Below are 144,179 nucleotides of genomic sequence, written 5' to 3'. Positions count from 1 at the left end.
GTATATATAATACTCATTACAAGAACACGTGTGGCAGGATCGAAGCGAATGGAATTTCATAGTCTCTGCTTTTCGTATGGGCGAATGAGCGTAAGTATATATGGATTTTTCTGTTTTAAACACATTGTTTACAATGTGTTCAACGTAGCGATCTAATATTAGAGATATACAATATTATTAAGTATATTACAAAACGAAGAATAAGGTTAAAAAACTAGGTCTAATCTTGGTATTCTATACACCACTGCCTAACTCTTTGGGGATATACATACATAAACTAACGCCTATTTCCCACCGGGTTAAGCTAGAAGAGAGACTATGGAATTCCATTTTTTTCGAATGTTTTTTTTTTTGCATTTGATTTTTTTTTATTTGATGCAATATTAGAACTCATTAGTATTTTTTTTAGGTTACATACCTACTTTCAACCATTAAATTTACCTCTCTGCTCGTTACTTACGTTTATCTTCTATTGGGTTTCCATTTCATTATAAATATTATAATAACCATTATCCTTAACCCGTTGATGGTAAATAACCAACATTATTATTATTAATAACGTTATTTTTAGTGAAGTTATATAAATTAGTGCCGTAAGAGTTCTGTTACATCTGCTTTTGATTTACGACCCCCTCGGGTTAGGTGGTCCGCTTGCCTTTGCAATATGGCACAAGTTATAAACGAATTACTTACAATCATTTAAAAAATAAAATAGCTTAATTATTTATACACTATAGACCACATAGAAAATAATAGGATTACGAAAGCGGTATATAAAAAATAAATTTAAAATAAAATAAAGCGAAAGTTGATGGTAGGGCTGGCAGAGGAAGACCTAGAAGGACGTATATTGAGCATATTGGAGATGTACTTAGAAATGGTTTAGTACGATCTACTCTGAACTGGCGTGCGTGTATGAATGTGGAAGATTTTTTTTCTTATTGTAGGTTTGCCGCAGATGGTATTAACTACTTGGCCGAAGTATGTGGAGAAAGAGAGAGTAGTGTGTCAGGATCGAAGCAAATGCAACTCCATAGTCTTTGCTTACCTTGCTGGGAAATAGGCGAGAGTTTCTCTATGTATGTATGTTTAAAATTAAAATACTTAAAATAAATTAAGACATAACAAAAAATTAATAATGGAAGATTAGGATCGAATCATTATTCTGTGATTTATTGTAGATTTGCCATATATTTTGCCGAAAGGTTGCAGGTTGTACCAGTACTAGGCATGCACTGCTTGCGTTGTCTTGGACATTACAGGCTGATCACCTGATTTAAAGTAAGATGATCCGTCCTTCGGAAGGATCGTTAAGTCGTTTGTCCCGGTTACTACTTACTGATGTAAGTACGTAGTCGTTACATGAGTCATGTCAGGGGTCCATGGCGGCTCAATAATAACCCTGACACCAGGGTTGATGAAGTTGGTAATCCACCTCACAACCCACACGATAGAAGAAGTTTCTCCTTTTATATATTTAGATTGTTTATTATACCATTAAAATAAATAAATAAAGACAGTACGATGCTGTTATTTGGATATTATTTCTATTCATTTATTGCAGGATAACGAAACAAAATACATCCCTATTTTTAATGACGTACTTAAGTATTTAGCAACGGAAGAGAAAATTAAGAGTGCATGAAAGTAACGAAGTAGAAAGTAACAAAAAGTAGGTCAAGTTACTAAACAGAACTTCCTTTCGCTATCAACTTAAGCCGCGGTTGTTATTTTTAGTAGCAACTCGAGTACGGGGTATATAAAAATACAGTCGGGCGAGCTTTTTTGCAACTCACCCCAGTTTATTACTACGTCGGTCCATAACAGTACGTAAGACGAGAAAACTGATACTGGACGGGATATACTTTTATAAAGGGTGTTAGTGACATCGTAACGAAAACTTTGAGGGATGAGTTAGACCATGATTCTGAGTCGATATCAAGTGGATTTTTCCGTCGCAAAATCATGTATTTTTTTAGTTTTTTAAAATTATTTTCAATTCTATACATTTGCGATGGAAAATTCCACTTGATATTAACTCAGAATAATCAGCTGAATCATCCCTCTCAGTATTCGTTACGATGTCACTTACACCCCGTACAAGTACATACGGTAGCCATACAAGTAGGTATAAGTGTTAGTGACACCGTAACGAATTTTGAGGGGGATGATTCAGACCATGATTCTGAGTTGATATCAAGTGGAATTTCCTGTCAAAAAATTTATGATTTTTTTTGTGTCTTTTTTAATTATTTTCCTATCCATACTTTTGCGACGGATAATTCCACTTGATATCAACTCAGAATCATGGTCTGAATCATCCCTCAAAGTTTTCGTTACGATGTCACTAACACCCTGTATACACCTTCATAATTATTTTAAAATACGTAGTAGTTACATGAGCCATGTCAGAGCCTGGCGCCTCAATTTAAAATAGCTCTGCAGGGCTAACGCGCGCAACGCGACAAAATTATCGATCGAATCAATAAATTTTGTCGGAATCGATAAGTTTGTTTTTCACCTAACATGCGTGCCACGTGATTTTGTTCGTATTTTGATAGAACGACACGACTTATTTGGGTTCACAAAATATAAATATACTTTATTGCACCAAAATAAAAAGAAATAATTACAAAATACTCTTAACTAGGTACATGGCAAATGGCGTCCTTATCGCTTAAAGCGATTTCTTCCAGACAACCGTAACGCGAGAAAAAATGTAAAAAATGAAATTGAAAGATTGCGGGTATTGACTCTAAGTACAACCAATAAATACACGCAAATAAATACAAAAAAATAACCACAACTCAAGAGCCACAATATAAACAACACCACAACACACTTCATTACAAAAACAGAACCATTTACAATTTTAAAAAGCAATTTTTAAAAGCATTTTTTTTATTTTTCACATATCGCACCAATCGACAAAAGGACACAATTACGGAGGTCGTTTACCTCGATTTGTTTCGGAAATCATTATTATAGGTTATGTGTATCTAAAGAACCGTGCGAGCATTTACATAAAACAAACATAAAATATTTAACAGTCTATATACGTCCCACTGTTGTACACGTCTCCCCTTAATCAACCGGAGCATGCCACGATGCTCCACTGCAGGTCGGTGGCTATTTTACGGCTAATAGCCAAGACCAACAGCTTAACGTGCCCTCATCTTACTTTTTACGGACAATCAGAAGATTCAAGACTGCAATGTCCTTACCAAAGGACATTCTCACAAAGTGATTTCGACAATGTCCCACTCGCGAATCGAACCCGGGCCTCCAGATCGCGAGCCCAACGCTCTTTCTAACCACTAGACCACGGAGGCTGTTAGTTATTCTGTCGATTATTTACATACATAACGTAATTTGCAAAATGTCACCCGATACAGGTTTCAAATCTCCATATCTAATAAGGGAAAGGATTCCATATCACAGATTATCATCTTAATTAAAAGCTGAGCGCGCGTGAAATGGGTTAGCGGTTCAAGTCGCGCCGGGGGTCGATTCCGTACTCAAGGGTCGAATACGTCTGTTAAGGCCCTATCGCAACACCAATCAGCTTCTGTGTTCACTTTCACGAAATCTGCTTGTTAACACTGACCTTGATTCTGTCGGCAGGAGAGAGGGGAATATTACAATTTTGTTATCGATCTGTTCATCATAATTGGCTAGTACTTGACAGTTGTAACAACAGAATTTGAAATACTTACGACGAATTTGGTAGTTTATTTTATTAACGATAATTATCCAATAGCTTTTTCTATTAAGATTGTAGTGTATTCGCCTGAATATTATTATATAAATAAATATCGGCTCGTTGCCACACACTACGTCTTCACTCCACCTCCGTACATACCCGTACAGTTTATTTTTTGATTGTGGCCACCGCGTAGTGCATTGGCCGAGACGATAGAATATATATGTGAATCGATTATATCGATTCAAGTACTTTATAATATATTACATATTAAGCCTGCAGTGGGACACTGAGGGCTACTAATAATAATTACATAATTTATTTTTATATTTAATTATATCTACGTGTATTACAATAAGATGTGATTATGTACTTATGTAAACACTACATCGATCATTTATAATTATTTTACTTTTACAAAATAAAAATGTATTTTTTTTATCTGTGAGTTTAGATTGAGCTTCGTTTTCATAAAATAAACAAAAACTATCAGTCAGGTTTCAAGTTATACTATTTGGCAGTTTCTTTGTTTGTTGAAATGTGACGTCACTGGATAAAATTTCACGTGATATTGAAATAATAGAAGAAAATATATATATATTTTTTCATGTTTTTATGCTTTTTCGAGAAAATAAAATATTTTAAGAGGTATAAAATCGCTTACTTGTTTTTTTCATATCCGAAACCTGTCAAGTAGCCCATTATGTAAGTTGATTGTGTGGAGCTTCTTCGGAAAGTTATCCATTTATTCTGAAGATTTGTAAATAATACATTTAATTCCAATGAGCAGAAAACTTAATGGAATCATAGGACTTTTTCCTAGTGTGTTTATTTGTATTGTGAGTTATACATACAAACATAAACTCACGCCTATTTCCTATCGGGATACGCGAAGACTATGGAATTCCATTTGCTAACATCCTGACACACTTTTTTTGCTTCCTCCACATTCATCAATCGCTTCATACACGCACGCCGGTTCAGAGTAGATCGTACTAAACCTTTTCTAAGGACATCTCCAATTTGGCCAATATACGTCGTGTCAATGTGTGTAACGTAGATGATAAAAAGATAAAAAGCATCAGATAGATAGATAAAATACTTTACTGGGCACAACGGACACAAGATACAGAAATATGACAAACAGATTAGATACATACAGGCGACAACAGGTGGTCTTATAGTATGTAGCAATTTCTTCCAGGCAACCTTTGAGCTAATGGAAAATTATGTATAAATATTCTAACATAAAAAATATTTAGAATAACTACCTATATGGGATACTTAAATTATCTATCATCAGTTTACTATCGTATTTGTACTACTTTATATCTTGTTATGTGGTGTTAGTGACATCGTAACGAAGACTGAAGGGGATGATTCAGACAATGATCCCGAGTTGATATCAAGTGGAATTTCCTGTCGGAAAATTCATAAAATTGTTTGTTTTTTCAATTAGTTTCAGCTCCATACTTTTGCGATGGAAAAAAATCCACTTGATATCAACTCAGAATCATAGTCTGAATCATCCCTCAAAGTTTTCGTTACGATGTCACTAACACTCTATATGTTGTCCAAACACTTACTACATTTTCAATCCTTTCACAATGTTTTTCAAAGTTTATACAGTGCTTGTACATTACGTCTTCACAAGGGAAATGCAATTTCAAGGCTTTGCTGGCTTTTATCATAGGAAAAAGTCGAAGCGAGGTCGTATTTGGAATTCATGTTTATTTCTGCTTGAAAGCTGTGGCTTCGACCGCTATATTGGCTTCCACTATTTGCAAGGAATCTCAATGTTATAAGTACATATTTACATACATATATACAAACTCACGTCCGCAATCCTAAACAAGCGTGCAAACTATTTTTTTTTAAGAAGAAAGGACAACATGAAGCAGTAGGACTGGGTGTGCTGGAAGGTTTTCTGGCCACGTCTTTCCCTCAGCGTTACAGATTCCGATGTGGTAATAGTTTCACAGCTAGTACCTTACATAATAGGTATATTATTTAATTTTTGACGTTCAAACAGTGCTGACTATGTAAGCCAATTTTGAAAAATAAATAAGTTTTTTTTTTGAGGGAATACAATCCCGACTCGAGATTGCAAATTCTCGGGATCTCGTCTAGTTCATAAAAAATGTGAAGTTGAGGCTGAAAACGGTGAAAACTGCTAGAATGATTGTGCTTGATAGTGAAGATAATTAAAACAAAATATTTTTTGAAAGTAAACTATATATATTACTAACTGCTGAGACTTCTATTCTAGCCGTAGGTCACTGGCTCGACAATGTACGCATACAAACTGTAACAACGTTCACACTTTTCCTCGACCCGCGTGACACAGACGTTTGTTCATTTATGTGCATACATTGCTCATTTATGTGTGTTCATTAACACACGAGACAATGTATGTACGTCTTTATTAGACATACACTACACTAACTAAATAAATAATTAAATTTTCTTTGGAAATCAGCGTAACCAAAACAAAAAGTGAATCTCGAATGGGATCTCGCCATGTTATGCTTCGGGATTGATCCCGAAAAAAACAGACGAGATCTTGCGAGATCGAAATTGCATTCCCTGGTGCAAACACGCTTCTCCGTGAACGCTCTGTACATTGTCGTGAAAGAGCGTCTTCGTTTTTCGCTCTCTCGAGCGCTGTGATTGGTCAAATCCGTACATCTCCGCTCTTCTCCGCCCATCTCCGCGTCAGTGGAAACCCGGCCTAATGTAGCGCTACACAAGCTTAATGTGCCAATCAACAACTTCCAACCACTTATGATACGAAATCCTAAAATGATGATTATGATGCTTCACTACAGCGATAGCAACTGGTGGACTCATGGAGGGATTATTCAAGAGCGTATAGCCAATCTGGAACTCCTAATGATTACCCGTACTTGATTTTCCGCACGGTGACAGCCCATTGTCTACATAATATTATCGCCATCGAATAAAGAGGCCTGTTGTCATAAATATTGTACCGGATGAGAGCTCTCAGCGCTCCCAATTTCTCCGCCCATGTAGTTAATGCCATGTGCGATAAATCTACAGTAAGACACGTAAAAAAATATTAATTATTACCTGTACTATCTGTTTTCTTTGTATATTCCTTGTGTCTGTTTTATTGTGTACAAATAAATAAATAATAATTAATACTCCGAATAGAACGGTAACTCTGCGCCCCGCACCAGTTCCTATTGGGCTTCACCCCCTCTGGCCTTTAGCCTTACATGGTCATAAGCCGTTGGAGAAGAGCGCAGACTGTTTATCTCGCTCGCACTAACGCGTGAGGTAGTAAGAATATGATTTTTGTATGGAGAATCCAGGATGCGGGTGGGCACGTTTGCATCGGGGAAACTGTGTCCAACAGAGATTTATTGTATGATTAGATGGTATTTTCTTAAACATCCCATTCAATGGTAATGGACTGCACACACACACCCATCTCGTGCAAGGTATATCCAGATATTCAACACGGAAACGCAGTCAGCAGAAAAATGGACAAATGAAAAAAGTAAGATTTAGTTTAATTGTTAATTGTATATAATTTGTTTTATTTTTAGTTTTGTATAATTATTTTCGTTTTATTTAATTTTATTTTTGTTTTTACACTATATCGTCGCTGGAAATTTCAATTGCTGTAAGGGACATTAAATTTGGCCAATTTTTTTTTATTGCATCATTCGATAGAGCTTGATTTTCTCCATCGATTGATACATTTGAAATACCAATTGCCCTCATATTTTTTATTTTATTAACGATTGAATTTTCTGATATTTTTGAATAAAATGGCGTAAAGGACCCAAGATTTTGAAAGTATGACGTATATCACATTTTTGTTTTACTTAAGTGATGTAAGGGTCTTGTTTTATAAAAAAAATATTTAAAATATAACAATGTCTTTTACGACACTAAAGCTGACATGAAATTATAACAAACAATATTGATATAGGGAAGTAAGTAACTGTGGTTATTTATTTTGTCATTTATGTCTACACGACGTAACTAGCAAGGAGTCCGCTGTCTTAAAAATCTTGTAGTTTTATATTTACCATACAACCTAAACTGGTATACTAATTATTATTCTTTCATTTAGAAATAAACAAAGATAGAACTTCGCTTAAGACCGTATTACACTACTCAACTCTTTTGCCGTACATTTTATGCCTACGCCCGCGTGTACGTGCACCGAATCCCCTCCACACCCTTTTTTTTGACGTGACTTATGTTGATTTGCCGCAGATGGCATTAACTACTTGGCCGGAAAAATGAGGAGCGCTGAAGGCTCTCACCCGGTACAACGTTTAAGAGAACAGGTCTGAGGGTGCCCAGTTGGGCGCGAACCTCGGCTCAGGGCGTCGTCTGAGAGGAAAAATATTTGAAGGAATTAATTGACTCTAGTGGGTCGATAGCGATTAAGCGCTGATTGAGGGAAGTCGTCGACCACACCGGTGGGGTCGGTATCGGGGTCCTGAAGTGTTAGGTGTCGCGAGCTGATTGGCTGCCTCTATGGCTAGAGTAATCGGGTCGTCGGGATCGTATATGACGTCCTTCGGACGCCAATACTTTTCAGTACCGTCCTTAAGCTGGATGTATTCAGAAGCCGCAACTACCAAGGGATTTGGGCGGTGCGGAGCAGAATCGAAAAAAGTTTTGAAGCTAATTTGAGCCATCCGGCAATGGTTGGCAGACCTAGGTCAATGTGCAGAGTTTCATTTTTTTCACCTTATTCCTAAGGGACAATTTACTACGCTTGTTAAGGAGACAATGAAGACGGCCCATTACACAAGCGGCGCGATCGCGCACACGTTTGATATGTGCCTTGAAAGAAAGTGCATTTCTTCGAGGCAATGACGTCATAAATCGTCTGAAACAGACGTATAAGGCCAATGTGTGAAAGTAAGACGTCTATCTAAGACTACGCCGAGATATTTGACTTGCTCCTCTCAAGGGATCGGCTTGCCAAACATCTTGATGACTTTAAGTTGACGGCGTGACCGTGGCGTGTTATAATAGCCCTTTGAAAAGTACACCGCTGCACTTTTCTCCGGGTTTACCTCGATTCTCCATTTGCGAAGCCACTTGCCCAAGGCCGCGCGTTGGAGAATTCCGGTCATCATAACTCGACCACGGCATCGATGCATCGATGGCAGTGTCATCCGCAAATAAGGCTAGTTCGGTGTTAGGGGATTTGGGAATGTCACTAGTATACCATGAAAATAGTAAAGGGGAGAGGACGGAGCCTTGTGGCCCTCCCTACCCGTACCCGCTCGCGGGTTCGCGGCGCACGGTAACGGCTCGGCTCCTCAGTTGCGTTCACAGTGGTTGCGTTCAAGCGCCATCAGAGTAGGACACGTTTTCTTTAGAATTCAAATCGAAGGGGCGATACTTTTTAACGATGCCGAAAGCTAAAAAGAAAAATGTGTCTGTGAAGTGCGATTCTGTCAATTCTGTTGTATGTTGTTCTCAATCTGATAACCTAAGACTATAGGTAATTTACCTACATTTCAACAAAACTAGATACATTAAGTTTAAAATGACACAAATATTTAATAAGTAGGTATGTGTTTTTTAATTTGCCTATTATTAAAAATCGGCAAACATATTCAAGCACATGGTGTTTAGATGTCTCAAAGTAAAATTCAACTATAATTTCAATAAATATAAGTGATTTTAACCAATTGTTGTGAATTTTTACAGATCTTTACTTCAATATTTTACCAAAATATTTAAAAAACTGACCTTTACAACCCAAAAATACACAAAATATTAAAAAATCTGACCTTTACAACCCAAAAATGCAAAAAAAAAGTTTACCTAATGGTTGTAAGGGAAGTTTTTAAAATAACACAAGGGCGTAAGGGTTAGTAACTTTCTTATTTTGCTAGTTATTAAAGTAATTCTATTAAGAATTTAAGAATTTTGGTATTTAACATCTTTCAATACGTTTAGAATGACAAAAGTTATGAGACTTTAAGTATCAAGAAATGTTTTTTGTTTCTCCTGAAAACCTGTCATTTGTCCCTTACGTCAATTGAAATTTCCAGCGACGATATTTTATTTCATTAATCTGTTTCTTTACTGTGAGTAACTGTTTTGTATATGGTGTAAATAAAAATATAAAATGCAAACACATACAGTGTGTGGGTTTAATGAGAGAGGTACAAGAGAGAGGCGTATCTTGGCATCGAGTCCTATACTGTCAACAGCCTTTGAGAGCGCTTACATTCAGTAATCTACTTACAACTCTCTCAGTATCACATGCGTGCAGCACAGTGACATTTGCACAGTGATAATTTTCTTATGAAACTTAAAAGCGGTGGAGCTTGGTGATAAGTACAAATTTCACATACACAAAAACGTATAAACTTCTGTAATATAATAGATACTTAAAAATAATACCTACTTATAGTTCCTTCTATAAAAAAAAAACTGTACCTTGCTTCACCTGAAAAACTTTCAGGTGAAGCAAGCGGACCATTTTTCGGCGAAGTAGTTATATAATGCCGTTTGCGACAAATCTACAAAAAGTCACGTCAAAAAAATATGTGAAAAAACTAAAATTAAATTTTGGTAAGTAACTAGTAAAATATAGCGTAGCGTAGTCCCGGATATAATATAATATTATTATTTAATTTTATTTATAATATTGTAATAAATTAAGTGCTATTGTAATTTTTACTTGTAATTTTAATTGTTATTTATTAAACATGTGACATATTAGCAACTAAATTCTATTATTGAATAATCAAAATAATAACAATATATTCTATTTTTTTTAATCAAATTAGGGCGTTACTTTTAGAATAGATAGTTACCATAAATCTTCTATGTCCCCGATACGTTTTAGGTTGTCGAACCCTCTTCTCAGCGAATCTTATCTTATCGCCAATCTTAAATGTGGACATTGGCCTATTATACCAAAAGTTTAGTTAAATTACTGCCTTCTCCCTGACTTTTCACTGTAGGCAGCATTAGTGATTTAGTGTTGCCCACTTTTTTCCCCAAACCGCCAGAAGCGGCTGTCTAAACCACCGTGAGTAATAAAGTATTTAAAAGCATATTGTAACGGAAGTGGGTTCCGGGATCAGCAGTGGGACGTATATAGGCTATTTATGTATGTATCCCAGCAATGAGAAAATAGGTAATTATCACGTTAAAAGTGAACAACGCCATCTATCGTGTGTTTGGGGAACGTCGATTGGAAAATCTCTCATTAAACCCGAAATCAAGTAAATGATTTGAAGGAAATCGAGGTTTTGATGAAGAAAATAACATCCTAATGTGATTTTTAAAAATGGAGCAAATATTAGGTCATTTACAAACGGACAGACGAACACAATATGCGGTCTGCTAGACAGCTGTTATATACATCCCTCAAATTTCTCTCTCAAACTACGTTATTATTCTCATTCTTGATTGGGCCCACAAAATCGTAAGGCCCAATCATTCTAAAGGGCCCTTGAGGTCCATCGTTTTAATGGAGTGGCTATACTTCCCTCCTATCATCAGACTTGGATTGAGGACCCAATTTCACGCCTGGGAAGAAAATCCTTTAAACGTAGTTTGTTGTAGCTATTCAACTTTAAACTTCTGTAAAAATATCAAGCAATTTTTAATCGTAAAACAAAATTGTTGAAATCCTTATGCAGTACCAAGTTCAAAGTGTAAAGAACGTAATTAAAAACACTGTTGTGTGTAATGTTATGCTGTGAGTTGTTAATAACAACTTGTTATGGAAGTGTTATGGTGTGTTTACACGAATAATTTAACTCGACTAATACGTTTTAACTTAGAAGCGTTTTAGTGATAAAAATAATATAACGCTCTGAAAGACATAGGTATAAACAAATTTAGAATGTTCGGTCCTACTCACATTAGTTTCATTGTAATTGGTTGACTGTAGAGTTTTCCGGTTCGTAGCACTTTGGCAAGTTAATTCAGATGCGTTGGTGAATTACTGTATTTAAAAAATTTTGTTTTAAATTGCAACAAATACACTGTTAACCATTCGTTGGGTTGAAAGGACACATTAATGTCCCTATTTAGGATTAAAAAATAAAATGTTTTATGTTGGTTTTGAATCAACAGAGATATCCTAAAAAGGTTTAGAACCAGCGCGTGGCGTGCGTGTTTAAAACGAATGTATGGAGGAAACAAGCAAGTGTATATCGATCGAAACAAATGCCACGATAGGACATAGGCATGAGTTTATATAATATCCTATTTCCTAAATCAATTGTGTACGTTTTAATTGTTTGTGCAGTTCTTGTACTTGAATAGTCCAGTTGAACTTGCATGGGCAAGTCGTGTAAACAGAGCTTAAGCAGTGCCTACAATGAGTGAATTGTGTCCAGTTATTAGCTTAGTGAAGACAGTTCAGTCAAGCAGAGATAAGTATAGTCAGTACCTACTGTCAGTGACTTGTTAGCTACTTATCTTTGAATTTCAACTTTTTATATAAGTACTAATTTAATTAGCAGAGATTCATCATCATCATCGATCGCAGGGTCAAAACAATTTTAAATCTTTTTATTTCTTAAAAAAAGTTAAAATCGGTAGTGAATTTTAAGTGTTTGTTTGCGATAATCATAAACGGCAATTGAATTTTATTATAATAGTATATCGTTGCCCTATAAACAAAACCACGTAAGCACAGTTTTGAAAAATTACATTCGGGTGTGGTTTTTGTCAAGAAAACCTCGGAATAAGCAAGCTTGTTCCAATCCGAGTAAAAAATTGTGGTCTCAATTTGTACCAAGGGGGGTTAAAATGGCCACATCGAAGCAAGTCATCTAAGAAAGCAATATTGTAATTCGACATTTGTTTGCACTGCGCACTTACTTTTGCGCAAATGTCAAATTGCAATATTGCTTTCTTAGATGATTTGCTTCGATGTGGCCATTTTAATCCCCCAGGAGTGAAATTAATTAAAAGAAATCAGTTTTGTTGAAAAAAAGTACATTGGAATGTGATTTCTCAAAAATATGCTTACATGGTGTTCATTATAAGACGAAGATGCTTATGGAAGATTTAACAAAAACTCTCATCATTAATGACTGACTTCCAGGCTACATTCATCAAAAACAATATAGATAGCGCTGTAAAGATTTTTTTCATAGATGACAGACATTCTGCTTTTTTTATCTTTGCTTTTGGGTAAAATGATGGTTTTCATTTCACCCAGGCACAATGACATCTTCCACCCGTTATTATTCTGATCAATATAAAGAGCAGCAATATAATAAATTCTATACATGTGATCCAAATATCAAACAACAATTATAATTAATATATGCTTCTGAGGAGCTCGGTGGCGCAGCGGTAAACGCGCTCGGTCTGCGATTGTTGAAGTAAAGCAACTTTCGCAGAGGCCGGTCATAGGATGGGTGACCACAAAAAAAAAGTTTTCATCTCGAGCTCCTCCGTGCTTCGGAAGGCACGTTAAGCCGTTGGACCAGGTTGCATTAGCAGTCGTTAATAACCACCAATCCACACTGGGCCCACGTGTTGGTTTGAGGCCCGATCTCCCTATCCATCCATAGGGAAGGCCTGTGCCCCAGCAGTGGGGACGTTAATGGGATGATGATGATGATAGGCTTCTGCCATTACATTGTATTTTTTGAATAAGTATCCGAGTAATGAGAAAATAGGCAATCATCACGTTTAATCTCAATAGCGCCATCTATATTATGGAAAAGCCTGGAAAGCCTGGAAAGTCCCTCATTTAAGAGCCACGATCTTGTCGGTGTAGCATTCTCTATTCTTGTCTCATCATCATCATCATCATTAGCCCATTAACGGCCGATTGCCACTTCGTTCCTCACGAACTTTAAACATTTTTGTACCACCACGACTACGTAAAAACTATACAAATAATAATTTTACCTCTCGCTGTCTCAACATGTATAATAAGGACTTTTCTGATATCGACCTATTCAATAACTCTTTGAATACCATAAAAAATAAAATATTCTTAAAACTTAGTGTATAATTATTATAAATACTACTTTAATATTACTTAATTTCACTCTTGTCTGCTTTTTATCTTTATCTTTCTTTATTTACTTAAATCTGGTTTGCTTTTATATTGTATCCTAAATTTTCATTTTGTATAAGAATAATCCACTTTTTATTTTTATAGATTAAGTGACCACCTTATTAGTAGGTACCTACTAATAATTTGTTTCATGTATGTTCTACCTCTTAGCATAACTGAGTCTGTCTCAATAAGCTCTTAATTGCATTTTATCTGTAAGCACTTTTTGGGCACTCGTTGTCTTTATGTTATGTATTGTTTTTCTTTACTTATTTGTATAAATGACTGTTTTGTGCCAAAACAAATGAAAAATAAAAAAATATATATATCATCATCATCAGCCCATTAACGTCTGGGGCACGGTCCTTCCCTATGGATGAATAGGGAGATCGGGCCTCAAGCCACCACGCGGGCCCAGTGCGGATTGATGGTTATTAACGACTGCTAATGCAGCCGGGACGCAGGCTTAACGTGCCTTCCGAAGCACGGAGGAGCTCGAGATGAAAACTTTTTTTTGTGGTCACCCATCCTATGACCGGCCTTTGCGAAAGTTAACTTCAACAATCGCAGACCGAGCGCGTTAACCGCTGCGCCACCGAGTTCCTCCTATTCTTGTCTATCAAAAGCTAATTCTTAACACAGGTAAAAAGAAGTAAAAACCATGAATATATACCGTACACCAATTAATAGAAAACCTAAAGTTTTCCTATTGTTAACTCTATTACTCTTATCTACTTTAATGTACATTACTAACAAAAAGAAAACTGTCAGAAAGATTATAAAGATACAACCGAAAACTGCGAAGATGGCTGTTAAGTCTAGAGGACCTACAAAGCATGAAGGTAATTAAATCGGCTTATTAACACCTACGCATTCAGTGTGAAACGTAAATAATTTGAAAAAAAAAAAAAACCACTTTTTTTTTGAGAAATTGCTGTTTAGCAATAAGGCCGCCTATTGTGCTTATTTTTATTCTTATGTTTATGTCGCTGTTTCAGTTGTAAAGATTTCTCTGCGTTGTAAGCAACCGGATTCCGAATAATTTACCGCTGGTGGCGCAACTATGGTGTCCTAGTGTCCCTTTGAACTGCATGGTGCACCGCATCGCGCTTTCCTATTGCTCCTTCCCTTTTCTGTCACTAAGGCGATTCTCACACTGCCCGTGCATGTTTTCTATACAAACGGAGACACTTACAAGCAACGGAAGAACACGCATCCATACGCTACGCTGCATCATGCGGGGCAGTGTGAGAATCGCCTTAGAACTGTCATTTGTTAAAGCGAGATAAAAAACGTCAGTGCGAAAAGTTATATTTTGTTCGCAAAAATCGGCAGCAATATGTGATATGTTCCTAGTTACTAGATTCTAGACGATTTTTTTGTTTAAAAAGCGCTACGGCTCACCACCTATCACGTTAGTCTAACAGACCGCTCGTTGAGATGTGGGTACTTAGTTCATCTTGCGTTGTACCTCTGGTTACTCCAGACGTGAGCTTCTATTATGTTGCCTTGATTTTCTGGGCTATAATTCCGGCCAAGTAAAATGATGATGCGGCAAATCTACAATGAGTCACATCAATACACTTTACACACACACACACGCACTCATGCACGCACGCACGCACGCACGCACGCACGCACGCGCGCACGCGCGCGCGCACGCACGCACACACACACACACACACACACACACATTGACATTGCCATGATCTTTTTGTAATTATTTCTTTTTATTCTGGTGCAATAAAGTGTATTTGTATTGTATTGTATCAAAAAAAATACCTGGGCTATCACGCCTTTTATCTTTCAGGTCATAAAGGTAAATGGTATGAGCCGACATGGGAGGACCTGGATTCACGCCCTCTGCCAGAGTGGTTCGACCGCGCGAAGATCGGAATCTTCGTTCACTGGGGCGTGTACAGTGTACCCGCCATCTACACTGAATGGATCTGGTACAGGTGGAAGACTGATGGTAAGATTTTAATCAAATCAAATGAAATATACTTTATTGCGCAGAACTAAATTTAAATAATCAGACTTAACACATGAATACAGTACGATTTGGGCGGCCTTATTGCTCTAGAGCAATTTCTTCCAGGCAACCACTAACAGGAAACAAAAATTTACAAACAACTTAATTAAAAAAGAATAATATTCATTATAAAAATCAAAATCTTACTTGTTGAGATTGCAGACATCGAAGAAACGAAAATAGCAAGCAAAAAAAAATCATACCGTGCAGAATTTTATTGAAAACTGACAATACCTAATGCGAATGAAAGAACCCAAATGCTTCTTTTAATAATACTTACTTATTATGTATTTGCAGCTATTGAGGGTTTAGTCAAGTATATGAAGAGAAATTTTAAACCCAATTTTACTTATGAAGAATTCGCACCGTTTTTTAAAGCGCAGTTATTTGATCCACACGAATGGGCGAGGCTATTTGCTAAATCTGGAGCTAAGTATGATGTTTGTCTACATAAGACTACTACTTTCTCGTGTAACTCGTAAGTTCAATGACCGACCTTCATTAACCCTGCTTGATAAACCGCTAAAGGCCCCTAATCATAGCACATGTAACGACTACATTGGCCCCGATTCCTATAGACACCATCTAATGTTATACCTGTCATTTTCTTATCCCTCGAAAAGGAAAGGGACGGATGATTGACAGCTGTTAATTTAAAATGAATGAGTGGATTAATGAATAACCCAGACGAATTAAATAGGTGTCTCGCTGGTATTCAAACCGATTGACGTGTGCTGACAAGTTAATTCTGACGGGTTATCGGCCAATGTAAAATTTTTAGAGGATTGTTTTAGTATGCCTGTCGATTACCTGTCCCTTTCCCTTTCGACGGATAAGAAAATGATAGGAATAACTTAAAATAAAATTAGATGGTACGAACTGGAATTAGCACTATGATTTACTTAAGTAAATAGTAGCCGAAACCACAGTCTTAATCTTTCTTCTGAAGCACGCAACATTATGTTATCACGTTTTTTTATGACGTCAAGGTGCACGTTTTCATACAAATTCTTTCTCTCTTCTGAATATTTTTTTGTTTTGACGAAGTAACTGATTTGACTAAATGTAAACTACCCAATTCCACAAGGAGCCCGCTCGCCCATGTTGTGTACTTATATTTTATATCTTCCTGGGTAACCGTTTTTAACATGTTGGACGATTAATTATTAGGCGATTCTCACACACCATTCATACAAAATCTTAAGATGGATGGATAATATATATCGTCACTGGAAAGGCAAAATTACGTAAGCGCCAAAATAGGTATTTTGGGTTTTTTATATATTCGGAATCAGCGTTTCATTCTGCGTCGATCTATCTGGGTAGCATTGCGATACGAGCACTTTTTTGGCGCTTACGTAAATTTGAAAATAGTTGACTTTTTTCAATTCCAGTTTCTTAAACGACAAGATTTTGGTGTTTTTTTCGTGACTGGTGTATAAGTAATATTGTGGTCCTATATAATAACTACATATTAACTTTAAGTAAATTTGGCATTCTATAGTTTGAAAAGTATCATTTTATTAGTAATTTTGGACTACTGAAAATAAAAAATAGACTATGTATAAGTCATTTTTATTTACAGCTTTTAAAATAAGTAAGGCGTATAAGAAAAAAATGTCTTAGCATGTTTATGCAGTGAATGGCGAATAAGCAATTTTGACTTACAGTATTTAGAATAAGTAAGGCGTGTACGTAAATTTGCCTTCGCATTTTTATGCTGTTATTATGCAAGTTTGTGGGCTAGCAGTAAGTTTCCCAGGAAGTTATTTTTTAACAATAGATCTAAAAGTAAAACTATTTTAGAATTGATTTTATAATTTATTAGCGACCCGGCTTCGCTCGGATGCAATGCTGAGGAAAAATGAAATTATTTACGACATCACATTAAAATCCTCAAAAATAACAGTATTTCTACACTATTTATTGGATGTTATTATACATACCTATAAACTTTCCTCTTGAATCACTCTATCTACTAAAGAAAATTGCATCAAAATCCGTTGCGCAATTTTAAAGATTTAAGCGTACATAGGGATATAGGGACAGAAAAAGCGACTTTGTTATACTTTTTAAGTTCTGTCGTTTGCATATTTAGCGCCAATTTTGAATTAAGAACTCTAAATTCAAATTTGTTGGAATTTCGAATATCAAAACAATTGAAAGCATTAGGATTAATGCAATTGTTTAGTCACAGCGTTGGTTTGAATCTGTCAGATCATGTCCGAAAATGAATCTTACAAAGAAAAAATTTCTATAACTTTCGAAGAGGCCTACTGCGACTTCAGTGTTTCAAACAGTTAAAATCTCTATTCCACGATGAAGTGCCATGTCTGCGAGCCATCGAACGCTGGTATTTAGAATTCGAGCGATATCCGCCTTCACTGAAGATAATATCGTTGCTGTGAGACAACTAATCCTCAAAAATCGTCATGTGACATACCGAGAATAGAGGCGTTATTAGGCATTTCAGGGACAACCATTTAAACGATATTGAATGAGGCACTTGGTGTGAGAAAACTAGTTTGCCGTTGCATCCCGCATTTTCTGACGATCATAAGGTAGCCCGCGTCAGATGGTGTAAGAAAACTCTTCAGAGGTTCAACCGAGGAGAGTCAAATCACGTGTACGACATCATCAGTGGTGACGAATCTTGGATTTATGCTATTATCCTGATTCCAAACAACAATCCACAGTTTGGGTCTTCCAAAACGAGTCAAAGCCGACTAAAGTTGTTCGCTCTCGAAGCACTTCAAAGAAGATGGTGGCTACCTTCGTGGAGAAAATCGGTCATGTTGCGACAATTGCACTTGAAGATCGTAGGACGGTTAATGCAGATTGGTATACTACAATTTGTTTACCACAAGTCATCGCCGAACTTCGAAAATCTAACCCAAAGCGACGCATGATGATGCGCAGGAGTGCAGGATGCTGCACCATGACAACGCAAGCTCACACACCGCTCGTCAAACGATTATTTGAAGCAGGAAAACGTAGAAATTCTTGACCATCCTCCATACAGTCCTGACCTAAGCTCCAATGATTTCTTTACATTTCCTAAAATTAAAAAAGAAACTCTTCGCGGTCAAAGGTTCCAGTGCAGTGAAGAAGCGGCCAACGCTTTCAAGTCAGCCATTTTGAACACTTCTACTTTGGAGTGGAATAAATGTTAAATAATACCTGGTTCGAGCGAATGGAAAAGTGTATTAAACTTCGTGGTAAATACTCTTAAAAACAATAAGGGTAATTATTGAGGAATTAAAAAGACTTGACCCTTCCAGAGACTTGACTCGACTTAGAGCCACGTATGCTTGTCCTAATTCAAACAATTTTGAGCCCAAATATACTACTGCATGGTCGACTGTGCTGCCCTGCATATGTTATGTTATGTTAGTGGGCTCTGTTTTCCGCATTTAGACTCTAAGGTGGCCCATTATGCGTGTAATTGTTGACTACGTAAGCCAACCTATCTCCTTCCAGAAGCTCAGAAGCCTCCTGGGGATTTCACAGGCTTCGCGGAGCGACCCCACCCAGCGATCCACTGTGCTGCCCTGCATATTATGGACGGTGGATGACAATGACAAAATTAAGGGCAACATCCTTCTTTCAGTCATTTTGTAATATCGTCCATCTTGGATTTGAAATTTTGACATAATGACAGTATTCTACTAGTGTAGTCCTATCTTTGATACCCATATTGAGGGGGTTGTGGAAAAATATGTAATCCCCCATTATGTACCGGCTGCCATCTTAGATTTATAATGTTATTGATTTTATTATATTGTATTGACATCGGAATTAAAGGTGCGTACCAAATTTCAGATCAATCTGACAACAAGAAGGTACTTAAATTGCAATATCTATAATTTTGATACAAATATACCGTACGGGTTTAGCTAAATAAAACCGTTTAACCCTTTCACGGACAGAGACCATGGGTCATTGGTGGTTCATAATAGGTAGTATGGCACCTTGGAATCGGAACGTCCGTATACGTTCTGTCTTTGAAAGTGTTAAAAAGAAACTTTTACAAACAGATAACGGGTTGTACGCTATTATTTATATTTTATGAAACTTTATTTCTGGCACTTCAGTATTTTAATAGCCATTTTTATAAATCAATTGAAGTAATAAGTAGTTTAAAGAGGTATTAAGAATAATTATTTGTCTCTTACGTCTTTTTACCCATGTAAGATATTACAAAAACTTACTTTAAAGAATTTTTGGTGAACTGACATAATCAATCGATCACTTTGTAGGCAATTTTTACATAATGAGAGCAGATGTGTAAAAGTCGTTACAGTAACTTTTACTCCGCTAACATTACAGTATTATTATATTTAAATAAATATTGTCGTTCTCGTATGCATTTTCGTAAGAGCTGTAAGTAATTTTGCTTCCAAATAATATTTTAACCAGATGGCGGTTAAGTAAATTTGCTTTACTGTAAACTGAAGTCATTTTTACGTAAGCGCCACTATATCCTAAAATAGCAATCCAACAGTTATAATATGTATTGCTGGACATAGAAAATTAAAAAACAATGTAACCTTACTTTGACATCATCTAAATTGGATAATTGGGTAAAAAGTTATGATAAAAAAACGAAAAAATGAAACTTTAAACGGCTTTTTCTCGAAATGGCCTTTTGGCGCTTACGTAATTTTGCCTTTCCAGTGACGATATGATGAATATTATAGTAACAAGGCATCAGCTTATCGCCCGTAACTTTATGCAATCCTTCTGTCGGATTTTACGACATGGCTGAGAAGACAAGCGTCCGAATATGTTCTAGGGTTTTTATTCGTTAAAGGGTTAAAACGATCACCGATTATTCACAGAAACGTTGCAACTTGGCTAGGCCCTCAATTTGTTTCAGGTATGTTGTTTTTACAAGCAAGCATCATGATGGATACGCTATGTTTCCATCAAAGCAGTCGCCGGGATGGAATTCTGTGGACGTTGGCCCTCGTCGAGACATTGTAGGAGATCTTGGTGCTGCTGTCAGACTGAAGGGCTTGAGATACGGCCTTTACTATTCACTATACGAATGGTACAATCCTGACTATCTGTGGGACAAATCGAAAAGGTTCACCACATCAAAGTATGTCGATAGGAAACTATGGCCTGATGTCAAACAGTTGGTTAATGATTACAAGCCTTCAATTGTATGGTTTGATGGACATTGGGAAGCGCCACATACGTACTTTAATACAACTAGGATATTGAGTTGGTTATACAACGAGAGTCCTGTGAAGGAATATGTTGTGGTCAACGACAGATTGGGCAAGGGGGAATCGTGTCATCATGGTGATTTTTTTAACTGCAAGGACAAGTACATGCCTCGTAAGTATCTCCATAACTTAAAACTGTAGCCATTTTGCGAATAAAAAAATAAACAAGCGGTGAACTTTTGTATAAGTATTTGACAAGCAAAATTAAATGGAATTAATTACGTGATAAAAAAATAAAATAAAAATAAATAATTTATTTCTAATTTGAATTGTTAGTATCGTAAAAGTAGTAGGTACTTATGTAAAATCTGTCTCTTTTATGGTTCTTGTTCTTCCTGTAAATGTTTTGTGAATTATATGCGATAAAGTGTTTAAATATCATTAGAGTACTGCGGGGCGGAATGCAAGAGGGACACCACTAAAAAAAAAAAACAAAAAAAGTAAGTAGTTTTTGGGAAAAAAGTGGCATTAAAAAAGGTTAACCGACAAGAGCGTGGCTCTTAAATTAATGATGATAATGAATATTATAATATCAATGCGGCAGGGCCCTAAACTGTGTACTGTGTAACTGAGTATTACACAGAACGATCAGCTTACATACTTTGACAGACATAATTCTTACCGCGAAATATAACCACTAATTGTACTGAAGTAAGTCGTTCTATCTAATAGTAGGTACGTAACTAGTGTTGATGACCATAATGTCGACAGGAGCCTTAGTGAAACACAAGTGGGAAACTTGTTTATCTCTTGACCTGGCCTCCTGGGGTTACAGGACTAATATGCAGGAAGACGATGTGATGTCAGTAAACACCATGTTCAAGTTGCTGATACAAACTATTAGCAATGGAGGTAAGAATTCTATGCTTCATTAAATGTAGTTTCATAAGTAATTTATGAGCCGTGGTAGCTCAGTTGGTAGAACGCTTGCCTCTCACTTTGAGGTCGCAGGTTCGAATCCAACATCAATGATTGTCGAATTTGTTTTCGAATTCATGTTTGGATCATAAATGATTATCACTGCTCAGCGCTGAAGGAAAACATCGTGAGGAAACCCACATTCCCGAGAAATGCATTTTCGGAGGTATGTGACTTAATCTGTATTGGACTGACTTTTCATTCGCGTGTTAGAAGGTCAGACGGGCAATCGCTTCTGTAAAAAACCGGATCTGTCAAATGTTCAGGTTGGGTAAGCGGACCCTGTGAAAAACAGGATAATGCCAGGGAGATGATGATGATTACCTTCAATACCTAACCTCCATGGTCTACTGGTAGAGCGACGGTCACGATCTGGAAGTCAGGGTTCGTGAGGTAGCAGACGAAGATTTGACAGGTCCGATTTTTACAGAAGCGACTGCCTGTCTGACCTTCCAAACCGCGACGGGACAACCAGCACATTACAAGTTAGGTCGCATACCTCCGAAAATGCATTTCTCGGGAATGTTGGTCTCCCCACGATGTTTTCTTGGACCGCTGAGCACGTGATAATCATTTATGATCCAAACATGAATTCGAAAACAAATTCGCCAATTATTGGATCAATCATTTATTGAAGGTGTTGAATGAAGTACGAAAATTGATTTGAAATGTTTCAGGTAACTTTCTCATTAATATCGGGCCAACTAAGGACGGTGTCATAGTACCAATATTTCGCAAGAGACTGTTGGAATTAGGGAAATGGCTGGAAACAAACGGAGAAGCTGTGTACAACTCGTCACCTTGGTTATACCAACAGGATCGTGCTAACAAAGAAGTATTTTATACATGTGTCAAAGCTGTATACAATGCCAATCACCCAACAGCTATACCATCTAGTTCAGATGCTATAAAGGCCATTTATGCTTTGTTCACGGAGTACCCCAAAAATTATGTGCTAGAACTAAAAGGAGTTGCATCAGAACTGACTGGTTTCGAATACGAAATTAAAATGCTCGGCCATCATGAGATCTTAAATGTTAGTAACGCTTATTTTACATAAACATAACATAAACAGCCTATATACGTCCCACTGCTGGTCACACGCCTCCCCTCAGTCAACCGGAGGGGGCATGGAGCATACTCCACCACACTGCTCCAATGTGTTAATAAATTATGTTAATTGTATAATACACCATTCTACATGAATTTTAATAAAGAAAAATGTATTAATAAGTGCGACATTATGTCACGCCTTTCCAAGACGTCATAGGTTACTTTTTTATACAAATTCCATAGTTTTCTTCTATCGTGTGGGTTATGAGGTGGAGTACCAACGTCGTCAACCCTGGTGTCAGGGTTACTATTGAGCCGCCAAAGGCTCCTGATATGGTTCATGTAACGACTACTTACTAACGTCATTATTATGTAGTTTAAGTAGTCGAAGTGTATTTATTTTTATATGCACAAATATTCCCATGCTGCACTATCCCGCTATATTACTTAATATTAAATATCTCCTATACTTAAAGGTTGCCTGGAAGAGATTGCTACTTAGCAATAAGGCCGCCTATTGTACTAATTCTATTTCTCTTTTGTTTTGTATTTTGTTTTTTCCTGTTTGTGCAATAAAGTATTTGTTATGTTATGTTATGTCAGTACGCAGCAGTAATTCCATAGTAATTTGTGTGTTTTGACATTAAGTAACTGATTTGACTAGTTGGAAACTACCCTATTGCACCAACTGAAGTAGACGTTCTGTTTATTTAGAATACAATAAAACTCACCCTCTTTAATTTTATAACATATATATTATGTTCCTATATTTTGGTTCCTATAATACACACACACACAGACACACACACACACACACACACACACACACACACACACACACACACATACGCACACATAAACGCACACACACACACACACACACATACACACACACACACACACACACACACACATACACATTTTCTTTTTTGTATTTTATTTTTTCTTTTTTCATTTTAATTACCATTGTTATTAAGTAAAAAGTATATTATTGTACCTCAAATAATAATGAAGTATGTCAATTTGAGAAGACACTGGCTCTTGAAATACAGTTAAACTAGTTTAGGAGCCAGGGCCTTATTTATAATTGTTACTTGTTTGTTGTACTGAATAAATTTTCTTTCTTTCTTCTTTCTAATGTAATATTGCACTTATAGCTTTTTTCAATGTTTGAAGTGATGATATTTTTCCAGTGGTCAATGATCGATAAAGGAGACGTTGTCGCTATACAACTACCAGAAAACACGGAACTGGAACACGCATGGGCATTGAAATTCTACAGGAAAAATCTATAATTTTTTAAAAACCGTAAAAATATTCGTAAATTTTGCTTAGATATTGTATAAAATAAGTAATGTAATAAAAACCTAAGATTTTCCAGCTTGTCTATTTAGTCTTTGTTCTAAAAGGTTCGAGATTTTTTTTATAGTTGGTGTGTGGATTAAGGCTTTACTTATACTTGCAGTCAGTTCTGACCAGTTTGGTCTGTTTTATGCGAGGTTTTTGAATTGATTTCAGCATTATTAAAATTAAATGAATTTTTTTTGTGTCCCCTCCGGTTGATGGAGGGGAAGCCTGTGCCCAGCAATGGGACGTATTTAGGCTGTTTATGTGTTATTTTTGTAGTAAATGTGGTAATATATAGTGTTGGAAGTAAATATTATAGCTCAGCACATTAAATTATATTCATACGTGACATAGAATAGATAATTAGTATATTATTAATCGAATCTTACTCTAAATTTACTAGTTCCCAATTGGGGCCCAATTATGCTGAAAGCAAATCAAAATTCTTCCGCGGCGTACGCGCTATCAGAATTTTCAGTTGTATATGGAACATAAAGCAACATGGACTTCCGGCGGATATGGGATTAAATACCTATAACATTGATGTATATGCCACTTTGGTTAACCTCAATTATAATCAGAAAAAAAATATAATCAGCATAATGACGGAGTAGGTGAATTTATGTTTATCCCTAAACATAAAAGTAAATTCTGTGCGATGGACTCTTTCAGGGCAAGAGTGAAGGCGCTCTTGCTGCAGGCATAACTTGGAAGTGTTTTTTTCTTATTCTCCTTATATGTATTATTATATTGTATAGGCTATTTGTATGTATGTATATGTGTGTATGTATGTATGTGTATGTATATATATATTATTTATTATTACTATTTTCTTATTTTATTTTATTTTTCTTTTTATTATTGTTCGTGTCATTATATGTTTATTGCACCAGCCCGTGCTCCAATGCATTAACTTCTTTCACCCTAAGGTTGCCTGGCAGAAATTGCTATTTAGCAATAAGGCCGCCTATTGTACTTATGTTTGTATTCGTATGTTTATGTCCTTTGTATATGTCGTTGTGCAATAAAGTATTATTGATTGATTGATTGATGTTCTTGCAAGCATATTAGATTAGATAAGACCTGTGCTTTCCAACATCTTCAGGTAAGGTAAGCGGACCCAGTGAGAAACGGGATAATGCTGGAGAGATGATGATGACTTGTTGCTATGTTATATATTCTGTCTTTACTTTTGATAAGTATTAACTGGTCATCCCTATATAGAAAATTAAATGTATTTATCGAACATAATTTTGTCGCTGATGCCGCGAACTGACGTATCTGCAATTTTTGCCGAAACTGATTTGCACCTTTTGCAATTGTAAATAAGACGCAAATCACTTTAGCAAAAAAACACAAATACGTCAGTTAGCAAAGTCAGCCATGATTTTGGGCGGGTCGCGGACCCCAGTTTGGGAAAGGCTGGATTAGACTGAGGAAAACTACGGGCTCTACGATTGCATACTTTCTGCGTTCAACTGCTTTGTCTTGGGCAATTTGCGGCGGACAATGTGGTCTGGACGGGTTTTCTTAATTTAGACCTTCCACGCTCTGTTTGGCAATAGGTTCTATTTTGGACGTGACTTGTTGTAGATTTGTCGAATACGGCATTAACAAAGAAGAGCTCAGCTAAGTAGCTGATAGTATTGCTTCTGACTATTGCAAAGACTATCGATACACAGTCTTCTTCTTCCATCGTGTGGGTTGTGAGGTGCCAAAGGCATCAGTCAGTAGTATCCGGGACCAACGGTATAACGTGGCTTCCGAAGCACGGATCATCTTATTTCTGAACAATCACGTGATTAGCCTGCAATGTCCTAACCAAACTAAGGACCACAAAGTGATTTGTCCCCACCGGGTTTCGAACCCGGCACCTCCGGATCGTGAGCAGAACGCTCAAACACAGGACCACGGAGGCCGTTGATACACAATAATACTATCGATAATATGTACAGTATTGATCATTTTCAAGGTACGTGCCGTGGTAGCCCAGTTGGTAGAACGCTTGACTCTCACTTTCAGTCCACAGGTTTGAATCCCAGCATAGGCCTAAACTAACGATTTTCGAATTTGTTTTTGAATTCACGTTTGGATTATAAATGATTATTACGTGCTCAGCGGTGAACGAAATTATCGTGAGGAAATCCACATACCCGAGAAATGCATTTCGGAGGTATGTTTTTTCCTTCGCGGATTGGAAGGTTAGACAGGCAGTCGCTTCTGTAAAAATCCGGACCTGTCAAATCTTCAGGATAGGTAAACGAAAAAACCACGAATACCACGTATTTTTGAAGTCACGTCAAAAATAGCCTTCTCTCCAATTCCATTTTAATCCAACCCTTCACCGAAATAGTACGTGCCAATGAAAGGTTATATAGACCACAGGTTATAGACTGGAAATTAATAATACTCGCCAGTCAACCCACGTGCTTCAGATTTCGAGTTTCGGATTAACTTATAAGGTACGTTGTTAACGGCCTTCGTAGTCCAGTGGTTGAGCGTTGGGCTCGCGATCTTGAGGTCCCGGGTTCGAATCCCGATGGGGACATATCACTAAAATCACTGAGTCCTGATTTGGTCAGGACATTACAGGCTGATCATCCCATTGTCCGAAAGTGAGCTGATCCGTTGATCCAGGTTACTAATTTGATGTAAGTACGTAGTCGTTACATGAGCCATGTCAAGGCTTTTGGCGGCTCAATAATAACCCTGATAGCAGGATCGCTGAGATTAGTAATCCACTTCATAATCCACACGATAGAAGAATTATAATACAAGTTTGGATCACAGGGTAAGTGTATTGTAAGGTTTTATGTCACTCACTAATTTAAGAGCCAAACATTTTTTTACATCCCTCCGTCTAAAACAAACTTAGGTTGGCAATCACCTATGACTAGACTTTTAAACCAATACAATTTCGCCTATGGTCGCGCTGAAAACCTTGATGTGTTCCATGACACTCATTAAAATTTTGTGAGACATGTTCTGAAATACTTAAGTCCAAATTCTAAAGAATATAGTAATAACTAAATTCAAATATATATTTTTTATTTTATTCTACTTTCATTTCATATTTGTCAGTTAATTACTATTTTGTCGATGCTATGTACACTGTAATTGTCTTATTATATAAGTCTTAATTTTAGTAATTGTCTTAATTGTTAATGTTTTATATATATGATGTAGTAGTACTTAATTAATAAATAAGAGCCACGCTCTTGTCGGTGTAACATTCTCCATGTTACTTATTTAGGGAAAAATAGGACAGTGGTTCCCCTCTTGCCGTCCGCCCCGCAGTACTCTGTCTGACGCGAGTGGGATGGCGCCCAGAGTAGTCTATTTCTAAGCCGGACTAGGGCTCCTGTCCTCCGCTTATGAAAAGTTCTCACCGTTAATGCAGCTCTCTGATGATTTTATTTATGTATGATAAAACAATTTCCCTCTCGCAAATAAATCCGACTTGTTTGAAATCCGAGCTTGCAATGAAATTCTTTTAAAAGTAATGCATTATTTATGAGTATCGTGTCGCTTATTGTCTTTAGCTGAATCTTCGCAATACTTCTCGACTTATGCCGATACCAGATACTTTTGAAGTTGTAAAGTAAAGTTTAGAAAAGTATTTGCAAAAGAAACGCGGGAATATCGAATTTACATGATAATGTTATTAAGATTTGTTTATTTATTTATTTCTTGGAAAACCAACAGCTTACATGACAATACAATTTAGATTCAAAAATACAAACAAATAGCCAATTACAGGTTTTCACCAAAAAAAAAACATAATAGGTAAAGTCAGCCGCTGGTGGCAAAAGATTTGTCATCATTACGCTCGCTCAAATCGTCACGCATTACGCTTCCAAACATAGTAGACACAAAATGACAAGAACATAAAATAATTATGACGGTAGACAAATACAGATTTTAAATAAAAAAGTTGTTACTCAGCTGACGTCTTAGTGACAGTGGAGTAGTGTTGAATAAATCAACATCCAACTCTTTTGATAACTTATTGAATCTGCTACCCGCTCGCCACAAGAAAGAATTTTGACGATAATTACTAGAAGCAGATGGAAGAGAAATAGGCGTTGGAAACCGCAGTTGTCCAACCGCAGTGTTGTTTGAAAGAGACGATATTGTTCATTTTGAATAAAGAAAAGAAATGTTCAGCTGCTCTTTTACCGGGCACTTACCGGGCCTGTCGTAAAATCCGGCAGAGGGCTTGTGTCGTTTCTAACATGATGGAAAATTGTTATTGGCAATAGGCTGAGCCCTTGTCATCGTAAAGTTGATCAATGTTAAAAAAAAGTATTTATTTTTTCCTTTTACAGAGTAAATCTTAAAACAATGTGTGTGTGTGTGTGTGTGTGTGTGTGTGCGTGTGTGTGTGTGTGTGTGTGTGCGTGCGTGCGTGCGTGCGTTCGTGCGTTGGTGCGTTGGTGCGTGGTAGATGCTATCATCTACCCTATATTCAAATACATGCAGTATTCATAGGTTATATCCGTAAACCACACTTAAAAATATAATAAAAATACTATGTAATAAAAGTACGTCCAGAAACGTCAAATATTATCTATGGAATTTCTATGAAATAATGTGTTTTGTTATGAGTCTTAGGTAAATCAATGTGTTATAGAATAGCGTTATGAGGAACGTCGCTCTTCTGCTATCGTATGGGTTGTGAAGTGGATGACCAACCCCATCAACCCTGGTCAGGGTTATTATTGAGCCGCGAAAAGCCCCGGACGTGTCTCAAGTAACAACTACGTACTTACATCAGTAAGTAGTAACCAGGATGAACCGCTTAACGTGACTTTCGAATCGAGGATCATCTTGCATCATAAAGAGATTTTTGTGAGGTGGGGCAACCACCGGGATTCGAATCCCAGAAAGGTCGCTTATACGTATACGTAGTATACACGACGCGAGTGTACGTAGAAAATGCTTATCGATTTAACTGCGTTATTCTTCGTAGGTGTATTTTTGGGAATAAAAACTTTCATTTCCCACATCTGACGCCCAAGGGTCCAAACATAAATTAATTACTAACCTTCATTTTTGTCATTGTTACAAAAATAAAGTATTTTCTGTGAACAGCCGAGTTTGATCCGACATTTTGACATGTTAATGAAAAGGTCAGCTCCAAATTTTCACAATTTGTCCACAAATTTTTCGGACACCAAAGTTTGTCTACATTATACGTACGATGATTAGGTGCCTACAGATTATGTACTTTTATACAAATATTTTGGTAACAGAATGTTTGATGTATATTGATTGATATAAAACCACTTACCGTCAGATGATAATGTTGTCAATCTCGAACCTGGGTGTAATAATAAAAAATATATTAATATAGACAAATGAAAGTGCTGTATAAAATACTTACCACCTTAAAAAAAAAAACCAGGGATGAACGTGGGTATTTGACAGCCAAGCAAAGTTCAGTCGAATTGTATAATAATTGGATTCAATTTTGCTTGGCTGTCAAATACTTAAACCCGCGTTCATCCCTGGTCTATTTTTTATTTGTAAGGTGGCTAAAACATAACTGGTGAGGTAGGTACTCTTCGGGATTGTATATTATATTATACAGTACACCTCTGCCTACCCCTTAAGACATATAAACGTGATGCTTTGTTATTTTATGTTATGTCAAGCCTCGTATCCTACTAAGCAACAAATAACGCGCAAAACGTAAGGCTGCGTTTCCATTGACGCGGAGCTGTGCGGAGACGAGCGGCGATGTGCAGGAATCGACCAATCACCGTGAGGGAGAGAGTGACAGAGCGTCTTCGTTTTTCGCTCTCTCGAACGCTGTGATTGGTCAAATCCGCACATCTCCGCTCATCTCCGCACAGCTCCGCGTCAATGGAAACGCAGCCCTACGCTCAACATATATGGCAACGCTGAACAACAGCACGCAACGTTTCCAGCTGTAGCGGAACATGTCGCCCGGCCTGTTGTTTGTTCGAGAGCATCGTGCATCGTTAGTCGATATCAATGAGGGACTTTCCAGGGTACGTTCACCAAAAACAATACAGATGGCGTTGTACAGCTTTAATGTAGTAATTAACAAAGATAAAAAAAAATACTTTATTGAGCACAATGGACACAAAATACAGAGATAAGGACAACATATACAGAAAAGCACAACAGGCGGCCTTATTGCTCATGCAGCAATTTCTTCCAGGCAACCTTTGGGTACAGGAAAATTTTGTACAAGTATAATAATAGCGGTGCATTCTAACAGAATAAATAATTAAAAGAACAACCTACATAAAATAAGTACATTTAACTACATATATATATATTATACATAAATATATAAACCATATATATATATATACGTATATATACAAAATACAATGTAATGGCAGAAATATATTATATAAAAATAATTGTTGCGTGATATTTGGATCACATTATGTATAAAATTATGTTGCTACCTATATTGCTTCTTTATTTTGATTATAATAATAATGGGTGGAAAATGTAATTGTGCCGGAGTGTAAAAATGAGGGTCATCATTTATGGGATAAATGAAGATAAAAGATGCATAATTATGTCTGTTATCCATGAAATTAGAAGATTAAACGAAGAAAAATCTATACAGCGCCATCTGTATTGTTATTGAGGAAATAGTCTGGAAAGTCTCTCATTGTTGACGAGTTCCTTTGGCGACATGTTGTCGACGACTGACGTGTATTAGATGTATAGACAAACAAAAAACGTTGTTAAACAAAAGTTCCGCGTTAACTTTCAACATGTTGCGTGCCAAATGTTGTTAAGTGGAAACGCGGCTTCAATATAATTATATTAACATCATCATCATCATCGGCCCATTAACGTCCCCACTACTGGGGCACGGGCCTTCCCTATAGATGGATAGGGAGATCGGGCCTTAAACCATCACGCGGGCCTAGTGCGGATTGATGGTTATTAACGACTGCTAATGCAGCCGGGACCAACGGCTTAACGTGCCTTCCGAAGCACGGAGGAGCTCGAGATGAAAACTTTTTTTTTGTGGTCACCCATCCTACGACCGGCCTTTGCGGAAGTTGCTTAACTTCAACAATCGCGCCACCGAGCTCCTCAATAATATATAAATTCTTATATTTTTTAAATAATTATATTTATTGTACCATATTTATTATATCTATATATTACTCTTTCTATTACTCTTTTGTTTTGTATTTCTTGCTTGTGCCATAAAGTATTAGTTACGTGACCTTTGTGACGTCGTAACGAATACTAAGGGGGTTGGTTCAGTTCAGACCATAATTCTGAGTTAATATCAAGTGGAGTTTTCCGTCGCAAAATTCATGATTTATACTGTTAACTCGCATGAATCACGATAAGTTAACAAAGTGTAAGCAATACATTTTAACCGGATTGACATTGAAAACATCTTCTTTTACCATTGCAAAGAAAAACCTCTACTATGAAAAAGTTCGAACTGAATCGAATGAATTTAGGTAAAAATACCTAACTTAAGGGATCTTTTTTGGATATTTAGGACACATCGCCCTAGTATTATCCCGTTTTATTTTCACAGGGTTCCCTTACCTAACCTGAAGATTTGACAGGTCCGGTTTTTTTCAGAAGCGACTGCCTTTCTGACCTACCAACCCGCGAAGCGAAAACCAGCCCAATACAGGTTAGGTTACATACCTCCGAAAATGCTTTTTTGGGAATGTGGGTTTTTTCCTCACTCGTGATAATCATTTATGATCTAAACACGAATTGGAAAACAAATTCGACAATCATTGCCATCAATTTAAGCCTAATTCGAACCTGCGACCTCAAAGTAAGAGGCAGGCGTTCTACCAACTGGGCTACCACGGGTTTTCGAATATTTATTAAGTCCGTTTATTTCACAATACTTTATCATAAGTACTGCAAAGTTTCGCCGCCTGAGGAATTCATAATGGGGTCCACTAGCTTCCTTTCCTACACTATATAATAGTAGTTATTTAAGTAGGTATATATACCTAGTCTTTTTTATTCTGTTAATTCGCATAAAACATGATATGTAATACTTTTTAAACCGAATTGACATCGAAAACATCTCTTTTTACCATTGCAAAGACCGACTCTATTATGAAAAAGTTGGAAGTTAATTATAAAGCTAGGTCCTCACTGTTATTTTCAGCTCGTTGTCATGCATGTAGTTGAGCCTTTTGACCACAACTCCCGTTGATGAGAACGACAAAATTTGCATTACAAAAAACCAGTTTTTTTACAATGCTACCTACACGTGATGACGATTTCTGTGCCCCTTAATCCTTTGAGCGCGATTTTTACTCATTTATTTCACATTCTGAATCTAACATTGTTACTACAAAACACAAACTAAAAATAAACTAGGTTTGAAATAGTATTTCGCGCCACGAAAGAAGTCGGCGGATTTTAATGAAACTAACTTGACAAGTCATAATAATTCTATGCAGAATCTGCGACAATAGCACCGCGGCCTTCGGGACTTCTTTCATATACGGATTATATTATTTTAAACATAGTTTATCTTTTAGTATTTGTTTTGTAGTAACACTGTATATTTCGTTTCTAGTGCGTGTATGAATCATACAAAGAGAAATTACATAAAGTCATGGAATTCCTGTAGCACGAAATTCGACAGAGTTTGAATTCATGTTTGGATCATAGGTTTAATTAATATCATGCGGTGTCCAGGAAATGTGCCCGGTTAATGGCAGTAAGTTTGCCCCCTATTACATGGAACCTAAACATAGCTGGCGCGGAGTGGGTATATAATTATACACCTCTGCTTACCTTTTCGGGGATACAAGCGCGATGCTATGTTAGCGCCAAACTAATGAAATGGCAGTCCATGTTTTGATATGTATTGCTAAACATAGAGAACTAGCTTTTGCCCGCGACTTCGTCCGCGTGGCGTGTTATAAAAGAGAGATCTTTGTGTGTGTGGGAGTGCATATCAAATTTCAAGCATCTAACTTATTCAGTTTATTTCTTCATACAATTTTTTTCCCGCTAACTCCCATTTTTCAAAATACTTACAGCCATAATTAAACTTTATATTTACTAAGGTATGCATGCATGCTAGATTGAAAACATCTATCTTACGCGGTTTCGATTTTTTCATACAAATGTTTCTTCCCGCCAACTCCCGTTTCCGTGGGAATTTTGCAATATCCTGTTGCAACTAAGCTTTAATTTAACTAAGGTACCTGCATGCCATATTTCAAGCGTCTAACTTAAGCGGTTTAGATTTTTCATACAAAAGGATTTTCCCGCTAATTTCCGTTTCCGTAGGAATTTCGGGAATACCTTTCTTAGTGCACCTCTACAAGACCTAAGCTACGTCCCTTCCAAATTTCAAGTGCCTACGTTTAGCCGTTTAGGCTGTGCGTTGATATGTCAGTCAGTCAGTTTCTCCTTTTATATATTTATATAGATAGATGAAAAGTAAAGTACCTAATCTTATGTTGACGTCATCTAAACTAGATAAATTTATAAAAAATGTATGATAAAAAAAATCTTTAAACGGCCTTTTGTTCCTAACGTAATTTTGCCTTTCCAGTTAAGATATTATTCTGACAGCTTTAGAAATTATGTTGTCCTTCGTTTACGAAGAGTACAAGACAGGGAGGGATAGAGATAGTTTTAAAACTGTCAACCTAAATTAAAATTGAGTTCATGTCTGTCAAAATCAGGACCAATATTGGAATTAACTTTGTTGGGAAAAGCAAGCGAGTTGAGCGCTAAATGTAGTAAATCAATTAATTTTCTTGTGGTAATTAAATATTTTGTGCTCTAGATAAAGTCTAAATAAAGGATGGAAAGAAGACTGAAAGAGTTACCAACGAGCAAGTGCTAGTAAGAGTAGGAGTAACTACTTTCACCCTAAGGTTGCCTGGCAGAAATTTCTGTTTAGCAATAAAGCCGCCAATTGTGCTTATGTTTTATTCGTATGTTTATGTCCTTTGTATATGTCGTTGTGCAATAAGGTATTATTGATTGATTGAGTAAGGGAAAAGAGGCAAATATTGAGAGTTATTCAGGACAGAAGAGGCAAGATGATTGGACATTTAATAAGAAACAACGAATTTATTAAAACGTCATAGAAGGGAAGCTACAAGCAAAGAGAAGGGGAAAACCAAGAAGAGCTTACATGGAACAGATTAAAGATAATGTGAACGCCGTGTCTTATAAGGAAGTGAAGGAATTGGGCTTTGATAGACAAGAATGGAGAATGCTATACCGACAAGTGAGTGGCTCTTAAATTAGTGATGTGATGATGATGTGATTGGTTGAATTGACCAATGGTCAGATAGTCTTCTTCTGGGATTTAAGATTGACCTCATCAGCTATGGTGGCAGGGGTACTAGGTTATTTATTTATTTATATAGTAGCCGGGACTGAATCGAATGATGATGGTGATTTCGCTCAGCTCAGCGAGGAAGAAAAACATCGTGAAGAAACCCACATTCCCGAGAAATGCATTTCGGACGTTAGTGACGATGATTGGACACTTAAGACACGATGAATTTATTAAAACGTCATAGAAGGGAAGCTTGAAGCAAAGAGAAGAAGGGGAAGACCAAGTAGAGGTTACATGGAACAGATTAAAGAAAATGTGAACGTCGTGTCTTATAGGGAAGTGAAGGAATTGGCATTTGATAGATAAGAATGGAGAATGCTATATCGACAAGAGCGTGGCTGTTAAATTAATGATGATGATGAATGTGTAAATTACTTCCTTACGAACTGTCTCCACATACGAAAATACTACCTACCGACTGTGACGTCATTTGTTAGTGTATACACAAACCGTGCGGTTTCGACGGTGTTTAGTATTCGCATAAGCAATAGAGGTTTATGACGTCATCAATAAAAATGGTGGCTTAAGCCGGAAGAATTGTGGTTCCGACGTAGATGTATTGCGGGTACACAAAAGATATATCCTTTTTACTCGTATTAGAGAGATAACTAATAAAAAAAGCAGCCAAGAGCAATTGGAGTTGGCATAGGGTTCCAAAGAGCCTACTACAGGAAATTCCTACTTATCTTTATTTCAGGTACCTATTTACTTATTATTCTGCGATTTCTACATTTTTTTTAAGTAGCAAAATACGCAGATTTTGATAAAATCTATAATATAAACGACTAACCTTGAATTTGAAGTCTTGGTTTCGGTATAGACTCCAATGAGAAAGAATATTTTTTTAATTGATCTGATATATTGCAGATTAGCCGAAAATGGCATTAACTACTTGGCCGGACACATGGGAAGCGCTGAGGGCTCTCACCCGGTACAAATGAGAACAAGGGAATAATAAGTGCTATGAGATAAAATACTTATTGAACAAATTTCACGCATGAGGTTATATTTTTCATTTATGGTACGGAACTCCGAAATCAATCTGTCGAGCTGTGACGTATTGTACACTTTAGTCGTAACTGGGTTAAACGGTCGAACTTATATTAACTTTGGTCGAATTCGTACTAACCGGAATGGACTTAATTTATAGCTGAGAAATGGACCGCGACATGGGTTGTAGATATCGATTTGTTTAAGTTCTCATTGAAATTTATTCGGGCGATTTATTTGTCTTCGGAAGTCCGCCAGACCTTCGAAAGAAGTTAGATCTCTTCCTTTGTTTCATATTTATTTTGTCGACATTTTGATGAAGAGAATACTCTTCATCTCCCTCAGGCCTGTTGTCTTAAACGTTGTACCGGGTGAGAGCCTTCAGCGCTCCCTATTTGTCCGGCCAAGTAGTTAATGCCGTCTGCGGCAAATCTACAAAAAGTCACGTCAAAAAAACACTCTTCATCAAAATGTCGACGCAACATGAATAAACTGTTCGAAATAGATAACCTAAGTAACCTAACTCTGTCTACCTCATTAGGGATAGCAAGTGTATGTACTTACGTGTATTTTTTTTTTGCATGTGTCTATGTTCCACATATTAATATACTAAAAGCAAAAGATCCTGACGAACTGAGAACCTCCTTCTTTTTTTGAAGTCAGTTCAAAAAAGCGACCGAGTTAAATTGCCTTACCAACTCAAAGTTTTCTAAATAAGTACTTAATATTCCATCCACGTTCATTTTTAGCAGGACAAATCAAAACATAGCATTGCGTGTAAGGAGGAAAATGCACCTTTCATGCCTTTGATATAATATAATCAGATCTCCGCGAATTCAATGGGGTGTAAGAGTAACCTGTGCTCCTTTCAAAGTAGATACTCGTTAAAAGCTTTTGCTCTACCTATCTTTAGGGGGGTTAAAATGGCCACATCGCAGCAATTCACCTAAGAAAGCAATATTCCTATATTGTTAGTGGACCGGGATACTGGAGCTAATGTCCAATGACATTAGCTCCAGTATCCCGGTCCACTAACAATATAGGAATATTGCTTTCAAATAGCCCAGTTCCCTTTGTTCTCATAATCTGCAATAGTCCTACACGAACCAGGGATTGTCTTTGGGTGCACTCCCATAGTACATACAGGGATAATCGCCGGTTGGTGTCACACCACATTTAGATTAAACTGTCTTAAGGGGCCTCTACGTGTTGGCTTCGACCCCACCCACGCCTTCCAAAAGTTCGGGCCCCCATAGACCCGACATATGAAAAAGACATACAATAATAATAATAACAAATCCTTAATACCTATGTTATTTACTTGGCGTCAGCCCGTAAATACCATACACATACCAGCATTAAGCTGAGATAACATTAATCTTACAAGAAAATTAAATTAAATTGCAACATTGCTTCCTTAGATGAATTGCTTCGATGTGGTCATTTTAACCCCCCTGAAGATAGGTAGAGCAAAGGCTTTTATCGAGTACTTATAAACCTATATATTGTAATACAATCCAGAATTATAACTCGCTAATCATTTATTCACTTTTGCTACTCAGGTACTAACAAAATTTCCTTAAGGTTAGCCTTCTGCGAACTGCGACACGTTACTCTGGCCCTTCCAACGATACCTCGCATCTGCACTTCTTTCTTACCCCACTGAGTAGTACTTTTACGTAACACGCAGTGTTGCCATTTTAATATCTTAAATTACCTACAAAAACAATGAAATCAGACCCATTAAGACTTAAAATCGTAACAATCTATTGTCATTGTTCGTGTCCTCTTCTGATAAAATGCCGCGAAAGCCCTTAGCACTCACTATATTTTCTGCCGAGAACTTAATGTTATTTGCGGCAAATACGCGGCAAATCTAGGACAAGTCACATAAAAAAGAATCTTCAGCTGAACTGGTTTTACAGGAACTTAGGTTTGTACATTGTTCTAAAATCGAACATGTTTAAGTACGTGTTAATGAAACAAAGATGCCAACACTGCATTGTTTAATATCTTTCCACATCTACCCACCTCATACACAACTACCTACAGAACACTTCATATAAAAAATATATAAATCTCATACCATAAGCCGCTTTGCGTAACTGTAAGCGAGACAGCCACTCCGAGCCTTAGCGGGTTACAACTATTTAGATTCATAAAAACCACACCCCGGACACTTCATACAAACAACCTCGTTTTACACAGACACCACACATTGACGTTATCGTACACACGCATCTGTGTGTGTGACGTCTAACGCCATAGGATTCAAGTCTAAACTATGTCCGAGGGGGGGTGAGGTAAACCTAGCTCAGGCGCTGGTGGGGGGAGCGGAGAGTTGCCGTTCTATACGTAGTATTATTTCTTATTCTATAGTAAATCCGAAAGGGGGTGAGTACGAATTGGTGCGGGTTCTCTAAGTAGTATTAAGTATTTGTCAATAGTTCACTAAACCACTCCGAATGTACTCACGACAGACTACTTCAGTGATTGATGAAGTAATCAGTAAAAGAAAAGCGACCCCACATTTTCTTTTTTCAAATACTCAAATGTACGTGCTCCAGTGATCATTCAATCGTTCATTCATACAGCCATTCTATTTGTTCGTTCACTCGGTCGTGCGCGACGGAATCGATGAAGGGAAAACGTGGGAAGATTCACCCAATAAAGGCCGGATCCAATGCATACGCTTGTTACGAGAAGTAAATAGCATTTTTTTAAACCTACTTCAAAAGAATTCATTTGGAACTGTTTAATGAACGATTATATGTATAAATAACTTACTTATGGTAATGTCGTGGTAGCATAGTTGGTAGAACACTTGCCTCTCACTTTGAGGTCGCTGGTTCGAATCCAGCACAGGCTTAAACCAAAGTATGTCGAATTCATGTTTGGATCATAAATGATTATCGCGTGCTCAGCGGTGAAGGAAAACATCGTGAGGCAACCTACATTCCCGAGAAATGATTTTTCGGAGGTATGTGACTTAACCTGTATTGGGCTAGTTTTCCCTTCGCGGGTTAGAAGGTAGTCGCTTCTGTAAAAAACCGTACCTGTCAAATCTTCAGGTTAGGTAAGCGGACCCTGTGAAAAACGGGATAATGCTAGGGAAAGGATGCTGGTAATGTTGTCTGCCCCTACGTTCTTGTAAAATCTCTTTTACCACAATTCTTCTGAAAATTCCTTTTAGCGTTTTTACCAAAGGAGGCCTTGTAATAACGCAATTTTCTCGCTACAGACCAGAGTCTGGAAAACAATTTCTATTACTTACTAGTGAAGTAGGCTAGGCATGTTGGTACACGTTTATTTTCAATCTTTGAATCACTACTCAGAGCGATTCGCTTCGGCAAGGGATGGGAGTAAATACAATCATGAGCAATATAATGTACCCACTTTAGGACTCTGTCGCACTAGCATATTTGACATTTAGTGAGACTTACAGTTCAATTTGTCAAAAAAGTTAATGTGACATGGTATCAAAGTGTATACATATTAATGCTCGTGACCGTACTATACACCACTGCCTATCGTATCGCGGACACATTATATGACGTAATGTTTATGTTTATGGTGTAATCGTGTAATGCACGTCATGGTGGCGCTTTGGTTTCAGTCAAACTGGTTTTGCTTTAATTCGACTAGTAGTCTTGTAAAGATTTTACGCGTCACATATCATTGCACTTCAGTGAGCAATAAATAGACACAAAAATATTATATTTTTAAAATTCGTGTTCATTTGTATCGTAATACAGGGTGTTAGTGACATCGTAACGAAAACTTTGAGGGTTGATTCAGACCATGATTCTCAGTTGATATCAATTTTCCGTCGCAAAAGTATGGAAATGAAAATAATAAAAAAAAACCAAAAAAGAATTGAATTTTCCGACAGAAAATTCCACTTGATATCAACTCAGAATCATTGTCTGAATCATACCCCTTCAGTATTTGTTACGGTGTCACTAACACTCATACCTAAGTAGGTTATATGGCTACCTGTATGTACTTGGACGGGGTGTAAGTGACATTGTAACGAATACGGAGAGGGATGATTGAGCTCATAATTCTGAGTTAATATCAAGCGGAATTTTCCATCGGAAAAGTATAGAATTAAAAATGTTAAAAGAAAACATGAATTTTGCGACCGAAAATCATAGTCTGAAACATCCCCCTTAGTATTCGTTACAATGTCACTAACACCCTGTATATTTGTAAGTCCCTTTGCGGCGAATACGATTAAAGATAGCGTTCCAAATCACAGATTTTTGTAGATTATGTTCACAAGAATCACAAGTAACATGCCTTGGACGTGTAGATATGATAAAAACAAAGGACAAGGAATATCTCGGCTGGAAAATTTTGCAAGTTCCACTTGCCACGAGTTGGCATTAATCTTGTGATGTGACATCAGGAGGCAGAGTATGCACCCGTGCGTAACCTAAGATTGATAGTCGATATACTGGAGCCGATAATACTTCTTAAAGTCAATAAAATTGGTTTTCTTTTTGTAAAGTGAAAAAGTCTTGGTAATAATCTCACAGGGCGGGATTTCGAGACACAACAGTTAAACAAAGAATAGTTAAATAGAGAATTTAAAGTGACTTTCACCTCGTAACCGGGACCAACAGCTTAACGTGCCTTCCGAAGCACGGATCATCTTACTGTTGGACAATCAGGTGATTAGCCTGTAATGTCCTAACCAAACTAGGGATCACAAAGTGATCTTTGTGATATGTCCCCACCGGGATTCGAACCCGGGGCCTCCGGATCGTGAGACCAACGCTCAACTACTGAACCACAGAGGCCGTTTTGTATTGCTATTGTGTGTGGCATCCTATATAATGGTTTTTTTTCTTTCGATGTTATAAAGAGTCAGCATTTCTCACCTTTGCTTCTGTTCAATGATTAGAACATAATGATCTATTCAAGTTGCACAAAACCCTTTAAAAAGCCTTAAGCCCTCATGTTAAAATTAACAGGCTAATGGAAAACACAAAAATGCTATTCATCCATCTATCAAATCCATTAAAAGGGCCCAAACTCATCTAAGTAACTTTATTATTAGGGATCTTCCTCACGACGCGATCGGATATCGGATGGATACATCACACAAGTACGACCTTAGGGTAAAGTTGCCAGTATTACACCACAAGCAACCATAAGTTCGACGTTTCACCGTTTTTGACGACACGTCATAATCATAAAAAAAACAATATTAAAAAAAAGACACGCAGCGGTGAAGGAAAACATCGTGAGGAAATCCACATTCACGAGAGATACATTTTCGGAGGTATGTGACCTAACCTGTATTAGGCTGGTTTTCCCTTCGCGGGCTGGAAGGTCAGACAGGCTGTCACTTTCTTACATCAGTAAGTAGTAACATGTCTTGGACATGTAGATATGGCAAAATAAGTGTTTCAAATCTCCAGTTAAAGTTAGTTTAGGTTAGGCGGACCCTGTGAAAAACTATCTGTTTGTTTTGTTTATTGCCAGGGAGATGATTAAAAAAATATATCATTAACTCACGACAATATCCCAAGGTAGTCTGAGGTACATTAGTGGCAAGATGAACTAAGGACCCACACCTCACCGAGCTTTCTGTTAGACCAACTTGATAGGTGGTGATATCGCCATCAAACATAAACATAAATAATCTATAATAGAATAAAAAAAGAATAGAATAGAAAGTGTTTATTATAAAAAGATGCCACGCACAAAGACAAGACAATAACATTACTAATTTTTTTTTCACAAAACAATTAACAATAGCATAGAGGATGTTCATTAGAATGATCATAAGGTGGTGGTGACGTCCTGAGATAAAAGGGCCTCACTCAGTACAAGTCGCGGCGTGAAACACGACGCTGGTATTATGCTGGTATTAATACGCCTAAATGCTAAGCACAGGCCTCCCGTTGATCAACCGGAGGGGGCATATGCTACTACGCTACTCCACTGCGGGTTGGCGGAGGTGTAATGGCTCAAAAAGCATAGACAATTTCTAAAAAGTATAGATAATCTAGGTTGTCATCCACACTAAACTGAAATCGTCACTTGTTTCGATATCGCACGAGTTGCATCGCGCCGTGACGAAGCTCGCTAATGAAAATCAAAGTTTTTCGGTTCATCAATCATTCCAATCCTATCAGTTTTCATCCTTTTTCTACTTAATCATTCAACTCTCGGGAAATCTCCATTTTTTCCTGTTTTTATTTAATTTCCTCATGAAAAGCAGAATAATTAATATACAACAAGAAGAGCTTAGCTGATAAACTGTTTGTTTTGTTTATTAAGAAGTTATCTAAATAATAATAAAAAAAATGGAGTTGCCCTTGAAAAATGTTTAATACGATCTTTTCTGAACCGGCGTGCGTGTATGAAGCGATTGATGAATGTGGAGGAAGCAAGAGAGGTGTGTTACGATCGAAGCAAATGGAATTCTATAGTCTCTGCTTAGCCCGGTAATAATACAAATAGAAATATGAATATGATGAAGCGGTCAGGTACGCAGGATATATTAAGGTGGCCAGACGTTCGCGCAAATATGAATATAAAAAAAATATTAATGATATACAGGGTGGCCCAGAAGATCAGGTTCAAAATGAAAAATTAGATAGAGGGGCTCATTAGCTACCAGAAACACCCCCATGTATGTTCAGCAATTATTTACGGTTTAGGAGATATGACCCATTTTGTACCTTTTTCTAGATTTTCTACCTTACTTCAGAAATAATCATTTTGTCGCTATCCCTTTCTTAATAATTATTTTATTTTACTTCACAACTATGCCTAAGGCTGTGTACCGCTCAATCAAAGATAAATCAAAATCAAATCAAGTATAAAAAAAAAGTTATCGGAAGTCAAAGTAAGAATTCGACCAAAATTGTTACAGTTGTTAAAATTTCGCCGAAGAATAATAAACACATGAGATTGTCATGGACCCTGAAAGTATTTCTAAAAACTGCTCCATTTAATAGGCTTTTAGAAACATCCAAAAAAAGTACCCTTAATACGGACATAAAACTAAGTAATTAGCCCTCAAAGATTGCAAGACAGACAGATTTGAAGGAAAATTTGACATTCTCATACAATGTAGCTGCTTCTTTCTAACGTTGTTAAAGGTGCTCAAAGACAGATTTTATTTTAGTATCCAATAGTATGAATCACCAACAGTGTTTGGGGATAACTTTTTCCTTGAAATCTATGTACCTTCAATAAAATACGAATACCAAAAGTGACTGCAAGTTTTGTCTTCGGAATGTTGCTATGTCTACCCTGTTAGCGATTATAAGCGTGATTTTTATTTACTTTTAACTGAAAATGTGTCTTTAACCACCTTTAACAACGTTTGAAAGAAGCAGCTACATTGTATGAGAATGTCAAATTTTCCTTCAAATCTGTCTGTTTTGCAATATTTGAGGTCAAATTACTTAGTTTTTTGCCCGTATTGAGGGTACTTTTTTTGGATGTTTCTAAAAGCTTATTAAATGGAGCAGTTTTTAGAAATACTTTCAGGGTCCATGACAATCTCATGTGTTTATTATTCTTCGGCGAAGTTTTAACAACTGTAACAATTTTGGTCGAATTCTCACTTTGACTTCCGATAACTTTTTTTTTTATACTTGATTTGACTTTGATTTATTTTTGATTGAGCGGTCACAGCCTTAGGCATAGTTGTGAAGTAAAATAAATTAATTATTAAGTAAGGGATAGCGACAAAATTATTATTTCTGAAGTAAGGTAGAAAATCTAGAAAAAGGTACAAAATGGGTCATATCTCCTAAACCGTAAATAATTGCTGAACATACATGGGGGTGTTTCTGGTAGCTAATGAGCCCCTCTATCTAATTTTTCATTTTGAACCTGATCTTCTGGGCCACCCTAAAAAAATGTTTAATACTATATATTATTATGTGATATGAAACAGACGTATAAGGCCGATGATTGATGATTTTGTGATATGTATAGAAATAGGAGATAATTATGTAGATGGGGAATAGGAATATTGCATTATAAGTTCTTCATTTATAACCTCAAAGTTTCTTCCTACAGAATTAAGGTTATTTAATCTAACAAGGCCGAGATTTCCAGACACAATAGTTCAACAAGGGATTTGGATTTTAAAAGGACATTCAGTCTTAAGACGCTTTTGTTTTCATTTTTGAAAACGCAATCACTTAAAATACAGATTAAGGAAATGGTACTCACAGGAATTTATCCGTATTCGTTGCCTATTGATCCCACATGGGGTACTCTGGGAACCCGCTGATGCACTTTTTAGTCGGTTTTGACAATATTATTCTGTTCGTCAGACGTTTAGAACGTTTTTAAAGTCCTTGCATAGATACGCGCGCGGTGGCGATGCGTCGACTAAACTTTTTTTATGGTTGTGGGTAGAAGGAGGTTTTGGCGGGAACTATAGGTGTTTTTGGCCGGAAATCTTTTTCATACATGCATAAACTCACGCGTATTACTCACCAGGGTAAGCAGAGACTGTGTCAAAAAAAACCCATATAGACCGAATCTTTTTATTGTCCGACTGTGGCGAAGCAAAAAGTAGGATTATGTGTTTGACTATGTATGTTTGTAAGGGTATGTGTACGCTTGCTCCTACCTTCAAAACCACACACACAACGGAAATTGAATTGCATTTGTTTCGATCCTGACACACTTCTCTTGCTACCTCCACATTCATCAATCGCTTCGTACACCCACGCCGGTTCAGAGTAGATCGTACAAAACCGTTTCTAAGGACGTCTCCAATTTGGTCAATGTAAGTCCTTCTAGGTCTTTCGCTTTCGCTTTATATACCGCTTTTGCAATTCTATTATCCTTCATCCACTCTACAAATCAAATCTAAATAAATATTTTCCAGCATCCTAATATTTATAATAAATCATTCAATTGATTTTTCACCTTAAAAATCAACCTACATTATAATGTTTTGTAAATAGAACAAAAGAAATTAAAATTGAAATATTGTTCAAAAAAAGAAAAAGAAAGTAAAGAAAGAAATATTGCCATTATCATTGTAAAAATACATTCACTTTTAATATTTATTTTATTATCTACTTATGTTTATGGTGTGAACAAACATCATAATCTGTCAGCGATGAAAAGGATAAATTGAACGCCATATTGTGCAGCGTTCAAGACTCCCTGTGGAGCTGTGTTTACGGGTCATTTGGGTCTTGACAGGAAGCCAGTAGGTAAGTTCTGAAGTAAATACAGATCATCTGTTTCATTCTTCTAGTTGTGAGTAATCGTGAATTAGTGTTATGCAGGTCTTTCATAACAGCTAGCATTATGCAGATAACGTTATAATTTTATACTTACCTTATAATTAGGTAGAGGTGCCTATTTGGGCGCACACAAACTTCACAAATTATTGCCGTCCTTCACTTAGTATACGTGTAAGAAAGAGATGCAGCTAGTTTTGATCCTGTCAAAATAAGTTAAAATTAAGTTGGTTTTTGCCCGAATTGACACCAATATTTCCCATGTATAATCATTAGTCATGAGTCATAAAGACCTCCGTGGTCCGTAGGTCGCGGGTTCGAATCTCGGTGGGGACATATCACAAAATTCACTTTGTGATCCCCAGTTTGGTTAGGTCATTATAGTCTGATCACCCGACTGTCCGTAAGCAAGATGATCCATGCTTCGGAAGGCACGTCAAGCCGTTGGTCCCGATTACTACTCTGCGTAAGTACGTAGTTGTTTGCTCAATAATAACCCTGACACCGGGGTTAATGAAGGTTATCCACCCCACAACCCATACGATAGAAAAATATGTCTGGTACCATGTTTATGGTACTGAAACGGAAATATCATTCCGTCTCTTTCTGTTTTATCTTTATCTCTTACTTATAGGCTTCAGGTTGTTGCATTTAAATTGCCTAATAGAATTACGGCATTGTACACCCTAGAATTCTTTGCGAACAGTATCAGAACCAGTTTTTCTTGATTCCTTTTTTAAGTCGATATGAGTGTGCATGATTGTCTTGCTCGTGAGAGCCGTCAGCGCTCCCCATTTGTCCGGCCAAGTAGTTAATGCCTTTTCCGGAAAATCTACGATATGTCACGTCACGAGAAAACAAACAGAAGCGTGCTAAAGTTTATTATTTTGACTTTTGTCCATACCATGTTATGATACTTACTTATTAATTTTTGACAAGACGAATGACTACGTTATCTTTTAGCATTTTGCCATAATTCATCATCATCATCATCATCAGCCGTACGACGCCCACTGCTGGGTATAGGCCTCCCCCAAGGATCTCCACGACGATCGGTCCTGCGCTGCCCGCATCCAGCGGCTTCCCGCGACCTTCACCAGATCGTCGGTCCACCTTGTAGCGGGCCTACCCACTGAGCGTTGTCCGACACGCGGCCGCCACTCCAGAACCCTTCCGCCCCAGCGGCAATCGGTTCTCCTCGCCATGTGTCCTGCCCACTGCCACTTCAGCTTTGCAATTCTCCGAGCTATGTCGGTGACCTTAGTTCTCCTGCGGATCTCCTCATTTCTGATTCGATCAAGCAGGGAAATGCCAAGCATAGCTCTCTCCATTGCCCGCTGAGCGACACCGAGCCTCCTCACGAGACCCATAGTAAGCGGCCACGTCTCACTGCCGTAGGTCATCACTGGCAACACGCACTGGTCAAAGACTTTCGTCTTGAGACACTGAGGTATTTGCCATAATTCCAAATATTCCAATTAGTAAAAGGTCAGATCCTGAACTACAAAATTTTAATGGTCTTGTAAGTACTGCTGGGTTAAGTTAGTCTTCATCATCATTAATCAGCCCGCATCATCCCTCTGCTGGGTATAAGCCTCCTCCATCATCCGGTCCTGCGCTAGCCTTCTCCACAACGTTCCCGTCGTCGCAACGATGTCATCCGTCCACTGGGATCCTGGTCTACTCAAGCTGGTAAACAATATGATGAAGTTTTCCCCAAAAACCTATAGATGGCGCTGTCTAATATTGCCTTCGTTTAACCTTCTAATTTCACGGATAACAGATACAATGCATATTTTATCTTGACTCTTGTTATTACACCCAGGCACAGCACATGTTCCAACATAATTCTATACATATCTGGGGGGTTAAAACGGCCACATCGAAGAAAGACGTGAAAGCAATATTCCTATTTGAAATTTGTTTGCATTGCGCACTTACTTTTATATGCGCAAATGTCAAATTGCAATATTGCTTTCTTAGATGAATTGCTTCGATGTGGCCATTTTAACCCCCCTGATTCAAATATCAAGGAACAATAAAATTATTTTTATATGTGCCTCTGCCATTATATTATAAAAAACCTCCGACGACCTCCGACCCCCGTGGTCCAGTGGTTGAGCTTTGGGCTCACGATCTGGAGGTCCTGCGTTCTATTCCCGGTGGGGACATATCACAAAAATTACCTTGTGGTCCCTAGTTTGGTTAGGACATTACAGGCTGATCACCTGATTGTCCGAAAGTAAGATGATCCGTGCTTTGGAAGGCACGTTAAGCCGTTGGTGACACCAGGGTTGATAAGGTTGGTACTCAACCTCACAACCCACACTATAGAAGAGAAGATTACATTATATTTTCTAATAATTATAAACCCGAGTAATAAGAACGTAGGTAATCACATTAAATCTGTACAGTCATGAGTGACAATATCATGTACCCACTTTAGAACCCTGTCGCACTATATCATATTTGACATTTAATGAGACTTACGGTTTAATTTGTCAAAAAAGTTAATGTAATATGGTTATGGTTGTGGTGTGGTTATGGTTTGGTATATATATTAATACTCGTGACCGTACAGCACCATCTATATATTTATTTGGAATGAATCTTGGATAGTCCCTTATTGTATTTGAGGGATTGAACTCTCTAACATTTATGAAAGCAGGATGTTAGTCAAGCATTTGCATAAGGGACCCCTGCGTGTTAACCTGAAATGGGTCTTTAATTTCAGCAGCCGTGAGGTCTCCCGAATCTACGTCAGAATCGAATAGTTAAAATTCCAAGTTTTGAATCCCTAAGCTGTATTCATGTTTTCGTTTTCATACCTTATCTTATCCGGCCTATATACAGGGTGTTAGTGACATCGTAACGTATACTGAGGGGAATGATTCAGACCATGCTTGTGAGTTAATATCAAGTAGAATTTTCCGTCGCAAATTTTTTTTTTTTTTTATTATTTTTTAATTATTTTCAGTTCCATACTTTTGCGACGGAAAATTCCACTTCATATCAAACATAGTCTGAATCAAAAAGTTTTGTTACGTTGTCACTAACACCCTGTACTGTTTGAGGTTTACGCGGTTATTATCATAATTAAAACACATAATACCGGGTTCTTACCGCGTTATTATCGGGGATGGTTCCAATTCAAATAGTTCCGAACATTCCGACATCAAGCGGCATAGAAAGAGGGTAGACAGATATGTTAGAGAATTATGGATCTACCTACTCCATTCCAATTTCATCAGTCGTCCTATGATCATGGCTCTTGCAACAGTGTTGAAATATCGGGAGTCTCATATCCCTGATAATAAAGCGATAAGAATCCGGTAATATGTGTTTTATCATCCATCCTATTCGATACCATAAACATAAACAGCCTATATACATCCCACTGCTGCGCAAAGGCCTTTGCTCAATCAATCTGAGAGAGTATGGAGCATACTCTTCACTCTTTTCCAGGTTACCGTGCAGAGCCTACTGGACACTGGCCCCGATTCCTGCAGACACCGTCTAATTTTATTTTAAGTTATATCCGTCATTTTCATATCCGTCGAAAAGGTAAGGGACGGATGATTCACAGCTCTTAATTTTAGGAAGAATGAGTAAATGAATGAATAACCCGGCCGAATCAAAAGGTACGTCGCTGGTATGCAATCGGTTTGACGTGCTGTCTACTTAACTGTGTCGGGTTATTGACAGACGTAAAATTTTTAGACGGTTGGTTTAGATTTCTGCTTAAAATTGACGTGTGTTCCATAAATTTTATGCTTGTCGATTACCCGTCCCTTTCCTTTTCGGCGGATAAGAAAATGACAGATATAACTTAAAATAAAATTAGATGGTATTTACAGGAATTAACACCACTGTATAAATCATCTAGAAAATATGTATGAGGCCTGTTGTTTGTGTTTTATTTTACGTATATTAATTTCTGTAAGTAATGAGGTAGATAATGAAACGACGCACATTTCGTCCATAAACATTTATTAATATAATTTATCATTTCCATATTCCAATATTATTAGTACAATTACTATATTCCACGATCAGGAACGTACAATAAAAGAAGCTACGTACAGAGAATCTACTAGGCTGCAATACCATATACCCCCTGTCCGAGAGTAGCATAAAGTACATTAAAGATTCGTTTATTAATCATAATGATTTATATGTATTTAAAAATCTAAGTTGCCAATCGCAAATACATGGCATAGTATTCATATATAAAGGCTTATTATAGCGTCTTTCACCAAGTTTTCCGTTACCGTTAGTCTCTTAATGACTAGACTAGAACATTTACTTTTAAAGTACATTTATATTTTTTTTCTATTTTGTAATTTCTACTTCCTATTGACATAAGTTTACCACCAATTTAGCAGCTACTCTTTATTCCTCTACTGTTAGCTTACTTAACTCTACATACATACATTGCAATAGAAAGTGAACTACCTTAGAGCGACACGTCTCGTGGTGAAAACTAAAATATTTTGAACTGAAGAGACCAGAGACGCATCGCCAGAGGCAGCTGTCAGGGTCTGATTGCCCGAGCATGGCGTCGAGCGTACTGATTGGGCAATAAGGCTGGGTGATTGCCCAACCACGTAAGCGGACACTCGGCTCAATCAGATAAACAAGGACAAACAACATAACATGAGAGAAATCAACATTTCCAAATACAGACTCTAAATTTTGTATACAATGTCCAAAAATATTTCCAAACTAAAATCTAGGTCCCTGTTTTCGATTAGAATCTCTCTAATTTAGAGCGGAATGAAGTAAGAAGCGGAATGTGAAGTGTGAAAAAACGCAACGGGTCCGTTTTAAACGCAATGGTTGTCGCGTCCGATGGAGCGGCGGTCAAGTCGGCTGGCGGGAGTTGGTCGCCGCTTCAAGGGAGCCGTGTGGCGGGGGCGGGCTCACCCCCACTTCTGGAAGAGGCCCATCCGCTGGCAGCGGCAGTTGGAGCCCCAGAGGTTGCAGCGGCAGGACGAGGAGTGGCAGCAGTCGCCGGGTCGATGGTCGCAGTTGCCGCCTCGCCGGATGCAGGCGCGCCTGAAAACGTAGATCAGCGACGATCGTCTGAAACCACATCACCGAATACTAGCCTAAGTTGTGTGCTCGGGTTTGAGATTTGTGCGGTGGGTTCATGCGGGGCTGTTTTCCATTAAGGTCTCCATCATCATCAATTTAAGAGCCACGCTCTTGTCGGTGCAGCTATTTCCATGCTACTTTTTTAGGGACAAATAGGGCAGTGGTTTAAGGTTATAAACAAAAAAAAACTAAAAGTTTCTCATTTCGAGCATTATTAAATGAATCTTAAGTCTTTATACCAACGTCTAAATATTACATTAATTAATTACATACTAAAAAAAAAAAAAAAATTAAAATACAATAAAATAGCAGTAGTAATAGTAGTTAGCGACCTTCCCTACAGAGCGACACAATTCCCGCGATATCGAAATTAACTATTTGAATATAGCAAGATAATGGTGTCGATTCAACCTCCGTGATCTACGTAGTAGTTAGAGCATTGGGCTCACGATCTAGAGGTGCGAGTTCGATTCCCGTTGGGGACATTCTCGAAATTACTTTGTAACTGTCCTTTGTTTGGTAAGGATATTGCAGGCTGAATCACATTGTGCGAAAAAGTAAGATGATTTCGTGTTTTAGCACGCTAAGCACGTTAAGCTGTTGGTCCCGGGCTCCTAGCCCAAACGCCTCCATCAACCCGCAGTGAAGCAGTGTGGTGGAGCATGCTCCATACTCATTTGGTTGATCGAGAGGAGGCCTGTGCCCAGCAGTGGGATGGTGCCGATTCAAGCAGACACCTCTTTGTATGAAATATTAAGTTACTTCTACTGGAAATCTTCTACTAATATTGCAGATGATTTCGATATAGAATTCCACTCTGTGAAGAAGGTCGCTTATGTTTAATTTCTATGGAAATACATAAGCGTGACGTCATATTTACTTATCAACCAATAACCAATAGAAAGATGATCAGTGCTTCGGAAGGCACGTTAAGCCGTTGGTCCCGGTTAATACTTACTGATGTATGTAAGTAGTCGTTACATGAGCCATGTCAGGGGCCTTTGGCGGCTCAATAGTAACCCTGACCCTAGGGTTGATAAGGTTGGTATTCCACCTCACAACCCACACGATAGAAGAGAACCAGTAAAGAAAGAGATAATTATAGTTTTAGTTTGAACACTCACTTTCCAACATCCTGTAACATCTGCAGGTCGGCTGGATCCTCTCCGTAATCTGGCAAATTGACTTCAACGTCTTCGTCTCCTGTTGACAAAATTCGAAGATAAGTAAATTAGGTATAACGAACCTTCCTAAGGAGTGGAAGACCGCGGTGCAATGAGATACATCGAGCTCAAATTCAAATATATACTTTCATCATCATCTCTCTAACATTATCCCATTTTTCACAGGGTCCGCTTACCTAACCTGAAGATTTGACAGGTCCGGTTTTTACAGAAATGACTGCCTGTCTGATCTTCCAACCCGCGAAGGGAAAACCAGCCCGATACAGGTTAGGTCACATAGCTCCGAATGCATATCTCGGAAATGTGGGTTTTCTCACGATGTTTTCAAATATACAGGATGTTAGTGACATTGTAACGAATACTGAGGGGGATGATTCAGTCCATTATTCTTAGTTAGTTTTTTTAAATTACTTTCAATTCTATACTTTAGCGATGGAAAATTCCAATTGATATTACTTAATTCAGAATAATGAGCTGAATCATCTCTCTCAGTATTCGTCACGGTGCCACTTACACCCCGTACATGTACATACAGGTAGCCATACAAGTAGGACACCGTAACAAATACCGAGGGGGATGATTCAGACTCAGGGATGATTCACTGTATCAAGTGAATTTTCCTGATTATGAAAATTCTGAAATTTCATTCGTCTTTTTATATATAGGTAATGATAATGATGATTGGCGCTACATCATATAATATTAAATATCGCCTTTACTCTAAGGTTGCTTGGAATAGATTGCTACTTAGCAATAAGGCCGCCTAATGTACTCTTTATATTTCTCTTTTGTATTGTATTTCTGTATTTCCCGTGTGTGCAATAAATTAGTTGTTATGTTATGTTTGTTATTGTCTCATACTTACCAGGGTCGATGTAGGATGCGTGCGCGCACTCGGCGGCGATCAGGACAGCCGCGAGCGCCAGCAGGAGGGCGCCGGCGCGCGGCATGCTTTCCACCCACGAACCGCTGCTTGCCTGTAAACAACACTTCACATTCAACATATCACAACATAACATAATAATAAGCTCACGACTATATCCCAAGTGGGGTAGTCACAGGTACATCCATGACAAGATGAACTAAGTACCCACGGCTCACCGAGCTTTCTGTTAGACCAACGTGTTAGGTGGTGAGCCGTATTGGCGTCAATATTCACCACGGAAAATGAAGAACTTAACACCTCACGCTGATGACGTAACTATACCTGTGATCCCCCGTAGCACGCTGATCGTATATCTAGCGACGTGAATAAAGAGCCAACCCTTTTAGCTAGTCGATAAATAAAACAATTCTATTGGCTCAAGAGGTCGCGATATGCAAGCAGTATGCTACAGGGGCTAATGGTCAAATTGAGTACTAAATAAAGTAGCGGCGCGCTATGATAGCCGTTTTGACAAATTAATTTATTTAGACCTAGTATTCCAAGTAATACTGATTAAAAAATTGATTGATTATTATTTTTTATAATGTTAAATATGTATTTTACGTTAAGGTATATATTTATGTGGGTCTTTGTTATCTGAATAGATAAATATTTGAATAAAAAGTTCCGACAAATTTTATGACTGTCTGTACAGTCATGAGCAATATAATGTACCCACTTTAGGACTCTGTCGCACTAACATATTTGACATTTAGTGAGACTTACAGTTCAATTTGTCAAAAAAGTTAATGTGACATGGTACCAAAGTGTATACGTATTAATGCTCGTGACTGTACGTCACTATTGACAATAAAGTACAGCTATTTGATGCTCTAACGTAGTTATTAATTAATACTTAACTTGATGAGAGGGACAAACGCTAAAACGGCCATCATATCAGCTAGTTTAACCGCAATTTTACTAAGAAGAAATAATATAATTGGATTCCGAGACTTTTACCACCAGCAAAGTAGTGTTATGTTATTCCTTTGAGCACGATGTGTCGTGATTTCTTATTTCCGAAAAGACGTGCCGGCGAAGATATTATCTGAATTGAATAAATCGAATAACATACTGCCTGAGAACCTGCAGATAGTATGGAGTAAGGTTTCATATTCAATATGAAATATTTCATGTTCAGCTTTCTGATGTCTGAAATAAGAATGAAGTCTATACCACCGAGGTTTTTCTTGCTTCTTTTCCCCAGCTGTACAGGTAGTGAGAAGCTGCTGCAGTAGTTTTAGGCGGATGAGACGTTCGTTATGTAAAAATTTACGATTCAAAGTGTAACTATGTTACCTACTGAATAAAGATATTTTTGAATCTGAATTTGACCGGTATACCTACGCTACTTTTTTTTTTTTGACGTGACTTATACACCGTCACTCCTGCCACCCTTTGGGCACCCTCAGGCCTGTTGTCTTAAACGTTGTACCGGGCCTCCAGCGCTCCCCGTTTGTCCGGCCAAGTAGTTAATGCCTTTTGCGGCAAATGTACAACAAGACACGTCAAAAAAAAACTTAAAAAATATTACTAACTGTTCAAAGCTGGATTATGTAAAAAACTGGTAAAATCAGGACGAAAGGCTGAATGAAAGTTCTTTATATTTTTGCGTGCTTGACTAAGTCTCTTCTTCTTATCGTGTCGATGGCAAACTGAATAGTATCGGCCCAAAACTTGGCAACAAGTATGGCGCTATCTGCAGCGCTCATCAGATCCACTAAGTATAATAAGCCTTGAACGAAACTGGACGACCGAGTTAGTTAAAATGATTAATTCAGTATTTCTCAACTCTAGGTTTAGAGTAGCAAGCAATTAATATTACGCCTGCGTCCCACCACTCAGGGTAATGGCGGCAGGCGGCTATCATTTCAACACTAATGGACTATTATTACGGAAAATAGATTTTCATCATCATCCTCACAGTTTCTTCTGTCGATTTTTTTTTCTTTTTTTTCATTTGTTGAGAGAGGAAAAGGCGAAAGTGGTGTGTAGGTATCCCTCTGTGGTCTCTGCCTATCCCAATGGGAACACTCTGTATGTATTGCTAGGCATAGAAAATGAAAAAAAAAACAATCTTACGTTGACGTAATCTTAATAGAAAAGTAAAAAAAAAAAAACAAAAAAAGGATGATCCGTGCTTCCGAGAGTATATTGAGCCGTTGATCCCGGTTACTACTTACTGATGTAAGTTAGTAGACGTTACATGAACCATGTCAGGGGCCTTTGGCGGCTCAATAGTAACCCTGACACCAGGGTTGATGGGGTTGGTAATCGACCTCACAACCCACACGATAGAAGTTAAGAAAAGAAGAAAGGATACTTTAAACTGCGAACATATCTATCCTTTTAGAACAGGTAGAATCAAGAGCATAAATAAGGCAAATCTATATACTATTCGTTCGCTGTCTCCCTATCCATCCATAGGGAAGGCCCGTGCCCCAGCAGTGGGGACGTTAATGGGCTGATGATGATTCGTTCGCTGTAGTGACCTTTCGATGCAAAGTGTTCGATGTTACGACCATCGATGTTTTTACTTACAATTTTATAATCCGGACCCATTTGTAACACATAACGTCACAAAAATACCTAACAACATTACACAATTAAACACAAGCGATTACAAACTTTATGCAAAGCGCCCACTCGTTAACAGTTTAACGAAGATAAATTGATACGCGCGGTCCGTGAAAGACATCGAGTCAAAGTACTTGTTAACTACGTTACTACAGTTTCAATGAGTATACGATGCCGTAAATCCGGATTTACTCGCTAAGGCCTCTTGGAGAACATCATAAAAGTCCCTTTGTTATTGTAATTTAGGCCTTGTTTGTAGGAACGTGGGGCATAAAAATAAAGTGTACTTAAAACCTTAGAATAAAGAGTAATACTACGTAGAAACAACAGGTAAGTAAGTAATAAAAACACAAAAAAAAACAAACAAACAATAAAACAAAACAAACAATAAACAAACAAAGAAAACAACAACAAACAACAACAATATAAACTGGGCACCCTCAGGCCTGTTGTCTTAAACGTTGTACGTACCGGATGAGAGCCTTCAGCGCTCTCCATTTCTCCGGCTAAGTAGTAAAGCCATCTGCGGCAAATCTACAATAAGTCATGTCAAAAAAAAAGGTGATAATGTAGCCATTAGAGGGGGAGTGGTGAGCGTGTCACGGAAGCAAGGAATTTGGGACTTGTCATGGACGAAGAACTGAGGTTCGACAAATATATAGGTAGTTAACACTGCAGCAAATTGTTTTCAACGTCTCAAGACATTATACCAACTCAGGAACTATACTAATACTGAAACCCGCATCAAACTTTGCGACTATCTTGTTATGTCGAAATTTAATTATATGGATGTAGTATATGGTCCGCGACTGCTTGCCCGCTCTCAAAAACTCATACAAAACGTTCAAAATGCCTGCGCAACGGCAACTCTCCGCTCCCCACCAGCAGGTGAGCTAGGTTTACCTCACCCCCCTCGGTCTTACTTTAGGCTGCGTTTCCATTGACGCGGAGCTGTGCGGAGATGTGCAGGAATCGACCAATCACAGTGAGGGAGAGAGTGACAGAGCGTCATCGTTTTTCGTGTGATTGGTCAAATCCGCACATCTCCGCTCTTCTCCGCCCATCTCCGCGTCAGTGGAAACTCGGCCTTAGTCTTCAATCGTCACAGAATAGTCGTTGATCGAACGAGCCAGCAACCTGACCAGCTGGCCGGCAGCGACCGGCCCTCTGGGCGTCCGGTTCATCGGGAGTTTGCCCTTTCTGTTGTACGGCCAGCCCAAGCTTCAATTGACTGTATGTTTTGTCTGACAACTCCACTTAAGTACTTTTAGATACAGACAGACAAGACATATGTATGACTGTCTATTTAAGCCAGCTTTAAACGCTATTTTCAACTTCGTAAGTGTAATTTCATGCGGCTATTGACACACAGGCCCTAGATCGGATTAACCTAGCAAACTGAATTAAGCGCATCAGCACTTAATCCTCATTCAATACGCTTTAGCTGGTGTGTTCCGTACGTGTTACTAGAGGGGTGTAAGGGGGCGTGCGGTCAGAAATGGTGCTTGCTATACTTCGTAAACTCACGCACCTAATCCCTGTAGTGGTGGGCAGAATCGCAAGTCTACAATGCAGACTATAATTCAGTGCGCACTCCTCGCCAGCTATGTTTAAGTCCCGTGTAATAGGTAGCGAGCTTTTTTGTTATGGGTGTTGGGACCCTGGCTCAGCGACAATAGATGGCGTAAGTGTAGCCATGTCATTTGATGACCGAAATCAATATTTTTGTCATAGATAATCATGGGAAATTTTTAAAACATAAACAAAACCTACATACGTCACAATAATAATAATTATTAATAATAATAATTTATTTATTATCAAAGAGATTTGTACAGATGTGCAATTAAATTAAGTGCCTATATAGAAGGTGTACAAATTATTTAACAAACATTATAGAAGGAAAAATTGAATGGAAGAGAGGAAGGGGTAGACCTAGGATAACATTTATGAAACAAATAAAAGAGAAGGTGCAGGTCGTGTCGTATCGGGAGGTGAAGGTTTTGGCGGGAAGAAGAGAGGAATGGCGGTTACTCCACCGACAAGAGCGCATCTAAGACAAAATAAATAATTTCGATCATCACTACACTTACGCCATCTATTGTTGCTGAGTGAGGGTCCCAACACTCTTAACCGGGCACAATGAAACCACGTGATACCAATGGGTGTTCTTTTTTGAATTAGAAAATAAAAATAGTTCTCAACAACTCGTCAGATGGGGTTAACCAACTATGTTACTGGGCCATTGCCAAGATGTCACGAACTAATAACAGATTGATTTCCTTTTTCCTTGTAATTTTCAGAACATAATTATTGTGACGTGTGTAGGTTTTGTATATGTGTTAAAAATTTCCCATGACTGCATGGAAAACAGAACCTATCAAGTTCAGCGCCATCTATCCAGCGGCTAAAAATAAAGAAAATGACTTGAAAACGATTCAGATAAATCGAAATTCGCCGTTTGGTACCGGGTAATTTCCGATGTTCATTGCAATCTGGATGAAAATCGATCCTAGTACACATATTAGTGCATGATTAAACGAATGACTTCTGTCTTGCGTTTCGTTGAGACATTTAGTAAACATTTAATATTTTATATCATTATGAACTCCATGACACTAAGACACGCGCACGCGTTCTCTGAACATGGCTGTAAGATTAAAACAACCTTTAGTTAGATGGTTAGTTTGTATGTAATACGAATAGTTTGCGTAAAACGGAATTGCGTTAAGCTGCGGTTGACTATCGTTTGGATTTATGAACACTCGCCACACTTCGCAAACAAGTATCCCTTGCCGTAGGCAATATCAATATCGTTATACAAATATTAGGTAGATATAACGTCCTACAAATACAGGGTGTTAGTGACATCGTAACGAATATTTAGGGGGATGATTAAGTTCCATGTAATACGAGGCGAGTCCATTGTCACAAATTTTGGAAACCAGCAGAGCTAACATGCGGGATCGATTAAATGAATTTTGTCGAAATCACACGTGATTTTGTTCGTATTTTGACAGAACGACATGACTTATTTGGGTTCACATATTAGCACGCATCGACAAAACGACATAATTATATCGTCAGAATCGATAAAATTACCGAGATAAAATTGTATCACGTGGCGCGTGCGCCCTACAGGAGATATTACTATCTCGGAATTATGTTGATTAATCTATGATACAAACATAAATTCAACCTCATAAAATCAAATTTGGCGGTTTCATATTTTTGGATTGTTAATTTTGCTGATAATTCCTATAATTATAGATTGAATAATATTACATTTTGTACTAAATAATAGTAAAAATGAAATAACCAAAAAATAATAATAATAAAGGTTTATTTAGGTAAAACCTACGACACACATATACATTAACCACTAAACCACCACCACCACTATTAATTTTACTTTGTACCCGGTAACAAAGTGTTGTGGCACTATAAAATTGTCAGCTTTTCCGACTAGTCGGTGCATTTCTAATTATAATTCATAACTAAGGTCCCTGGGAAACATAACAACAGCGTTAAATCCCTAAAGGCGCAATTAAGGAGGCAATTCTGAGTATCAAGACACGAGTGCTTCTAAATTATGTTGTAAACAAGCATTAGTTGGGATTTATGGCCCCTTCAATTCGAAGCGGCGTTGGACGAACAAGACTTATAGAAATGTAATAAAATGCATGAAATGTATCTGTGTTATAAGGGCCTGTGTTATATATCACTAGGACACATGGTGTATGCTCATCATCATCACTAATTTAAGAGCTACGCTCTTGTCGGTGTTGCATTCTCCATGCTACTTTTTAGGGAAAAATAGGGCAGTGGTTTCCCTCTTGCCATCCGCCTCGCAATACTCCGTCTGACGCGAGTGGAATGGCGTCCAGAGTAGTCTATTCCAAAGCCGTACTACTACTCCTGTCCTCCGCTACTGAATAGTACTGACAGTTACTACTGCCCTCTGTCAGGTTCCAGGTTACAGTCCCTGTGACTTGCCTCATCCGTCCTGCATTGCCGTACCGATGGGTCGCATCTCTGTTCTGCAACTGTTGAGGTCTTCACCCACACGTACATACATACATCACATATATTTTATAATAAATAAATTCCTTCGTTATTTCATACATAATTACTTAAAAGCATGACCTTAATCCATAAGGGAGTGGGAAGAGCCACCAGAAAATAGAAGACACCTTAAAATCACTTTTGATATATGAAATGGATAATAATATGACTAGCCATATGGTGACAGGTGATAAGAGCTATATCTCTCCAGGACATCATGATGGTGAATTTTCAATTTTTACCATGTGAGTAATGTATGTGCTAGTTCCGCCCACACGCAACAGATGGCGCTATCATTCAATAATGTAGGCCTGAAACGCGCTATCGAAGTTTACACAGCGCGACGCATGTACACAACTTCCAATGAAAGAAAGAAAGAAAGAAAGAAAGCTCGTCGATCCTTAGTCACACTACCAACTTGTGGCTAGCGGTGTACTATACACTATTCGGTACCCCGAAAACATTCTTTGGCAATCACTTAGGGACAGTACCGGGACAGTAGGGGCGAGATTTTTTAGATGTTCCAGTTAGTATTATATATTCGTGCACACAGAAATCCTTCATACAAATCCCCGCTAGTTACCCGGCTCTACCATCTTTTCGTTTTTTTTTTGACGTGACTTATCGTAAATTTTGCGTGTTCATTGAGATTTACACAGCTGAATGTCAACAGCAAGATTCTGCTGAGTCTGCTTAATAAATATATACTTAAGCATAAGTACTATAATATTTTATCCCCTGAGTCTATAAAAGCCCAAATGCCTTTACCCATCTGTCCCGTACAGATAAGCCTTTTATAATCTGTGGGCAAAGGGAATAATTACAACAACGAAGGTTTTGTTTGCCAAAATGGCCAGACTGCAAAAAGCGGAAAGTCTCTGTAATTTGTGAAATTAAAGATCTAAGATATTGCGTTATAAAACAAATAGAATAAGCTTTAATTAAATTTTAGAAAATGACGTTTTTATTGTATCCTAAAATGTTACCTACATGTAAACATAAATTAAAATGATATTAGAAAGCGTATTTAAAACATGACTTGGTATTAAGGTAAGGGTCTGGCTGAAAATCGGCGTCGTATTGCCTCCTGTGTGGGTCGATACGACGTCAGCCGAGCTAATATGTTGAAATTTTAATATTAAGAAGATAATGTAACGTCTCAAACATCTATCTAAAACACTGATACAAAAGTAGAGGGCTAAATTGTGTTCAGCAGGCCAGTAGATAAAAAGTTACCTGTTTGGCGGCGAGGATGTGCTGCCGCTAAAGGATGATTTCGGAGTACCGAAAACCACAAGTCGGTAGTGTGACTAGGGATCGACGATCCACTTAAGTCGTGTTGGAAGTTGTATATATGCGTCTCGCTGAGTAAACTTCGATATCGCGTTTCACGACTGCATTATTGAAAGTGGCGCCATCTGTTGCACGTGGGCGGAACTAGTTGATCAACTAGTTAGGTCCGCCACACCTGAATAAATAAAACGCTAGAGAAGAAAATTAACTACTGAATATGTAATTTGCGCCCAAACCGTACTAATTACATTATTCTGTCTCTGTATTTAGCACGAGGATTATTATTCATGTGGTCCTGTTTCTAGCTAGTCCAATTTAGATTAGCTTTGGCTTCGGATAGGTTAACACGGTTGACTAATTGCAGGTAACGTTGAAATAGACCCGTACGTGTGATTATAAATACAGGGTGTTAGTGACATCGTAATGAAAACTTTGATGGGTGATATAGACCATGATTCTGACATGAGTCAGTGTCACATTCTGTATACAGGGTGTTAGTGACATCGTAACGAAAACTTTGATGGGTGATTTAGACCATGATTCTGAGTTGATATCAAGCGGATGATATCAGTGTCACCAACATCCTGTATACACCCTGTGTATATTGAGGAGGATGATTCAGCTCATGATTCTGAGTTGATATCTAATGGAATTTCCTGTTGTGAGGGAAATACAACGATTTTATGATGTTTCCCGTTACTTGTGGTAAGACCTTCCTTTTTCCAAATTTTATGATTATAGATCTATAGGAAGTCCCTTGGGAAGGTTTTTGTTCCTCTACAAAATGTATGAATATACCTCTATGGTTAAAAATAGCCGTATTTTGTCTGTGGATTTCGTTGATTTAGAAGCTTGATTTTTTTTTTAGGGACAGAGGCATTAGATGTTAATTTCAACTTGATACGAGAAAAAGGGTTTTGACAGACAGGGGGACGGACAATAAGGAAATAGAAATAGAAATGTTTTATTGCAACCATTTATGTTATGTTAGTGTAATGGCTGAATATAAAACTGTTAAAATAAAATAAAAATATATGTTGTGGAAAACCAATCCGCACTAAGCGTTTTGTCTCTTCCTTTTTGATGCCAACAGCAAAGGACTGGAATTGTCTACCGTTGTCTATTTTTCTAACTCGGTTAAGGTTAGAGTGAATAGGCATTTGCTAGGTAAGCGGTATCCACCCTAGACCACATCGTCATTTATCATCATTAAAAAAAAAGTGTTTTTACAAAATGTAATCCTATAAGGGTACCGGTTTTTTTTTGAGGTAGACAAAGCAAAAAATCGTCTGAAATGTAATGAAACTGTAAAAAAGCTCCTAAACAGTGAAATCTTGTGTAAATGTATTTAGATGTCGCAAATGCTTTTAAAATAAAACTTGCCTCGTTTCAAAGGCCCCTTAAAGCCGGGCGTAATGATATTTACCGTTTTTCTCAGATCCCAACCTTTAAGTAGAACACAGATAATTGAAAAATGGAGGGGCCGTGGATATTATATTTACATGAAATCTGCTTATAGGTAACAAGAACATGAAGAAGCTTTCCATTAAGAGTCACTAGAAATTAAGTAAAGAGTAATAAGTGTCACGGGTTCGAATACCGACTCGGTATTCCACAAAATTCGACTTTATGAGTTTGAATATGAGAATCAAAAATATACAGGGTGTTAGTGACATAGTAACGAAAACTTTGAGGGGTGATTGAGGCCATGATTCTGAGATGATATCAAGTGGAATTTTCCGTCGCAAAAGTATGGAATTGAAAATAATTAAAAAAAACACAAAAAATTTCAGGATGATTCAGACTGAAAATTCCACTTGATATCAACTCAGAATCATGGTCTGAAACATCGCCCTCAGTATTCGTTACGGTGTCAGTAACACCCATACCTACTTGTATGGCTACCGTATGTACTTGTGTGGGGTGTAAGTGACATCGTAACGAATACTGAGGGGGATGATTCAGCTGATTATTCTGAGTTAATATCAAGTGGAATTTTCCATCGCAAAAGTATAGAATTCAAAATAATTTAAAAAAATCTAAAAAAAAACATGAATTTTGCGTCGAAAAATTCCATTTGATATTAACTCAGAATCATGGTCTGAATCATCCCTCTCAGTATTCGTTACGATGTCACTACCAGCCTGTATAATGGCAGAGCCAAGGATAAAAAAAAATGTTGCGTGATATTTGAATTACATACGTATAGAATTACGTTCTACCTTTAATGCTTCTCTTTACTTTGATCAGAATAATAATGGGTGGAAGATGTGTCATGCCTGGGTGTAATAACAAGGGGCATCATTTATAAGTATGTAGGCTACCTATATCCATGTCCTTGAAAATGAAACCATGCAATATGTGCGAGCGCCGACGGACGTCAGTCGTTCCCTCTTCGCCCGTCGCAACACATGTGCCACAGGCACAACTAATTATCGATTAACGTAAATGTAACCAATTCTGTTAAGTTATGTGTTGACAATATAGCCGAACTTTCGTGAACTGAACTCTCTCGTTTCACTGATCTCCCTCCTTCTGAAAGGTGATATTAATTGGTGTTATAAACTAATAATACTAAATATAAAAGACGTACAAGTATATATTGCATATAGTGAAGGAATTGACAAGAGCGCAGCCCTTAAATAGAGAGAGAGAGAGAGAACTACAACAACTCATCTTCCGTTTCAAGCGCGCAATGAGGAAATAGGTAATTATCACGTTAAATCTGAACAGCGCCATAATATATATATATTTTTTGGGGAACGTAGTCTTGAAAGTCACTCATTAGAATATTTCGTTTCCGCTTTATTAGATAAGTAAATTTTGCAATGCAAATGTTGATATTTTGCTCCTTTTGAAGCTTCGCTTTTGTCCTTTGAAGTGAGTTTCAGTAAAGTTAATAATGGATTTGTCAATGCGAATTACGTTTGGGGATATAATAAAATGTCGTTAGTCATCTCAAATATATGCATATTTTAGGTTACTGTTTGAAGGCCTGGGGGGTCAACATGGCCACATGGAAGCAATTTATCTACAAAAACAATATTGCAATTTGACAATTGCGCATGTAAAAGTAAGTGCGCAATGCAACCAAATGTCAAATAGCAATATTGCTTTTTTAGATAGATGAATTACTTTGATGTGGCCTTTTTAACCTTCCTGTGTCATGAACAATCTAGATTTATGAGTTCGATGGTCGCGCTGAATACATTATATTAGTGCCTGGAGAGTCCGTATCCCTTTCTATGTACTTAAGCCAAGAACTTAGTTACTTATATGTTTTTATATCTTCTAAATATATAAAAGGAGAAACTGACTGACTGACATATCAACGCACAGCCTAATCGGCTAAACAGTAGGCACTTGAAATTTGGAAGGGACGTAGCTTAGGTACCGTAGAGGTGCACTAAGAAAGGCATTCCCGGAATTCCCACGGGAACGGGAATTAGCGGGAAAATCCTTTCAAAAATCTAAACCGCTTAAGTTAGACGCTTGAAATTTGGCATGCAGGTACCTTAGTTAATTTAAAGCTTAGTTGCAACAGGATATTGTAAAATTCCCACGGAAACGGGAGTTAGCGGGAAAAAAACATTTGTATGGAAAAATCGAAACCGCGTAAGATAGATGTTTTCAATCTAGCATGCATGCATACCTTAGTAAATATAAAGTTTAGTTATGGATGTATTTTGAAAAATGGGAGTTAGCGGGAAAAAAAAATATGAAAAAATCTAAACTGCATAAGTTAGATGCTCGAAATTTGATATGCACTCCCACACACACACAAAGATCTCTCTTTTATAACACGCCACGCGGACGAAGTCGCGGGCAAAAGGTTTTAATATTTGTATTCTTGTTTGTGTTCATTAAATTGAAAAACTATTGAACTGATTTCAAAAATATTTTCACCACTACTTAGAATACTACTTTATTCCCGAGTAACACAGGCTATATTTATGCTTTATTAGGTATCTGTGCAAATTTTTCCTATACCAAAATGTTTGTTGGAAGAAATTTCTGCTTTAGTAATAAAACCGCCTGTTGTGGCTCCCTTTAATCATATTTCCGCATTATATGTCCTGTGTAGGGAAGCTACAAGGAAAGAGAGGAAGGGGAAGACCAAGAAGAGCTTACATGGAACAGATTAAAGAGAAGGCGAACGTCGTGTCTTATAGGAGGTGAAGGAATTGGTCTTTGATAGACAAAAATGGAGAATGCTACACCGACAAGAGCGCTCTTAAATTAGTGATGATGATGTGTCCTATGTGCTCAAAAAAGTTTTTCTTTATTTTATTTTAATTATTACAGCGTTTTAGGTGTGAAACGTTAACAGACAGTAAAATTACTTTCACGTACCTATTCTAAATGCTGAAGGTATCTTGTTGTCGTTCAAAAGTACTTACATCACTAGTAGATGAATATTTAGTAAGAGATATTCGAATTCTTCGTCTAAGAATGTTGAGAATTTTGAATCTAAAATACTCGAGACATGCTAACGACAGCCTTAGAATACAAGAATAGGTATCATCTTCGGGTTTCGTTTGTGTCAAGTTGTATACAAAACTTATACAAAAAAAAAATGTTTTCATCTCGAGCTCCTCCGTGCTTCGGAAGGCGCGTTAAGCCGTTGGTCCCGGCTGCATTAGCAATCGTCAATAACCATCAATCCGCACTGGGCCCGCGTGATGGTTTAAGGCCCGATATCCCTATCCATCCGTAGGGAAGGCCCCCAGCAGTGGGGATGTTAATGGGCTGATGATGACGATGGCACAAAGTAATTTTTTGGCCATCACTAATTCAAGAGCCACGCTCTTGTCGGTGTAGCATTCTCCATTTATGTCTATGAAATACGAACACATGACTTGTTGATGTGTGAAATTGTAGCGTAAATAAATTAGCATGTTGTGTTTGCCTATAATTTGAGGAGCAGTAGTCCGTTATTTGTATATATTATAGGTTAAGTTTCATGTAAAAGACTCTTTGTCTGTTGTCAAACCTAATAAATAAATAAATAAAAAGTAAAGAAACAAAATACGTCTTACTAAAATATTCTAACATAAATAACAAAGCGTGTCCATTCCGAGTTGTCCTATCATTATATCAATTAGCTGAACAAATTCGGCGGGAGGATACATCAGAGGGCATTTTTCCTCCCGGATAAGTTTCAATCACTTTGTGACACGATCTCTGATAGGGGATAATAATTGACCCTTGTTTCGTTTGCTCAGCCTCGACGTGCTCTATAACATGTCGATTTGATTTTTATATTAATGCAGTAGTTTTTAAGACAGTAGTTAAACAAAAACTCTACAAAAAAGGTTATTATAAAGTTAGTGATTATTTAGAAGATAGGTATGAATGCATGGGATTAACTGTCTGAGAACTGATATTAGGCATTACTCAATTTTTTATGTTTTTTTTTTTTTAAAGAACGTCTAGGGCCCTGTGCGGAGGTTTTTCTTGCAGCTTCTTTTCACCGGCTATACAGGTTGTGAGAAGCTGCAGTAGTTTTAGGCAAATGGAATTTCCTGTCGGAAAATTCATGAAAATGTTAGGGTTTTTAGAATTATATTCAGTTCCATATTTTAGCGACGGAAAATTCCACTTCACATTAACTCAGAGTCGTGGTCTGAATTATCCCTCAAAGTTTTCGTTACGATGTCCCTAACGGCGGAATCGATTTGGATAATTAAAAAAACTTTTTTTATTTTGGGCGCCTCCATTGTGTATTTAATGTCTGTATTATTTGTCTTTGTTTTTTTTTCTATTTTTTTTTGTTATTTCTGTATTGTAAGTTTGTAAATGTGGCGTCCAATATGGAAATAAATATTTTCTTTCTTCTTTCTTTCTATAATTTTAGTCTTGAAATATTCGTGGAAGTCCGGGGAAGGTTTAAACGATGACAAAATATGGAAGTTATTACATGACCGTGACATCTAACTTATATTATATTTATCTATCCATTACACGTTCAATCACTGTTAAGACACACCCCACAATCAGTTGCCATCTGGCCAAATCATGCGTTGGAGCGTAAAATTGCCTCTTCAAAACGTTTTACCTTTTATTGTCGAGTAAATGAACTCTGAACATTATTGCGTTCCATTTGGAGCCTCAAGGTTTATGGCAGGTTTGTTTTAATGGTGTTGTTGCTTCGTTATTTCCTATCTGTGTGTATTACATTGGGCAAAACAACTGTCTGAATGGCGTAATGAGTGTCCAAGTGTGGAAATATTAAAGTGTCAAAATTTTTGAGGATAGAAGACCTACACGCGAAACGCGTTGGCAAGAACTTCCGAATACATCTCGAGACGGTACTAAATAATATTCTTTATTGCTCACAAAAAATACTTATAAATAGAGAAAGCACTATGGTCCGAACTAGTTGCAAACGAGAACCTACCTATTATTAATCTGTTCATAGGAAACAAACTTATTTATTTTATAAAATATTAAAATTTTGTAGGGTATTTGGAAATGGTAAATGGTAAAATTATTATTGTACACATATTTTAATAAAGAATTGACTTGTCATTATTCCGTGAGAAGAAAACCTAGCTCTGGCTAAAAATTGTATTTTAAATATTGATTGACGAAGTAATAGAGAAAAAGAATATCGCGTCTGTGTGCACAGAGTCCTTATAATAGAGAGAAGCCGCGGGAATCTTTCTTCATAGCGTGGAAATTTCCCGATGATCCGATCAATCAATAAAGTAACGCCAAGTAAAGTTTGTTCAAGGGAAAACCCGTATCTTATAACAAAAGGGCCAATATCAATCTATCACTTCAACCCTTGAGAGATTATTTTGATCAAATGACCTTTAACAGAAATTGAAAAATGCCTTTAAAGGACATAACGATCCTGACAACCAGGGGGCCGCAAGGGCCTATTCCATAAAACTTACACTGATCCCTTAGTGACAAGGGTCATCATTTATCATCAAAAACAAAGATAAAAGACGCATATGTCCGTAATCCGTGAAATTAATAGGTTAAACGAAGGCAACGCCGTACAGCGCCTGCGCCATCTATATTTTTTTTATGGGAACGTGGCCTTAACAGTACCTCATTGTAAAATGCAACGAAATTACTGTTCGTTGCGTAACTAATACAGAATAATATATATTTTTTTAAAGCGCGAATTAAGTTTTTTTAATCTTCTCTTGACGGCCTCCGTGATCCAGTGGTTGAGCGTTGGGTTCACGATCCGGAGGCCCCGGTTTGAATCCCGGTGGGGACATAACACAAAAATCGCTTTGTGATCCCTAGTTTGGTTAGGACATTACAGGCTGATCACCTGATTGTCTGAAAGTAAGGCGATCCGTGCTTCGGCACGTTAAGCCGTTGGGCCCGGTTACTACTTACTGATGTAAGTATGTAGTCGATACATGAGTCATGTCAGAGGCCTTTGGCGGCTCAATAATAACCCTGACACTAGGGTTGATGAGGTTGGTAATTCACCTCACAACCCACACGATAGAAGGAGAATCTTAGTGTTCTTTTTTTAATATTATTTTCCGTGTGGTTTTTTCTTGTGTTAAATGTAATGTACCTGTCTGTCTGTAGTGTCCGAAAATAATATATGATTCTTTCTTTCTTAAAGCAATGACACACGCTGGACACTCCATACAATAATCTCTTCTCTTTTCTCTTCTTACCGTGTGCCCCCTGACGCATAAGAGCGAGCGAGACACACTCATGTTACAGCCATATAAGACACACACAAAAAACCTCATTTTACACAGAGACTACACATTGACGTCTGACGCCTGATTGTAGACTAAAGTAAGATCGAGGGGGGGTTAGGCAAACCTACCTCAGTCGCTGTTAGGCAGCGGAGTTGCCGTTCTATACGTAGTATTATACCTTAGTCTATGACTAATGTCAGACCCAGAGATGCGGGGCGGAGAATAGGGTAGTTTCCAACTAGTCAAAACAGTTACTTTTTACTAAACGTCAAAACACGAAATTACTATGGAACTTGTATGAAAAAGCAGCATGTGACGTCAATTTTTCTTTATTAAAATTCACAAATAAGTTAAATAGAAAAAAGAGAGTGTTTTTTGTCACTTTTAGATCTGTCTTTATTTAGTTATCAGAATTTCATAATTTATATTTGACCTAGAAGGACTTAAATTGACCTAATGGGAGATGTCCTTAGAAAAGCTTTAGTACAATCTACTCGGAACCGGCGTGTATGATTGTGGAGGAAGCAAGAGAAGTGTGTCAGGATCGAAGCAAACGGAATTATATAGTCTCTGCTTACCCCAATGGGAAATAGGCGTAACTTTATGCATGTATTTAATTATATTTGACTTAGAAAACTACCCAATTGCCGTTCTACACGTATTACTGTTAAGGTGCTGATAGACTTGAGCATTCACCTGTATCAGAACATCGAGCATTCGCCGTTTTTATTTTCGTCGAACTGAACAACGAGCCGAGTCAAGCATACCGCAAAATATTGCTACGAACGTTTTCATGAGCAAGAACGCTCGGTAGAATGCTCGCTAAAATGTTCTTGTATTTTTCTCTTGTTGAGAATACAAGCGAATGCTCAAGTTTATCAGCACCTTAAGGGTGCCTCTCCACCAGATATGTGCTATACTACGATGCTACGGATGCGTTTGATATCCACCAATCATATTCATTGGTGCACATAGCATAGCACCGGTGGAAACGGATTTAACTAAGATATGTTTTTATATGGAAGGATGCGTGCTATAGATGTGTGCTATGGATGCGTGCTATGGATGCGTGCTATGGATGCGTGCTATGGATGCGTGCTATGGATGCGTGCTATGGATGCGTGCTATGGATGCGTGCTATGGATGCATGCTTTGGATGCGTACTTTAGCTATGTTCCGAGCAAAGTACCTACAGTATACTTTGCAGAGGCGCATCTTCGCAGCGCATCTTCTTCGCACAGCCACATAGCTTAGTATTAGTGGAAAGGGTCACATAGTTTCGTAGCGCAGCTTATACATCTTCGCAGCATAGCTGCATAGCACATCTCTGGTGGAAAGGCAACCTTATGCTTTATTCTATGGCATTGGCATAATATCGATCCCTGCTCACGACGTAAGTGATTATGTAATTTATATCATGATACTAATACATCACTCACTCTCATACAATTGTGACAGCTCTCTCGTACGGGGAATATGGGGCAACTCGCATCTTGTTTGCCTCCCCTTCTTAAAGATTTACGGTGTTTGGGGCGCTTTTGGAGCACCTCATAATATTAGAAAACCTTTTTTTATATATCTAAAAGAACACGACGTTCAATGCTGAATTGTATATCGTGGCTGACTTTGCAAACTGACGTATGTACATTTTTTTCGAAAATAATTTGTGTCTCATTGACAATGACTAAAGGTGCAAATCAGATTCGCAAAAAATTCAGGTAAACGACGTTAGTGACGATATTTAGGCTAAGTTCACTCCTATAACTTTCCTTCTAAGCAAATTGAAGGTTTTATTAATACCATTATTTTATTCATCATCATCATCAATTTAAGAGCCACGCTCTTGTCGGTGCAGCACTTTCCATGCTACTTTTTAGGGAAAAATAGGGCAGTGGTTTCCCTCGCTTCCCACTCGCGTCAGACAGAATACTGCGTGGCGAAAGGCAAGAGGGACACCACTACCCTATTTTTACCTAAAAAGTAGCATAAAGAATGATATACAGACAAGAGCGTGGCTCTTAAATTAGTGATGATGATGATCTGGACGTGGGGTTGAAAGGGCCACATCGTAGCCATTCTTCTAACAAAGCTATATTGCAATTTGACATTTGCGCATATAAATTATTATTAATGTCAAATAGCAATATTGCTTTAGATGAATTGCTTCGATGTGGCCATTTTAACCCCCCAGATGAACCTATAGAATGCGTATGACACACACACCCGTTTTTCATTTTCCTAGTTCGTAAATAGGCACTTTGCACGATTGAAAAACAAAAGGTACAAACAATGAATACGTCATTATTGTTCTGCGTAACAATAGGTTACGTTACGTGTCAAATGTATGTATGACATGTTTTTAATGGAATGTTATAAATGTGTTACGTGTACATGTTGTGTTGTATGTGTTGTACAGTCACGAGCAATATCATGTACCCACTTTAGAACCCTGTCGCACTATCATATTTGACATTTAATGAGACTTACGGTTTAATTTGTCAAAAAAGTTAATGTGACATGGTTTCAAAGTGTATACATATTAGTACTCGTAACCGTACATACAACACACACACGCATGGGTGTGTGCTATGTTTTGTGTGTGTGGCTCTTAATGAAACAATCATGTGAATAAGATCGAAGATCTTTTGGGTACAACAACAACACATAAGAACACACACTAGGATTCGGACCTGGGACTTCCGGATCGTGAGCCCGACCAACCGTGGATAACGGAGGCCGTTAAGAGTGCATTAAAACTTCGCTCGCCGGTTTCGAATACATACTCTTGACCTGTACTCAGCAAATGTCCTCCTCAACAAATGAAATATAAAAAAAGATAAAATATCGACAGAAGAAACTGTGCGGATGGTGATTAAAAAAAATGTTCATCTTGCGATGAATGTACTCCTACTACCCCAATCCTTTTCCTCTTGACTTTACCACTTACAACCCCCTCACGAGTCTGTTTCAAAATTATTTTTGTTAAGTGGTTTTTGTTTATGTGTGTGTTACGGAACCGGTACCTTCGCCCGCCTGCTCACACCCGTACGCCGTGACCAGCGTCGTTCCACGAGTTCAACTCAGCATAATTAATGAAACAGCCAGCCTGCTGAGCCAGCGCCCGAACGCGATGCGCTGACGTCAATCACGCCACCAAATTGTGACCTCGATTTAGCCATAATATAATAGTTTTTAAGTAAAATTCAGTGTAGTCCTAACTTCGGACTCATTCGCACCTAGGTTAGTTAGGTTTAGCTGTAAATTTAAAATATAATTTCATTCTAAGTGATTCTAGTTTCTCTTCTTCACCCTCCGTCTGTCGCTCACTTATTTTGTGTGTTGTGGTTTTTGTTGTGTGTGTGTGTTGTGGTTTTTGTGTTTGTGTGGTGTATTGTGTGTTTTTGTTTATGTTGTGTTGGTGTGTGTTTTGTTTTTTGTTAATGGTTGTTGTTTTTTGTTTAATTTGTGTTTTATTTTTGTTATGATTTAGTTGATGGTTTTTGTTTGTGTTTTTGTTTGTTCTTTGTGAGTTTGTTTCATTCAATCATTATATATCATAAATGTTTGAATCAAAATCATCTAAATCATTTTAAGACGATTTAAGTAAACACGTTGGCGCAAGCCACTTTGCGCCAATTAACCAAGTAACATTTAGATCTTCCTTATCTCTTAACTCAATTATAAGGGTAGCAAGTTAACGGGGGTATTTGTTTTCCAACACATGTTAATTATTCAAAAGGAAATTTGATTACTCCGCACAGTTATTGGCCTGATCTTGTACAACCCTCTCTGTCTCTCGTGTGGGTTGTGAGGTGAATAACTGCGGCACCATGGGTGAGAAGGAGGATGGTATCCCGACATGCCGATAGAGTAGAGGAATGATTGATGATAAACAATGACAAAATAACTTATAAACTTCAGCAGGAATATATATAGTTTATTAATAACACTTCACTAACAAATCCAGAAATAGAGAGCACGGCCAGAGCTAAACAGTATATTTATGTTGTTCTTATGAAGGTCGGGGATGCAATAAGTCAGTGTAAAATGAAAGGAAATGCGGGATGGAATGAGAATTTCGAAATTTAAAATGATTGACAGTCAGAACGAAAGGCCAGTATGTGCAGAGTTTGTACTCTGCTACATTTATAACCAACCTCATCAACCCTGGTGTTAGGATTATTATTGAGCTGCCGAAGGCCTCTGATATGACTCACGTAATGACTACTTACTTATGTTTTTTTACATAACACTGTTGGTTACGGAAACACATTCTGTAGGTGACAAGCTGCTTATTATCCATAATGATCGAGCCAACTGTGTGAAAACTGAACTTTAGATAAATTAGTAACTCATTGATGCAAGTTCCGTATCGGGGTTCGAATCGACCCTCGCCGTTTGAGAAGCAACCCGATGGATCACAGTACCACAGTGACTTCGTGAAAATTATAGGTATATAACACATACAAACATACATACATAAACTGACGCCTATTTCCCACCTTGGTAAGCAGAGACTACATAACATAACGTTGTTGGAATACCATTGTATTTAAGTCTAGAAATTATGTAATACAAACTGGATTAAAAGAAAAGAAAGGAAAACATGAAACAGTAGGACTAGGGCCCTGTGCTGGGAGGTTTTCTGGCCACGTCTTTCCCTCAGCGTTACAGATTCCGATGTGGTAGTAGTTTTACAGCTAGTTACATAATATGTAATTTAATTATGTTTGACGTTCAAAAAGCGCTAACTTTGTAAGCCAATTTTGAAAAATAAATATTTTTGAATTTTTGATTTTTTTTTGAATTTTGACGTAAACAGCCTAAATACGTCCCACTGCTGTGCACAAACCTCTCATCAAACAACCGGAGGGGGTTTGGAGCATACTCCACCACGCTGCTCCAATGCGGGTTGGTGGTGGAAAAGTAAGCAGAGACTATGAAATTTAAAACATTATGAACATTTTTAAATATTATTTTTTTCACGTTGATTTTACTGGGACGTGTAAGCCGATTTTGCGCGGATTATTTGGGAACCACCCTTCAGTACAGGATTTAAAAAAGACGATGAGTTTTTGGACCCTCATTAGGTTGAACACTTCAACCGTGTCGTTTCACACAGATAAATTGATAAACCAAGGATGATGTGTAAAGCTTGAGCTTTATTGCTCGGCGTTCCTCGGAGTTGAAGCAGACAACTGAGAGCTCACAAATCCTTGACAAGAATGACAACAGACGAAGCACTCTGAGCATGTAATCCATGTAACTTGTAGTTTATAGGTAAGTACCTTGTTTTACTTTTTTTTATTTATTGTTGAAAACATTTTACATAATGATACAATTGAATCGCATTGCTAAGCCTTGCAGGTTTGTCTCAATGCAATATTCCGCTATTGTTACAGTTTGTACTTCGGAAGTATACTACTAATTAATTACCTACACTATTGAATAAATTATGTACTTCTATATATAAGTCAAACGCATGAACGTAGGGGAAGTAAGCTCTTTTTTATCGTGACTTATTGTAGATTTGCCGCAGATGCCATTAACTACTTGGCCGGACAAATGGGGAGCGCTGAAGGCTTTCACCCGGTACAACGTTTAAGACAACAGGCCTGAGGGTGCCCAGTTGGGCGCGAACGTCGGCTCAAGGCGTCGTCCGAGAGGAAAAACATTTGAAAGAATTAATCGACCCTAGTGGATCGATAGCGATAAGCGCTGATTGAGGGAAATCGTCGACCACGCCGGCAGGGTCGGAATCGGGCCCTGAAGTGATTGGTGTCGCGAATTCGTCGTTCGAGCGCGGCCGCTTCTATGGTTAGAGTAATCGGGTCGTCGGGATCGTATATTACGTCCTTCGGGGAAGTAAGCCTAACACTGGTACTCTAACGAAAAGTAATGACTTTACTTCTTTAAAAATATATTGTCCTTTGTCGTGTTGCATCAGTCGATATGAAATTTAATGTCGTTTGTCAAAATATACTGAAATTAAATTTTGTTTTCAGAGAATTTAGATTATATAAGTACATATAGCAATACCACCGAAAATGCATTTCTCGGGAATGTGGGCTTCTATTTCGAGATTAACATTTTATAATTTATCATTTCCACAGTCAAATAATCTATCTGGGCACTGAACAAATATATGTACGTGCGTGAATTAATTAATCACTATTCTAACAGGAAAAGCCATTTAGTTACAAGATTGATGCTCCTATTTTGAAAGTAATCCCACATTAGGCGCATCACAGACTATAAACGAATACGTACGTACCTTAAGACATTTGTGTTACCTGACACGCTTTGAATAAATAATGTGCGATTGTCTGTATGTGTGAGTGTGTTGTGTTGTCAATTAGCACAATCGTAAGTAATTTACGGTAAGAGGCCCGATGGGCTCACGCTCATACCTTGGGAGAGGGCGCGTGCTTTATTATGGGACTCGACCTGCGCTTGCATATTTGCAGCAACGCACCTGCCCCGTACTACTCGAACCGCAGGGGCGGCTGCCGAGTAGGCCGCTAGCCAAAAGCTGGCGAAATATGGGAACTTAACGCGGACCCACGATTTTGTCCCTTTTGCCGTCGAGACTTCGGGTGTGTGGTGCTCGGCGGTCAAGGATTTTATTCGCGTGTTGGGGAGGCGGTTGGGGGTCCGCAGTAGTAACCCCCGCGCCAGCTCCTTCCTGGTTCAACAGGTTTCCTTGGCAATAGCGCGCGGTAAACAGTATAATGGGCACCTTTAAACCAAGTACGAAAGGCGGCGGTATTTTAGGCTGACCTGCAGTGTTTGTGCAATAATTTAAAATGTTTTAATTAGTTGTAATTTTATTACAAAAAAAAAATCGAAACTGGTAATTATTATTATGTAGGAATGTGCCGTACATAACATAACATACAGGGGTTAGTGACATCGTAACGAATACTAAGGGGGATGAATCAGACCATAATTCTGAGTAATTATCAAGTGGATTTTTCCGTCGCTAAATTCATGTTTTTTTTTAGTTTTTTAAAATTATTTGATAAACTCAGGATAATGAGCTGAATGATCCCTCTCAATATTCGTTACGATGTCACTAACACCCCGTGCAAGTGCATACAGATAGCCATACGAGTACAAGTAGGTATGGTTGTTAGTGATACCGTAACGAATATTAAGGACTATTCAGACCATGATTCTGAGTTAATATCAAGTGGAATTTCCTATCGGAAAATTCATGAAAATGTTTGTGTTTCTTTTTTTAATTATTTTCAGGTCACAAAGTGAATTTTGTGATATGTCCCCACCGGAATTCGAGCCCGGGACCTCTGGATAGTGAGCCCAACGCTCAACCACTGGACCACGGAGGCTTTTAAAACCTAGGTAAAACCTATTAAGTATTTCATAACGGAAGAAGCACTAAGTTCTTTGCTCTTATTATATTTATAACCCACCTACAAAGGCGTAAATTTCTGAAATTGTTCCCTATAGTACAACTATTTATTTGACTTAATTAAATAAGTTTGTTTGAACCCAGCGACTTGTTGCAAAGGGAGCAAAGGTTACCATTAACCTTCTTAGGGTCAAGTCTGGTCTGGTCTAGTACCGACAGTAAAAAAGATAAAAGCATTTACCTAACCAATTCAAGACGAAGACTTCCCATCAAAAATGGCTGAAAATTGTCTTTTCATTATTAATTGTGGCTCTGTCCATGTCATTCGGAATAACATAATAAAAATACAAAATACAAAACAAAAGAGAAACAGGAAGAGTACATAGGCGGCCTTATTGCTAAGTAGCAATCCCTTCCAGGCAACATTTAAGTATAGTATTATAATATAGCGGGATAGTGCAGCATGGGAATGCTTGTACGTATAAAAAAAAACTAAAGATAGATACACTATAGAGTATATAAACTACATAATAATAATACACATATTTTATAATTGTTATCATAAATAAATATCAATACTTAAACAACTACATATACTATGAAGATGATTATGAAGACGAAGAGGAAATAGAACATTACATTTTTGAATAATTATGTACCCTAGCAATTAGAAAATAGGTAATTATCACGTTAAAAGTGAACAACGCCATCTATCGTGTTTTTGGAGAACGCTGATTGGAAAGATCCTCAGTAACAAAAAGTCCTAGTAAGTACAATGTTTGTTCGCTAATCACAGGATACCACAAATAAATTCCTGCAGATACATCCTAATTTTATTTTTGTTATTGCCAATATAAATATTTGGAAGGGTTTTTAAAATCCCTGCCTAAAATTGACGTGTGTTCCATCAATTTTATGCCTGTTGATTACCCGTCCCTTTCCTTTTTGTTGGATAAGAAAATGACAGGTGTAACTTAAAATAAAATTAGATGGTGTGTACAGTAATCAACACAATAAAATTGTTCTATTTACTTACATTATATCGTAATTCGCCTTTATTTTTAACCAACCAGGATCCCTAAACCCACAGTTGCGATCTGTACAGTAACTGCCTTTGTGGCCGAGGGATTTTAAACACAAACTATTCTTTATGGCACCATTGGAGTAAGACCCTAACGTTTTGTTTAGACACTCTTTAGAACGTTAAATTTTATCACCGTGATGTTTCAGGGCCACGAAAACAACTTTTTAACCAAAATCAGAGTTCGCAATAGTACACGTTGCTCTGTCAATATTTAATTTTTATATTTTATTATTTTTTAAACCGAACAATACTCGGGCGCTGCTGTCAATGCAGCCAACACAAAAAATAATTTCGCCGCGTTAAATTTTAGGGAGAAAAAAATTAAAAACCTTTTTAATGTAGTCGGTATATCGTTCAGGCTTAATTGACGACCTTATATCTTTAAAAGGCCCAAAAGCTGATCAGGATTCTTCTTATTTATACGACTATATGGCTGTCACTAAACGTGCATGTTTGGCATGTTTGATAAAATTTACAATTGTAATTACAATGACAATTTGAAATTGCAGCCTATTACATAAAATATATATTACTGGTAATGTGGCTATGGAATTTAAGAATCAGTAGAGCTATCGTAGTTAGCTGTTTGAAGGAGTAGTAGTAAAAGAGAGTGAGGTTGAACTGGCGACAGCGGTTCTCTGACAAAACGCGCGTTAGGGCCTATCCAATCATTTTCTTGCCATGTCAGGGGCATTTGGCGGCTCAGTCATAACCCTGACGTCAGGGTTGATAATGCTGGTATTCCACCTCACAGCCTACACGATAAGAAGAAGAAGATCTCTAGGGAAATGATGACTTTTCGCCTGAATATCGCTCCTGCTTCTCTCTCGTTTCATAGCTCTGAGTGTGAAAGTGTGAACGTTGTAAAGAGGCTTATAATCTGAATTTAACGCGTCGTTCGCTCGAATGGTGCTGTAATCGGCTTACAGAATCACTCCCAGTATTACTGCGACTGTGTTGCCAGACGATTGTCGCAATATAAGAAAAGAGAAAATATTATATTTTGTTGTCATCAACTTTTGTTCTTCTTCTATCGTGTGGGTTGTGAGGTGGAGTACCAACCTCATCAACCGTGGTGTCAGGGTTACTACAGAGCCGCCAAATGCCTCTGACATGGCTCATATAACGATTACTTACTTACATCAGTAAGTAGTAACCGAGACCAACGGCTTAACGTGCCTTCCGAAGCACGGCTCATCTTACTTTCGGACAATCTGGTGATCAGCCAGTAATGTCCTAACCAAACTAGGGATCACAAGTGCGAGGTGTGGGTACTTTCTTAGTTAGTTCGTTAGTTCTTATTGCGATGGATGTACCTCTGACTACCCCAATTGGGATATAAACTTGAGCTTGTGTTATGTTATTTTTACAAAATAACGAAGATCTAAAAAGCTACTTATTTGACTTAGGCATAATTTGTTACAAAGCCTTTTCAATTTATATATTTGGCAATTGTCCAAGGATATAAAACCACTTTCATACCACTTAAGCCTACACTTATTTTCTGGACGTAGATGGGTGAAGTAATTTTGTGGAATTTTCCGTCGTATTGTACCTATTAATATAATAATATAATATAATTTTTATTTTTCTCCAGTATTTTACAATATCGAAATTGTAGACCTCCCAGTAAGCAATTTGATATGCTTGTGTTGGGAGTGACCACGCTGCTTCCGAGGGTTACAATATATAAATACTTAACTTAAAAATAAAATAATGTGAAAATAAGAACAAAAAGTGAAGTGAAAACAAAAAAAAAAACAAACATCAGGATTTTTGTGTGTGTGTGTGTGTATGTGTGTGTGTGTGTGTGTGTGAATGTGTGTGCTTGATTGTGGGTGTGGGTGAATGTGTTAGAGAGAGGGTGTGAGTGAATGTGTTAATGAGAGGGTGTGTATGTGAGTGTGCGTTTTATATTATGTATGATTAGGGGGTTAAGTAACTTTTGTCAAGAGTGTTTCCTATTACATTGCCAATTGGGTATGTAAGGTATTTTTGAAGGAATTAATTTGCATATTTTTGATTTTCATGCAGTTATAATTTTTAAGTTTTTTTTTTAATTATTCCTAAATAAGGTTGAATGACGTTTATACCTTTGCTTTTTATTGACGTGCCTTCCGAAACACTGATCGTCTTGCTTTCAGACACTCAGGTGTTCAAAGTAAAACAGTACTAATGTGTAAGCCAATTACAAGCGAACACAACATTCATCATAAAAGTCAACATCTAGTCAGTTGAGACTTGCCATTAGCCAGCCTTAATTCTTGGAAACCAAGTGATATCAATTATTAATGAACCAAACATGAATACAAACTCAAAAACGTCGAATTCACTGATTAGGAACGAACCCAGCGCATAGTCATACGTTCTTTAAATAGGGTATCTATTAACGACCTCCATAGTCCAGTGGTTGAGCGCTGGGCTCACGATCCGGAGGTCCTGGGTTCGATTCTCGGTGGGGAAATATCACAAAAATTACTTTATGATCCCTAGTTTGGTTAGGACATTACAGGCTGATTGATCATCTCATTGTCCAAAAGATGATGATCCGTGCTTTGGAAGGCACGCTAAGCCGTTGGTCCCGGTTATTACTTAATGATGTAATTAGCCATGTCAGGGGCCTTTGGCGGCTCAATAGTAATCCTGACGCCAGGGTTGATGGGGTTGGTACTCCACCTCCCAACCCACACGGTAGAAAAAGAATAGGCACGAATCAAATCAAAAATCATGTAAGGGTGATGTTTTTCACTAGCTAAATAAGTTCATAAATAAATATATATAAGGCATATGTTTGAGGTAGGGTACAATATATGTTTTACAAAATTAACAGAGGTTCCCAAACTAGGCGGAGCCTATCTTAGGAAACCGTGGACAACGAGATGGGTGAATATCAAAATTTCAAGTTTGGTAGCGAAATTTCATATTATTTTTTCGTGAAAAATTGGGTTCCGACATGTAAAAGGATCCAAAAGGATCCGAAGGAGGAGGAGGAAGGAGGGAGGTTTGCTTTTTTCATGTCGGAACCCAATTTTTACGAAAAAATTATATGACTGTTCACCACCAAACTTGGCACATTTTGATATTCACCCAGATACAAGTCTTGTTTATTAATTCACACAAAAATTAATCCCGACCTTACAACCCCCGTCTGCGGAGGTCCGTGTTGCTCTATGGTAGATCCCTTAGTATTTTTACGTCGTAGGTATATTTCTATTAGCCCTACACATACTCGGCTCAGTGGATTCTAAATAATCCAATTATCCTTTTATCCGTAAAACAAAGTGTGAAAAGGGACAGAGCTGACGTTACGGGTTCACCATGGAGATTCCAACACTTGTCCAAATTGGAATTTGTTATTGGGTCCCCGTTGCATGGATACCTATTGTAGTCTCTATAACTACAAAAAGTTTTAAAGATAAAAAAACTCAGTTCCAGTAGGGTTAAAATGCGCAACGTGATTAAATTTTGTCACGGACATTCCATCGATTCTGACGATATAATTAAGTCAACAGTTTTGTCAACTGGTGCTAATATGTGAATCCATACAAGTCATGTCGTTCTGTGTGAATACGAACAGAATCACGTGTCACGCAAGTTAGGGAAAATAAACAAACTTATGGGCTTCGACATAATTGATTGAATCGATCGATAATTTTGTCATGTTAGCCCCGCTGACGCGAATATCGTCGTTCTCAATTTAAAATCTATTATGTTGTGTCAATTTTATAGAAATTAAAAAAAACCGCCTGATTTTTTTTTTGTATGAGGAGCTCGGTGGCGCAGCGGTAAACGCGCTCGGTCTGCGATTGTTGAAGTTAAGCAACTTTCGCAAAGGCCGGTCATAGGATGGGTGACAACAAAAAAAAAAAATCATCGAGCTCCTCCGTGCTTCGGAAGGCACGTTAAGCCGTTGGTCCCGGCTGCATTAGCAGTCGTTAATAACCAACAATCCGCACTGGGCCCGCGTGGTGGTTTAAGGCCCGATCTCCCTATCCATCCATAGGGAAGGCCCGTGCCCCAGCAGTGGAGACGTTAATGGGCTGGTGTGATGATGATTTTTTTTTTGTATGACTGTGTGTTGAAACATATTAAAAGATAATTGATATTTACGTAGATAAAATTTGTACTGAATGTTTTAGGAGCAAAATACTATTCGATCCTGACAAAAAAGAAATTTGGCGAGGGTGACACATAGGAGCAAAAATTGGCAACTACGATAGGTACGAAAACAAGTGTCTCTAGTGTGTGGGTTACCCCACGGTCTTTTTGAGCAATAAGGCCGCCTGTTGTGCTTTTCTGTATATTATGTTGTCTTTATTATCCGTATTTTGTCCGTATTTTGTGTCCATTGTGCTCAATAAAGTATTTTATCTATCTATCTTTTCCTTCACCGGTGAAAAAGTGATCATTTTATCATCCTCTTGCCTTTATCACATTCTAAGTGAATTGATTATCAAGTATATTCTCAAATCATTGTTTTAGGTCCGTACTGGATTCAAACCAGCTTTGTAGCTTTGACACCAGTTTTACTTTGCAGTTCCATACTTTTGCGACGGAAAATTCCACATGATGTCAACTCAGAATTATGATCTGAAGCATTTAAAGTTTTCGTTACGATGTCACTAACACCCTGTATCTACCTCATTAAATACAGCTTGGTTAAAATAACAGCTGTCAGAACAGTACTTTTATTGCAAATAATTTATTTAGAAGATTAATTATCTAGGTGAGTAGAAATTTATGTTTATTAGATAAGCGCATCTCGCCATCAAACGTAACAGTTTGGCGGGTTATTATTGTAAGAAATAAAATTGTACTTACCAATTTAACAATAAAAAAAAGACCCGTGCCCTGCGACTTCACAGTGAGAGTAAAGCGTTCTTCCAACCAGACTAACACGGCTATTCATCAGATGTAGATTAGATGCATCACGTATTAGCATACGGGTAGCGTAATTCGATTATTCGTGTTCATTTAGCAATACAATGAATAAATAATCGAATTACCTCTGACATCGTTTAATAGAGGTGACCATGGCCATACAGTTTCGTAGATAGGTTAACAAGGGCACCACTCACACACTCACCCAAACTCACCCACCCACTCAGGGTATCTACTTAAGTGACACCATTGAATATAACGATTTGAATATAAGCAAGACAGAAAAAAAATACTGTTCTTACAGCTGAAAGAAGGAAAAGTAATCTTAATTCTCGCAAAATAGGGTCTGGAATTGAACGTTGGATGGTATTTACAATTATGTTTTGCCCTCATGATTTGTAAACATTGCTTAAAAAAGGAAAATAATCATCACCAAAAACTTGCCACCACTCAATTTTGTGAAGACTGAAGTCTTAATGTATTAGAGTGAACAGGAGCTGTGGTAGCTCATTTGGAAAATCTCTTGCTTGGCTCTCACTGTGTTGTCGCTGGATTCGAATGCAGCATGGGCTCAAATTATCGGTTTCATTTTTGGGCCACAAAAGATTACCAGCAATGAAGGGTGAGGAAACTCACATTCTCGATAAATGCGCTTCTGTGATATATTCTGTATTGTGCTGGGTTTTTTAAACTAGCTTGACGATTTAACAGGTATCCCTTTCGAGTTGGATGGTCAGACAGGCAGTCGCTTGTGTCAAAACCTGTCAAATGTGTTTGGGAGACCGGTGCTACGATTTAAAGATTGCGCTAAGAGAGACATGAGTTCTTTTGGTATCACATGGCATGGAAGAAGCTCGCCGATGATCGAGAAGTGTGGAGAAAGCGTCTGACGAGTAGGAGAATGAAACGACACTATCATCACCCATTAACGTCCCCACTTCTGGGGCGCGGGCCTTCCCTATGGATGGATAGGGAGATCGGGACTTAAACCACCACGCGGGCCCAGTGCGGATTGGTGGTTATTAACGACTCCTTCGTTGAGAAACGACACCAAGCCGACAATATTCCAATCACGGAAGCTTTCTCCTGCATAGTGTGTCGTAGAATTTGCAGCTCCAGAATTGGCTTGCACAGCCATGATAAAAAGTGCATGACTCTGCGACAATGATAGTCATGAATCTTCTGAAACAGACATATGACGTATGACGTGTGATAGATTGCTACCTTAGCAATAAGGCCGCCTGTTGAACCTATCTAATTATAATACCTAATGCATTTTTAGTATGATTTAAGTACAATAAAGAGTTTTTGTATTGTATTGTATGAAGCCTATGAGATAAGCGAACCCTGTTAAAACGGGATAATGCTAGGGAAGTTGGTGGTCCGGAGAGATAAGTGTGTAGCTAAATGCGTTTTATGTTTTTTTGTTCGCTGCAAGTCCAGTCTATACAATAATATAAATCGTAATCTGGCCCCTGCGATACAAGTTAGGCTTAGTGCAGGGACCGCCGCATATCTACAATAATTGGTCATATTCTTCTTCTTTGCGAGTCGATGGCGATCGATACTATAGTTGTCTCTATTTTCATTATTGTAAAATTGTAAGTCTTATGTTCAATAAAAGATATTATTATCATAAGTTGTTAGTATTACATAAAATAATAATTATCTATCATAGTAAGCAACATAATTACCTAACCACTCAGTAGCACATCGATCGAAACTTCAAAGAAATAATTTCAAATCTCTCTGCATAACTTAATGGATTTAGACGGAAAAATATCGAATTTGTGAAATTGCTTTTAAATTGAATGAATGGCTGAACTTATTGGATGAATGATGTTGATTTGATATCGACTCAATAGGGAAATTTCCATTTGTCAATTACAGTTGTATTACATTGGGGAGAAGCGGAGAACCTTTTTAATGTTATGGTGAATTGACCGAATTAGATGCATTTTAGGGGATTTGACCTCAAGTACAATAAAAATTATAAAATTTTCCCGCCTTTCTGATTTTTTTTTATAAATAGAATTCCTCTTCGCAAGCGCCATACCGAGGCAGAGCGCCCAGAACGCTGGTAGCATTTCCCCTCTGAACTTTTTTTTTTGACGTGACTTATTGTAGATTTGCCGCAGGTGGCATTAACTACTTGGCCCGACAAATGGGGAGCGCCGACGGCTCTCACCCGGTACAACGCTTAAGACAACGGGCCTGAGGGTGCCCAGTTGGGCGCGATCTTAGGCTCAGGGCGTCGTCTGAGAGGAAAAATATTTGAAAGAATTTATTAATCGACCCTAGTGGGTCGATAGCGATAAGCGCTGATTGAGAGAAGTCGTCGACCTTATCCTTTTAACCTTAGAAATGTTTCAATACTTGCTGATAATGCCTCTAAACTTATATCTTGGCTAAATGTCCTCCAGCCATGTACCTAGTTAGCCATCTGAGGCAAATCTACAATAAATCATGTCTAGATTAAGTAAACTTTTATGCCCACACTCAATGTTCGAAAATTTATGAGCAATTTATTACAAGTATTATTTTCCTAAACCAGTTAAAATTTCCACATCGAATCTATCCATCTGAATAAGCAATATTACAACAAATGTCAAATAGCAATATTGCTTTTATAGATAAATTGCTTTGACGTGGCCTTTTTAACCCCCTAGGTCACAATATGCTGATGTAATTAAAGTCTACTTATATAAATGACTGCCACTTTAGCAACTTCCTCAGACTGGGTTCAAAAGACTAATCGCTAACTTGTTGAACGTCATTCGTTTCCGAATGTTCCGATAGTGTTACAGTTAGTTCCAATCAACCATTTCTATTAGATTGGTGGTTAGGAGAAAAGAGATAGACAGTTGGAAGACCACCGCCTTAATGATCTGATGACCTCGTCAAAGCATGCCTCTCATTTTGAGGCAGGTTCGAATCCAGCACAGGAATAAACCAATGATTGTCGAATTTGTTCTCGAACTCATATTTAGATCATAAATGATTAACACGTGCTCAGCGGTGAGGAAACCCATATTCCCGAGGAAAGCATTTTTCGGAGGTGTGTGATCTAACTTGTAATGGGCTGGTTTTCCTTTGCGGGTTGGAAGGTCATAGAAGCCGTTGCTTCTGTAAAAAACCGGACCTGTCAAATCTTCAGGTTAGGTAAAGGACCCAGTGAAAAAGAGGATGATGGTAGGGTGATGATGATGACTTTGTCAAAGCTTGTCCATGGATACGTACCTACGGCACGGGACCAGAAAGAATGGCAATCTCATCTATCACATCACAATATAAGTACTTCATTTATCTCCCTTTAATGCGCGGAAGTCATTGTATGTACAGTAATAAAACATGCAAATTGAAAAATACTGCTCATATTTAAAAAAGTAAATTCATTCTCGCAGTTAAAAGGCGAACTAAAATTATTGCAAAGGGAAAGCCAACTTGTGCCTAATGAACCGTGTCCTACACTTAACACTCGCTCGGAAAAATTACACCCTCATAATGAGGGGCTTTCCAAGTGACGTTCCCTAAACACACTATAGATGGCGCTGTATAAAAAAATAAAATTGCCTTCGTTTTCTTCGTTTACCTTATGATTTCGTGAATAACAGACATCATCATCATCATCAGCCGTATGACGCCCACTGCTGGGCATAGGCCTCCCCCAAGGATCTCCACGACGATCGGTTCTGCGCTGCCCGCATCCAGCGGCTTCCCGCGACCTTCACTAGATCGTCGGTCCACCTTGTAGCGGGCCTACCCACTGAGCGTCGTCCGACACGTGGTCGCCATTCCAGAACCTTTCCGCCCCATCGGCCATCGGTTCTCCTCGCTATGTGTCCTGCCCACTGCCACTTCAGCTTTGCAATTCTTCGAGCTATGTCGGTGACTTTAGTTCTCCTGCGGATCTCCTCATTTCTGATTCGATCGAGCAGGGAAATACCGAGCATAGCTCTCTCCATTGCCCGCTGAGCGACACCGAGCCTCCTCAACATATGCATCAATCACAGACATATGCATCTTTTATCTTTATTTTTGGATATAATTAATGAGTCCTGATATTACACCCGGGCAGAACAAATCTTCCACCCATTATTATTCTCATCAAAATAAAGAGAAGTAATACAGGTAGCAATATAATTATATGCATACGGCTCTATCATTATATTATATTTTAAGTAATTATGAACCTGAGCTATGAGATAATAGGTAATTATTACATTAAATATGTACAGCGTATTCTATATATTTTTTGGGTAACATAGCCTAGAAAGTCCCTCGTCACGGCACAGTTTAAATTAGGGTTGGCACTCGTACTATTTCATAGTACACAAAAGTACTATAATTATCCTCTCAGTGTTCTCAATGGCCACCAACGCGTAGACCTTTTGTTCACCTGCTATGTTAAACTAATTATTCCACGGGGAAGTTAAAATTTCTAGGGTCCAACTGGTTTGTACCACCGAAAAGAAAAACCATTGTCGTCGCTCGTGTGGGTTGTGAGATCAGTGTCAAGGACAAGCGCCATCTAGCGCATATTTTAGGAACCGATTAGTTCGCTTCGTTCGTTCATATTTGAAAATGTAACGTAGTAACCAACATATCTAATAGATGTCGCTAATAAAAAAAATACCAAGATGGAGGGACGACGAAACACGGCCTTTTATTTACCGCATCCGATTAATATTATAACAAAACAATTTATACCAAATTCTACCAATCTCAATACCTACATCTTATACCTATTTTGTCAATCAGTTACTAACATCATTATCATCATCGTGAGGAAACCCACATTCCCGAGAAATGCATTTTCAGAGGTCTGTGAACTAATTTGTATTGGGCTGGTTTTGCCTTCGCGGGTTGGAAAGTCAGACAGGTAGACGCTTCTGTAAAAAACAGGACCTGTCAAATCTTCAGGTTAGGTAAGCGGACCCTGTGAAAAACGGGATAATATTAGGGAGATGATGATGAGTGACTAACATCATCAACCTTGGTGTTAGGGTTATTGTTATTATTGAACTTCAAAAAGCCCCTGAGATGACTTATGTAACAACAAACTTACTTACTTAACACGTTGACAGTCCCCATACAAAATGTTTTGACTTCCTTGTAAGTCCCGCATATTACTTCACTACTTTGCTAAGTTCCCCGGGATCCAAGTGGAGTACCCGCCCTTAGTGCGTACCTGGTCATTTTTTAGAGACCCATGTATGGGTCACGGACGTATGGAGCTGGTCCCTCATGACCCATATATGGGTCACGGGACTGTCAACGTGTTAAGTAAATAATAGTTTTTTTTGTGACTTATTGTAGATTTGCCGCAGATAGCATTAACTACTTGGCCGGACAAATGGGGAACGCTGAAGGCTCTCACCCGGTACAACATTTAAGACAACAGGCCTGAGGGTGCCCAGTTGAGCGCGAACCTTGGCTCAGGGCGTCGTCTGAGAGGAAGAATATTTGAAAGGATTAATCGACCCTAGTGAGTCGATAGCGATAAGCGCTGAATGAGGGAAATCGTCGACCACGCCGGCGGGGTCGGTATCGGGGGTAAATAATAGCGCGGACTGATTGCTTAACGTGACACCCTTGTTACTTTACGTAATTTTACGAAAAATCTGTTTTTTTTTAATATTTTTGTCTATTAAACAGAAGGAATCCTTATTTAAAAACCTTGTTAGCAGGTATTTAATACCCATTAAAAGGATAAGGCTTTAAGAGTGCTTCCTTTGCCTTCTCGTAATAGCCGATAAAAGTTTTACCACCATTACCAACTTTATATTTGAAAGCGTTTTTTTATTAATTATCGTAGGAAATAGGTGTTAAAAAAATTAATGAGAATAATTTAAAAGGTTAAAGTAACACAACGTTATGATAGCAACCTTATAGCATATCAGGGTTTTTCCGAATCGTATGCGCTGTTTGCTTGTTCAGTTTTGTATGGAATTATAAGTTATGTAAAAATGGGTACCTATAAAATTTAAAACAACAGGCCTGAGGGTGCCCAGTTGGGCGCGAACCTCGGCTCAGAGCGTCGTCAGAGAGGAAGAATATTTGAAAGAATTAATCGACCCTAGTGAGTCGATAGCGATAAGCGCTGATTGAGGGAAATCGTCGACCACGCCGGCGGGGTCGGTGTCGAGGTCCTGAAGTAGTAAGTTTTATAGAATATAATAACCTAACTTGGTCGCAATCGTTATTCACAGCGTCTAAAATGAGAAGAAATTTGCGACAAACACGAGTTTACGCATAATTTTAATGTCGGGTCACGACTTTCGACTTTAAGCACCCTAAGTTACCAACTTGAGCAGTTAAGTTTATTACCGTATCCTTCTGTCTAAAAGGAAGAATTCAAACTTCTTGATAAAAATACTTGACATTTATGTAGATAGCTAGGTAAAAGATGTCTTTCATCACGGCTATTTCGCGTTTGACAGGCAAACACACGCAGTTCCACTCGCTACAATGCTATATTTTAGTCCTTGTCCAGATGACGCGATTTACACGCGTTGTCATACCACAGAGTACTTAACATCGTACGGATACAAACGCACATCTCCAAGCATGCAGGAATCTATAAAGTAATCAAATTACTCTGTGGTATGAAAACGCGAGTAAATCGCGCCTTCTGAACAAGGTCTTCCAATTTTAGGTCGTCTTATGGCGTAGAAAGACACGACGTCAAGACACCTCGCCGTAAAGAGACTCGCTGTAGCGGGAATCGCCGGGGAGTGGCTGTCAACGACTAATTCATATCTTCATATATCTTTATACTAACTAGGTCGAAGATAAATTATGAAATTCTGATTATTTATTAAATAAAAACAGCTCTTAAACTGAGGAAAATCATTTTATTTTTCTATTTCACTTATTAATCAATTTTAATCAAGAAAAAAGTAATAATAACTCCAACATTCTATCACGTTTTTCTATGATGTCATAGTGTGCATTTTCATGCAAATTCCATAGTAATTTCGTGTTTTGACGTTTAGTAAAAAGTGACTGATTTGACTAGTTGAAAACTAGCCTATTTGAAGTACATATTTTTCACCTTTTGATCGCGCTGTCTTTGCCTCTTCGGCGGTTATGGAATTTGAGAAGCAGTAGAGTTTTCGTACTTATATGTTAGCAGGACTGTAAAAGAGAATGGGGTTGAACCGGAAACGGTGGTCCTCATACAAAATGCGCGTTAGTGCCTCTTCATCCCCTTTCTTCTATTCTACGTGACCCCGACACCTATTGTTTCTATACAACACAATATATGTCTGTCTGTATTCATAAACCAACCCCATTTATCTACAGAAACAAAACAGTATGTAAACTGTCGATGACATTCAGTGAAAGATTCAAGGTTATGAAGTACCTTATCTCTTATCGGGATACAAAATTGCTATCAAGTTGTGAAAGCGGATTTATATCACGTGTGCCTTTATCTTGGGATTACCGAATGTTAATGGACTATATGTAAGCGGTGTTCCCACTAGACAATTTTCTAACACATACAAAAATAACCATCATCACACACACAGATCATCATCTATTCAGAGGTGGAGGACAGGAGTCCTATTACGGCTTAGAAATAGACTACTCTGGGCGCCATCCCACTCGCGTCACACAGAGTACTGCGAAGCGGAAGGCAAGAGGGAACCCACCGCCCTATTTCTCCCTCAAAAAGTAGCATGGAGAATGCTACACCGACAAGAGCGTGGTTCTTAAATTAATGCTGACAAACATATACCTTATATACGCCCCACAGACCTCCCCTCAATCAACCGGAGAGGCATACTCCACGCTGCTCCAGTGCGGGTTGGTGTAGGCATTTGCGCAGGTAACATATCTTCCCAAATACAAAATCACCTTATTTTTTCAGACAATCAGGTGATTCAGCCCGCAATGGCCTAGGCAAAGAAGGACAGTCTCACAAAGTGATTACGACAATATCCCACCGGGGAATCGGACTCCTCATATCCATCGTAGGACCTATTCTGTTCATCATATCCATCGTAGGACTTCGCATCAAAATATAGAGATTCTAGGCGTGAGCTTTTCCTCTCAGGCGACGCCCTGAGCCGAGGTTCGCGCCACACGTTGGGCAACCTCAGGCCGGTTGTCTTAAACGTTGTACCGGGTGAGAGCCATCAGCGCTCCCCATTTGTCCGGCCAAGTAGTTAATGCCATCTGCGGCAAATCTATAATAAGTCAAGTAAAAAAAAAGCTCTCCCCTTGTGTCCAATGCTTACAAGGCGTTACTGATCGCAATATCGGAGTTTCTGCAGTACTTATCTGATAGGCATATATGCAAAATGTAAATGGTATGAATGTCACGTGGCTTTAAGAGCCATGTATATACAGTTATTAGTATGTTAGTTGCTTTAACGGTCTCCGTGGTCCCGTGGTTGAGCGCTGGGCTCACTGTCCGGTGGTCCTGGGTTCGAATCCCGGTGGGGACATATCACAAAAATCACTTTGTGATCCCTAGTTTGGTTGGGACATTTCAGGCTGATCACCTAATCGTCCGATAGTAAGACGGATGCTTTGGAAGGCACGTTAAGCCTTTGGTCCCGGTTACTATTTACTGACTGTACGTAGTCGTTACATGAATCATGTCAGGGGCTTTTGGCGGCTCAATAGTAACCCTGACACCAGGTTTGATGAGGTTGGTAATCCACCTCACAACCCGATAGAAGAAGTATGTTAAAAAAATAAGGAATTGGACCTCACGGATACTGCTGTATTTTTGGGAATTACTTTGGACGCTAAGTTGCAATGGAGTCCTCATATTGATAAGTTGTCCAAAAGGCTCAGCTCAGCAGCATTCGCGGTCAAAAAAATTCGTTTAATAACCGATGTAGAAACCGCGCGATTAGTTTATTTTGCCTACTTCCACAGTCTAATGTCGTACGGCATCTTGCTGTGGGGTCATGCTGCAGATGTGAACAGCATTTTTGTTCTGCAAAAGCGGGCCATTCGGGCGATTTACAAATTGGGACCCAAGATGTCACTTAGAAATAAATTTAAAGAAATCAATATTTTAACTATGGCATCACAATATATCTTTGAAAACTTAATATATGTAAAAAAACATATAGGATTATTTGCAAAAAATAGCGATCGGCACATTGTTAATACCCGGAATAAAAATAAACTTGCTTTAGAAGTCAGTCGATTACATAAGATTACTAAATCTTTTAAGGGGCAATGTATACGTTTTTACAATAAGATTCCCATTGACATTCAGAATTTGCCTTTCAACTGCTTTAAGAAAGTAGTTAAACAAAAACTTTACAAAAAAGGTTATTATAAAGTTAGTGATTATTTAGAAGATATGAATGCATGGGATTAACTGTCTGAGAACTGATATTAGGCAGCTAAATTACTCAATTGTATATCAATATTTTATGTTTATTTTTATTTTTTTTAAAAGAACGTCTAGGGCCCTGTGCCGAGGTTTTTCTTGCAGCTTCTTTTCCCCGGCTATACAGGTTGTGAGAAGCTGCAGTAGTTTTAGGCGGATGAGACGTTCGTTATGTAAAAATTGACGATTCAAAGTGTAACTATGTTACCTACTGAATAAAGATATTTTTGAATTTGAATTTGTTAGTGACACCGCAACGTTAACTTTGAGGGATGATTCAGACCGTAGTAGCGTTGTTGACAATTGCAACATAAAAATACCTTTAAAAAAGGTTATAATATTATGAATTCTTTACTTTTCAATTAATTTATTATTCATCGATCTATCTCTTATTGTGGGACGCGTTTGTAACCTTTGTAATTACTTGAAGTGAATTGCGAAGTGGCAAAATAATCAGCGTTTTTTACTACAGTCTACGAGTGGTGAAACTAATTAAACCACACACATCTTAACAAGGGTATTTGATTGGGTCAAAGATAAATTATTAAAATGCTAATCTAGAAATAGAAGCCCGTCTAAGATGATCAAAAGTCAATAACATTTTACATTTCGATCTTTTTTCGAATTTTATTTAATATTCATGAATTAAATAACAAAGAGTATGAATATTGAACGCTTTTATTGATGACGTCACAGACAGTATTTCCATACAAACTCCTTTCCTTGGACTTTCAATTTGAGTTTCGTAAAAAGTGTCTCATTTGACTAGGTTGCCCAAATTTTACTGTATTCATGTGTTATGTCTGATTGTTGAAATTTTAGTTTTGTGCAATAAAGTATATTTGATTTGATTTGTTGTCAAGTGGGATTTTCCGTCGCAAAAACTGGAAATAAAATTAATATGACAATACATTTTTTATGAGTTTTTCGACAGAAAATGCCACTTGATATCAACTCAGAATTATGTTCATTGTCCCTCAAAGCTTTTGGATCGATGTCACTAACATCCAACACGTATGGTTACCTGTATGGTTACAAGTGACATCGTAACCTCAGTATTCGTTAAAGTAATAACTACCGCTGCATTATATCAAACACGACGCGTTAAATTACGCTTCGACCAATAGACATACGACCTTTATCTACGGAGACAAAATACGCTACGTCTACTGGTAGAAACCGGTTATACCGATTTATCGCGTCGCGCCTGCCATTTACGGCTGCTGAAAGATTTTCTTTGCTTTTAATGAAGTAAGTTCAAAGTATTCAAACTTAAACTTTGGCTCTATATCCACAAAGAGTTATTTTATATGGCTTTGGTATAATATCGCCGCTTTTTGATCTTATTAATGAACTTTAGAAGTAACAACTTCGTTGAATTGTGCTGACATAAACAGCCTATATACGTCCCACTGCTGGGCACAGGCCTCCCCTCAATCAACCGGAGGGGGTATTTGAATTGTGCTGAAACTTCTGTTATTCCGATACTGTCAAATACTTTTTAATTTCAATGGATAATTGTCTTTGTAAATTAAGTGCTGGCCTGGGAGTAAAAAAAAAGTTTATAAAAGCAAAATTACAATTACGCTATTCAGTCTCTTCTTTTCTTCTCATCATTTTATCCCCTGTTGCGATGTAGGGCTCGAATTATTATTATTATTATTAATTAAAAATAAGTACAGTACTTAATACATTTTTTTACAATTGACGGTGCAACAAAAACCAACTTTGGTTTGCCCGTACACCGACATTCACCATCGTCGCTTCCAATTTACAATATAATATCATGCTCGAACAAATAGTACAATAAATAAAGAACATGTAGGTAGGAATTTATACACTTACAAGCGAAGTACACAAAAACTAGTTCGCTGCATCAAATTCACCCCGCGCGTCACACACACGCAACTACCGGACAGCAATAACAATCCAATTCAGAATGCTAACCGGTGACTTATTTATATATCCATCTCAGGACTTCGTATTTATACAGTTGATCATACACAGAGGGTGTTAGTGACACAGTAACGAAAAAGAAATCTATAATATAGTTTAAAGAAAGAGATAATTTCATGATATGATAGTTCCGGGTACTACTTACTGATGTAAGTACGTCGCTCATGAGTCAGGGGCCTTTGGCGGCTCAATAGTAACCCCGACACCAGGGTTGATGAGGTTGGTAGTCCACCTCGCAACCCATACGATAGAAGAGATGTAGAATAGGTGCCTCACCCTGCAGGGTCCACATAATACCAGCGTCGTGGTTCACGCCGCGACTTCTGCTGAGTAAGGCCCTTTTATCGAAGGACATCCACCACCACCTTACGAGGATTTCGACGAACATAATGTTTTCCTTATTTGCAATTGTTTTGTGAAAATGTCTTGTTTTTGTGTGTGGCGACCTTTTATGATACATACATACTTACACAAATACAAAAACTCGCCTATTTCCCACCGGAGTAAGCAGAGACTATAGAATTCCATTTGCTTCGATCCTAACACACTTCTCTTGCTTCCTCCACATTCATCAATCGCTTCATACACGCACGCCGGTTCAGAGTAGATCGTACTAAACCTTTTCTAAGGACATCCTTTTATAATAAACTTAAGTTACAAATATACAAAACATAATCGCACTACTATATGCCAATTGGGGTAGTCTGAGGTACATCCATGGAAAGATTAACTAAGTACCCATACCTCACCGAGCTTTTTGTTAGACCCCCGTCTATATGGTGAGCCGTATCTATAACGGTCGAGTCAACTGTGTTAAGATAAATTATTAGCTGATTGGTTGACTGCTTCGCGGGTCGAAAGGTCAGACAGGCTTCTGTTAAATACTGGACCTGTCAAATCTTTAGGGTAGGTAAGCGGATCCTGTAAAAACGGGATAGTGCTAGGGAGATGATGAGTAACTGATTGGTTTTTATTTGACGTGACTTATTGTAGATTTGCCGCAGATGGCATTAACTACTTGGCCGGACAAATGGGGAGCGCTGAAGGCTCTCACCCGGTACAACGTTTAAGACAACAGGCCTGAGGGTGCCCAGTTGGGCGCGAACCTCGGCTCAGGGCGTCGTCTGAGAGGAAAAATATTTGAAAGAATTAATCGACCCTAGTGGGTCGATAGCGATAAGCGCTGAATGAGGGAAATCGTCGACCACGCCGGCGGGGTCGGTATCGGGGTCCTTTGTAACTGATTGGTGCAAGTCCGGTACCGGGATTCAAACCAGCCCTCCCTGTTTGAGCATCAATCAGGTCAACAGAGACTAAATACCACATAAAATATTGCTTCTCTGCCTATCCAGTGGGGTACTTATAAGATTACAAAATATCTCACAAAGTTCTGATCATCTTTCCAACTTCTTCCAAAGTAATTAATTACCTAAGACTACGAACCTTAATTAGAAAATATGCAAAGTAAAAAGTTGTTTTGCTCAAAAAAAATATTAATCAGGGTCGTGTTATGCCTTGCCTGTGTATAGCCTAGTTGAAAAACACTTGACTCTCATTGTGAGGTCAATGGTTCAAATCCAGCACGAGCCAAAAATGATTTTCGAATTCAAGTTTGTATTTTACGTTGCAGTACTTGGCTGGAAGTGTGTCGTCATCTAATTGATACTAACTCAGAATAATTCAGACCATGATTCTGAGTTAATATCAAGTGAAATTTCCCGTCAGAAAATTTATGGAAACGTTAGGGTTTTTTTACTATTTTCAGTTTCATACTTTTGCGACGGAAAATTCCAGTCGATATCAACTCAGAATCATGGTCTGAATCTACTGAATCAACCATCAAAGTTTTCGTTACGATGTCACTAACATCCTATATTAAGGAAATCCGTACCCAGCAGCGTATAGCTACAGACTATTTATATTTATGTTATGTATAAATTTATCAACTAAGTGACGCCGATACGTCGATATAACACACTGCTACTTATTTATAGTCGTGGCCCGACCATGTTGTAAAGACTGAGTCTTCGTGCAATAAAGAGATTTTGTATTGTATGCATTGTATTATTGGCAGGTTACGTACCTACAAGATTGAAAACACAAAATATACATATACAGCAACATAACAATATATATATATATACAACAACAACACAAAACAACAATAAATATATATATATATAACAGTGTGTATATATAATAACAGTGTCTGCCTTGCAATCTTTGAGGGCTAATTACTTAGTTTTTTGCCCGTATTAAGGGTACTTTTTATTAATGTTTCTAAAAGCCTATTAAATGGAGCAGTTTTTAGAAATACTTTCAGTGTCCATGACAATCTCATGTGTTTATTATTCTTCGGCGAAGTTTTAACAACTGTAACAATTTTGGTCGAATTCTCACTTTGACTTCCAATAACTTTTTTTTTTATCTTTGATTTATCTTTGATTGAGCGGTACACAGACTTAGGTATAGTTGTGAAGTAAAATAAAATAATTATTAAGAAAGGGATAGCGACAAAATGATTATTTCTGAAGTAAGGTAGAAAATCTAGAAAAAGGTACAAAAAGGGGTCATATCTCCTAAACTGTAAACAATTGCTGAACATACATGGGGGTGTTTCTGATAGCTAATGAGCCCCTCTTTCTAATTTTTCATTTTGAACCTGAACTTCTGGGCCACCCTGTATATATGATATCACGTATATTATGTCACGCATTTCTATTAAATTAGAAAAAATACAGATGCATTTGCATTGTAACACATAATATATACATACTGTAATGATTTCTCGGCAGACTGGTAGCATGATAAATCCATTTAGTAAACCATTAAAATTAATGTTGGGAATATTGCAGTGTGAAATTGCTGACAGACACTGCGTGCAGTAAGGCTGTGATTCCACTGACGCGGTAAAGAGAAGCGGATAGTAAACAAAATTAACTATTTTCCCAACGAGCATTTCGAAGACAAGAGGGGTTACAACTTACATACAGGAAATAAGAAAATGACGGGTATAACTTAAAATAAGGAGGAAAACGGGGCCAATTCCTGTAGACACCATCTATTTTTATTTTAAGTTATATCTGTCATTTTATTATCCGCCGAAAAGAATAAAACTTATGGAACACACGTCAATTTTAAGCACTAATCCAAAACAACCCTTTAAAAAATTACATTGGCAAATAACCCGACAGAATTAAGTTGACAGCACACGTCAAACGGTTTGCATACCAGCGAGATACCTTTTTGATTCGCCCGGGATATTCATTATAATCTTCTTCTTTTTCTTTTATAATAATATAATATAAAAAATTATATATAATTTTATTTGTACTATATAAACCTTAAATATATGTCAATATTTGTTAACATTTATAAGTATGCAGTTATAGGCTGTAACATAATTATTATGAGTCAGCTGGTATCCCTAAAAATTTTAAAACTGAGCAAAGGATACCAGCTACCATCCCAAAGTTGTATACAAAAAGCCAAATATTCTTACTAAAATTAATAGCTGTCAATCATCCGTCTCTTTTCTTTTTGGCGGAAAAGAAACTGACAGGTATCGTAAAATTAGAGGTGCCTGCAGGAATAGGGGCACTTTTCAAACTAAAATAAAACTTCGCTTGGTCCTTGTGCTCACAAACATAGCTCACTAACCTAACCTAACGAGAAGATGCCACAGTAAAGCGTTTTATTTTTCTTATCGGTTTGACATAAAATGGTTTACGGTCGCAATCGTTACTTATTCTGCAGCCCCGCACGCTCTCATCTCTTGAAGTTTTCTATCTACTTTAGTAGGTATAATAAACATACGAGGTTCTCCAAAGAGGTTCTCTGTTTTTACTCACATAATTTCATGTAATAATTTAAGATGGTATACTGTAACCGTTACTGCACCCTAACCTAATGATACATTATGCCTTCTGATCTGACGGATAAACTATATTTTATACTTAATGACATAGTATGCCAAAACACTATTATGTACTTATGTCAAATTATTATTTTGAAAAATATAATAGGCCAAACTCAATATGACAAAAAAATATTAGGAGAACAAATGGAATCCCCTCCAAAGACGCCTTCAAATTAGTCTTCCCTTTTTGATTTTTATTGTTTTTTTGACACGTGTGACAATAATGGTAAGTGACACCACATTCTATGAAAACGTCATTTTTAACCGACTTCAGAAACGACGGAGGTTATTCATTGGACCCGTATGTATGTAATTGACAGTGGTTATCAATGGAGAATTGGAACGCCCTCCTGCACAAGATCCTTGTCAACCCATATCCAGTTTTTTGACATGACTTATTGTAGGCTTGTCTCAAATGGTAGTAACTACTTGGCCGGACAAAAGGGGAACGCTGACAGCTCTCACTCGGTATTAAAATTTAAGGCGTCCAGGAACTAATATCAGGAAGAGAACCAATCTCATTGGCTGTGACGTTAGTCATCTCCATACACTTTAGTTGAGGAACTCGGTGGCGCAGCGGTAAACGCGCTCGGTCTGCGATTGTTGAAGTTAAGTAACTTTCGCAAAGGCCGGTGATAGGATGGGTGACCACAAAAAAAAGTTTTCATCTCGAGCTCCTCCGTGCTTCGGAAGGCACGTTAAGCCATTGGTCCCGGCTGCATTCTTTCTGCATTCATGCCCGTTCTCCCTATCCATCCATAGGGAAGGCCCGTGCCCCAGCAGTGGGGCTGATGATAATGATGATGATGAGGAGAATGAAACCGTCTATCTATTGGTGGTTCCCAAGAAAACTTCAAGACTACTACTTTAGTATTTAGCCATTTATTGATACAGACATTCATAATACAACAAGCGTAACAGCAAAATATAAATTTCCGGCGTAATTTTACTAAGATATGGCAGCCTACTCAGGCGGTAAACTATTTACGTATGGGCACAAATTATGTATGCACAAATATCAAAGAGGCAAGATGTTATAAACATGGAAGGGAAAACAGAAGGAAAGAGAGGGAGGAGAAAAACAATAAGAGCTTACATGGAACAAAGAGAAGGCGAACATAATAAAACGTAATAAAGAAGTCAAAGAATTTCATAATAGCCATCCATCTATCCATCGATAGGGAAGGCCTGTGCCCCGGCAGTGGGGACGTTAATGAGCTGGTGATGATGATACACTTTAGTTCACCTTTTTTTCCTTTCACCGTTAGGCTTGCTTCGGCTCGAACCCCGGTACCATACTAGCACTAATTTATCTTAAGTGCAGTTTTTACTAACACATTTGGCTCGACCAGTTGTTTAGACGGCGATACGGCTCATCACATATCACGTTGGTCTATCGGAAAGATGTGGGTAATTAAAAATAAGAATAAAATTTTATTGCTAGTAACAATTACATCAAATCAAATCAAATCAAATATACTTTATTGCACAGAACAAAATTTCAACAATCAGACATAACACATGAATACAGTACAATTTGGGTGGCCTTATTGCATAAGAACACATACATTACACACACACACATTTTTTTTTATATATTTTGCTATAAGAACTAGGTACTTAATTATGAATATTACGAATACGGCCAAAAGGAAATGGCTCAGCTTGTGCTGTGATAGAGCCATGCTTTGGCGCCATCCAGCGCTGGTTTTCAAGGTACTTAGTTCATTCTGTGATTTGTTGTACCTGTAGCTACCGCATTTGAATAATATACATACATAAACAACCACACATAAACTCAAGAACTCGTGCACCATAAGTAATCAGTAATCAACTTGTGGCCACTTTTGTAACAATGAACCCCCCCCCCCCAAACCCCCAAGGCCAAAGGGGTGGAGGCTTTGGCCCTGAAATACAATGGCTATGGTTATTGACGTGTACTCGTGAAATTTTGCAACGCTCCCGGCACTGTGTGTTGCGAGCTTAACGTCCACACATCCACTGTGTGACCTGGCATATGGCAGCTGGTTGAATACAGCACGAGTTGTGGGTAGATGGAATAAATAAACACCCGTAAAGGAGTCCCTATGTCGTAAACATTTTTGAACTTAAAAATTGATTGTCACGAGCATTAAAGCTCAAATTAATTTAAATACATACATACATAAGATCTCGAAATTCCACTTACTACCTTTCTACTCCGACTATACCCCAATTGGGGTAGTCAGAGGTACATCCATCGCAATAAGAACTATGTACCCACACCTCACCGAGCTTTCTGTTGGACCAATGTCATAGGTGGTAAGCCGTATCGCAAACTGCACTTAAGATAAATTAATAACTCATTGGTTCGTATCAACAATGGCTGCAAGTTGTCTTTGATTACTTGTGGCTCTGCCCACCCCATTAGGGATTACGGGCGTGAGTTTATGTATGTATGCATTAGTGCAAGTCCGGTACCGGAGTTCGAACCGGCGCACTCCGTACAAGTGTATATATCCTATGCCGAAGGTTGTTTGGAAGAGATCGCTCTTAGCGATTAATGAGTTTCTGTCGTAAATGTGTTGTAAATCATAAAAGGAGTCAGCGTTATACGAAGCAGGCGCACGTTACTTTGCTCCGCGGTTATTTTGCCAAAACTAGTGCTAAACCTTCACTTATAACCATAATATTATACCAAAACCAAGTATAGTGTACAGTTATAACAGTGCAGCAAACAGTTTTGAATTATCTCAGTTACTTTTTAAACTACAACAAAAAACGTATTTAAAGTGAATATTGCAACGGCCGCGGTACTGACCTGCGCAACATCGTCGCATACCGAGTGCACCTGTGAGTGACCAGTCAGGCGCGGGGTCAACGAACGACCGCGTGTGACCCTTGCTACGACGGAGGCGTCTACGCACCATCTACGCGCCACCTACGGTTGCAGCTGCAGCTACGCGTTGCACATTCATCGCGCGCCGTGTTCGTGGTAACCAGTCACTGTGAGATACCTACGCAACTATGAGTACGGTAAAGTGTGCGGGTTGTATGAGCGAAGTTGATTGCAGAAGGCACTTGCTTTGTAGTCTCTGCAATGAGACTTACTGCCTGGATTGCGCCAATATTAGTGAGGACTTTGTAAATGGATTGCGAAACAGTGGTGGTATTGAACCCAAGGTTACGTGGCGTGGTGACGAGTTTAGTGGAAAGGGCGCAGCTGCAGCATTCGCTGAATACTTTGGCTCAGTGTTCCTCTCTAACGAACCCTGTTTGGACTGGGAATCAGCTGGTTCCATTTATGACTCTGGCTCTAATCGTGTCCATATAAATTCCATCACAGAGGCGGATGTACGCGCTTCCATTAAAAAGTTAAAGCCAGCTTCTTCACCGGGGCCAGATGCCATGCCTGCATTCGTAATTAATGGTTGTGCCGATGCGCTTCTCACACCTATTACTTTCTTATTTAATTCAATTCTCGACACTGGTGTTTACCCTAGACGCTGGAAACAATCCCGCGTCATCCCTATTCCTAAGTCTGGATCGAGGCTTGCGGTTGAGAATTATCGTCCTATCGCGATTCTATGTTCTCTTGCGAAAGTATTCGAAATGACGATGCATGCCAATCTGTTGCCCCAATGTCAACCACACATTTCTGATGCCCAGCATGGTTTTCTGCCTCGTAGATCGGTTTCTACTAATTTGGTTCATCTTGTGGACTACATTTCAACCGAAATGGATAGCGGGAACCAGGTAGAGGTTATCTACCTCGACTTTCAGAAGGCATTTGATAAGGTGGATAACGATGTGTTGTTGGCGAAGCTGAGCATTTTGGGTTTTTCACCGAAGCTATTAAAATTATTCGCGAATTACTTGTCGGGGAGGGAGCAATTTGTAAAATATGGACCGTTTGTGTCAGATAACTACCGGACACCATCTGGTGTGAGTCAAGGCTCAAATTTGGGCCCCCTGCTCTTTTTACTCACTATAAATGACCTTCCAGACGTAATTTTAAAGTCAACCGTGCTGCTGTTTGCTGACGATATTAAATTAGTCAAGTCCATCAGCGGTGATGATGATTTAGTAGCCCTTCAGGAGGACCTTTGTCGAGTATACGATTGGAGTGTAATGAATAAATTATACTTCAACGCCGCCAAATGTGAGGTGATTAGTTTTACACGTTCGCCACGCCCGCGTGAGTTCACCTTTAAGTTGGGAGATGTCCCGATTGTCAGGGTGACAAGTGTACGCGACCTCGGAGTACGTTTTGACCAGAGGCTCACCTTTAAGGACCACATCGAGTCGATCGCGATCGCAGCTTACCGTCGCCTAGGGTTTGTACTTAGGAACGCCACCGCCCTCTCGGACGAGGCGACTTGCACTCTATATACGTCGCTTGTTCGGAGTATATTGGAAACGAGCTCTGTTGTATGGATCCCATATGAGAGGAAATACAACCTCATTTTGGAGCAGGTGCAGAAACGTTTTCTGCGTTATTTGTACAAGAGGAGGTGCGGGTATTACCCATACATGTATCCAACGCTCTTTCTCCAGGGTCGCTTGGGTTTTGACTCATTACAACTGCGGAGATACCTAGCACTTGTCAGATTTGCCCTAAGTATCATCCGGGGTAAAACTGACAGTGCCTACCTGATTGAGCGCTTGGTGCGTGTGTTTGTGCCGACGTGGCGGGGACATCCGCCGCGCCGCGCGCCACCGCTGCTGATGCAGCCCGCTGCGCGCACGCAGGCGCACCGCCACACGCCGATATTACGTGTCTGTGCTCTTCTCAATCTCGTTCTCGCGTCCGCACCACATTGCGACTTGTTTGAGAGTGCGATTGGATGTTTGTTGAGTGAATGTGCAAAAGCATTTGAAAAATTGATGCCTGTCAGTAGCATAAGATAAATAATAATTATTTTATTGTTATGTATTGTCTCATTATTATTAATTGAATTGTTTTGTTATTATTTTGTGTATCCTTCCTTTATTATTGTTCAATTTATCATTATAATATTGTAAATTTGTTTTAGGCCCATAAGAATCTTGTTTGTAACGCAATGGTTTATACTGTAATGTTGCAAATGTCTATATATATAAATAAATAAATAAATAAATAAATAAATAAATAAATTTGTGTACAATATAGTGCTTTATTATATTTGTCATTTCTATATCTCGTGCATATGGAGTTACGGACTTTAAGAGGCGTGCTTGGGGCCGAAGCCAACACGTAGAGGCCCCTTAACACGTTCACTGTGTAACTGAAAATGAGATATCAACCTCTCACGTGCAATGTTGATAAACACATTGGAATTTTTGTACGTAAATACATGTGGCAAGAAAAAATATGCCCCACATGGGACATACACGTATGAGTCTCAAATTTATTGCCTCAAATGTGGTTCATACACATAAATACATAAACTCACGCCTATTTCCCACCGGGGTAAGCAGAGACTATAGAATTCCATTTGCTTCGATTCTGACACACTTGTCTTGCTTCCTCCACATTCACCAATCGCACTCAAATGTGGTTCATACACAGTGAACGTGTTAAATAAATGTTGTGTGACACCAACCGGCGATTATCCCCGTAAGCACTATGTAAGCGTACTCAAAGTCAACCTCCGGTTCGTGTAGGTCGATTGCATATTATGGTAACAAAGGGAGCTGAGATTGGGGATTAGTGAACCGGAATTCTGGGCTATGAGGAACTATGGTGTCTGCTCGATCAATTATAATTATTATAAGCTGTAATATTCCAATAGGCTATCCCAGTTGCACGTAACGCATATGAAGCTGACAAAAGCAAAATCCGCGAGCGCTCACTATTGTGATTCGCACACTAGCTATTAAGTGCCTATAGATGTTGATAATAATAATGCTCCTATATACACACGTGATTAAGGGGAGGCCAAGCTTTATCTTTTCTCACCTTTTTTTACAAACTTTCTATTTGATTACTGTCTTAAAACTGTTCAAAGGTAAATTCTGAATGTCAATGAGAATCTTATTATATACAGTGCCCCTAAAAAGGTTTTATGCAGTCGACTCACATGTGTGTCGTAGGTTTTACCTAACATAACATAAACAGCCTATATACGTCCCACTGCTGGGCACAGGCCTCCCCTCAATCAACCGGAGGGGGGGTATGGAGCATACTCCACCACGCTGCTCCAATGCGGGTTGGTGGAGGTGTTTTAGGTTTTACCTAAATAAACCTTTTTATTAACATTATTATTTGTATGTCGTTTCCATATCTCGGGCCTATGGAGTCCCGGACTTTTGGAAGGCGTGCGTGGGGCTGAAGCCAACACGTAGAGGCCCCTTAAGACAGTTTAATCTAAACCGACCGGCGATTATCTCTGTATGCACTATAGGAGTGCACCCAAAGACAATCCCCGGTTCGTGTAGGACTATTGCAGATTATGGGAACAAAGAGAACTGGGCTATTGGATTGGTCGTTAGTCGATCGGGATACTGGAGCAATGGGGGGCTATGGCGCCTGCTCGACCAATGTTGGTAAACGTGGATAAAATGAGCAGGCGGTGACTCGCCACTCACTGGATGGGCCACCTATCTAGCCGACGCGACTGGACGGCAAGGCAGCAACATAGTTGTGAGCAGGTCAGGGTGTCGAGAGGTGTACACCGCTTTCTGCGAGGCGGTTTACCCGTTATGCATCTTTTACTTTATTATTATTATTATTAAGGCAAGTTTCTACGTATTCCGGGTATTAACAATAATTTAAACAAATTAATTATTTGTTCATTCAATTACACTTGAACCTTCTCATTGTAATATACGTAGGACGCTGTTCATTAGTTGTAAATTACAGGGCGTTCTTGGTAGGTTTCTAGATTTGAGGGCCTCTTAATTATGTAGTTGGTAATTTTCTTAGAATATTGTAATTACATCTGACATCGCCGTAATAGAGACTTTAGAGAACCGAAGAGGAAATATGATTGGCCTCCTGATACGGCACGTTTCATTTATAAAGAACATCACAGAAGGCCAAAAAGGAAGAGGGAATTTTTTTTTTATAAAAGGAAAGAGAGGAAGTGGTATACCTAGGAGAACAATTATGAAACAAATGAAAGTGAAGGTGCAGGTCTTTTTGTATCAGGAGGTGAGCACAAGCTCTTAAATAATGAGACAGAGATCTGGGGGGTTAAAAAGGCCACATAGAAGCAATTCATCTAAGAAAGCAATATTGCAATTTGACATTTGCGCATGTAAAAATAAGTGCGCACTGCAGAACAAATGTCAATTAGCAATATTGCTTTCTTAGATGAATTGCTTCGATGTGGCCATTTTAGCCCCCCTGATCATCAATCCGGGAATCCGTGATAATCCTGCTCGAGGAATGCGTGGCTTGCCCACCAATCCCAGTTCGTTCTCTAAACCACTGAATACGACTTTATGAATTTGAATGCACGTTTGGATCACATATAAATGATATCGCGTTGTTTCTAGGTTTTGTGCCCGGTGTAGGTTTTACAACAGAAAAAAAAGGCTTGATACATAATAAGGAATAATACTACGTATAGAACGGCAACTCTCCGCTCCCCACCGCGGTTGAGCTAGGTTTACCTCACCCCCTCGGTCTTACTTTAGTTTTTAATGGGCGTCAGACGTCACACACACAGATGCGCGTCAATGTGTAATGTCTATATAAAACGAATTTTTTATATGAAGTGTCTGGGGTATACCTATACCAGGCATCGAGTAATAAATTACATAAATTGTACAACATACCATTCTACAACAAAATTGCGATAAGGATTTTATTTACGTTCACAAAGGTAGTCTACAACAATAAAAAATATTTATGGCGCCACAAAACATTTTGAACTCATCCCTTGATCTAGTAGAGTGAATAATATTTTCATAATGCAAATAGCTAAAAGCGGAATTAGAATCTCGAGAACGGAATTAGTATCTTTTCATATTATGCAGTCCTCTAGGGTATAGTAAGATATACCGCGCAATTAAACCCGCAGTGGAGCAGCATAATGGAGTATGCCCTACATCTCCTCCAGTTGATTGAGAGGAGACTTGTGCGCAGCAATGAGACGTATAAAAATAGACAATGAATCTGCGGTTTCATAAAAACTCCCACTTTCCGCCTCAGGTACTTAAACTTATAATAATTTTAAATAAAAATAATTTAAGTTTGAAGAGTGTAATAGAGAGCAATTTTTGGCTTATAAATATTTCAGTTATTACACGCGTCTTGGTCTCTAAAGTCAGGTGACCGGCCATCCCAACGTCAGGATTGCCGGTCACTTGGCCGGCCACCTTTAAAGTGTTATTTAATTTCTTAACTATGTTGGAATCAAATGTCCAGTTATAGGCACTAAACGGCACTAATAGGGAAGCAATTGTTGACCATTTCAATTGATTTTATATTTTAAATACCCCGAGTGACCGGCCAATCTGACGCTTACAAAAAAACACAGATAAATAAATCGCTTTCAATAACTTTTCTGTGTCTGAAAACCTTTCGATGCAACACGATGCGTCGTGGTTCCGTTGCGTCGTCTAAGGGTCACCTATCCGACGTCTTACGGTCACGAGTACTAATATATACAATTTGTAACCATGTCAGAATAACTTTTTTGACAAATTAAACCATATGATAGTGCGACAGGGTTCTAAAGTGGGTACATGATAATGCTCATGACTGTACATAATAAATTACAACGATACGTTGCCGTTCTTACATTCCGTTGTGAGATCGATATGACAACTTAAGTAGGAGTATTTCTGACACAATAATTATGTCCACTATCTACTCTGACTTCGAAAACACTGTGTCTGGAGACCTTTACCAGTGATGTTCGCAAAGTGGGAATATTCCTAAAAAGTCTTTTATAGTAAGGAAACTGCATACATTAGTTGCTATATATATATGTTGCTCCCGGCTATTAACCGTAAAAACACCTCCACTCGCAAAGGAGCAGCGTGGTGGAGTATGCTCCATACCCCCTCCGGTTGATTGAGGGGAGGCCTATGCTCAGCAGTGGGACGTATATAGGCTGTTTATGTTATGTTTCTCTATCTAAAGTCTAAATAAAAACACTTTTTTACATAACTTTCGCCTCTTTACTATTTCCAAGCGTCACCTAAACCCCTACACATAAATATAACATGTAAATTAATGATACCTACCTTGCCATTCTTACGTCCTCTGACAAAATAATTATGTCTGCTACCTAAACCGTCGGCCTTCGAAAACAAGGTCAATTTTCAAGTGAGATATAATAAAACAATACTTCCTTTGTAAAGAAATGCCAGTCCCTTTTTAATAATATAATGAAGTGGCGCGCACTGTTATTTGAATAATTAAAAAAAAGTCTTTGAATGGCTCTCATATCGAATTTATAAGAATATAATTTCACCGAAGCGTCAATTTATTTATTCATTTGAAAAATACGTCCTAAAACAGTTCCACAGAGTACTATGTTAGTAGCCAGTTGGTCTAAAAAGGTTAAAGGTTAGATAATTCTATTAGCTTTCTTTAACTATTATACTACACATTAGTAATATTTCGAGTCGTTTTCATTTCAGAACTTCTTTTGTACTTACTTAAAAAGTTATAATAGTAGTCGTGTGGTAGTGGTCTTAGTAGTCGTTTCATGAGCCATGTCAGGGTTGATGGGGTCGGTAATCCACCTCACAACCCACACGATAGAAGAGAAGAAGTTATTATAATTTGTAGTAAGTATTTAGTTTTGCAGGCCATTGTATTTAATTCCGAATCGGTGAAAGCCTGATTGGGGAAAATAAAACTTATTACGTGGGTCATAAGATCACAGATTCGAATCTCGGATCGTGCGCAATACCACCTCTAAATCCGCATTTCTTGACGAGTTCAAGAAGAATCATAAATAATTGATATCACGTGCTCAACGGTAAAGAAAAAGGTATTACGTTACCCGAGAAAATGTATTATCGGAGGCCTGTGTGTGACCTAACCTGTAATTGGCCTGGTTTACCATTCGAGTTGAAAGGTCAGTTGGGAGTTTCTGTAATAAACCGAACCTTTAGGTCAGGTAAGCGGATCCCATAAAAAGATAGAAATGTTAGAGAGATGATGTTTTGGCTTTTAAAGACAAATTGTATGAAAACGAGTAATGTATTAAGACCCTTAAACAAAAAGAACAAAGAGTAGTAGTAGTAGAGTAGAACAAAGAGTTTCGAAGCCGTGGTAGCCCAGTTGTTAGAACGCTTGTCTTTCATTTTGAGGTCGCAGGTTCGAATCCAGCACAGTTCTAAACCAATGATTGTCGAATTTGTTTTCGAATTCAAGTATGGATCATAAATAATTATAAAGTGCTCAACGGTGAAGGAAAACATCGTGACCCACCCACATTCCCGAGAATCGTCCTGTATTGGGCTGGCTTTCCCTTCGCAGGTAGGAAGGTCAGAGAGGCAGTCGCTTCTGTAAACAACCGGACCTGTCAAATCTTCACGTTAGACGGACCCTGTGAAAAACGGGATAATGCTAGGGAGATGATGATGAGGAAACAAAGTGTCTCGATTAATATTATATTAATATACATAATAGTTTAAGTCGATGATGGTGGATATGTAGAATTTAATTTGTATGGTAGTATGTGTGAGGAGCTCGGTGGCGGAGCGGTAAACGCGCTCGGTCTGCGATTGTTGAAGTTAAGCAACTTTCGCAAAGGCCGGTCATTGGATGGGTGACCACAAAAAAAAAGTTTTCATCTCGAGCTCCTCCGTGCTTCGGATGGCACGTTAAGCCGTTGGTCCCGGCTGCATTAGCAGTCGTTAATAACCATTAATCCGCACTGGGCCCGCGTGATGGTTTAAGGCCCGATCTCCCTATCCATCCATAGGGAAGGCCCGTGCCCCAGCAGTGGGGACGTTAATGGGCTGATGATAATGATGATGGTAGTATGTGTAATAGTGCAGCTTTCTCTAACACAATTGGCTCGACCATTATGGAAGGCGATGCGGCTCACCACCCTATCACGTTGGTCTAACAGGAAGCTCAGTGACGTGTGGGTACTTAGTTCATTTTGCGATAGATGTATCTCTGACTACCCTAATTGGGATATAGTCGTTAGCTTGTTATGTTATCTTGAATAAATAAATAGAAAACAATGGAGCTGGTACAGCATAAAATTTCTAAATGCTCCCAAAAAGTGATATCACTTATCTGTGCTTCAAACATGAATTCAACATCATAAAGGAAACTAGCACAATATAATAATAATAATAAAAAAGTTTATTTAGGTAAAATCATCATCATCATCAGCCCATTAACGTCCCCACTGCTGGGGCACGGGCCTTCCCTATGGATGGATAGGGAGATCGGGCCTTAAACCATCACGCGGGCCCAGTGCGGATTGATGGTTATTAACGACTGCTAATGCAGCCGGGACCAACGGCTTAACGTGCCTTCCGAAGCACGAAGGAGCTCGAGATGAAAACGTTTTTTTTTTTGTGGTCACCCATCCTATGACCGGCCTTTGCGAAAGTTGCTTTACTTCAACAATCGCAGACCGAGCGCGTTAACCGCTGCGCCACCGAGCTCCTCATGGTAAAAAGGTAAAATCAATATCATGTTATTAAGTAAACAACTTCCCAAAAAAACTACCATTGTTATTTTAAGTGAAACCTAATACCCTAATAAAAGATGACATTGTTATTGTAAACGCGGAAACAAAGGCTTGTTACAAATTGTTACAAAGTTGCTACCCTGAAAATGAAGTTTTGCCCGACAGATTTCCTCGGGCCTTTGGGAAGTGCTAAAAGCTTTTGGTTGGTAACAATTTGGACAACAACATTATTTTTTCACAAACGATATTTTTGGTATTGACAACATGCGAAACTGTATACTTTAGTATACTTTATACAGTTTAGTATACTTTAGTATACAGTTTCGCATGTTGTAAGCATAAGTTATCAAAATGAGATGACGTAACGGATTTACTTACTTTTTTTTCAAGAACACAACATCTTCCGTGGGCTAGTGGTTAGAGCGTAGGTCCGGGTTCGATTCCTAGTAGGGACATTGTCGAAATCGTTTTGTGAGACTGTCCCTTCATATACGTATATTATATAGCTTAGTTTGTTAGTATTTATATACATATACTATATATATATATATATATACAAAGAAGCTAAATGCATGATTAGCGTGGATAATGCTAATTTCACTTAAATTAATTATTAAATTTTGAAATCCATATTCATCATGAAACCAAGTAAGTAGGTAATATAATTATTATAATGATCAATTAATACCAAATTATTTCACAATACTAATTAAACTGAAACCAAAAACTGATTTGATAGCATCAAATATCATCTCTGATTAAATACTAAATTACCGATCTATTTAATTAACAAGCTGTTAAGTCTTCTTCTTCTATCGTGTGGGTTGTGAGGTGGATTACCAACCCTATCAACTCTGGTGTCAGGGTTATTATTGAGCCGCCATGGGCCCCTGATATGACTCATGTAACGACTACGTACTTACATCAGTAAGTAGTAACCGGGACCAACGGTTTAACGTGCCTTCTGAAGCACAGATCATGTTACTTCTGGACAATCAGGTGATCAGCTTGTAATTTCCTAGCCAAACTAGGGATCACAAAGTGATTTTTGTGATTTTTCCCCACCGGGATTCGAACCCGAGACCTCCGGATCGTGAGCAGAACGCTCTATCACTGGACCACGGAGGCCGGGTCTTTAGTAACAATCACATTACTTACTTAAATTAAACAAACGAACGAATCACCGACTACTTAGTATAATGTATTATATACATTAAATAATGTCTACTGTGTTAGAGAAACACTTTAATTTGAAACACTTTAGTTGAGGAGCTCCGTGGCGCAGCGGTTAACGCGCTCGGTCTGCGATTGTTGAAGTAAAGCAACTTTCGCAGAGGCCGGTCATTGGATGGGTGACCACAAAAAAAAAATGTTTTCATCTCGAGCTCCTCCGTGCTTCGGAAGGCACGTTAAGCCGTTGGTCCCGGCTGCATTAGCAGTCGTTAATAACCATCAATCCGCACTGGGCCCGCGTGATGGTTTAAGGCCCGATCTCCCTATCCATCCATAGGGAAGGCCCGTGCCCCAGCAGTGGGGACGTTAATGGGCTGATGATGATGTGTTAGAGAAAATTGCACGTAAGATAAATTAATACCTCATTGATGCTGCCTATCTTCCCGTGCATGTCGTAAAAGGCGACAAAGGGACAGCGTCCTGTCGAACATGATGGATCATCTGTAAGAGCGATAGGCTGATCCCCTATCATCATACGGTTTGTCATTGTCCACCATGACTATGTATCAAAAGTGGCTGCAAATAGTTTCTTGATTATTTGTAGTTCTGCCCACCCCTTCGGGGAATACGGGCGTGAGTTTATGTATGTTTATGTATGTATGTATGTGTCGTTGGTGCAAATCCAGGGATCGAACCGGCGCTCACTGTTTGAGAAGCAAACCGTTGACAAATTCAAATTCAAAAATATCTTTTTTCAGTAGGTAACATAGTTACACTTTGAATCGTCAATTTTTACATAACGAACGTCTCATCCGCCTAAAACTACTGCAGCTTCTCACAACCTGTATAGCCGGGGAAAAGAAGCTGCAAGAAAAACCTCGGCACAGGGCCCTAGACGTTATTTAAAAATAAATAAAAATAAACATAAAATATTGGTATACAATTGAGTAATTTAGCTGCCTAATATCAGTTCTCAGACAGTTAATCCCATGCATTCATATCTTCTAAATAATCACTAACTTTATAATTACCTTTTTTGTAAAGTTTTTGTTTAACTACTGTCTTAAAACAGTTGAAAGGCAAATTCTGAATGTCAATGGGAATCTTATTGTAAAAACGTATACATTGCCCCTTAAAAGATTTAGTAATCTTATGTAATCGACTGACTGAATTGTAGCGTGGACAGCGATTCCCGGAACGGCGACTGCTTGACATCACATCTGTCATTTACATGTACAGTTCAAAACACAATTTTAATCACGCTACATACAATATTTTTTTTCCACTGAAATAATTGCATTTTTGGTTCATTTTTGTTTCATAATATTGAAAACCTTCCAGCCTGTTTTATAAATGCAGTAATCTTATGGGATTAAATATGTGATACAAAGCTATTAGGTATATATACTTACATCTTATCTCGATATTTTTTTTAATATATACTTATATCTTTTCGGATGGCTGGTTACTGGCAACTACTCTCAATTATCAATACAATCTTGTCTAATCTAGCCTACAAGATCCGACTGCTGAGCAAAGGCCTCCTCTTCCTCTTCCCATCATCGCGATCCTGAGCGCATTCCAGCCAGTCCCTCCGGCAAGCGTCCATGTCGTTGCGCCATCATAAGACACAACGCGTGACGATCCGTGCGTACCGCTCAGCGTGCATGCGACAAGCATGTCCGGCCCAACCTCATTTAAGTCTGTCATCAATACAATACAAAGTGCTTATTGGATACTGAAGAAACACATTATTTAAACAATCTCAGAGTAATAGCTAGAACTTTATGCTGTTAGGTATAGGATATAATAGGATAGTATATAAGTTTATCAATTAATATATAAATGATAGTTTTAGTAGCAGCAATGATGGATGATGATGTGATAACTTTTAAGAACCGATGTGGAGAGGTGTAAATTAATAAAACACATTGTCATCAATAGACTCTTATTTATATATATAACGTTTATATTTTTAATAATTCTAGAACAGGCGCACACACATAAGCTTCGACGTCCTTTCGTGTTCTTCTCGTACACTGTGTGGCGTATTCTCATTATCTCTCTAGTACTCGAAGAACCTATGAACTCTGCAGCGGGTTCGCTGGGAGAGCATCACCTCGTCAATTACTTATAAACGTAAAAATAGATGAATCCCACCTGATGTACTTCCAAGCAGCCGTAGCTTTACCGTACTGGTTAGGCGCTTGCTGCTATAGGTCCACTCCGGCCTGCTATCGCTTCAACATCATCCTGCGCCCACGTGGTTACTCTCAGGCATTGCCTAAATTCTTATCCCGGACTAAGACTTTTCACCTCATCACCTCAGCATACAAGTAAGTTCGCACTCAGTTGGATCATGAGCAATCTTGGTGGCTTTTAACAGATCAATAGCAACTTCTGTTCCCAGGGAAGAGTGACACTCTTTATGATACATAACGATGATAAGCAGCAATGATTCGATTATTTCGATTATTCGAGTATTTTTATGTAAAAATAAATAAAGTGGATACCTAGGTATTTACATATATTTTAATAGCAAAGGTAAGTATAGCCGAATTACATTATTGACAAACCTTTCCTTCAACTCTGAAATTGGTAAACGGATGCATTCGTTGTCTTCCAACTTTTTGAAAAACTGGTGACTTTCACATCAGAGAGTAACGTTCAATGAATTTCGTCCAACCTTAGCATATAGGTAACTCGACCAGTCCAGTATCGACCATTCTTTTTCTTGATTATTTGGCAAAATTTATCAACGAATAATTCCAAACACTGATAACCACACAATAGGAGTACTTTGTTTCATCCTTCTTTCACAATTTTTTGATACTTTTATTGAATTTTTACAATGAAATTGAAATTTATTCTATAAAAATAACAATAGACATGACAAATGCTTGACATGACAGGAACATTATTTATTATTTGTAATTTTATTACTTATAATATACTAAACAGTCAAAACATACATACCAAAAACTGTAAATTAGATTGAAAGAAGATTACATGCTATGATAATTTATTAAAATTGTTCAATTTTATTTGATCCTAACTAATAAATAGAACAGAATAAATTCGAATGTGAGTTTGATTGTGTGTTACGTTACAGCACAGCAATAACTAATAAAATAGTACTACCTATAGAAAACACTCTCCACGCGTTTGGAGCCAGGGACAAATATTTTAGGTACTTATTAGGTATTACTTATCTAAATCAAAATTCATTTTATATTATTCAGGCAACGGGTTTAATGATTATAATCATGGTACCTACTTAAACATAATAGTTATGTTTGGTATTCTTGTAACACCTGTTTTTAGACTTCCGACAAGGCTGAATCGCATGCGAGTTTTTTTTTTGACGTGACTTATTGTAGATTTGTCGCAGATGGCATTAACTACTTGGCCGGACAAATGGGGAGCGCTGAAGGCTCTCACCCGGTAATCGCATGCGAGTGTGTGCCTCCGCGCTTGGAAAAAGTTGTGTCAAATTAACATTTATCGAATGACGATGGCAACTTAAAAAAGATTAAGATGACCAAAGACTAGGCTGTATGGGTTAAGCTCCCTTTGCATGCCTTATTTTTAAAGTTGCCTTATATAAGGCGAATTTAAACAACAACAACAACGGTGTGCCACGTCAATGATGTTGAAATGATGTTAAAATCTTTTGGTGAGTTTTTTTGTGATTATTATCTCTGAACTTTGGCTAAAATAAGTTCCACATGTCCATGACAATGGCTTAATCTCACTATCTTTCTTTCAGTGTAAAACCCTCAGAATAATAATAACTGTAAAACCACCTAAAAATCATTGGCTTACTACATTGACTATCGATTATGCTGTTATACCGTCACACGTAATGTGGTTTACCTATGTTTCCGCGTCTTAACGGGGTAGGCAGACCTGTAATATGTCGTTTTGTTGCAGGGTTCAAAGTCCAACTTGGATGTCTATCTTCAAGGGCTACCTGGGGAGTTCCCCATTAAGATAATGTTGTGCTTACACTCGGAGTAATTGTCTTCTACATCTATATCATGCTTTTCGTATAGGACCTGCTATCCAGCGGTTTGCTTCATGATTTTGCCTAAGACCTGCCGTCCAGGCACTTAATATATCACTTTTTGGGTGAAACTTTAGCGTTTAAGTGGTTTGACTAAGCTTTGCTTGATTGTAATAACAGGATTATTCCTAAATTTGTGTTATCATGAAATAACCTAGACATGCTAAACTCTTTGCTGTATAAGAAGAAGTAATGTTAATATACATTTTTTAAAAGTGAAATTTTTAATTCCATCCCCTTTGCTTTGCTTGCAATAGGAGAGTATCATGTTCAAGGCGCCCAATCCTACTCTCTATTTTTTGCACTCTATTAAGATCCCTTTTATTCTCTGAGTTCGGCAACTAACACCTATGCCCTGGGACCAACCCTTTCTCAATGCCCTGCGGCGTCCTAGAGGTAGGGTGGGCTCATCCCCACACAGAGGCTACGCAGGAAGTTTCATCCTTCGAAATATCCATTACAAGATTTTTAAAGCAGAATTTAACTTAACGAGGCCTATGTTTGCGCCAGCCTGTATTTACATGATAAATGTACTTAATTTTTTTTTTCAATATTCTACCCCTTCGAGGATACAGACGTGATGCTATGTTATGTCCTTTATTCCCTGTAGTTCTAACTGATCAGTTCTACCGTAGAACTATTGTATTATTTCACAATATAAAGAAGGTATAGGTCTTTTTAAAACAATGTTTATAAAAATATATTATTATATCAAAATGGAGTTTCATTAGTTGCAGCCATTTTCTCCACATAAGTACCTATAATTATTATGTTTCTTAAAAGGTAAGTAGCTAGGAAAATAATAAGAGGAAAATTAATTGTAAGTATTTGTCTATTTAAACCAAATCATAAATAAAAAGAATAGGTCTAATACTACTATTTATATAAAAAACAACGAACTGAAAAGTATAAGAAAACAGCAAAACAGTTTTTACCATAACTGTACAATAACGTCAAAACTCGCTCGACGTAAAGGGAAAATAAGGCCACTCGCCGTAAAGAGAGTCGCCGTAGCGCGGGTCGCCGTTCGGAAAGTCGCTGTCAACGCTACAATTCCTAGTAAAGCAAGTTTATTTTTATTCCTGGTATTAACAATGTGCCGATCGCTATTTTTTGCAAATAATCCTATATTGTGATGCCAAAGTTAAAATATTAATTTCTTTAAATTTATATCTAAGTGACATCTTGGGTCCCAATTTGACACGCAGGACCACAGAGTGTATGTATGTGTATACCTATTGTATGTATCATTCCTCGTATTATATTCAATCCACCTTGTTACTTAATACACGGTTAATACATTAATACACGGACCTTTCAATTAAGGCTACCAACTACCCAGAACTTTCTAACTAACACTCACAAACCTGTAACTAATGCTGGGAAACCTAAATAGAATATCAACTTGTGCTGGATGTAGAAATCAATGTTTACGTTTCAAGTTGTAGAACTAACCGAGCACGGAAAGTACAACATTTTATGTTGACACGGCTAGCTTGAAATATAAAGTTCTACGAGTTTCAGAAGCTATTTTATTACCTTGGCTTAACGGCTTCCGTGGTCCAGTTCAGCGTTGGGCTCACGATCCGGAGGTCCCGGGTTTTGATTTTGAATCCCCGTGGCGATTTGGCCCCGATATTTTAAGTTATACCCGTCATTTTCTTATCCGCCGAAAGGAAAGCACTGGACGATTGACAATTGTTAATTTTAAAATGAATGAATAACCGGGGCGAATAAAATAGGCTTCCAGGTGATATTCAACCTGTTTGATATGTACTGTCAACTTAATTCCATCAGGTTGCTGGCCAATATAATTTTGGGAGGGGTTTTTATAATTCTGCCTAAAATTGACGTGTGTTCCATAAATTTTATGCTTGTCGATTTCCCGTCTCTTTCCTTTTCGGTGGGTAAGAAAATGACAGGTATAACTTAAAATACAATAAGATGGAATACTGAAATCAGCATCATTATACCACAAAATCACTTTGTGAGCCCTGATTTGGTTAGGGTATTCTCACAAAGTAAGATGGTCTGTGGTAATCCGTTGGTCCCGTTTACTCCTTTCTAATATATTACATGAGACTTAAATAGGAATCAGGATGGGATTTTTATGATATGTCCCCACCGGGATTTGAACCCTGGACCTCCTGATCGTGAATCCAACTCTCAAACCACTGGACCACGGAAGGCAGTTAATGGGCTAATCACCTGTTACCATACCGTTCATAGTGATCATCCTAGGACATGGAATTGAAACCCGCTGCAAGTAGTCTCTGAATACTTGTGCCTCTGCTCACCCGATCACAAAAACACCTCGATGAAATCCGGTTGGAAAAGTATACATGGAAAAGGCTTACTTAACAGTTGTTACCAAACGGGTCCTTTACGTCCTAAGGGATAGAGTATAAAGAGGAAACTTTTAAACTTATTCACTATTTATCTTATTCGAAGTAAGAAAACATGTATCCTTTTTTCTTTGATATTCCTAAGGGCCCTAACTCACGAGGACGATTGTTTGCGCCACCAGCGGGAAGTAGGCTAATTTCCAACTAGTTAAATCAGTTACTTTTTACTAAACGTCAAAACACGAAATTACTTTGTATGAAAAATCACACTGTGACGTTATAGAAAAACGTGATGAAATGACGAACTTATCATCTTCTCTTCTTCTATTGTGTGGGTTGTTAGGTGGACTACCCCACCCCATCAACCTTGGTGTCAGGGTTACTATTGAGCCGCCAAAGGCCCCTGACATGACTCTTGTAATGACTACGTACTTACATCAGTAAGTAGTAACCGGGACCAACGGCCAACTTATTATTATATTGTTATTGAATAAAACTCATAAATAAGTTAAATCTCTCTCTCTATATTTAAGAGCTGCGCACTTGTCAGTGGAGTAACCGCCATTCCTCTCTTCTTCCCGCCAAAACCTTCACCTCCCGATACGACACGACCTGCACCTTCTCTTTTATTTGTTTAAAATAAGTTAAATAGAAAAAAGAAAATACTTTTCGTTACTTTTAGATCTGTCTTTATTTAGTAATCAGAATTTCATAATTTTATCTTGAACATAGTACACGACCCAATTATAATTGTTTTTTTTTTTTTGAACTATACAAACAAATGACACGACGGCGCGCCACTCGCCGTAAAGAGACTCGCCGTAGTGGGAATCGACTTTCAGGGACTCACTGTCAACTAAACAACATAACACAACCCCACCACTATATCCCAAGTGGGTTAGTCAGATATACAATCATATTGTGATATCCAGCGGAGGTGTAGTTCGTTGCGGTATGGATTGTCGATTTGGTATATCGTTATAAACAATTGTGTTTGTAAAAACAAGCAGTCTATGCTGCGCGAGCAACTTCGTTGGGTGTCGCAATTGATTATACTTGTCTTTAGTATAAGATGTACTAGTATAATAAGTGGGATTAATGTCGGGACAAACCCTTTTAGGGTTTTCCGATGTTAACTATTTAAAACATACATACATTCATAAACTCACGCCTATTTCCCACCGGGGTAAGCAGAGACTATAGAATTCCATTTGCTTCGATCCTGACACACTTCTCTTGCTTCCTCCACATTCATCAATCGCTTCATACACGCACGCCGGTTCAGAGTAGATCGTATTGAACCTTTTCTAAGGACATCTCCAATTTGGTCATCGTAAGTCCTTCTCGGTCTTCCTCTCCAAACAAACTAAAACTAACTAAAAAACCAAACTATTTAAAATGTAACATTAAATTGTAACAACGATAAATAAATAAAATAATCAATATGCAGGAAGTACCCACATCTCACCGAGCTTTCTGATAGACCTACGTGAAAGGTTGTGAACCGTATCGCCGTCTGTAATGATAATGATAGAGCCAACTGTCTTAGTGAAAACTGCACTTAAGATAAATTAATAACTCATTGGTGCAAGTCCGGTACCAGGTTCGAACCGGCGCTCCCCTACTGAGAACATTTTAACTGGAAATTAAAAAAGTAGGTATATACATCCAGAAACAAAAGAAAAGGGTTCAGGTTGAAATAAAAATCGCTTTACCTTTAATGTCGAAAGGTATTTCTAATTTAGGTGTCACATTCACTTTGCCCTGGCGGAAACTCGCACAGAACTAGACAAGGACAGCAAATAATTGGAAATAGTTTCTCGGATAGATTTTGAAGTAAAGAAAGGCTCAAGTTATATTAGTTCAACATTTATTATCTATCTTGGAATAAATACCAGAACCACACCCCGGATACTTCATACAAACAACCTCGTTTTACACAGACACTACACATTGACATTATCAACGCGCGCAACTGTGGGTGTGGCGTCTGAGGTTTGCCAATTACAATACATAATTTATCCATCATTACTTACTTAGGTAGGCAGCTACTTACGAAAGATGCTTTTATAATAATCAGTTAATAATTATTTACCACACAATTCACAATATAAATAAATAGCCTTTACACTTGATTTAAAAATCACTGAAGTAATTAAATGCATTCAAATTATTTTTATACTAAGCACTTAGCCTAGGTTCAATTTTATTGCAAACTATTAGCATGTTTTGATGAACAATCACCATGAAAAATAAGTATTTATAAACGCCGCGCAGGTGAGCTAGCACGGGCAATTATTATGAGATCAAATATTCGAATCAGACGAAAGAACGTTGGCGTCCAATCTCAAAATTCGAACATACCTATAAATACACTAAATTAATAACACAACGGTCCGCTCGCTGCCTTCACAATTCAAGTCTAAACTAAACCTAGCTCAGACGCTGGTGGGGAGCGGAGAGTTGCCGTTCTAAACGTAGTACTTATTATTCCTTATTCTATGCCACAAATGCCTGCAATTCTGATGATTTTATATTTGTGATTTGATTTTCGCATGACTTTATGTACCTATATTTTTATAAGTATTTATAGTTCCAATAGACAGTTGTGTTTCTAGTGTCCAATAGAAAATTCTAGAAGCTAATAGAACCTTGAAATAGTCGTATCGCATGGAAAACAACTAAAGTCACAGGAAAGCCTTTGTTTGTCGACTTTGAAAGTAAACTGTTTGCTCAAGCCTGACCCAGTTGGCTCGTAAAGCATTACGCGCATGTGATGAGCTTTAAACAAACCAATGTCTTCAGAAGTTGGAAAACTTTGGAACATTATACCACAAGAGGGCCTAGCCAAGTTGAATAATGTTCCTATACAAACCATCATGGTCTGCACGGCAACATAGTCGGGCGCGGCGCGAATTAGATCGAGCGCTTCCACATATAGACGCAGCGAATGCTATCTACTGTAGATATACTTCGTAAGGCTACTGGTTGAAGTTCTCGATAGAATACGCACCGCACGCGGTTCGGTTGCCGTGCCGCGAGGAATAGATAAAATATATTGCGCGATAAGAGGCGCATGTTAGGTTTACCTATTAATATGTAGAAGTAGTACTCTAAGAATTAAACTTATCTTCACTATAAAAAATGGAATAGTTCACATATCGCCTTTTCTTTACGTTAAGAAAATAAATGCCAATTTGATATGACCCGCAGGGCATAAAATATTTATCACCATTTATTGGGAAGTTTGAAAATAAACTTTTCTGGTGAAACCATAAGGTTCAGAATGTGAGGGTGAAGTCAAATGAGTGTTATGTTTTCGGGTCACATGTCCCGTTGGTTTTATTTGAGAAATGTTATATTTATCGCAGGCGGGTCCGACTGTTATTTATAATGGTATATATACGTATAAACATGGCTGCCTATCGGGTAAATATTGTGTGTGTGTTTTTTTTTCTGGCTTCCGCGGCTAGCGATGCGCCAATGACAAATCTTGAAAGTGATCTTGGTCTTCAATGATTGTCGTGGTATCACTATGGCGTTTTATATTGTTACTGTGTAGTCGTATTGTGTGTTTATACAGAGTGGCCCAGAAGTTCACGTTCAAAATGAAAAAAAAAACACCAACAGTGCTTGGGGATAACTTTTTCCTTGAAATCTATGTACCTTCATTAAAATACGAATACCAATTTTTTTGGATGTTTCTAAAAGCCTATTAAATGGAGCAGTTTTTAGAAATACTGTCAGGGTCTATAACAATCTCATGTGTTTATTATTCTTCGGCGAAGTTTTAACAACTGTAACAATTTTGGTCGAATTCTCACTTTGACTTCCGATAAATTTTTTTTTATCTTTGATTTGACTTTGATTTATCTTTGATTGAGCGGTACACAGCCTTAGGCATAGTTGTGAAGTAAAATAAAATAATTATTAAGAAAGGGATAGCGACAAAATGATTATTTCTGAAGTAAAGTAGAAAATCTAGAAAAAGGTACAAAATGGGTCATATCTCCTAAACCGTAAATAATCGCTGAACATACATGGGGGTGTTTCTGGTAGCTAATGAGTCCATCTATATATTTTTTCATTTTGAACGTGAATTTCTGGGCCATCCTGTATATTTAAAAGCCAATTTATATTTTATTATCTGTGATTATCAAAATCCGTAATTTTACAGGTTAGAATCCGTTTTTTTGACGTGACTTGTGGTGATGTGAATGAATATCACATGGTTTTTAAGATTAGTTCCGGGTCAATGAACAGAGGTTCGCCCTATTACATGACACTAATCGTTTTTCCGCAAAGAAACAAATGCTCATTTCCATGTTTATCAATAGGGTAGTTTCTAACTAGTCAAATCAGTTACGTTTTACTAAGTAAACGTCAAAACACGAAATTACTACGGGATTTGTATGAAAAAGCATAATATGACGTCATACAGGAACGTGATAAAAAGTCAGACTTATTATTACGTTTTCTTGATTAAAATTCATAAATATGTTATTAGAAAAAAAAAGAAAACGTTGTTTTTATTTATAGAACATACATACATACATAAACTCACGCCTATTTCCCACCGGGGTAAGCAGAGACTATAGAATTCCATTTGCTTCGATCCTGACACACTTCTCTTGCTTGTTTATTTATAGAACCTAGTACCAATTAGCTTTATCGTGCATGAAAATTTGAATTCAGAACTTTATTGTTGTTCGTTCACGCGGGAATCGAAACAAAACAAAAGTAAAATACTTTGTTCTGAATTCAAATTCTTTCTGGAGATTTATTTGGCATCCGTTCGTATTCGGAGAAGTGATGATTGTCAAGGGACATTAAGATAATGTAAGTATCTACCACATCCTTTCTAATAATAAATACGGGCAGTGGGCGGTTAGGTAACCTGTTAACAAACCGTTCATCACGTTTAAATCACCACCAATTTTGTATTTAAAGGATTAAGTAGAACAAACGGCCTCTGTGGTCCAGTGGTTGAGCGTTGGACTCACGATTCGGAGGCCCCGGGCTCGAATCCCGGTGGGGACATAACACTAAAATGACTTTGTGATCGCTAGTTTGGTTAGGACATTAGAGGCTGATCACCTTATTGTCTGAAAGTAAGACGATCCGTGGTACGGAAGGCACGTTAAGCCATTGGTCCCGGTTACTATTTACGTTACAGGCGGCTCAATAATAACCCTGACACCAGGGTTGATGAGGTTGGTATTCCACCTCACAACCCACACGATAAGAAGAGAAGAAAATATAAGTACCTACCCTATCCTTTCTAATAATAAGTATGGGCAGTGGGCGGTTAACCTGTTAGCAAATCGTTCATCACTTTTTGTATCACCACCAGTTTGTATTAAAAGGGTTAAGTAGAATAAACAGATGTTTTATGCTCATTAGCAACATTATACCCAGTATATACCTATATCATACGCGAACCAATTGTTAAACGCTCATTTTTAGTACGCACCCACGCTAAAGCAAGACAGATAATTAATGTATTAAAGTACCAGAAGAGTACAGATTTCCATTTAATGTTTCAGCTTGTATCGAAGAATACATTATATTATTTTATCTACCGTTTTACGAGCTCTGAATTAAACAGCTTATTTAGGCTTATAATTTGAATAATGCATGAAGCTCGCCCTGCCAGTTTTGCATAAAAAAGGCAAAAAATTAAGATTTTTTTCTTTTAACAGTCTTCTTTATCGTAAAATTAGTCAAAGAAGGTCAGAAGATAATGACGCAAAGGTCGAAGTAATTGATATCGTTACTAAGGGTCATGTCTCACTAGGACACCATGGTGGCACTATTGTCATAACTGTCTGCAAATTATCTAAAGCCTTTATTTATTTATTTATTTATAAAGTACAGCCACACCACATACATTAAAACATTTGTACATTTAGAAGGTTACGGTATTGTGACAAATAGAGGGATATATGACAATTACGCGTACATAACTTAATTAATAATAAAGTAAAATTAAAATTACACTGCAAACTTAAAAATTAGAAAATTAAGCCTTTGGTGATCTGTTAGTTGCGCACGAGCGAGACATCATCACTAATTTAAGAGACACGCTCTTGTCGGTGTAGCATTCTCCATACTACTTTTTTATGGAAAAATAGGAAGCGGTTTCCCTCTTGCCTTCCGCTACACAGTACTCAGTGTGAAGCGAGTGGGATGGCGCCCTGAGTAGTATATTTCAAAGCCGCTCGATATTAACAGAACGTAACATAAGCTCATGACTATATCTTAACTAAACAAAGCTTCTAAATTAAAAAAAAAATACGAAATTTATCTGGCGGGATCTGTTCTATCTGATACAAAATAAAAGGAGAAACTGACTGACTGACATATCAATGCACAGCCTAAACGCCTAAACGTAGGCACTTGAAATTTGGAAGGAACGTAGCTTAGATACCGTAGAGGTGCACTAAGAAAGGAGTTTATGAACTTCCTACGGGAACGGGAATTAGCGGGAAAATCATTTTGTATGAAAAATCTAAACCGCTTAAGTTAGACGCTTGAAATTTGACATGCAGGTACCTTAGTAAACTTAAAACTTAGTAGCAACAGGACATTACAAAATTCCCACGGAAACGGGAGTTAGCGGGAAAAAATATTTGTATGAACAAATCTAAATCGCGTAAGATACGAGTAGATGTTTTCAATCTAGCATGCATGCATAAATTAGTAAATATAAAGTTTAGTTATGGCTGTGTGTTTTGAAAAATGGGAGTTAGCATGAAAAAAATATTGTATGAGAAAATCTAAACTGCATAAGTTAGATGCTTGAAATTTGACATACACTTCCACACACACAAAGACCTCTCTTTTATAACACGCCACGCGGACGAAGTCGCGGGCAAAAGCTAGTCTGATACAAAAAGGATTGTGAGCATATCGTGTTCGCTTTCATCATTTTGGCTTATAACATAAATAGGTTTAAAAGTATGTGTTAATTGAATAATTCGGTCGATTTTAACCGTGACAGAGCATCATGTTACGGGTTTCAAAACCGCGGCACGCCAAAGATGTTCCCCGTGTAACAAAGTTGAGAAGTTGCTTGAATATTAATGAGATAATTAGCAAAAGTGAAATAAGAGTGAAATTGAGCGTGTTAAAATGTAAGCATTTATATTTAAAATTAGACATAATCAAACATAAACAGCCTATATACGTCCCACTACTGAGCACAGGCCTCCCCTCAATCAACCGGAGGGGGTATGGTAAACTCCACCACGCTGCCCCACTGCGGATTGGTGGAGGGTTTTTCCGGCTAATAGCCGGGACTAACGGCTTGACGTGCCCTCCGAAGCACGTAATCATCAATCAGGTGATTCAAGCCTGCAATGTCCTTACCATACAAAAGACAGTCTCACAAAGTGATTTCGACAATGTCCCCATCGGGAATCGAACCCGGACCTCCAGATCGTGAGCCGAACACTTTTACCACGGAGGCTATCTGAATTGAAATCAAAAATGACTTTAATTGTGTATTTTTCTTTTACTATCCTACTAACTTGGAGTATGCTCCATAGCCCAACTGCCCCCCTACTCCCGGTTGATTGAGGGGAAGCTTGTGCTTACGTAAACGTATAGGCTATTTATGTTATTATCTTATCATAATATACTCCGTTATAACTTTTATCGAATTATAATATCTACGTAGCACGTTTAACGATAAAATAATACAAATGTGCGTAGCTTCGAATATTATTATCGTTACAAACTTTTATAGGCAGATTGTAACATAACGGTTGAATCGATTCCATAATGTACTACGCGATAATAACATTATGTCGTAGCACGTCTACGGCGTAGCGTTTTGCTACTAACGTAGAACATGATAGTCCTCTATTTGCTTACATAGTAAAACTGTTTTAGTGCACAATCTTACGGCTTGTGTGATCTAGTGATTGAGCGTTGGGCTCGCGGCCCCGGGTTTGAATCCCAGCGGGATTATAATTATCACAAAAATCACTTTGTGAAGGCTTGGTTAGGATATAACAAATTGATCACCTGATTGATCGAAAATAAGATGATTTGAGCTTCGGCAGGCATATTAAGTCGTTGGTCCCGGTTACTACTTAGTGATTTCGCGGCTGAATAATAACACTGATCTCAGACTTCTGACAGCTTGATCAAAAAAAAAATACTTATACCCGACCCGAAACTCCTTCGTTGCTGCCTCTCGCTATGTTTTGCTTCTAGTTCTATGAGTTGAGGTTGCCGTTCTTCTCCTTATAGTGTGGGATGAGAGGTGAATTACCAACCTCATCACCCTATCAGTAAGTAGTTATCGGGATCACGGCTTAACGCGCCTTCCGAAGCACGGATCATTTTACTTTCGGACAATCAGGTGATCAAATCAAATCAAATATACTTTATTGCACACAACATACAGAACAGATTCACACAGATGAAGATAGATACAGTACAATCTGGCGGCCTTATTGCTAAGCAGCAATTTCTTCCAGGCAACCAGTGGATAGGAAACATTATTACAATTTGGTGATCAGCCTGTAATGTCCTAACCAAACTAGGGATCACTGAGTAATTTTTGTAATATTTTCCCACCGGGTTTCGAACCCGGGACCTACGGATCGTGAGCTTAACGCTTAACCACTGGACCCAGGAGGACGTTATTGATGTTTCCAAACTCGCGGGATTTCGAATCTGAAATCTCGAGTCGGGATTACATACCCTAGATACTCGTACAATAGATTCAAATACTTATTACGTCTTCGGATCAAAATATTGTAAGTCGATAATAATACAGGATCTCGGTCCTTTCCCTGAGCCTTTCGATTCACATTTGGATATTTACATTGATTTGGGTTGGAACTCGGGTACCTGCGTTCCCAAATCTAACGTTAATGGGTACTGTCGTGTTAGGTCTCGTAACAACGGATGAAAGGCAGAAATATGTTACCTTTTTAACATGTATTTGCGCAAACGAAAAGTGAAATGTAATGTAATGGCATAAAATTCGTGACTCTTTTTATTGATGTTGAAATATAGGTAATATTTTTATGTCGGTGAAGAACCTCGAAACGGACATACATATATTTCATTACAGCCTGTATAATGTCCCAGTGCTGTATTTCCAGCAATCCCATCAATCAAAGGGGGTATGTAGCATACTTCACCACGCTGCTTCACTACGGGTTGGTAGAGGCATTTGGGCTAGTAGCTCGGGTCCATTCATTTTTCTTTACAGGACAAACAGCTGATTCAGACTGCAATGTCCTAACCGAATAAAGGACAGTCTTAGAAAGTGGTTTTCGACAATGTCCCCATCGGGAATCGAACCAGGACCTCCAGATCGTGAGCGCAATGCTATAACCACTAGACAATGGAGGCTGTCAACATAACATACACGGCACTTTTATTCCAAGTAAACATATAAGTAAAATTTACTGAGAATTTATTGTTTTACCTGGATAAAAACAAACGTGTCTGCTGCGAGGTTTTGTTAACAATAATAATTAACAATAAAAGGTTGCCTGGAAGACATTGCTACCTGAGCAATAAGGCCACCCGTTGTACTAACTGAATAAATTGTTTTATTATTATTTTAATGTTTCTTTAAAGTGCACTAAAGAGTTTTGTATTGTATGAGTTTAAAAACTCAACCCCGACTATGATTTTTTTCCGAATAGTGATATTGACACGTTGAACGCCAGACTAAAATTCATGGTCTAGCCGAGTGAGTTGCGGGACAGACACTGGTGTTGGATATTTCGGAAAAGAATGAGTAGATCGCGTTTTCCTTAAGCGGCCTATTATTTTTTAGTTATTTCCAGACAATATTCACAAAAAAGTCTCTACGATTTTTGGACAAATCTCACATTTTTAGCGTGGACCCGGGGGTAAGTCCATCGCCGGGCATATGGTGTCTGTCATGGCGTTCAACATGTTAAGTAGATATCCGTGGTCCTCTAGAGGGCGCCACATTGAGTTTAGCCTGACGTCACATAACCTATAACCACCGGATAATCAAGACGCTTCTAGTGACACCTCATTTGTTAAATTCTGACAGGTGGTTTAGAAGCTAGGTTGGAACAGACATACATAAACACATACATACATACATTCATAAAAGTATGAAACAAGAAAACTTTTAAATTCTTCCTAATACGTTATGATGTTTAGGTGATGGCTTTGGATGTTATCATTGATTAAATTTTGATAAGTAGTTTATGAGTTAAGAGGGAATAGACGTGCACACGCCTACATACATAGCGGTCAAACACATAATCCTCCTTTCCTTAACAAAAGGGTAAAAATAACGTCAAAATATTATATTCTAAAAAAGTGCTAGCGGTATTTTCACTGTAAAGCGAAACTTATCCTGTTACGATAATAGATAAAAGTGTCAATATGGTATGACATGCACATTTTAGTCGAAACATATTTTAAGGGCTTTTAACGTAACAATTTGATATGGCCGGAGAGCGTTGACCCTGTGAATAGAGGGCCAGCTCTGAAACCCCAAAGGGGTAGCTATTACGTACATTAATAAAATATGATAAAAGATCCCTTCTATAGAAGAAGGGATCCATAAGATAAACAGCCTATAAGCTTCTTATTACTATTATATATTGGCTTTAATATTTTCATAACAGTTAGGGCAAAATGAAAATTGTAAAAGAAGAATAAGATTTTTACAATGGCCAGGTAATTAATACTTTTTAACTATTTATTCTTCTATCGTGTGGATTGTGAGGTGATTATCAACCTCATCAACCCTGGCCTCAGGTAGTCAGAGCCGCCAAACGCTCCTGACATGGTATAAAAATCAAAACGTCCAATCTAATTCAAATTCAAAAATATTTTTATTCAGTACGTAACATAGTTACACTTTCGTAATGTTTTACATTACGAGAGTCTCATCCGCCTAAAACTACTGCAGCTTCTCACAACCTGTATAGCCGGGGAAAAGAAGCTGCAAAAAATCTCATAACTAAAAAAAACACGAAAATTTTCATAAATTTTCCGACAGGAAATTCCACTTGTTATCACCTCAGTATCATGGTCTGAATCATCCCCCTCAGTATTTGTTACGGTGTCACTAACCCATAAGTGCTTGTATGGTTACCAATACGTATTTGTACGGGGTGTAAGTGTACATTGTAACGGATACTGAGGGGAGTGATTCAGCTTATTATCCTGAGTTAACATCAAGTGGATAAATAATTTAAAAAACAAAAAAAAAACGTCATGCATTTTGAAAAAAGAAAATCGTCAGAATCATGGTCTGAATCATTCCCCTCAGGATTTGTTACGATGTCACTAACACCCTGTATATATACACCTTTGCCTACCTCTTTGGGGAATCGGGCGTGATGCTATGCTATAATATTTAAAGAGATCTCCATTGATAACAGTAGGTATAACGTCTTTCCCACTCTCTTTTATAAATAAACATAAGTACTTAATATAAAAAGCTCGGAGGAGGTCGGTCTGGAGTCTGGAGGAGTCTGGAGGAGCTCGGTGGCGCAGCGGTAAACGCAAAGGCCATTCATAGGATGGGTTACCACAAAAAAAATTAAAAGTTTTCATCTCGAGCTCCTCCGTGTTTCGGAAGGCACGTTAAGCCGTTAGTTCCGGCTGCATTAGCAGTCGTTAATAACCATCAATCCGCACTGGGCCCGCGCGTGATGGTTTACGGTCCGTTCTCCCTATCCATCTATAGGGAAGGCCCGTGCCCCAGCAGTGGGGACGGTAATGGGCTGATGATGATGAATATAAAAAGAGGGAATGAGTGAGAGTGTGTGTGTGTGTGTGTGTGTGTGTGTGTGGTTTTATTTATTACTGATAACAATCGTAATTGACAGAGAAAATGAAATTTCATGTAACAAAGAACTTCTGCACAGTCATTCGATTTATTTCTTCTTTTACCCGTCGCAATGGAAAGTAGTTATTAAGGCAATTCATTTTGTCTTCCCTCTTGCATCGACAATTGAAAAAAAAATGGGAATGGTTTTATTTTATTCCAGCTTTAAAACTACAATGTATTTTTGCCTTAGTCTTAGTATAAACAAAGTACAGTCATTCTATACTAATGGTGTAGATGTCGTGTGCCGATCGTAAAACTGGGCCGATCAAGATCTGCCTGGACCCACTATTTTATTTGGTGGGTATAAACTACCCCTTAAAAGGGAGAATAAAAAATATAAATGAAATAATAGTGACAGTAATAGTAGTAACATTCTAATAGTGATAAAAGACATAAGGTGACATGTCAGTAGCATATACTTTCATCAGTATGACTGTCGATTGTCACAGTTGTTTGCAACTTGGCTAAGGCCCAGATGCCAAGCAGTCAAGATGGCATATATTAAAGATATGCAATTTTAAAGACTTTTTTTAAAGACTTTATGTAATGATATATATCGCAGTCCGATATTTCGGCACTGGCATCGTCTGCACCAGAACGCGATAAAGAAATGTTCATTGTCTAAACCTAATAATTATGTAGGTTAATATTTTATTTTAAATTTTATTTTATAAATAATTTTATTGTAACTATGGCTTTATTGGCTGAAATTAATATATTCTTATTTATTTAGGTACATTTGGTAGAGTAAATTTCCTTATAAACCGAACCGTAGTAGAATTTGATGGTGCTATAAATCTAGCAGAAGTAACCCAAGCTATTTAACGTACTAACAAACAACAACATTTCACGTTTATTTCTTTTTACCTCGTAGGGGACGATTTTCCCGAAAGCTTTTCCATGTTGAAAATATGAGCCCGTCTTATAAGAAACTATGGGCAATAGAACGAGTCTTAAAATCCGCTGACTCATCTCCCTGGGGAGTTGACTCAGCTCCGCTATCGCGCGCGGCGCGACGAATATCACGGGCTTCTATCAATAGCGGCACGACGTTTATCAACGTAGACAGCGTTTGTTCCATCTGTTAATCAAACTCAAACTCAAAAATTAATTCTTCATTAATTGTTCTACATAAATATATTCTTGGTAGAACGTCTTATCCGTCTAAGACTACTGCAGCTTCTCAACTTGTTTAGCCGAGCAAAAGTAGATGCAAGAAAAACATCTTTATACAACGTTGTACACAGAGCCGGAGATGGTACACACTTATCTAGTAAATGCTAGTTTTGAATAATTCAAGATTGTATTGATAATTTATTTCGTCGCGTGCGATAGCGCAACCCATACAGACCCCTCTGAACTGAGGATACGACCGGCAGAAGAGCGTGATAAACTACAACATTTATCTTTCATCACATACTATTTATCGAACCCTTTTCGGGGAGCAATATGTGGATGTGGAAATAAAACTGTTACTAGAACGAAAATTACTTCCTCCTAAAAATTTTTTTTTACAATACATTTTAAGCTTCACACGAATTTAGCCACGTGGGAGCGTGTCAAACCAAGTTCAACAAGCAACAGAACTGGCGAGCAGCAATGTGTGTAATATTACACGAACATATATATAAACTAGACCGTAGTTCGTTTTTGAAGTATACATAGTTGGGAATCGATTCCGAATTCAGGTGGTTTCTCAAAAATATATTAAAACTCGATGCATTATCGTGAAATGATTACGTAGTGACACGTATCTTATTATTTCTCGTTTGCATGGCTTTTTTTTTTTCTTTTATTCAATTTGATTCCATTATCTTGGATTAACGTAGGGATATTAATCAACGCAGTATTCAGCTAGGTAAGTCATTTACTTATTTAAAAAATAATATAAAACGAATGGAATGTTTATACATTGTTTTAAGTTTACGCGGTTATTATCATAATTAAATCACATAATAACGGGTTCTTATCGCGTTTAAATGGGGATATGAGACTCCCGATATTTCGACACTGTTGCAAGTGCCATGATCACGGGATGACTGATGAGATTGGAGTGGAGTAGGTAGATCCATAAACAAGCGGCAAAGAAAGAGGGTAGACAGATATGTCTGCCCGTAGAAAATTATGGATCTACCTACTCCACTCCAATCTCATCAGTCATCCCGTGATCATGGCACTTGCAACAGTGTGGAAATATCGGGAGTCTCATATCCGCATTTAAACGCGGTAAGAATCCGTTATTATGTGCTTTAAGAATGGAATGTTGGCCGATTAATGCCTATAGACTCGCCCACTATTACATGGAGCTTTAACATAGCTAGTGAGGAGTGGGTGTATTTCACGTAATAGAAGAAAGAGGTTGGAAGGACTAAGTGAGCACGAAACGCGCGCCATACAAGTATGAGCAAATAGTTAATACATCAACTTTGCACTCCACTCGCTCGAAACTTTGGAGCTCCGCGATAGCATGTTAAAAGGTCGCTTTGTGCATTGAAGGGAAAAATATCTAATATCGACTATGGACTATCATGCTAGGAGATCCGTCCTTATCACAGGAGAGCTAATTTTCTCAGTATGATCGACTATTTATCAAAAAAATGCTTTTGTATGCAGTGTTTTACGAAAAGTAATGATAAACATTTCAGCTTATCAAATAAAATATACATTGCCGGTCAAGCGGCTATGGAATTTGAGAAACAGTAGAGCTGTTGTAGTTATCTGATTGCAGAAGCAGTAGTAAAAGAGAGTGTGGTCGAACCGGCGACAGCGGTTCTCATACAAAATGCGCGTTAGGGCCTTTACCACTATTATATTCCGTGGTGTATGTACTTCTGTCTACCCCGCCGTGGAGACAGGCGTGTTTCTGCATTATGTGTTATATAATGAAAGAAGTCGCAAACAGAAAGCAAGTAATAAATAAATATAAAAGTCACGGTCCACGACCCCGCACGATACTGCCATAAACTTCAGATAACCAGAAACACAATTTCAATGGTAATGTGGGGAAGGACGACCCTTCGGCGGGTTGTCTCGCTATTGAGATAAGAAAGAGAACACTATATATGTGTCTATGGGGAAGAAAGTGATAGGTATAACAGTTAAGTCCACGTTCACACAGAAGCTTCGTATTTACAGGGACTTTTTAACGGACCCGTCTCTACTGGAGGTGATCTTCTTCTATCGTGTGGGTTGTGAGGTGAATTACCAACCCCATCAACCCTGGTGTCAGGGCTATTACTGAGCCGCTATGGCCAATGACTCATGTAACGACTACGTACTTACATCAGTAAGTAATAACTGGGACCAACGGCTTAACGTGCCTTCCGAAGCACGGATAATCATGTGATCAGCTGAAAGATCAGAGATTTTTGTGATTTGTCCCCACCGGGATTCAAACCGGGGACCTCCGGATCGTGAGCACAACGCTCAACCACTGGGCCACGGAGGCTGTTACTGGAGGAGATATTACACAGAGACTAAAGTATTTATTTGAATTCCTTCAATTATGTAATTTGTCACTATAGAAGAGGAGAGGAAATGAATGATCCCTCTCATTGTATCCAAACGGTACTTGTATGTAGCCAGTAAGACACTACATAAACAGCCTATATACGTCCCACTGCTGGGCACAGGCCTCCCCTCAATCAACCGGAGGGGGTATGGAGCATACTCCACCACGCTGCTCCAATGTGGGTTGGTGGAGGTGTTTTTACGGCTAATAGCCGGGACCAACGGCTTGACGTGTCCTCCGAAGCACGGAATTATCTTACTTTTTCGGACAATCAGGTGATTCAAGCCTGAAAGTCCTTACCAAACAAAGGACAGTCTCACAAAGTGATTTCGACAATGTCCCCATCGAGAATCGAACCCGGACCTCCAGATCGTGAGCCTAACGCTCTAACCACTAGACCACGGAGGCTGTTAAAAATAAAACACTAGTATAGCCATTTCTAACTCCATAATTGGGGTGGCAATAACTGTAACATTTTTTTGGACAAAATTGGATTCTATTTTCAATCACCTGTCAATTTATGTTTGTAATTTTTCGAGCGATAATGAAAATACTGATTTTATAAGTTTTTTATAAGTATCTAAAATTATGCCTTTTCACAATTCAATGTCGTATGTCATAGCGTATTAAGTAGATACGCCATCGACGCAAAAATAACACATCCAGTAAAACAACCTTGTTCAGAAGGTTGTGTGAACAGGCTGTGACGTTGTGTTACGACTACGACTGGTACAATAGATATGTTTGTACAGGCTGGGGATGATAATAATAGGACGTGAAATTCACGATCCCATTGCGGTCCGTTTGGGTTCGATTCCATCAAACATATAAACATATCACTCTCGTAGGATGAACCTTGTCAAATAGTGAATGACTGTTCGAAGAAGATGTATTTGTGCTTGGGTGTCAAAAGGGTCAAATCAAATTCAAAAATATCGTTATTCAGTAGACAACATAGTTACACTTTGAGTCAATTACATAACGAACGTCTCATCCGCCTATAACTACTGCAGCTTCTCACAACCTGTATAGCCGGGGAAAAGAAGCTGCAAGAAAAACCTCGGCAAAGGGCCCTAGACGTTCTTTAAAAAAATAATAATTTATCATCAGGGTCATCATTTATACCCAAAAACAAAGATATACGATGCATATGTTATCTATGAAATTAGAAGGTTCATCATCATCAGCCCATTAACGTCCCCACTGCTGGGGCACGGGCCTTCCCTATGGATGGATAGGGAGATGTTATCTATGAAATTGAAAGGTTAAACAAAGGAAAATCTTTACAGCGCCATCTCTATTGCTTTTGAGGAACGTAACCTGGAAAGTCTCGTATTAAAACCAGCTCAAGTCATGCATCGTTTTAATTACGACAGTATAATTTTATAACAAACAGCCTCCGTGGTCTAGTGGTTAGAGCGTTAGGCTCAAGATCTGGAGGTCCGGGTTCGATTCCCGATGGGGACATTGTCGAAATCACTTTGTGAGACTGTCCTTTGTTTGGTAAGGACTTTTCAGGCTTGAATCACCTGATTGTCCGAAAAAGTAAGATGATTCCGTGCTTCGGAAGGCACGTTAAGCCGTTGGTCCCGGCTATTAGCCGTAAAAACACCTCCACCAACCCGCAGTGGAGCAGCGTGGTGGAGTATGCTCCATACCCCCTCCGGTTGATTGAGGGGAGGCCTGTGCCCAGCAGTGGGACGTATATAGGTTGTTTATGTATGTATGTAATTTTATAACACAGAATATGAGTATGTGTATGTGTGCGTGTTTTATGACTTTATAAGTTTGAATTCATGTTTGGATCATACGAAATAAATATATTTAGTGTATATACGTATATATATATACATGTTTGAATATATGTATGTATGTATTTATATTTATATTTATATATTTCTATTAAGTATATTAAACTCGGGTAGCTATAAGGTTAATAATACTCAAAAAGAAAATCTCATAGTGAACTATTTTTAACAGGTGGATACGTAATAACATTATTAAATTTAATTATTTTTCCTTTTTTTTATTATTTATATATGTTTTTTTTTATGTTAGTATTTTATAATTTTATACAAGATGTTGCACCGTGTCGCACCAAATTGTAATAAATGTTTCCTTCCCACTGTTTGCCTGTAAGAAATTGCTGCTTAGCAATAAGGCCGCCAGATTGTACTGTATCTATCATCCATGTGTGTGAATTTGTTTTGTATGTTATGTGCAATAAAGTATATTTGATTGGTTTGATTGAGATAACTGATATCTCGTGGTTTTCCGAATTTGTACGAAGATAATGGCAATAGACTAGCTCTTACTACATGCGACTTAAACATAGCTAGTATAGATACAGTGTACAGTCATGAGCAATATAATGTACCCATTTTAGAACTCGGTCGCACTAACATATTTGACATTTAGTGAGACTTACAGTTCAATTTGTCCAAAAAGTTGATGTGACATGGTACCAAACTGTATATATATACGTATTAATGCTCGTGACCGTACACCGCTGCCTACTCCTGCAGGGATATAGGTGTGATGCTATGTTATGTTAATTATTAAGTTTTTTTTTTATAGAGGGTTTTTTCTATACAGAATATGCCACCCTCATAGTTCTTACAATATTATAGATTTAACCTACGTTTCTCCGCTATCTTAAATAACTTATAAAGTGCCTTAGCGTCGTCCGAAGTAGGGGAGGCCAAGACACTATTACATATACCAACCTCGCAGTTGTAATTGATTAACAAAAAAAATGTATCTCTCAGCCTCATTCCGAACGCACTCCATTATTACATGATAAGCATCTTCTGAGGAGCTCGGTGGCGCAGCGGTAAACGTGCTCGGTTTGTTACGATGTCACTAACACCCTGTATATACACCTTTGCCTACCTCTTTGGGAAAACGGGCGTGATGCTATGCTATAATATTTAAAGAGATCTCCACTGATAACAGTAGGTATAACGTCTTTCCCACTCTCTTTTATAAATAAACATAAGTACTTAAGTAATATAAAAAGCCCGGAGGTCGGTCTGGAGTCTGGAGGAGCTCGGTGGCGCAGCGGTAAACGCAAAGGCCAGTCATAGGATGGGTGACCACAAAAAAATTTAAAAGTTTTCATCTCGAGCTCCTCCGTGCTTCGGAAGGCACGTTAAGCCGTTGGTCCCGGCTGCATTAGCAGTCGTTAATAACCATCAATCCGCACTGGGCCCGCGTGATGGTTTAAGGCCCGATTTCCCTATCCATCCATAGGGAAGGCCCGTGCCCCAGCAGTGGGGACGTTAATGGGCTGATGATGATGAAGCATCTTCTATGGTATTACATTCACTACAGTTAGGTGATGGTACCTTCTTCATAATCATTTTTTTAAGATATGAAACTAAAAGTTAAACGGCCACCTTTTGTACGTTCGTACGTTCCTGTCTTATATGTTCCTTTTGAGTAATAAAGAGTTTTGTATTATATTGTAAAAATGTTTTCTAGAAATTTCCTCACAATAATGTCACTCTGTATAAAGGTAAAGTAAGGTTAAGTGAGAAATGTGTTAAGGCTGAAGTGAGCCAAGTTCCTACTACAGAGAAGGTCAATTTAAGAGTCCCACTCGTCGGTGAGAATGTCGGAATACATTATGGATATGAGAAAACTAGCCTCCGTAGTCTAGTGGTTAGAGCGTTAGGCTCACGGTCTGGAGGTCCGGGTTCGATTCCCGATGGGGACATTGTCGAAATCACTTTGTGAGACTGTCCTTTGTTTGGTAAGGACTTTTTAGGCTTGAATCACCTGATTGTCTGAAAAAGTAAGATGATTCCGTGCTTCGGAGGGCACGTTAAGCCGTTGGTCCCGGCTATTAGCCGTAAAACACCTCCACCAACCCGCAGTGGAGCAGCGTGGTGGAGTATGCTCCATACCCCGTCCGGTTGATTGAGGGGAGGCCTGTGCCCAGCAGTGGGACGTATATAGGCTGTATATGTATGTATGTATGTATGAGAAAAACGAGGAAAATGTATACCGGGTTAGCGACAGCAGGAGCCATCCCCCTAACATTATCTTGTTTTTCACAGGGTCCGCTTACCTAACCTGAACATTTGACAGGTCCGGTTTCCTACAGAAGCGACAGCCTGTCTGACCTTCCAACCCGCGAAAGGAAAACCAGCCCAATACAGGTTAGGTCACATACCTCCAAAAATGCATTTCTCGCTGAACACGTGATAATCATGATAGGGATGTATTAGTACAGGACGGATTATCGTAACCATATTGCTTTAGTTCGGATTAGTGGGTTTAAGCTAGTAAGTACTTAGTTTCAACCAACAAATAGCTTTCTACGGATTCGAGTAGGTAAGTTATTAAATTAGTGTTGTTACCAAGCTAGGGATCACAAAATGGTTTATATGAAACGTAGGATTCGAACACGGGAAAACACTGTGTCCCCGAAGAAGTAGACAGAGGTAAATAAAATTATACCCACTTATGTTTTAGTACCCTGTAATTCAAATTCAATAATATCTTTATTCAGTCGGTAACATAGTTACACTTTGAATCGTCAATTTTTACATAACGAACGTCTCATCCGCCTAAAACTACTGCAGCTTCTCACAACCTGTATAGCCGGGAAAAAGAAGCTGCAAAAAAAAACCTCGGCACAGGGCACTAGACGTTCTTTTTAAAAAAAGAACATATTATTATAATATTATTATACAATTGAGTAATTTAGCTGCCTAATATCAGTTCGCAGACAGTTAATCCCATGCATTCATATCTTCTAAATAATCACTAATAACCTTTTTAGCAAAGTTTCTGTTTAACTTTTTTTATTTTTTTTATTTACTTAATTAAACTTTGAGTATACAGTTTTGACGCATAGCATCGCTAAATCAGGAATGGTTTGTCTCGATGCTATAACTACTGTCTTAAAACAGTTGAAAGGTAAATTCTGAATGTCAATGGGAATCTTATTGTAAAAACATATACATTGCCCCTTAAAAGATTTAGTAATCTTATGTAATCGACTGACTTGTAAAGCAAGATTATTTTTATTCCGAGTAGAAACCACATGATATCAATTATCTATGAACCAAAGATGAATTCAAACTCATAAAGTCATAAACCACACACACATACAGTCTCGGTGTGTTATAAAATTATACTGTCGTATGTCTTTTTATAGGTTCTTGGCAGCAGCAGGAAAGCTCGAACAACTTTATTATTCTCAGAAATACTATCCTTATCGCAAATAGAATTAATTAAGACCAAGATCCACATTAATCTGGACAAAACCAAAAGGATTCATTGGATGATAACATTGGAATGTTTTCTGAATCGTAAGGTTTTGACCATGATTCTGAGTCGATATCATTAAAAATAGCTTCATTACCGTCTATCCAATGGAAACTGGAGTCAATTTGAGTTACAATGTAAACAGAAACATTGCGAAGAATTCATTATAATGCGCGTGTGGTTTGGACTAATTAAAACCGCAGCCTGCTTGTGGTCACAGCTTTTAATACAGACCGTAACAGCTGCTAATGTCGTTGTGTTATACAATTGGAAAATATAACATAACATCAGCTCACGACTATATCCCAATTGGGGTAGGCAAAGGTACATCCAACAAAGTTATTATAAGGTTAGTCATTATTTAGAAGATATGAATGCAAGGGATTAACGAAGGACTTTCCAATCGTAAGTAAGTAAGTAAAATCTTTATTTCCTCTACAAATAATAAAACACATGGATACATAAATACATACAAAAATACAATATTTGTAGGGGCTGGAGCCTAAACTAGGATACCCTGTGTTTTAGGACTCCAGGCCTCCACCCCCAAAAAGTCATGGTCAAGAAAAAATAACAAAATATAAAAAAGTGTGTGTGTGTGTGTGTGTGTGTGTGTGTGTGTGTGTGTGTGTGTGTGTGTGTGTGTGTGTGTGTGTGTGTGTGTGTGTATGCGTGCGTGTGTGCGTGTGTGCGTCTCACTTTTATTTAATAATGTATCGACGTTCTCCAAACACACGATAGATGGCGGTGTTCACTTTTAACGTGATAATTACCTATTTTCTCATTGCTGGCCCTACATAATTCGTCACTGACGTCGCAAACTGACGTATCTCAAATTTTTGCCGGATCTGATTTGCACCTTATGCTATTGTCAAAATAAGACACAAATTACTTTAGTAGGAAATTGCAGATACGTCTGTTTGCGACGTCAGCGACGAATTATTCAAAAATGTAATGGCAGAAGCATATATTATAAAACTAATGGATCACTTTATGTATAGAATAATTTTGCTACCTATTGCTTCTCTTTATTTTGATCAGAATAATAAAGGGTAGAAGTTGTAATTGTACCCTGGTGTAATAAAAAGGGTCATCATTTATACCCAAAAACAAAGATAAAAGATGCATATGTCTGTTATCCATGAAATTAGAAGTCTAGACGAAGAAAAATCTCAACAACGCCATCTATCGTGTTTTTGGGGAACGCCGATTGGAAACTGATATTAGGCAGTCAAATTATTAAATTATTTAACAATATTTCTCGGGAATTTGGGTAGACTACCGTCTTATTAATAAAAAATAAACGAGCAGTGACCGTGATCAGTATTTGACACGCATTCCAAAGCACGGATCTTAGTAATTATTATTTTGGTACAACTGAGTGATCAGCTTGCAATGTCCTATCCAAACTAGGGATCGCAATGTGATTTGATATGTCCTCATCGGAAGTCGATCCTGAGACCCCGGATCGTGAGCCCAACGCTCAACCACTGAACCACAGAGTCCGTTCGTGTTAATACTAAAAACATAAGTATTTATATTTCATTTATCATAATATGTATTAGATAGATTCATAAAATTTACCTCACTTACATTTTTCTGTCTATCCTTGAAAGTAAAAGCACTCAAGGCGATTAGGGTAGGCAGTTAAACTATGTAATACCATTGGATAGGCAGCATTAAGTAGGTGCTCGGTACGCAATAGACAATGCAATTCCAATCTCGCGGGATCCCGATCTCGCGACATCTCGTATTATTTTTCGGGATCAATCCCGAAGCTTGCGAATAAAGTACCCCGTTCGAGATTGACGGGATTGGGCGGCAGTAGTCTTTTCACGTAGGTAGCTTTGTTTTTTACGCACCTACTTTCAAAATCACCCGTAACTACCTTCTAATCCTTGAGTTATACTTTTTGGTTTGACTATGCTGATTTCGAACGAAAAGAGAATGGGCGAATCTGGTCCAAGAACCTCCACTGATGAGACTTATAATTATGTATTGAAAGCTTATGCTTTCCCTATGATTCTGGCAAAGTTCTATCAGACTCTGTCCCGGGGTGCATTTTCTACAGCCATGTTTGTCCTGGCACCATTTAGCAACAAATCTCGAATCGATTTTAGTCCCTCATTTTATTTTATCACATTTTAGCCAGGACAAACATGGCCGTAAAAATAGAATACCCCGGGACAGAATCTGATAGAACTTTGCCAGAGTCATAGGGAAAGCATAAGCTTTCATTTCATATAAGTCTCATCAGTGGAGGTTCTTGGTCCAAAGTTTCATACAAATGTGCCCATTGTCATTTAATTATACAATACAATACAATACAAATACACTTTATTGCACCAAAATAAAAAGAAATAATTACAAAAAGTCTCTTAACTAAGTACAATAAATAATAGTAGTAATTATTTCGTTCGTAATATTGAAGAATAAAGGCTTTTGTTTTCTTAAAAAAATATTTTGTTTTAATTGACCTCACTATCACAAACAAACAGTTTTCACTGTTTTCAGCGATCCTAACTTTACATTTTTATAAACTAGACGAGATCTCGAAAATTTCAGGATCTCGCGGGATTAATATTTCCAATCCCGCGGGATCTCGAATTTGCGATCTCGAGTCGGGATTGCATTCCCTAGTACGCACGTATTCTAATCAACAGGGTTCTAAAGTTGGTTGGAGAGCTTCTATTGCTAATTGAATTCGAAATCCACCCCGATCACAATCCAATTAAATATCGTTAATTCAATTAATTTGGAAAATAAATTCAATTACATCGAAAACAGACGAAAGGCTGATAATATAACTGTGATACAAGATTTAAAAAGTTAAATACGGGACTATTATTACACTTCAAACACCGCGCAGATTGGATTATAAACATAATATGTGTTACTACAAAACACAAACTAAAAATAAACTAGGTTTGAAATAGTATTTCGCGCGACGAAAGAAGTCGGCGGATTTTAATGAAACTAACTTGACAAGTCATAATAATTCTATGCAGAATCTGCCACAATAGCGCCGCGGCCTTCGGGACTTCTTTCGTGTACGGATTTTATTTTAAACACAGTTTATCTTTTAGTCTTTGTTTTGTAGTAACACTGATGATATCCTATTTGAAGAGGATTTTTTAAATATATAACATAACATAAACAGCCTGTATAGGTCCCACTGCCTCCCCTCTTACAACCGGAGGGGGTATGGAGCATACTCCACCACGCTGCGGATTGGTGGTGTTTTTACGGCTAATAGCCGGGACCAAACGGCTTAACGTGCCCTGCGAAGCACGGAATTATCTTACTGTTTCAGACAATCAGGTAATTCAAGCCTGAAAAGTCCTTATCAAACAAAGGACAGTCTCACAAGATTTCGACAATGTCCCCATCGATAATCGATTCGAACTCTCTAACCACTAGACCACAGAGGCTGTTGCCGGAGAATGTAAGACGTAAAATATATATTTTTTGTAGTACTTATCTTTTTTTTTCGTTCTCCTTTACTTAATATTCAATCTACCGTCGGAAATTAACAATGAAATAAGCTAGGTATTCTGGCTTTTTATTACCCTTCAATATTTTCAAGAATTGGAATCCTAATACATTTTTTTATCATATTAAAATTCAGTCATTTAGTATCAGTTATTTATTGTTATTTATTTTTTTAGTGTTGTAGTTTCAGTTATTTTAAATTTTCATTAAAATACAACTACGGTCTTTTATATTGCTAAGGTCTTCTAAACTAAAAAAAAACAATTAATTGGCGAGTACACAGAGATTATGTTTTTTTTTATTTAAAAATTAGTGGTTTTAAGTAAGTAAATTATATATTAATAGCACGATGATCCTCGAAAGTAATAAAAAACCCTAATATATTAAAAAGAAACCCCAGAATAAATAAAACAGAAGATAAACACACAAGTCGCGTACATACTCTGACGCTCATATCCTTTTTTTGTAGTTTGGACCCCTAGGGTATAAAGACCCCTACTGCTGTCATTTCTCTGCCCATCTGAATGTAATGTGCAGAGTGTAGATCGTAGATGGAATAATAATTGAATAGTTTCCTTGGTCAAAGATAAATGATGAAATTCTGATTACTAAATAAAGACAGATCTAAAGGTGACAAAAAAGTTTTCTTTTTCTACTAAGTAACTTATTTATGAATTTTTATAAAGGAAAATGTAATAATAAGTGCGACATTTTGTCACTTTTTTTTAAAATGACACAGATTGCTTTTTCATGTTTTGACATTTAGTAAAAAGTAACGTAATAATAAGTGTGACATTTTGTCACTTTTTTTTAAATGACACAGATTGCTTTTTCATGTTTTGACATTTAGTAAAAAGTAACGTAATAATAAGTGCGACAATTTGTCATGTTTTTCTATGATGTCACATAATTATTGCTTTTTCGTGTTTTGACGTTTAGTAAAAAGTAACTGATTTGACTAGCTGGAAACTATCCTATTCTGTTTGTTACTGGAGTGTGAATATGATGTCTATTTATGGTTTTGGACAAAATATAAAATATGCAATGGTCAATTGATATAATATAAGCTCACGACTATATTCGAATTGGCGTAGTCAGAGGTACATCCATCGCAAGATGATCTAAGTACTGTCACCTCACTAAGCTTTCTGTTAGACCAACGTGATTTGTGGTGAGCCGAACGGGAGCCGTTTATAATGGTCGCGCCAACTGTCTTAGTGAAAACTGTTCTAAGATAAATTAATAACTTAGTGGTACAAGTCCGGTACCGGGATTCCAACCGGCGCTCTCCGATTGAGAAGCAAGCCGGTGTACCACCAGGGGCCTGTTTAATAAAACTTACAATTGTAAATTACAACGACAATTTGATGTTCATTACGTAGCTAATTTGAAACTGCAAAATATTCGTGATCACACACTCCGCAATGTACATCAAATTGTCATTGTAATTTACAATTGTAAGTTTTATTAAACAGGCCCCAGACCACATTTATAATCTAGTAAATACTATGTAAAACAATAACTGTTTTTTATTATTAAGTATGTAAATGTTTAAGTTGTCGGTACACATTAATATGAATATGTGTTATTTTATTTATTAGAAAATTACACTTAAAAGGTTCGATATTTAAACTCTTAAGTATTTCTAGCTGGCGGTGCATTTATTCATTATTCAAAGCCGTTACTAATTTCATAAAAAAAAAACGTAATTTCTAAACATATTACGTTTGACCTGTTATAGTTTTTTTTATAGAGGATAATAGTAGCTTGAAATACTTATAGCTTCAATGGAAATTGCTTACGTACCCCACACAGCGAAGCAATTAACCAAATTGAGGATATGCGAATACAATCCATGACGAATAGGCTGAACTTGAAACATTTGAACAACGTATGTTTTGGAATTACCTTAAAAACTGTTTAATATTTTTTTTACCAATGATGTTCAGCTGTGTAGGTCCCGGAGCCTACTAGATTTACATACAAATGCAATTAACTGACCGCTGTATGGATTCCCGGAGTGTAAAGTTCCATTCGATATTTGCTTAACTTATTGCATGCCATTCGACATTCTCGCTCGAACGAATACCCAATTTGAAACCGAAATTGGTTTCTTCCCATCTGTTTACATATCACGTCCTTTAGATAAGGAAAGTTCCATAATATGCAAAAATTAACGTTACCCTCTGCAGGCGGCTTTGACATTCAATACGACACATCATGCTCGACTCACCAATAATAAAATTATCACCAACACCAAAACACACAACTCACCGATCGAACGTCGAATACAATTAAAATTTCAAATTCTTTTAAATTTAAGAATTGAATTATTAAAATTAAAATAAATAAATAACATTTTGGGATTTTAAATTTGGAATGGGATACATACGCGCGCGGTCGTAGTGACGGTTGGGTTATGGCGCCGCCCCGAGTGTTCGGGAGGCGAGTCGTCGAACGAATGGACGACAGAGCGCCGCGGAGGCTCTTATACCCTACCCCGAGTCTGAAGCTGTGGGCGGAATTCTATAGAGCTGATGTGCATCCAACTTTTGTGACGTAAGCGTGTTGTTTGGCGCATGGGTTGCTTTATATAACGTAAATATGAAAGCTTTAATGGTGGAATTTGCCGCTCCGTCGCAACAACTTGTTAAGTTCATAAACTATGGAATAGCTGAAGCGACTTCATGTTTACTTTCTTCACGCAAAGCATAACTTGCATTTACTGTACAATATATAAATAGTGAAGTGTAATGTGAAATAATACAACTACGAACTCATTATATCTTCATTATGTAAAGTTGTATACCCTCACTCCTCGCCAGCTATATTTAGTAAGCTCATTATATATACGGCGTTAGTAACATCGTAGAGAAAAATTTCAGAGATGATTCAGACCATGAATTCCAGTTGATTATTTTCAGTTCCATACTTTTGCGTTAGATTATTCTTCCATTTGATGTTAACTCAATATCATGAACTGAATAATCTCTCTCTGTATTCGTTACGATATCACTAATCACTACAACACTATTACACTACCACTATCACTGTACCACTATCACACTATCATTATTACACTAACACTATTACACTATCACTATTACACTATCGCTGTTACACTATCACTATTACACTATCACTGTTACACTATCACTGTTATACTATCACTATTACACTATCACTATTACACTATCACTGTTACACTATCACTATCACACTATCACTACCACTACTACACTTTTACTATACTTTTGTTGCACTATACATACATACATACATAAACTCACCCCCGTAATCCCAAATGGGGTGGGCAGAGCCACAAGTAATCAAAGACAACTTGCAGCCACTGTTGATACGAAGTCCTAAGATGGATATGATGAACCTTATGGTGATAAGGGATCAGCCTATCGCCCATAACATTAGTCCATCATGTTAGAGGACTATCTAGTGCAATTAATCATAATTCTGACTAAGTATTCATTGCATAACATTATTATGTATTTAATAATCGATAATATTATGTACGTGTATAGCAACTCTATAAAGATCCATTTCTATCTATCTCTTTCAAGCAACCTCGCGGGTTGTCAACAAAATATTATTAGTCGTCATCTGAGGAACCGCTGGAAAAATTGTCGCCCAGAAACTATGTCTAACTTACTTACCCCTTCATATAACTCAGTTATTATTGAGGAAAAGAGGTTCGAATACACTTAATGAAGGAGCTGATAGAATAAGTACGATTCACATAAGTAGGTTGATGAATAAGGGTTGGTTAAGCTGACGTAGTTCTGGTATGGTTGCAAATCATGCTGTATTGAGAGCGAATATAAAACACAGAATAGAAAGATAAGGTACAGCTGACTCCCCAAGCTTGTTCGAAAAACCTACAGAGGGATTGTCCTTTCAAATACGATGGACTATAATTTTTTACGTGACTTATTGTAGGTTTGCCTCATGAATTATGCTTGGCTATATGTATGATAATTGGCTACGAAGGTAGCTTCTACGACGTAGACACCGCTACGGTAGGGAATTGCCGGCGTAGCTTTATGCTACGGTGCTGTTAAACAAAATACATAATATATCCCGTGAAATATCAAATCTTTTTTATTCAACGTCAACAAAAAATTTTAAACATGTCTTTTAATCCAAATCCTTTGAATCATTTTAGTTTTGTCCAAATTCTACTTGCTTTAAGAATAAGAATCTGAGAGTAATAACCGGCTTCGAGTTTTCCGGCTGCCGCCAGGAACTTGGCATTTAGTTTGTGCAATAAAGTATATTTGATTAGATTTGATTTAACTTGGCAGATTAGTGACATAAACCTGTCAAAAAGTAAGAATTTGCTTATTTACTAGTCTGCTACGAGAGCGCATCTACGACGTAGGCGTAGCTACGTTGAGGATCTACCTGCGTAGCGACTCTACCGTTATACCGTTTTCACGGGGTTCACTTTCCTAACCTGAAGAATTGACAGATCCAGTTTTGTACAGAAGCGACTGCCCGTTTGACGTTCCAACCGGCGAAAGAAAACATCTCAATACAGATTAGGT

At 38.0% G+C, this 144,179-nt stretch overlaps 2 protein-coding genes across 3 annotated transcripts; one reads left to right on the top strand and one right to left on the bottom strand.

The window, feature by feature from the left end:
* Nucleotides 1–15,316: 15,316 nt before the first annotated feature.
* Nucleotides 15,317–22,794, top strand: LOC126375399 (tissue alpha-L-fucosidase-like; the record flags this gene model as incomplete). The annotated part of the gene is made up of 6 exons (XM_050022306.1): nt 15,317–15,320; nt 15,562–15,723; nt 16,096–16,216; nt 20,663–21,129; nt 21,729–21,869; nt 22,613–22,794. Coding segments are annotated over exons 1-6 (1,077 nt in total), but the record flags the coding sequence as incomplete, so codon positions are not given.
* A 26,103-nt stretch (nt 22,795–48,897) lies between these two features.
* On the bottom strand, nt 48,898–142,067 carry LOC126375741 (U8-agatoxin-Ao1a-like). 2 transcript variants are annotated; one of them, XM_050022845.1, is made up of 4 exons: nt 142,013–142,067; nt 52,071–52,182; nt 51,146–51,224; nt 48,898–50,009 (listed from the first exon to the last, which is right to left on the bottom strand). In XM_050022845.1, exons 2-4 carry the CDS (start codon nt 52,153–52,155, stop codon nt 49,847–49,849), a joined length of 327 nt encoding a protein of 108 aa, XP_049878802.1. In that variant the 5' UTR covers nt 52,156–52,182; nt 142,013–142,067; the 3' UTR covers nt 48,898–49,846. The 2 variants fall into 2 exon arrangements, with proteins under 2 accessions (XP_049878802.1, XP_049878803.1); XM_050022846.1 differs by having other exon boundaries at nt 141,895–142,018.
* Nucleotides 142,068–144,179: the final 2,112 nt, after the last annotated feature.

Source organism: Pectinophora gossypiella, chromosome 19 (assembly GCF_024362695.1).
Source record: "Pectinophora gossypiella chromosome 19, ilPecGoss1.1, whole genome shotgun sequence".
Classification (NCBI taxonomy): Eukaryota; Metazoa; Arthropoda; class Insecta; order Lepidoptera; family Gelechiidae; genus Pectinophora; species Pectinophora gossypiella.
This window is presented reverse-complemented; position numbering and strand designations above follow the sequence as displayed.

Bases quoted from the DNA above. Each gene is read 5' to 3' on its own strand.
- LOC126375741 (XM_050022845.1), bottom strand. From the start codon at position 52,155: ATGCCGCGCGCCGGCGCCCTCCTGCTGGCGCTCGCGGCTGTCCTGATC. The intron at 51,225-52,070 runs GTAAGTATGAGA...TTTTGTCAACAG, and splicing joins CGCATCCTACATCGACCCTG to GAGACGAAGACGTTGAAGTC. The intron at 50,010-51,145 runs GTGAGTGTTCAA...ATGTGGTTTCAG, and splicing joins ATGTTACAGGATGTTGGAAA to ACGATCGTCGCTGATCTACG.